The following is a 112,073-nucleotide window of genomic DNA, read 5'->3' as shown; positions in this document are numbered from 1 at the left end:
GTCGTTTTTCTCACCTAGAGTCAACAGATTCAGAGAGAAAATTAAGTGCTGTCAATCAAGTTACAGTTTACTCCCTGAAGTTCTATTCAGATCTTTACAAATTGCAGTATAATTCCATTATTGAATGATGCCGTGTTTTGCTTTAAAAAAATATCAATCCAAAGTCAAAATTCATCTTCCTGTACTTTTCCATCAAAATGTAAGGACTCCTCCCCACCTTTAAAACAGCTTCTGAGTTTTGATGTCACTATGCACCAGTGGGTGGGGAAAGTATTAACAACCAATATCAAGTTTCATATCTTTTTTTTTTTTCGCTCAGAGGGAGAAAACCCTGAGTGGGTTCAGAATACTGTCTCAAACGAAGTAGTCAACTTTATAGAAAAAGCAGGTATCTTTAGACAAATCTGATCAAAGAGACAGACTCACAGCGTGGTTCCATTAGATCTTTATTCTGAGATGCATTTCTTTTTAAAAGCACTTTGCAATACATAGTGAACAGCTGTTTTCCATGATAAATGTACTGCATACATCAAACATTCATGCCAAAAGAGAGAAAAAAAAAATGTATTGAAACTTTTAAACCTGGAAATATTTGTGTACTGAAAATAAGGTACAAAATAGGCCTTTAATAACCATGACGATACAATACAATACTACTGTTAAAGTACATTAGTGCATCTAAACATTGAGAATGTTAACATGATCACTTAAATGATACAAAATCTTAAAAAAGGCAAAAGTATGAAGCTACTTTTTTTCTTCTGCATCAACAAAAAGTGTCAGATAAGCTAAGATGGACCATGCCACCTTAATGTAGTTTCCAAAGTGAAAACGGCTCCATAGGATGAGAGCCATACAGAGACTCATTACAGAACCTTAGTCTTTGACCCAATCCTAACTTAAACAAAACAAACAAAAAGCTCTGTGTGGTTTTAAACACTGTTGGTAAAGACAATGGAGGTTATAGCGGAACGTAAATGTGATCCTGATCTTCTAAAGGCGAGTACAGCTGGACTACAAGCGAAGAACGATACAGTGTTTTGGTAAATAGTCCTCTTAGGCTACAAACTTATTTTTTGTGACAAAAGGTAAGACAATGATGTCTGTGAAAACAAAACTACCATAAAAACCTAGTTTCCTACTTGCTGGTAACCATAGAAAATATCTCATACCTCTTCTTGGCTTTATATTAGATTGTACATCCTAGTTCAGTCTATTTGGAATTAAAAAGATGAAAACATAAATAAAAGACAGTAAAAAGGTAAAACAGCACCTTATCCCCAGAAAAGTATTGAACTATTTTAATATATTTTTTTGGAACAACACAAAAATCAATGGTTAATAGCAAACTCTTTCGTTGACGCCTGGTAATACATCCTCAAATAACACAGCAGGTCTGAGATGGAGAACTCAACAGTAAAAGATTGCACCGTCAGTTTAAGCCAGTTCCATTATAAGACAATGAGGGTAAACTATTTGGACCAACCTTGATATTCCATCCTCAGTACTTCCACCAATAATACTCTGTATGCATATTGTAGTATAGCTGGTTTATAGAGTAACTATCACATGCAAGTACCAGAGTGAATGGATGTCAGTGTTAAATGTTCCTGTGTGATGTAATCTGCTTTCACCCATGATTTTAAAACCATGGTTTTAGGGGAAAAAAAACAAAAAGGGGATTTAACTTAATGTAGATACTACAAATTCCAGAATCTAAATGGCAGCGTATGGGTCTCAGGCAGTTTTAACAAGAAGGTGACAGGCTTAAGTGTTCAAGGCGTTTCTCAACAGTCACCACGCTGGCTGAACACTCACAATAAGTCACTGATTGATTCTGCGGCTACAAATGTGCTTGCGGCAGGCTGTGGAGCACAACACATAAAAAAAAAAATGGTACGTGAAAAATAAGTGGCAAGTCTTCTGAGGCTTGCATATGAGGGCTGACACAGAAATGAGCGTACAGATGTCAGATCTTGTAGCTCGTGCTCATTAGAAGCTGAAGGAAAACACAGTGCAGGCAAACATCTACCATAAAATGAACCCTTGCACTGAACAGGGCTGGACTCGGAAGCTCTGCAGCGTTAGAAATAAAATAAATACTCCAGCCTCTTCAAATCTAATCTCCATCTGATGTATCTGTATTATGCACCACATATGATGTCTGTGTATAAGATAGTAATGAATCATGCTTAACTACACAAAATAATGCAATCTATTATTTTAAATTGTTTCAACTGCCCTACTCAAGACATAAGAGGTGTGTAAATACAGGAAAATGAGTAGCAGTTCCCTGTTAATCAAGTGTATAATACAGATGCAGCAGAGAGAGACTGTTAAAAAAAGAAACAAAAAATAAAGTCTGTCAGAGTACTTGTTTAAGCTCATTGTAAGACCGAGAGAGAATACTTAACACTCAAGCCTCTCGTTTAGATCGTACAAAGCAAAAAGCCCTGAACAATAAAAGGTCAGCAAAGAAGGAAACTGTTGCCTCAACAGCGTAGTGAACAAAACATTAACAAATTTCTGCTGACAACCAGAACATATACCTCAAGGCATTGAATTAACTTGAATCCTGGGTAAAAAAGAAAATGACCAAATAAAAATGTAAAAGAATAAGCTAACGTAACACTGATGACTCTTAGCTTTAGAGTGAGCCACAGAAAGACTTGTGACCTGTGGGAGCTGGTCTCGCTGAGGAACTGAAGCTCTAATAGAGAAGGATCCGCCGTTCGATTGCCTTCCTGCAGATGGGACACTCGCTCATACGGTCACCACACAGCTGGCACGTGCCGTGGCCGCACATGAAGATCATGTTCTTCAGACGATCTAGACACACCGGGCACATGGTCTGCATGGATGTGAAACACACGTTAGTACTGAGTTGCTTCAAGTTCCATGTTTTCACAACCCCGGAACCAAAGATCTCCACTTTTATTTATTTTATCAAGGAAAGGGCCAGATCCGGACTTCCTTCTCCAGGCAGAATGGATTTTAAATCCTTTCGATGCTAATATTCCTTAACCTCACATATTATTGTGGACAAAAACCCTCCAAATAAACTACTCCCACTGAAATAAATGAGAGAAACCAGTGTGGGCACCTAGGGAATCATGTGAAGCACACCGTTTCCTACCTGTTCTTTTATGTCCTGTAGCTGCTGCTGGAGCTTCTGAACATCTGCGTTGACATTAGTGTTGTCTTTGTCTCTCTGCAGAGCTGGGATATTTCCGCTAGCTGCAAGGCAAATACATGTAGTTAAGAATTTCACCAAACTGACATCATCCACCGGTAAGAGATGCCACCTACTGAAAGCAGATGGCTGTTAAACCATTGGGCTTCACACACAACCCTGACCAGAGGATTATATTCTCTTTAAAAACCAGGCTGAAGGATAACCGGGGACTCAGGATGAAGGCAGTTTATGGTTTAGTTCAAGTGTGGTTACATTCTGATCCAAGTTTAGAGGATTCCTGTCCACAAACAAGCCAGTACAGTCATTGCAAAACTGTACGTACACTGTAACTGTATACAGCGCTGTTTAAATATTAATTTGACCTGTGACTATATCTGGAGCCAGCAGCTGATGGCTAGTCCACCAAATGTAGAGACAGTGCGAGGAATTTTTGGACCCTGAGGAGCAGGAAAGAAGTTGGAAAATTATTTGGGGGGGTTAGGAATTGAATACTTACACCAACTTAGCGCCAGATTGTTGGGCTGAAGAAGATCCTGCGACCCCCCTGCCATTGAGTTAGAGCCCCCTGCTGAGAAGCAACCAGTCACAGTGTTACGTAATGCATGCTGCCCCGCAAAAAAATCGCTCAGGGCCAACCTAGCCTGGCCTACAGCAGAGTCTCAGGATGTACTCGTTAGCAAGAGCAAAGGAAAGAGCAGGTTAAAATGATTGCTACAGTGACAGCTGTTAAGGGAGGTGAAGTAGTTGACCTGTTTCGCTGCAAGGCCCTCCCAATAGCAGGCAACGTGCAGAGAACAGTTGAGAAGAATGGTTGCTGCTCAACAGCAGAAACTGCTGCAAAAGTGAGGGATTGCTCATTCAGAAAAAAGCAGCAGTAAAAGGTCAGAGAGAGCAGGGGTGTCATGAAGCTGAGGGGATCATTAATGAGCTAATTCCAAAGTAAATGCACAACCATATAAGACTAACAGAGGTCTACGGTAAGCCTGTCAACACGGTCAGCTTTTTATATACAATATATAACGCCTGAGCAATTATTCCGAAAAATTATTTTATTGAATGAGAATAAAGGCAAACTCATGATTATAGAGCAGAAATATGCCTTCGTGGTATGGATTACTAGTTTTTTGGTTTGGATTATTTTGAGGGTGGTGGGGGGGTGGGGGGGACCCTACAGCCACCAGTGACCCCAAATAACCCTCTATTCCCATACCAGTGTATTTTCACGGGCTGCTGTCTTTATCATATCCACTTTCAGACTGGTGAGACCTTCGTATGCAGACGCTAAAGTGCTCTGGTCTGGTTGAAGTGTGTCTGAGTATGACCGTGGCTTCTCAATAGGCAGAGTCCAGGAAAGAATCCCATCAGACTTATTTATAACATATTTAAGTCTTGTTTCTCAAATCACAGGAAGGTAGAGAGGAATGCAGCATGCATCTCACAGTACAAATTCTATCTGTTTGAGTATGTTTTATTTTTTGTACAAAAAATAAAATAGTATAATAATAATAATAATAATGTGGAATAGACTGCCTGCTTTTATTAGGATGCCACCTACAATTAATGTTTTCAAGTCCAAATTAAAAAACTTGTATACTCAGGCCTTTGGGTGCTTTAATAAGTTCTAATTAACTTATCTGTATGTCCAGGGTAAATCAGAATCTTTCATTTTATTAATTTGTTTGCTATATGTATGTAGACTTTTATATTTCACTGTTTGTACTTTTGTACAGCACTGTGGTTAGCGCTTGTGGCTTTTAAATGTGCTTTAAAAAATACGTTTTATTTCAATTTCAATAAAAAAATCAACGTGCATGCTTAAAATGATTCACCTCACAGTATTGGAGAATATTTAAATATTGATTACAATATTGGAGAGTCAAAAGTTGGTGGCAAGTAGTCAACTAAGCCTTGATATAAAGTATTTGACCTCACTTCTTGTTCCTATAATAAAACTGTGCAGTTTATACCACAATCTCACTGTTTAGAGTAGTACATCGTTTGTGTTTTAACATACATTTTACAAATGGGAAGGAAATCATAATGCAGACCATTTTCCAACACAGCTTTCAGAAATTCTGTGCATGCAAGTCGTGTGTCTGTTTGCTATGGATGTTCTTTTTGTGGGTTCTTAAGGCTAGAAGTGGCTCCATATGACAAACAGAACCCAGGCATGGCAGGGGAGTGAGGAAGATAAGAGATACAAGTTGCATTCCTCTGCTGAATGTGTGTGTGTTTTTGTGTGTGTGTGTTCCCGACTAGGTCACTAAAGGATGTCAGCATGGAAGAATCTGTCCAAGCGTGGTTACAAAGAAACAGACCCTCTTAAAAAAAAAAAAAAAAAAAAGAAAAGGGGGGGGAAAAAAAACCCAACCCCAAAAAAACACTGTATACAAGTGAACTTACACCAGTATCCCTTTGAACTGAAACTAAAAATCAACAAAACACATCACAGGGAGGATCATGATTGCTCTACCGATGACAAACGATGAGAAATTCAAACTGAACACAAAAACATGACTTAACCAAAGCACTTAAACCGTCACGATAAAAACACACTAATAAATTATGAGGAAAATACTTTCAGAGCAGTTTTCATTGTTTCCTAAGGGTGTAAAATCCTGAAACACTAACGTATCGGAACTACTCTAAGACGAAAATTCCCCTATGATCCCGTATGGTTGAACTGTCACATCAGTCAAAACAATGGAGAGGGGAAAATATGGACATGAGCAAAAGCAAGAAAGAATGAAGCAAACCAAGGCCAAAATAAACACAGAAACATATTGAAAATGAAAGGAGAAAGTAATAATGGAATAATAAAAGAAAGAAAAGGGAACTTGTGGAAGTTCACTCACTAAGGTCCTCATCATCAGTGGCATCCTCCATACCTTTCCCTCCACAGCACAAGACGAAGGGAGTGCGCCGCTCCACCACCGCTCGACACTGCACACACTTTTTCATCAGGCTCGCACAGTCTGCCACACACACACACAACGAAACACACAGCCACACACACAAAAAAAACAACAACCATGGTGAGGGGGTTAGCACCCCGAGACACCTCATTAGCAACCAACAATGAGACACACCCACCCAAATGTCAGGTTATAAACAATGGGTGAGGGTCTGGTAAGGAATGTGTTGTAAATGTAGTGTAAATCCCTACTCTAAAAAGTTAAAATAAAGAGCATACAGGGCCATCATTCATTTCCATTCAACACTTGTCTCAGCCAGACATGTAAGTGTGGGACAGAATAATAAGTACATATTAGTACGTGTACCAACGATGCCATACTTATAGCAAAAAAATGTCCAGCACTGAATTAGAGAACACTAAACATAAAATACATTTAGTCAACAACCTGGAGTACTAAATCAGGGCTGAGAGTTTGGAAGTTACATGGTGAGAAGTTTGAACTACAGGTTGCTGTCATTCACTCCATGCCCTGAAAACACCAAGGGACTGAGGTGTCATGTGATAAAGTAGTGTCAGTGATGCTCCACAGAAGGGCAAGTGTGTGTGTGTGTGTGTGTGTATATGTGAGAGAGAGAGAGAGAGAGAGAGAAAGTAACAGAGAGGTGTGGAGGGATGAGCAGATGATATGACTTACTCTCACACGCGCACATGTGACCGCAGGGCTGGAAGAGGACGGCTGCTTTCTTGTCCGAGCACACCACACACTCCTCAATCTGAGAGAACAGAGTAACCTTACTGTGAAACTTACAAATACACATTATTATTTAAATATTTATCATGGAGGTAAATACTAGATCCAAAGGTCCCCATATTCAGCACTTAGTCTTATGTTTTTTTTTGTTAGTAACCAGAATAAATAATAATAAAATCCTAAAAATAAATGCATTCATTTCTATTAGTGCTTTTAATATATTAGCGATTTAATCAAGGTCAGTGTCAATTATATTTTCACAGTTTCTTTATTTTATACTTTTTCTTTGGTTTGCTTCAAGCTTCTGTTTATTTGACTCATTCTCACAGAGTAAATAAGTATTTGTTTTTAAAAATTAGCTTTTACCTTGGTCCTGGACTGGACCTGGTCTTTACATATGAGACACTTCTTGACACGCGGGGAGCAGAGAGAGCAGGTGGCGATGTGACCACAGGGGCCGAAGAGAGTATCCCTCTTCATATCAGAGCAAACCATACACTCCTCTAGTGTCTCGTTGTTGCTGTTTAGAGATGGACTGCGGGAGCCCACCTGACCACTGAGGGAGAAGAGGGTGATGGACAGAGGGAGAGAAATATTAAAAAGAGGACAATATATGGCAGAAGAAGATGGTGGTGGTGGGGGGGGGGGGGGGGATGACGAATGAAGGGAAAAGAGAACACGACACGCAGTGTAGAAGACAGATAGGAGAAGGAAGGGACAGAGGATGGAGGAGAGAGAAAAAGGGGCAAAAGGAAAGAAAACATTAGACAATGGAGAGAGATAAGGACTCCAATATTACAGGCACCCACTAAAACATGGGTAATAAATTGCTTTAGTGTTAAAACAGCAAAACTCGTAATGTTACATTCCATCAAACCACTCCACACTAAAATATCTAGTAAATGTTAATATTCAAAATAATTATTTATGTAAATTAGCTGTATTGTGCCTATGAAAATAGTGCTTGCTGCTGATCATATATGACAAGGCTATTCAACTGAGGTCCTGTAGGACCAGATGTCCTGCATACTTTGGTGAGTTCTCTGCTCATATACATCTGATTCAACCAACTGGTGCCACTGCCATGTTCTGAGCTGCATTTGAGTAAAGGAATTACTATACTCCACTCTATTACCACATTCTTGATGCTAACAGGCAAAAAGCAACATTTCAATGCACTTTAAATGAATACAAAAACAATGTAAGGGTGGCCCTATCAGGACTGAAAGCACACACCTGGTCTTCTCCTTATGACACTTGGCCAGTGCCTTGCAGAGACTTGGGTCAGGGCACAGGTCCAGAGGAGACTGTCCTTTCTTGTTGCGAATGGTAAGGTCAGCGCCGTTGGCGGCCAAGAAACAAGCAATGGAGGCTGCACTCTTCTTCTCTGCTCCCTGAGTGCCCAGCCCCATGATCAGCTACAAAGAAACACAACATAGTCACAAAAGTGCCACAAAGAACACTTTCAGAGCAACAATGAGGTACGGTTACAATTAAGGTCCTGGCATATTCCAACTTGAAACCTTTTCAGGAATAAATGGCTGAAAAGACATATTTAAAGCAGGCACAATCTCACAATAGGGATAGAAATGTCTATCATTGCAATCTGCTACCATCCCTTTACTGAACACAGGTATAATCTACAAAACATATATTAGCAATGACACTTTAGCCCCATCTCACCTGGAGAGTGAGATTTCAACGCGCTACGTGTGCTACACTTATCAGCTCAACTGTGAAATTCTGCAATGGATTTAGCTCCATCTCTTTCCAAAATAAAGAAAAACTGCCCAAAATAGGCATGTAAAAAGAGCCGCAGATGAGTAGAGTCAAGATGTACGGCTGCTCTAGAAGCACTCTTACAGAACTAAATGGGGCAGCCACACAGTAAATGGCACAGTCAATCTATAACACAGTGCCGAGGCGGATAATACATTCATCTGGCATGTTTAAGTTCTGTGCAATATTCAGCAAATTAAGATGGTGAGGATGGGGTATTTCAGCATGCTGATTCCTCCTGGCGGAGTGGTTTTAAATGGATGGCCAAGCCCTGGGCCTACGTGCCGGATAATGGGGTGATGGCTCGATAGAGGAGAGATTTGTCACACTGTCTGTGTTAATAAATGACAGACCACTGGCCTGGGAGCAGCCTTCTGCTATTGGCTGCTTGATTTAAAGCAGTCACGGGAGGAGATGAGGTACAGTGACAGGTCTGGGGTCAGTAAGAATGGGCGGAGTGGTGAAGACGTCTGTGGGTTGGAAGTTAATCCGCAGGTCTGAGGCCAGCTGTTGGCTGTGACGGATAGAGACAGAAGGTCATGGGAATCTAAAGTATATAGACTGCACTGGGATATTAATGAGGATGAGAGATGGTGCATAACGGCAGGTCACATCAGCTGTGTGAGACGAATTTAAATAAATGTGTGAATAAAATAACACGCAGAGATGCAATTAACGCATGGCTTTACTTAAATCCTGAGGTGCAGGTTGATACTAATGACAGAAAGTGTTATACATACAGCAGTGAGAGTTTAATCAACTGCCCATCAGGGGCCCAGTTTAGTCATTGGTCTCCCCCAATTACAGGAAGATTCCAAACTTGGGTAAGCCCATGCTTTCTCAGAGTAATATCAAGAGTTGCCACTCCATTTTTCAAATTCCTGCTAATGAAATCCTCAACAAGCTCGGAAATCCTGTTGTATGGATTTAAAATGATAAAAAATAAATAAAATCTAGGACAAAAACAACAATTTAAAATGACTCGCACTAATTTATTCACTGAAACAAACTCCACATTTTTACACTTGTTCCACAATTAACACACATGTACTATCAAAGCAGCGGTAGTTAAACATCCCCAATCCAATAGTGGAGCTGATTCCAAAAATCTAAAAACTAATTCTGCTGTACAGTCCCTCATATTTACTTCCACACAGCTTCAGAGACTAGCTCGCACCAGGAGCTGAATATGGTAAACATCAGACATGCTGTGCAGGACTGCCTACAATGCTTTTACAGCTTCAGTTACGCACACAGGTCTTTGTTAAACAGCACAATTGCTTCTGTTCTTTGAGGACTGGTCTGGGAGTCCGATTTCCTGTAAAAGTTCATAAACTGGCACTTCAGAGCATGCAAATCCACATTCAAACTGCCAATTTGGACCTTAACGGCCTGCAGACGAGCGATTCATTTAGCAGCTGCTAAGCATTTTATCGTGACTCTGGCTGCCATCTTTCCTCTCTTTAAGCTTTTTGCTGTCTTACTCATTCCCACTAGGGTCAGTGGAACAGACGAGGGCTTCCGAAAAAGGGAGCACTCTCGTTGTGATGACTTGGGATAGTTTCCCTGATCGTGTCCCGCCTCAGCGCTTCTTACATCTGCTCTGACGGAGCCGCTGGGCTGGCTAATTCAATTCTGCCCATCGCGCTGCTGGATTGAAAAAAGGAATGCGCAGCAGATCTCAATTAGGCTTCTGTCTGCCTCCTCCTTTCTCCTCCTGCTTGGGCTGCCGCACACCTCGCGAGAACCCTCCATTAGCATTCATTTAGGATGCCAAGTGTACAATAAGGCTGCAATAATTAGTCAATAGTGTTGATTCTGGCTCTGTATCGTTCAGACAGGCAGGCACTCTGACAGACTGCAATGCAAGAAAAGCATTTATGTCAAAGAGGCTTCTATCATTTCACCGCATCAAAAGAGATGAGTGTTTGCTAATTATAGAATTATAAATAATGGTGGATGCAAAGGAAAGGAAACTGGAATAATTAATAGAAATTTGACAAAACAGACTAATCCTCAGATTAACTGTTTATAAAATTAATTGCTGCTTGCAGCCCTGGTATACAGCAGAATATTGCCGTTTGGGATTCTTGTTCCGCAAACACACCAAGCTGCAGACGACACCCAGGAGACTGGTGTAGGGATGATTAGTGAGGAACAGAATCGCCCTGAAGCAACCCTGATAGCCATACAGAGCCTGGGCTTCCACTGGTAATGGTGTTTTACTGCTGCTTAAATAGATGACATGAAACTGCAAAGCAAGCTCAGTTAAGAAAAACAATATAAAAACCTACTTTCTCTAATTCTGGTTTAGATTTTTTCAGCTGCACTGAATATGATACGGAAACAGCAGATTATGGCCCCCACGCTAAAGACAAAGGTTACAAGAGAAAACTAATATGACTGATCAATTATTAACACCTTTAAGCTGATTTATATTCTGCAGAGATGCAAGAGAACATATCTGGTTTGAGATGCCGAGATGGAGTTTATGAATAAAGCACTCTCACTAAGATCAAGAGGCCACATGGTGCACTTTCCAAAATCTGACCTACATCTATTACGGTGGAGCTATGCTCTGTCAACAATCAGCTTTCTATTTTGACGGCAGGAAAAGACTAACCTGGGGCATCGGCTCTGTGATTCTATATAACCCAACTTAAAATAAGAATTACAGCTTTCAGAGAGACACAAGAATTTCCTCTTCTACAAAATACCCATTGTACTCCGTTTCTGTCGTGTTGACTGGTAAATACAGTACCAAATATATCACTATGAACGTTTTGTTAACACTCCTGCAGCACTTTGACTGAAGCTGAAATGTGTGCATACCGTGTTTTTGGAGGGCTCCCAGGGTTCCACTTTGCTGACGTCCTGCATGTCCTGGAGCTGCCGGAGCTGGGACAGTGTGTGATGACGCAGGGCCTCATGCAGTGGTGTGTCCCCATCTTTGTCCTGAACATCCAGTTTGGCTTCCGCTCTCACCAGCAGCTAGACATCAACACAGAGGCCATATTGTTGGTCAAAACCTTTTATTTCCACAATGGTAACTTTGCAGTGATGTGGTTGGGTGGGCCTGAAATTTTCTTCATTCATCGTCTGGAACCGTTTATCCAGTTCAGGCTCGCGCTGGGTCCGGAGCCCAGTCAGAATCACTGGGGCAAGGCAGGAACACTCCCTGGAGGGGGCTGAAATATTCTTCATTTGGAATGTAATGAATGTAGTGAAAATTAGCTTCAATAAATGTGAATTCTATACGACTGTGTTTACAGGTAGCTCAGAATGTGGTAGCCGTACTCGAGAGACAATAAACGTGGTGCGCTTTCCTCAGTAGGACTGTACAAATGTGAAATGCAGGCCATTAATGAAACACTTGAAAGAGGAGAAACAAGACACAACGGCTGGGAAATATTTAAACAACATCTTGTCTAGGCTTCGCAAACATGTCCATAGTCATGCTTTGGTGTCTTTAAAATGATCATTCTAAAGGATTACTCTAACTAAAGAATGCAAGCTCATCTACTCAGCTGAATAAAAGAGGTGCAAAGCTTCTACAAATCCACAAGATGGCACTCATGGAATCTTTCCTCAACTTCCCAAATCCACTCATCTCCAACAACTCGGGACTGAATTAATGAATGAAAAGGGCCAATTCTGCTGCATGATGCTGTGCTTATTGAAGGTTTACCTCTCAAATGTGCCTGAGCATGAGTAGGAGGAGGACAGAGAGATGTGTAGAGGTATAAAATATTATTGGGATGATTTTAAAAAAATAATAATTATAAAAAAAAAAAAAATAATAATAATAATTGATACATAGTTTTATTGCCAGTGGCTCACTATTTTAACTCTCAAGTGAGTGAATTCAAACTTAAGTAAGATCAGATATTTACACCTCTACAAATGCAGCTGCTTCAAGATCAGGAGCGGGAGGAGGAGAGGAAGGGTGTAATGTAAAAAAGAAAAAATGCCTACCCGCACGATCTGCGTGTGCTGCCGCTCCACGGCCAAGTGCAATGCTGTCTGCTGGTTCACGTTCTGAATGTCCAGACTGGCACTTCCCTGGAAGGGAGAATGGCAGAGACAAAGATTTAGCCTGCAGCACTTAATCACATTTGGCTGAGTGTGTTCTGTCTGGACGTCAGCTGGACATCAGTGGAAACTCAAAGCATGTGCTTATGTTCGGGCCAATACAAAGCTGCAGTTTTAAAGTGGCACACTTTTATCTGAAGTCGAAAGTAGAGATTTTAACAAAAATAACTTGTTTTCTACAATATCTATGTACTTGCTGCACAAACCTGAGGAAAAATACAAAATATACAAATGTGCTTTCGACTCGGTGTATACGTAGCACTTCTAAAGTGATTTAGAGAGGCACTGTGAATACTGTGTATTCGCTGTATTTAGCAGTGCCTTTCAATCTTACTAAATTAACCCAAACAAACAGTTAGTCAGGGACTTAACTCATGAAACCTTTCCTCAATAATCTTTTCTGGATACTGCTGACCTTTAACAGACAAAAAGGATGTTGAAATGAACATATGATCCGTGCACACACACACACACACTCTGAAACCTTTCTTTTTTTTTTTTTTTTTTGACAACATACAAATCTTATCTTTCATCATGCACCTTACAAACCCTTTTCCCTCCGGCTGTGTTGAGAAAGACGAGCTATTGGGCAGTAATAGTAATTTGTATTCAGATATTCCCTGGATGAAACCCCTTAGCAACACAGGCTCCCTGCACTGCTGCAGTGCAGCTCCTACTGCGGCTCAGCGGCGGAGGCTAAAGTCACTGGTGTGAAGCCCCTCTCTCCACAGCAGCGAGCAGACAACAGAGTCAACCGGAGCCTCGTGCTGCTACTGCTGCTGGAGAGCTGCAATGGCAGCATCACTGAGCTGTGACACAATGCTGAGGCAGAAAAACGCACTACTGCACTACGGTGGGCTGCTGGGAAACACTCAGCCATTTGAAAGAAGGGGAGGAAAAAAAAAAAAAAAAAAAGCAAACACGTAGGATAAGCAAATTGACTGATCAATGTTGCTTAATGTGAGGTTTTAACTTGATAAATAATTGCAGCTCATTAAAAATAACATGTATTGTCTAGATTCACAAATATGCAAAATAAATATGACATTTAAATTATTATTGTAATAAAATTTATTATTTTCTTTGATGCCAAATTAAATGTTTACTGTAAATCGAAACACAAATTGACTGTTGCCAACTGGGTTTACCTAAACTGGAGGCAGAATTAAATCAGAGGCTTGGTTATTTATTTATTTATCTCCTAGGTGCCCATCAGGTTCATCGGGTTAAACAGAGCTAAAAGCTCTTTTCAGCAGATTGTTCACTCGTTCAGCTGTACCTTGTATGTGACTCAGTAAATCGCTCGAGTGCGATGAGACTTACCCAAAAGAGCCCTTGTAAAACTGTAATTACCCTAACTGGATCAATTACCAGCCTTAACTAATGCTGACCATTATATGCGCACAAGTGCTTTCACACTTCAAAAGGGATTGAGTAAACCTGCTGGATTACTGGTGCTGCAGGGTGGGTAATAAGGCATGAATGAGAATGTGTGTTTCTATTTCAGGGCCTACCTGGTGGACTAAGAGCTCTGCTACCTCTACGTGATTGTTCAGAGCGGCCAGATGAAGGGCAGTGTACCCATCGTCCTTCTTCTCATCCACTATCCAGGGCCTGGGCAGCTTAGACAACAGCACACGCATGGCACTATAAATATGAGAAAGAGGAAAGGTAAAAGAGGAAAACAAGAAAAGGGGATGGGGTTAAAAATACAGTATATCTAACATACACCTTTTAATTTATACAGTCAACCAAAGGGTTTATGCAAGACAAAGACAGGCAGCTTCCATTTTATTCTACTCTTACATTTCTGATTGTCGTCATGATTTTCTTTTAATATTTCAACAGATTTATGTTTTTCCTTGAAGATAGAAATGCACTGCATTCGAACAAAACCTGGAAAAACTGATTAAAAGCTAAATGCATATTTTCTTGACGTCTTCTAAAATTCAGAACAAATGGTGTATAATTAAAAAGGCAGAAACTTTAAACATAAAGCCTATTCCGACAATGCTGCTGATTTCTATGACCTGAAATCAGGCCTTGTTAATGGAGTGTTTGCTGTGCAGGATTTGAAGGTTATATGGAGGGTACAGTGCCCCAGGAAGCAAGTGTGTGAGACTCTGCAGGGAAGGTGATCGAGTCTGGGATCAGCTTTCTAAATCTCCTCCCAGATCCTCTCTATTACAAGCAAAATGCAGAGCCTGACCCCAGATCAGATGCTAGGGGCAGAGTGTATGGCTCAAAGCTGTATGGGAATCTGCACAGCAGCACCTTGTAATGGGAGATGCAAGACGAGCCTGGAGCACCTGACGAGAGAGATGAGAAAGAGGATCTCTTACAACTGGAGAACGGGGATTTAGTAAAAGTGAGTAAGTACATAAATAAGTAAAAAGCAGGTATGGGAGCAAGAATGAGAACTACAGCCCCCGGGGTAGGGAGAAGGAAGCTGGCGCTCACACTACGTCACGTTAAAGCTATACTCTAGTATTTTAATTTAGTATGTCAGGTGTATGTTGGCTGTATGTAAAAAACACTGTATGCCTCAAAAAACTGCTCAATCCTCGGAAAATGGACAAATTAATAGACAGAAATTATATAATAAACACCAGAATATTACTACAATTTCTTTCACAGATATGAAATAACTACAGTACTTTGATACCATTACTTCGGATATGTAATATGATTCAAGCATACTTATAAAATGAAAGGGGGGTGTGTCTTAAACCCAAGCATGAAATTTAGACAGTGAATGTGTGTGTGTGTGTGTGTGTGTGTGTGTGTGTGTGTGTGTCTGTAGTGAAAGCTACCATACAGCAAATGCTGGAAAGATGGATTTTTTTTCAGCCTTAAACTAACACTTAAGCCAGATCAAGATGTCCAGAGAGGTGAGCAGGAGGGGAGGACAAGATGAGGAGAAAAAAAAAAACATGAACGTGTAGAGCAAGCAGATCAATATAATGCTAGTGATGAGGCAGGTAGTAGAGTTGAGCAGCCTCTGGAGTTGTGCTTTAGCTACAGGGTGGATTCTGCAAAAGCCAGTATATGGTGTTTTTTTTTTTTTTTTTTTTGAGTGTGAGAGAGAGAGAATGAATACCAGCAGCACTGTACACACTCTGAGGGCTGCAGAGCCAAGCAGCTGTACTGCAGTGTGTACATGTTGTACACAAAAACGCACATAGCCTAAAGCCATATAGGAAAATCTGTCGTATCAACCCTGGTCCTCATCCTGTCCTCCTCTAGTTTCCATGGCAGAAAGCAGAGCATTAGCAGACCGAACAACAAAACGGTTCAATGAAGACTACGCATATATGTACAAAGTAATTTCCCAAATTAACACTGGGCAAAGGGAAAAAAATAAATAAAAAATGCTTATCCCCTTGGAGTCTGTTGACACCCAGTAGGTTAATTTTCTCCAGAGGGGCAGCAGGCTTATGAGAGCTGGTGTACTTGAAGTTCACCGCTTTAGTCAAAGCCTTGCGTTTCAGGGAACAACATAAATAAAAGTGGCTGATCGCTTGGTACTGCAACCGTGAGCACTGACCACATGTCTGTGGAGCAAGGCTAGCCTGGCATTAGCCTGGATGAACGGATGGCCCCTCCAGTAACAGGGCGGATTGACAGGCTCCCTGCCAGGCTGGTAGAAATAGGCAGGCATTAATATTAATTCAGCTTGCTGGCACTGCTGCAATGCAGTTAGCTTGTCTGTCGGACAGGAGTTCAAAAGGAGCAGGATTTGCAGGATTTTGAGTCAAGCCCCGCCTTTAAGATCTTCAAGGAAATTATGCTTGGCTTGGAAATTTATTTATTTACAGAGGGACCATTTTTTCCAGCATTCTGATATCGATTTGACAAGAGTTGAGCAAAGATGGGGCTGGGTGGAGCAAGGTTTAAGGGATTCACCGACAGGGAAACTAGGAGGCTTAAGAGGCCGTCAATGCAGAACAAGAGGGGAGAAGAAAAAGGAGGGAAGTGAGGTGAAGGAGAGGCATGATGGAACTGGGTCACTCTGCGAGATGCGAGGGTCCCTCAGGAGAGCACCGGCGGCCTGTTGTCTTGTGCAGCCGTACGGTAATTTGTCACAGAGTGGGAGCTCGCTGCCGTTGAGAGGTTAGCGCTAAAGCCGCGTGATGCAGTGCTATCTTTGCGGTGGTCAAGTGACCTCTTCTAGGCAGCTGGGAGGGTAATAATTATGAGAGAGGCGCATTCTTCTCCCGAGACAATCGCATCAAAAATGGGCACGTCACAGCCGTGCTACAACTATACCCAACATTTTGACTTTAGTGATGATGCACGCAGCAAAGAAATGTTTGGACAGGGTCTGCTTCTCCCCATTAAAAGCAGCTTGTTACAAACACCAGGACTCACACTGTTATTCAAACTATCATAACAGTTTGTCAAGACATCTGTTTCGTCTCAAGGTCAGATGAACATACATTTTGCTCCAAACCACAAACTGATTCAAATGGTTGTCAAAGATATCACTGTGGCACCTAATTTTCTTACACTGACACTTTAGTAAGGTTGGGCTTTAGATTTTTAAAAAGGAGACACAGATTGTGAAGTGACTGCTCCTTTATTAAGTACATACAAGAGACATATACATATAGTTTTCAGGAGTATATCGGAGTGGGGGCGTTTACAAAAGGGCCAAGGAGGGGCATTGGTAGCAACCTAATAAAGAGTGGTTTGTTATGAGTCGTGGCTTGCATAATTTTCTCTTCAATGTGACCTTCCTCTGCATTCATCATCATTGTTCCAGTGGGTGTGTGCTTTGATTTAACAGTATTAGCATAAAACGTGGGTGCCACCTTTGAATTTCTAAAGAGGTGGATGTTGCCACTGAGCAGTCTACACCATGATCAGTGTGAGAGTTTGTATTCTTAGGCTGGCAAAGGCACAAGGTCAGTGGAGAAGAGCAGCCTGCATGACACCTCACTTTAACAATGCATTCACTTAGCATTACAGATATGTCCTTCTTACACAAATCGTTCCGAGTCAACGAGGGACCCAATGGCACAGTAATATCCATGACCCAATTACATATACTCTGTTCCTCCAGGCATGCTGTTAAAAGGCTTGTGCCTTTTAAAACTGCTTGGCTCTCACAGCAAGAAATTTCAATGAACCATAGAAAATAATATCACAGAATATTTCCTACACAGATAACGTATTTAATATCAAATCAAATCAATTTGTGTAGCGCTTTTTACAAGTGATGTTGTCACAAAGTAGCTTCACAGAATTTCGGTAATATCATTCATTATTCGTAAGCGCTTATCCAGTTCAGGGTCGCGGTGGGTCCAGAGACTACCAGGTATCACTGGGCGCAAGGCAGAAATACACCCTGGAGGGGGCGCCAGTCTTTCACAGGGTGACACACACTTACAAATTCACTCATACCCATGGACACCGAGTCGCCAATCCACCTTAGTTAGTATCAAACTGAAAAAAATCATCAGTGTGATTGTAATTGTACATTATGAGGAGACCTATCAAAGGTCAGCATTTCTAGCTCCACCTATACACTCTGGATCGATATGCTTGGTATCCCGGAGAGTAATTTAGTATAGGGGCTCAGGGGTATGACACCTGACATTGGAAGTGACAACACAATGTAGTTTCAGGTGTACAACCACACCATGCTGTACCACACGACCCAATGGACCAGCACTGTAAAGCTCTCTTAAACCTGAAGGACATAACACATGAGAGAAAGGCAAAGTAAAGAATTATTGTCTTCATGTGATAGAGAATTCAATGCTTGGGACTCAGGTCTTCGATCGGTGGCTGGCTGCTGCTCAGTCGACGAGGGTGGAATGGAAGAGGCATTGCTGATGTATAGCAAGGCTATAAATCTCAGCCCTTAAATCACTTCAACTCCAAACTGTTTACTGGAGGTGGCTAAGTTCAGTTCACCTCAGCAGAAAGGTGGTCTTCACTTTTTGGTTTGGTTCACTCTCCAATGTAGAGGTAATAAAACTGTGTGCTTTCTTATCGTAATAAAGTTTTCAGCCATAAGTGTCAAGTGTTAAAGGCAAAACACCTCCATAAACTTCTGAATTCTGATGTGGAATTGACAAAATAATATTGCCAACCTTATCTTAATGGAGGAGAATGGGACTAATTGCACTAGAGACCGTGAACACACATCCCATAAAAACCTTGCTCAGCATTAGCCTAGATTCATTTATTAAAATGTTGCAAAATTATAAATATTTACAAACCGGTGCAAATGAGACTTAACATTTTTATTTATTTTTTTCACCTCTTTCCAGTTTGAGAAAAAACTGATGTGGCTGTGGCCATGGGGAAACAACAAGCTTAAAAATCATTAGCGTTCAACATTGGTTCTGATTTTCCCACAGTTAACTGTGTACCATCGGAGTTTGTTAATCCATTCACATGATGAAAAAGGGGATATTTACAAAACCCTACCAAAGATTTTCATTACACACATTACACAAAAACTAACAGGGATTAAAACTAAAACACTACGTAAGCTGCCAAATCATTAAAAAAAAAAACATTTTCATAAATTACTACATCAACAGAGACCTGAATCAAAATGCTGAAATTATTATATTTTAAATTCTGAACTCTAACAGCTAAAATCAATAGCTGATTTGCTTGGGAAAAAAAATCATTATTTTGTATACAACAGTTTTGTCAAACAGAACTGACAAGAGTCTATTTTTGATGCAGATTTGTGCAGACTTTTACACAGGAGAAATATTTCTGTTCATTCTCTCAGAACTATCTTCCCACCTCTCACTCAGTTCAACTTCAACCTTGCCTGCAGCCACGTCTCTGGGTATTACAACACTGACTAGTGACACTATTGGCAGGAAGTCACAGCGTGACCCACCCCAAAAGGAAGTACAAGCACTTTGATTGGGCACTAGGGAGCCGTGTCAGATTGTCCGTTGGCGTACTGGCTCCATTGATCAGTCCTTTGTCCTAGTGGTGGTGGATGCATGCCTGTAGGGGAAAGGTCGAAATGTGCATACTCCAAATCTCTTGCTCCATTTTAAAGAGAGTGACGACACCAGAAAAGCAGCTTGTGGTTTAGCTTAGTGGTGAAATGTGTATGTTAAATACAGGAACAGTTTTGAGCTCACTGTACTGAGAGTTTCATTTTCACAATACGGTGTATTCATATACAACTCACACAGTCATTAATCTAAACAGTCTGTTGCTCTATATGTGCTGATTTCATACCTTGAAAAGAAGAAAAAAAAAAACCTTAATAAATATAGTAACCACTTATTTGCAAGCTCTATTTTAGGGGCTGGCTGATAAAACTGGACTCATCAGTATGAATGAAAGTGCTGACGTGAAAACGCTGACACTTATGTACGTTCTTTTTCACGTCAAGCATGCTCCGTATGATTCCACAGAGCCCAACAATAAAATAAAAAAATAAAAAAAAAAACCTCAGAGACCTATATACTGCACACCTCAAGACAAATTCTGAAAAGGCATTTAAGCACCTTTGGGAACAAACATTTATCATCCCTTCGCTGCCTCAAACAAAAGCAACCAAATTAAATCAATGCACATAAAAAAAAAAGAAGCACAGAGCAGCCTCAGTATTCAAGAGTGTTTCTTGCAACATACTCCTCATGTCTAGAAAGACAGTAAACTGAGGTGAGAGATCAGAGTGGGGTGCAGCTACTGCCGCAAATGGGCAGAGTGGAACAATGGCCAGGGGCTCAGAGACCGGCTGCCACAGGCTTCCCCCAACAGCACTCGGGTCGGCCCTCTGTAAATCACTTTTATGCTGTCTGCCGCTCAGCAGCTTTAGCCTCCCCAATGATGGAACGCTTAAGGGGTGGAGGAGGAGGGAGAGAGAGAGAGAAAAACGGATAGAAAATGTACTTTTCAAACCAAGTGTATCGAAAAGCACTTGCAGAATCGTTTCACACACGCTTCTGAGTTACAGTCCTTGCAGTGAAGAGAGTTCTGAAAGTGGCATACCAATATAAAAGCAAAAGGGCAATGTCAATAATAAGCATTTTAAAACCACCTCACCTCATGGCAGTTTTCAAGAGTCAAGACTGCTGCCTTAATTTCTCTATATACTTTTCACAGCAATGTCGTAAACACTCGCCACCCTACAGGGGTTTGCTTGAGGGAAAAAAACAAAAGCAAGTGTACTCAGTCTTAACAGCTATGTCAATATGAATCAGCAACCAATAACATTAAGAAACTCATTTGTCTCTTGCACCCTGAGGGTGTGGGTAATTAAAAACCCTGTTTGAAACTTTCACAAATCATGACCATTCACCTTTTCAACCCCCAGCAGACAAGTATTGATGTGATTGATGAGATTTTTTGTTACAATGGTACCTGATCTTAGTACTTACTCGGTGGGTTTCCAAATTGAGAAGAAATGCCTGTGGGAGCTTTTCCTTGTACTGAAGTCCAAGCCCAGTCATTGCACGATACCGTTTTTACAGACAGATATAGATAGTCACATGTATGAATACTGATTTAAAAAGTATAATATGCTACCAAGATTATATTGATGATAGTATTTCGATAGCTTCATTCCATCTCCGACTAACGAACGGCATCTTAATCTGTCCTGTGCCAGCCTTAAAAATCGTAAGTTCGCTGTTGTTGAAATATTATGTGCTCTTCTTGTTGCTAATTATAAAACAATACCTGCTGAAATCATCAGCTTCAGAAAGAAAAAAAGAAGACCAATACAATTTGTTTTAATGAGATATTACGAAATTTTTATATACACACTGAGACAGAAGGGGGAAAAAAAAAAATAAAAAAAAAAAACCACATACTAAAACTTGCACTAATTAGATACCAGACAATTTCTCAAAATGTATTATGCTAATACTGAACAACTTTGCCTGCATTCTTACTAACTCCCAGTCAGGCCACATTGCCGTGATACTAAACTAAATTCAGATATTATTTGAATGCTCTGTTTATTAAGAAGTTTGGACTTTTTACCAAGTGCAGTTTGTGCAATTATTACTTAAATACAACACATTCATTTTCTCCATCTTGGGCTTTTTGAAAAATAAATACAAAATTACAACATTAAGTCCAAATTGATATTCCAGAACAGGGACTACATGTCCCTCCACTTTAAATATCTGATATTAACTTATGGGCGTCTTAAACGCATGCCGGATCCACCACGAGACTGAACAGGATAAAACAGTTACCGGAAATGAATGAAGGAAATATAGAATTAATGTCTTACATGCGCGCTAATATCACTGGTGTTCCACTCGATACAGGCCGTACTATCCATACTACCTAAAGCATTCACGATTGAACAAGTTCTCACCTAAATTGATAAGGCTGGTGGAAATGCTGCATTTCTAATGCCCGTGTTCAGCGGTGGTCTGAGCCTTGAGGGCAAGCATTAGTCAGCGTTGTGCATTACACCTGGCAAATAGTCAATCCTTGTAAGACTCATAAATACAGGGGAATTGAATAACAATACATCAGACACTATGCATTCATTGAAGTGCAATTTATACAATAAGAAAAGAATTGTATTAAGATAAAAGTCTTAGGTAAAATAAAAATAAAGAAGCATCCACAAAATTAATTGCTATGTATACTGAGTAATATAACACTAAAAAAAATCTTTAAAAAGTCATAGGAGAATAAGCTGAACTCACTGCTTATTTTGAACATGATTTTGAATTCAATTTTTACCTTTTTCTCTTCTTTAAATAAGTTATCATGTGCTCATACAACTAAGGTTTATGCAGGTGCTAGTCCAGCATTATGTAAAGTGCCAAAGGAGGAAAACCAAGAATATCCTTAGGTCAGCTACTACTTGAAGCATCATACTATTATTTAACAGGGACATTACGCTAAGTTGTGGGAAAACATTACTTTGAGAGATTAGTTAGTGCCTTCAACAGTGTAAATGACCTTTGTTGGTGTTAGCTAGCTGTGAGAGCATGAGAGCTACATTATTACAGAAGGCAGCAGGCTGCTACAACAGATGAAAAGACAGTGAGAATTAAAAAATAAAACCAGAACTCTGCTAGCTGCTAAAACTGGGAGTTAAGCTCTGCAACAGGACTTTCTAATAAAACAGATATTTTCGTGGCTGTGTATCAAGAAGCCAGAATGTAGCACTTGAAAATGAATAAAAGCTCAGAAGGAGTGAATACAATCTGTACCCTTGAGGTAACATTTGTGAGTGGCCCAGGACTGAGATAAATTGTATGCTGTGTACAAGTTGCTGGAAAAGACAATAGCTGAACTATCTTTGGCAAAGTAACAAGTCTGAGCCACATTGCCCTCAACTACAAGTCCTCAATTGCTGTTAGCCTTCCTTCTCACTCTTTCGCACCAACTGAGTATGTTACTAAGTATAGAAGTTAGCAGAGGGAAGATCTACTGTACCATATGCAGCATAGTTCCAGTGCTATTTAAAAGGGGAATCAAGAGATCAGGGAGGGGGGCAGTTCAAAAGATGCAATAAAAAAAAATTGTGGGTGGGGGTGAGCATTGAGAAATGCAGGGAGGGGAAAGGAGTGAAGGGAAATACAAGTGGGACCACGAGAGACCACTTTATTTGGCAGTACTAAAAATAGAGCAGCGAATGGCAGCCAGGCAAGGAGGTCCTGCGCTAACACAGGATAGCTGCTCGTCTTGCAGGATGCACAATCAATAGTTGGATGGGAGGCTTCCCGGAGCTTGTGCATGCATCTGTGTGGCGGCAGGGAGGGGGAGACTGCCTTGGAGGGTGAAGAGGGGGGTTATTTTTTGCACTGGTTGACTAAATATGGTCACAGGGAGGTGAACGAGACAGAGGAGAGGAGCCTAGTGACTGATGTGAGCGTTTTTCAAATGCTTTCCTGGCTGTAAAGTGCTAATGGCTTACTTCTCTGCTCTGCGGAAAGGGGACACTGACGTTGGCCTGCTTTTCACTATTGGCACTTGCTCTTTGACCTCAGTCCTACAAAAGACAGCGTTCTGAGGACAGGCCAAATTCTCTGTTTAATTAGGGAATGATTTTTCACAAGAAAAAAGTCCACTATATATAAAATGAGGAGGTAAAGATGCATCAGCCAGATGGATGTGCTACACCCCAAATAAAAAGACAGATCAGTGTTGTGAAAGAAGCCGCTCACAACAGAAAACGCAGTTTTACAGAAATATTCGAAGCAAACGTCAAATGGAAAAAATAGTCTCTGTAAACTGAGATAAAGAGGGAAGAGAATGTCTGAACTAAGCTATTCTTGAGCATAGCCGTGTTTCTGTAACTGTCTTGAACCTGCCCTGAACACACGCATGAGAGAGATGGGAGAAGGGAAAGTGCTGCAGTTATCTGCTGGGTTTCAGAGCAGCAGTGGCAGCTCCTCGTGTCAGCATGATGCCTATCCTCCCCTCCTAAAGGTAAGGGTGCCTTCTCTCTCCAGCTCAAACGCTCTGCTCCCCTCCCCTCCCTCTTGCAGACTTGCACACTGCCTCTCTCTACCACACTCTCTCACTACCTCCCCCCCAACCCCACCCCCCGGTTAGAGCAGCTGATTCAGCGAGTCGGCATGCGATGGCTGCAGCAGCTGGAGAACTCCGGAGGTCGTTATGGCTCTTCACACACTCAAAAAAGAGGAGGAAAAAAAGGGAGGAGCACAGAGTGGAGGGAAACTCTGCTGACAAGTAATATATGCTCCCTCAAGCCCTCCTCTCTCCGGACAAGACTTTACCCTAACCAACCAGACCCGGACGGTCTACGCTGATGTCTTCCGCCTTTCCGTCACTGCCTCTTTCTCTTGCCTCCGGACGTGCAGCGGAAGAAACCACATGGCTCATCAGCCGGGTGCTGCGTATGTACGTGCAGCATGGTCGGCAAAAGGGGGAGTGGAATTTACTGTTCTGCAGCAGTGCACTCGGAAGAAAAAGAAGTACTTCTCCGACAGCACCTCAGGGAAGGCGACGGGGGGCTTCCCGTCTCAACTCGCAGGAACAACCTCTCTCAGGAAAGACGGTGTGGAAGCAGGTGAAGGTGTAACTATGGGAAGTTGCAACCATCCACATGGATTTGCTAGCTTGTGTACTCACTCGCTCTTCTTTCATACTCCTCCTCCTCCTCCTCCCACCCCCCTCCCACCTCACGCAATTCCAGTGCTGTCCAGGCAGCAAGCTGCTGCAGCACAGCACTCTCTGGCTCATTAGCCCCTCATGGCTGCAGCATTACTTCTATCTAATGACAGACTTGTTAACTCAAACCCACTATTCTGTGGATCTTTCTTCTTTTTCTACTTTTTCCTTCTTTTAAAAAAAAAATCTCTACGTCTCTAAAAATGGCTTGGACCTTTCCACTTTGAGATACTTCCAAATGGAATACAGTTCTCCGCTGGGACAGTCACACACCTTGCCTTGCCTTTTTTTTATTTTTTTTTTTGTGGCAGTCACCTTTCATTTTCTGGAACATTTTTGGAGTTTCTGGACAGTTTCTGATCACGGTAGGGAGGAAAAGATGCATATTATCTGGATAGATGCTGATGGACACATTGTGGTGGGATGTGAGCTTTAGATAAGAATGAGTGGTGTAAGGACAGATTGACAGAAAACAGCTGTGGTGCCGTATTAATTCTCTAGTTGGGAGGGAGCAGGGAGGGCGAGGTGAGTTGACAGGGCGGCTTTTGGTTATATGTGTCAGTCGTTGAACCCATGACACCCAGGATAATAACCCACTTTCACAGTGTGACTCTCTGCATGCTCTCTAATCGCTAGGCAGGGGCAGGGCAATTGTGCTGCAGTGCCACCTCCCCTGCTGCATGTTAGGGAGCAAACACCCCTCTTCCTCACTTGAGTCCATGGCATGTGGCCATAACCTGAAAGAAAACCTCCCTCATTCACTCCGCTCCTCAGATCTCTCGGATCTCTGTGACATTTCCTAAACAGGACGTCACATTTTAACACCTTGGTCTCCCTCTTAATTCCAAACCTTTCTAACACTGTGGCGTCACAAGGCATCCAACCGTTAGCTGCTCAGTTCAGTCATGCCACGCCAACATATCTAACCCTGTGAAGCACTAAAACTCATCCAGGATTTTCACCATGGCCCAGAATAGCATGTCTAAGTGCCTTTCTGCTATTTTTCCACCCTTGTCCTCTCCTACAGGCCTGGGGTTTGACAGGCTTCATTGAGGTGGGGTTGTGTGGGGGGTGGGGGTGGTATGAGGGCCAGCGTTGACTTGTGGAATGTGTGGAGCTAAAGCAAAGATTCATTAGAGAGCTGATGAACATTTTACACAACCACTCAAACCATCATTGATCTCTAGCATCTAGCTTCACTGCTGAACAGCTGCTTCTAGAATAAATACGACGTAAAAGGCACCGCTAAAATTAGTAACAAGAGCTACTAAAAGAAAAGAGAGGCGTAAAAAGAAAAAAAGGAAACGAGAAAAAAAAAATTCAGCACAACCAGTCCAATCCACAAGTGCTGAGTGGGCATTAGCCCTTGCATGTGACCTCTGGCCTGGTCTCTGTGCCTAAAGCCCAAATCCCACTCACAATAGCTTCCTGTTCCACTTGGATCAACCTCGTTTTCAAACATCAGCAACCAGTCTGACATACGTCCAGTCAGACAGACAACTGCCGGGTGATGAAGAGTGGAAAAGTCAAGGGGTGTGAGTAAGTAAGGGAAGAGATTGCGTGAAGAAGCCAAAACGTGTGCCGTGCATGGGAGGTTTATGAACTGTAGAATGTGCCTTTACTGTTAGGATGGTGTGGTGAACTTTCGAGGATCTTAAGGAGTGCTGGGACCAAATGGCAAGGACGCTGTCGTCTGTGTCTTTTATTTTGCCTTTTTTTTTTTTTTTTTTAATTATTTGCAAATGAAGTCCTGGGCGTTGTTCTTTTCTGTATTCCCTATGGATTCTCTCAGATCTCTAGAGGACAACCAGGGTCACTGGAGCAGACGGCACTGTGTGGACCTGAACACATCTAAATGTGTACTGGGGAGAACAGCCAGTTCTGATGGTTCTGGGGTGAGAACAAGTCTGTACCTCTTTTGCACAGCACCACTGAAACTCACCTTACACTATAGTATGTTATTATACCACTGCATTGTGTAATGGGGTTTTGAGGGAGGGGGCCAAGCTGCTGGGTTTTTTTTTCGCAGAATATAAAACACTGGTTTATAGAAAAGCACTGTAAATTAAATGCTAACAGAATAGATCAAAACAGCTAAGGGCATTGTGTTATCCTTGGAGTTGCCTACTTGGTGTACATACTTCTTTATGTGCCCATATGAACATATGACAGCTATGGAATGTAAAGAAGTATGTATTCTTGGTCAGGTGCTGATCCTCAAATTAGGACTTTACTCTCAATTAACATTCTTCATTACAAGGATTGATAAACGTAAGTATGCCGAGATGATTGGGGGGGTGGGATTTTCTGCAGTATATGCGCTAGAGGAAGTTACATTTTCTTATGAAGGACCTTATCACCACCCTCCTCCTTTAGAAGAAGCAATTTGCTGGATGCTTGCTGCAATTGGTTGTTTAGCATGCAACGTGCAAATTTTTCAGAGGATGGCTAAAGTAACGTTTAACACTCTATGGAGCAAAGCGCAAATTGCCAAGTATATGACATCGTATATCTGCAGAGGGAGCAGTTTCCAGTCACTGTAATGATCAACAAGCAATATTACAAAAGAAAACTAGCAACTGGAACAGCGTCTTACTTCATTATTGGTTAAGTTTGTTGCATTATGAGTCTTGAATTGTTGCCAGTTGCAACTTAGTCTCAACTTCCATGGAGGTACTGGTATGTCAGAGCAAGTCTCAAAGATTAATACCATAATCTTTTCCAAAGGTCCCTCCACTTGCCTACAAACCCAACAAAAGGAGGTGAGCTGGGGACAATGTATTTGATTCTTGCATGTGAAAAAAATTCTGGAACTTGCTGACAGTTCCAAAAAGGTGTAGAGTATCTGGCTATAAACCTACGGCTTCCCTACAATGCAGGACAACATGGCTGACCACACCATTCATGGCCATTAATGACCCCCACCACCCCCCTCTCACACCCCCCACCCCTTCCAGCAGCACTGCATACCCCAGCCACTATGTCTATGATTCCAGGCCCCATTGTTCACGTTTGCAAGGCTTGCCAAATGCTTTGGTGTGCTACAGAACAGTCAGATTAGGGCATGGAAAAGTGACAATGCAGGATCAGTCAGGTCCGACCGTCAGCTGATTTCGATTGTCGCCCACATCAACAAAAAGTGGATGGGTGTTAGGGGGACAGGGCAGGGGCTGCACGCTATTCTCTGCCGGCATCAGACATGCAGTGTGTGTCATGCTCTAATACTGGTAAAAATGCTTCACCAGTGTTTATAAATCACTGATTTTACAGGAGCGAAGACGGAAGTAAAAATATTTAGAAGTTCAGCAGATGCAGTAAATACAGAGAAAGCAGAATATGATCCTGATTTCCCACTATAAAGAGGAGCTGAAATTTTCAACCTACTTCTACATGAAACTTTACGTTGTAATGCTCTACATTGTTTCCCTGGTTGAGGTCATACTTGATTTATGAGTATAAATATGGTGAAAAAGCTGCTGTGACTAAATATAGGTTGTTACGGCAAGCTGTTTTTATCAGCGTAAAATGGCAGGGAACATAAAGGACATCTTTCCCATAAAATTAAGAGCCAACAATTTTGGTCATGATTGGGCCTGAGAGAGAATGTGGCCCATTTTTCTGAATTGTCACAGACACTCCAGTCTCTCCTCTGTTGTCTACTGCTCTTTCTAATTTTGTGCAGTGCTTGCTGTATGGGTCATTCCTGTCAGCTGTGTAGCTGTGATCCCTCTCTTTTTTCTCACCCCCAACCTCAGCATGACTGACACCCACAGCAGATGCTGACATTATAAAATGTTCAGCTGCTGTCCCTGGCCTTTGCCCACTTATGGCCGAGCGTATTTGGGGGAAGAGATTTGCCCAGGATGTTTCAGCAAGTGTCTGTCTACTAAGGGGAGGGGGATAGGTGGTGTAAATAGCTCTTTACCGATCCATGCTTAACGAGCACCATATCAAGCAGCAGTGACCCCAAACACACAAGCACGGTAGACGTCCAGTTAGACAGGCTTCCTTTTTGCTGAAGCGCAGTCACTTTATTTACATTCGCCAGAACATCGCCTGGGCCTTTCTTGCGTACTGAGTGCCAGTGAAATATTACAAAGCACAATCATTTCCTTTGATAGTACCTGTCGAAACCACATGCTTGCTGGAAGCTGGAATATCTGCGTTTGTTATTTTAACTTCAGCATGGGAGCGGTCTCAGAGGAGCTTCCGCTCCAGCACTCTCCATAATTGAATTAAGCTGAAAAATTATCAAGGCTTTGCGATGTACCCCGGGACGACAATATTGGTAAAAGTTAAGAGTGTGACAACTGCTACTGAGTGAGCAGCACATCTCTGTAGACTAAGCAGCACTATGCCCACACCAGGCCCCATCCATCAGCAGCTGTAATTGCTACATGACTCCCGGACATGTGACTCAAGTGTACCACGACAGATTATTATTATCCTTTTTTTTTTCCTCTCTGGGTGCAATTTTTCTTTCTTCGCAAAAGATTGAGAAACTGTTGGAGGGGAGGAAAAGGAGGCAGCAACGGGAATACCGCTTGCTAGAGGGTGTGAGGGTGCTGAGATGCAGCGGGACATCGATAAAATGACTGCGACGCAACCCGTCCTGTGCCAGTGTTCAGAGGGAGTTCCTTCGTTTCTATTAGCCTTACTGGATAATGATGAAGTTACATATTTCCACAGGAGTTCTCATCTGATTTCAGGAAGCTGGACTGTCCGGTCAAGCCCTTCAAACCAGCGCAATGGCTGATGGAGAGATTTCAAATCCGTCTTGTGTAACGAATTTCAATGCTTTGCTAAAGCTGGTAAAATGGAACCAAATCACCTCTTCAATGGATTTGGTCCCCTTCAACCAGCTGTAGCTATGCTTTGATGACACCAGGAACTTTCTGGATCACTCCATTTGTTAATCCTAATAATTGCTGTGACTGAAATGTCTTTTGTGTTTATTTAGCATGTAAAAAAAGGCAAATGACTTAGTAAACGCATTATATGCTCAAGAAAATGCCTGGAAAGTAATGACCCTGGAGCACCTTGACAAATAAAACTTATCAAGCAAAAACCTTTGCTAACTATTTCTTTAAAATCAGATATCATCCAAGAGATGGTGTCCGATCTGTCCTTAGAACTAAATAAAGTGAAGGGGATATTCATTTTTGCTGGGCGGGACACCTTGCGCTGAATATAAAATTTTGAGATGCAGCATGGCGCAGAGGAGCGCTAGACCATGGGGTGAAAACACACGTGAACAACCAAGACCACGAGATAGAGAAAGAGAGAGGGAGAGGGGGGAGAGAGCTACAGCATGAGCTCACTGCGACACGCCTGGGCTCGGTAGCCTCTCTGCCTCTCAATAATCCTCCTGCTCACAAACAGTGGGAGAAGAGTGGAGATGAAAGCCAGATGCTATAGAGTGTGGGGGGCTACGCACACCCATTTAGACACAGAGACACATGCACACAAATCATAACCAGTCAGATCAGGATCTTCTCACACAGTGCTGCAACATAGGCAAGGCACTGCTAGGTCTTTCAGATGAGCTCTTCTTCCCTTCCCTCATCTCTGCCGTGAGTTCCTGTTCTCCTTCTCCGGTACACCGCATCATAATTCTGTCCCCAATTAAATCTTCAAATTCGTTACCATGTCATGCTGACCCTGTTGTGTCTGCATGGCTTGATGGAGCAATGCCAATTACGCAAAGCAGCATGAATATAAAGCATCTCTATGGCACATGACCTTCAAAGGAACTTTTGCCATTAAATCAAGCACGTGATTTTAAACCTTAGCGGATCTGAACTAAAGTCAGCGCTTGTTCTTAGATTGTATAAAAAAAAGAACCATGATGGGGAGAAAAATTAAAAACCCACCATCAAGCTTTCCTGCATTTCAGACTACAGAGAACCAGAGAATAATCAGCTTTCAGTTTATTTACTACAGGTCAATTATTCACAAAAAAAGTATCCCCAGTAATTTACACGAGGGCCATAACACGGCTGCATATCTGGTCATCGGCTGACAGTGATCCCTGATGTGATATTCAGGGATAGAAGGGACAGAGGGGATCATCTGAGCTGGAGAGCTGATGGAGAAAGTTATCAGAAATTGTTATATAATTATTTTTTTTTCTCCAAAATCTCCAAAATGTGCTTGCGTGCAGTGGTGTATCAGATGATGGGATTGTGCCAATTAACAAGTGAGCCCATTTGTAGGGGAGTTAAAAAAGGAGCCCAAGACTTATAAAGTGTGCAGTGCCTGCTTCGGCAGGGCCTGTTAGAAGTGCTGTTGTAAGTCATGGGCTATTAATCGTATTGTTTACAGTGCTGTAGCAGCACTGGCTTCCAGCAGCTGAACAGAGAGCCACGGAGAGGAACCAGGAGTCTGCAATAAACATACACCCGAAGAGGAACGTGTGGATAACCAAAAGCCCTTCACAGAACTTCAACCCACAGATTAAACAATGTGAGCGGCAAGGAGACATCTTTAAAGCAAACCTCGTCAACATTCAAAATCAACTCTGCTGCATAAAAGCCTGAGGGCAAGCTTTTTATGTTTGAGAGTTTATAGGGGAAAAGACATAAAGAGCTCCTGGTAATGCTATGAAAATGTTTATTAAAAAATAATGCATGAATATATACACATCTGAATGTGACAACGCTGTGAATTAGAGTGGGACACGTGTCTGTGTTGACGTTTGCTACTCAAATTATTTGGCATCAGCTCGGGTTCATGTGATTTGTCTCTCTGTTTGGGATTCCTCTGTGGTGTTCCAAGTTTCTCTGAGTATCCACTGGCCCACCAGCACTGAAAGCATTTAGGCCACCATGAGAACGGCACAGCTAAGGCCCAACTATTACTTTAATTTCAGGATAAACACACGTGTGCAAATATAAACTCTTCAACAAAACTAATATAATGACTCTGCAGCCTACAGAAGACAGCGAGGACATCCCAAAATATCAGCAACAAATAAAAAAAAAATTTCTGGAGGAAAAAAAAAAAAGATTACAAGATGTAGCTGTAAAGAAACAAGGCTAAACATTCTTGGCGACTAGACAACCACTGAAATACAGCGCCACAGGCCGCAATGGGGGGGTATGCGCTGGAGACCACAGAGTAGACACACTTAGGACGCAACCTCAGGACAGGCCTTCAAAGGCAGCAAGCTCTACTTAAAGGGACAGAGTTTATCTTAAAGGGGGCCTGAGTTTTAACTGCAGGCTCAGTAGAGGCCTGAGGGCTGCTCGGAAAAGATTGCAGCGGTGGGAACTCAAGCGAGAAATAAGAGTAAATGGTGAGCTAGAGCAGGGCTATATATCTTCAGGACTTTCTGATGACGATGGGATGAGGCTTAAGTCCAAAGCAAGCTTCCACTGTACAAGCATGCCATAAACACTGACATGGGCACTTTTTCATCCAAAAGTCAATAAAGAGGACCCCCAAGTTGCAGCTGAGAGATTGAAGGAGAGATAGATTAAAAAAAAAAAAAAAAAGAAAGAAAGAAAAAATAGAAACGATTGCTAGCATCCTGGTGCCACAGGAATGTTGGTCAGGGAGAGCAGGATGGTGACTGTAGTGTCCCAAAACCAGCACAAACTGTGCCAAATCCCCAACAGCTGTTGTGCTCAGTCCACAAAAATAAATAAATAAACAAAATAACGCACTTAATACGAGGAACATGTGAGCACACTATCTGTTCTTGTTTTTAGTCACAGGTCATGCTCAAGTGCTTTGTATATGGACACAAATGTTAGTGTCCCTAGCATGGTTCCAAATCAAGCAGATACAAAAATAACCAACGTGCACTTTTCTCATCATACCAAATCCATAAATATTTCAGTGCGAACAACACAACAGAATCAAATGAAACCGCTAATACAACATAGAGGCAGCCATACCTGGGGTTCCCACGCAGTGCAGCATGATGTAGTGCATTAAAGCCATTGTTGTTGGTGATAGTGACGTCAGCACCAGCCTCAAGCAGAACCGAGAGCATGTCGTCCCTCTTCTTGCTGATGGCATCATGCAGAGGTGTGTCTCCTTCTGAATCCTACAGGGGGCAGCACCAAGTCCCATATTAATTTAGAATTCTGGTGTTATAGCTCCTATATGAACAAGCAAGCTACTTTCTCTCTCCTGTTATTTGTTGGTTTAATAAGAAGTGGGAGATTTTCCTGCCAGGGCTAGCGCAAGCACATTCTATAAGCTTAAGATATTCTGCAAATTTCCTACATTTATTAGCTTCATAACTCAGGAGGAGAAAAAAATGTTACGAGTGCAAGCGGACTAATCAGAATATTAATAAACCTCATAGTCTAGTATGCTTTAAATTACAAGCATTTATTTAACTGATGGAGGGAGGTTCAGTTCATGGTAAAAATGATAATTTGATGATTTTTCACAACTAAATAAAGGGGTAAATATCCCAAGCATGGAGGTGTAATTTGCAGTGTGGAGGTCCACAAAAAGAATCTTTAAAAAGGGGAGGAAAAAACAAAACTCTACCAGGGAAAAAAAAAAGAGATGGTTTGATGGAAGGCAAAAGCAGAAGCTTAGAGCTGCGTAAAACATTCAAACAAAATCAAAGCAAGTGGCAGTGAAGGGGAGAATAGAAAGAATACAAGTGTGTTTGCAATTCTTAGATGTCTGTGCTTACCACTGCTCTTCAGATCATTAAAAAATGCCACTTAAACATATACAATATATATATATATTGCACTAAGTAGGAGCTTAGAGTAAGTGGAAGCATAACAGTTAAAGTGGACAACTAGGTAGGAGCAGGAATTAATACGGATTATTAATTAAGGATTCATTTAATAATTAATTAAGGATTAATTTAAACACTGTTTACAATACATCATTTCCATTCAAGTATCAGTCATTTCTCAAAGTCTAATAAAACTGCCTTCAAATGAAGACACTATCTAAAATCATATTGGTTGAGATTAACCATTATATTGGGTGGATACTAGCATGATCACGATTTACTTTTCTAAATATGTACACGCTGTAGTACCTGAAGGCTGGGGTGGCAGCCGAAGTCGAGCAGGGTCTTCACCACCTGGAGGTGGCCCTTATTGACAGCGATGTGCAGCGGGGTCTGTCTGCGCTTGTTTCTGGCATTCAGGTCTGCGCCGCCTCGGTGCAGAACCTCTATGACTGAGCCCTCATCTCCAAACGCAGCGTGATGGACTGCTCTATCTCCATCTTTATCCTTCACAAAATGCACGGCAGTTAGTTCAGAAACGAGAGTACATAGATAAAATAATTCTGGTATGTGGCTAATAACCATAGGAATGCTTTATGTCCGAGGTCAGACGGGATTATAAAGAGCGGTGAATGACTTGCACAAAATTATTGATGTGCAATTTTTCTGACCGACTTTATAATTTACAAGCAATTGTTTCCCACAAATTAAGCCCCAAGCTTTTTCTGAATGCTGGATGCAGTTTGCCAATTTCCCCAATTAATCTATAAATATGCTAGCCTGTCTAGTCTTAGTCATAGCAAATAACATTTGTTAAGGCAACTGTAGATATGGAGCACTGATGAGTAACTACTCACAAATTTAGTTTCTATATTTTCACTGTGTTCTCATATTTCAGAATAACAGTGAAGACAAGACGAAGAAACAACATTTCAAAATCTTCAAAGAAGCCATTCCTCTTGCAGTCATACAGCTTTATACATTCTTGACGTTCTCTCAAACACCTTCATTAGCTTCCTCCTGGGAAGCTTTTTGTTGACTGCTGAAAACTGCTTCCAAGTGTGCTGTTAACTCTAAATTTATTTGGAGGGGGGGGGGGTCCATACGCAGGCAACACTTCTGTTCACGTCTTAGGAACAAATTTCAAGATTATGAAAAACCTGCATTCAGGTTTGTCCAGACGTTTGAGTGGTGATATCCGAGGCAGACAATTTCAGCGGTTTTCTAACAAACGACTGCATATACACTTAATCATTTCTCAGCTCCCTCTTTCACCATCATGACAGCTGTGGTCCTGTCAACGACTGATTCTATTCATAACAGACGACCGGACACAAAGGGAACACCAAACATTTGCTAAAAGGATGCAATCAAATCAAACGGCAGGAACGGCCTGCTCCTCAGCAACAGACACCTCTCGGCCCCAGAATACCACCAGATGCCAGTACATAAATATTCCCCTTTGATTGTGAGTGGAGAACCCGTCACATGTGCGGAATAACAATGCCTGACTTCCCAGTGTACAGTCCTTTTCCCCCCCTCTATCCTCATAAGTAAACAGAGGATGCAGTAGCTGCATGCTAACGTTTGCTTCTGCTCTTAATATGGGCACTGGAGGATCTCAGACAACAACTCCTCCTTTAGTCAATATGTACCTTACACACACAGGCTTTAACATGCAAAAATTGTCCTTTTGATGGCTGAACTTTAAAGTTTAGGTTATAGTTTAGAAAACGGTAAGCTGATTTGTTTTTCTGTTAGATACCAAATCTGATTCTGTGTCAGACAAGCCCTATAAAACTGAACAAAAGCATTTTTGCAGCACACAATACCTTTTCCTAGAGAAAGGAGATAAGCTCCTCAAAAATTAAGAGTCTGATTAATAGTCTAAGCACAGGCAGCGGAAAGCAACATTTTTGTAGCGAGTTAAATAACGTTTAGAATTATATTACAGGACTTATTATAAAGAAAATAGAAGGGGAAACATCGCAGCTTGTAGCAATAACAGGGACCGATGCAGCTCAAGTAATTACTGCAGTAATATGCTTAAAACTTGCCTATGAGGAGTACATAGTTCTCATTCTATTCAGCGAGTATATTTCTCTTAGGACAGCAGAAACGATTTTAGTGTTTCAAATTCTAATTCCTCGCTGTGTTTGATCATTTACAGGAGTTGACACAATTCACCAACAATTTTTAACGAGATGTTACAAACCGTCTAGTTTAGTGTTTGGGATAATGACTGCACATTTTCTTAAGACCTTTATATTTTATATATATTTATAGGAAACTTATGTCCTCTCATCTTTTTTTATGTTGAAATATTAATTAGAAAAAGCGCAATTCTACAAATGGCAACAGCAGAATGTTTAACTAAACCACATACTACGCATAAAGGCTTTGATTTTAAATTAAGCCCCAGAAATTGCATCTCCTAAAATGTATATACACTTCCTATCCACTGCTTCTCTCTCTCAGTGTTAAATTTGTTACATCCTTACTGTTTCAGCCCAGATGTTCACGCTGGCCTACTCAGGTCTAAGGACAAGAGCGATCCCTTAGAGGGCTATTGAAAACATAAGGAAACATATCTGCTGGTTTAAATATGAGTAGCTGCATCTCACTGCTTTCAATCAGCTTCACATCACTGCTTTTCAGGTCCTAAATGCAATTCAGGTTAAAAGAGAGGCACCACTCCATTAAGGCTGTTGAGGGACAAAGGACTAGGTTGAGGACAATAAGATGAATCGTGCTTGGTGCACCAGATTACCTCAGCCTCCAAGTCCACGTTGTGTTTAAGCAGCAGTTTGAGCACGTCCACGTGGCCGTTCTGGCTGGCCGCCTGCATTGCTGTGTGTCCAGCACACTGGCCATTTACCTGGAAGAGAAAGGCAGGAGAGTATATGTGATTGTACATATGTAAAACGCCGTATGATTAGCAATGCCTGTGTGTAGTTTTTGTATTTAGCACTTTCTGCGGACCACATTTGCTCAGGAGAATATAGCGCTGGGCAGTACTGATCAATACCTTCCACATACAGTACAGTATCAGATAATAGCATTATATTTACATTAATCAAGTTAATGAGCCCATGCTTTCTGTGCACTGCTAATGTAAATCTTCAACACTGCTTGTTTTGACTGGGCTCCTGCTGTGTAAAATACCTGGTATTTCTATATTTTCATTACTAGGGACACTGATTTATAGAACACAATCTTATTATTATATTTTATAATACTTCATATATTTATTTACCATGGTCAATTAAACCTCATTATTTTTGTATAGGAAACGTGTGTGCACCAATGTGTAGATATTTAACATTTGTACTGTTAACTATTAAGAAATGGGATCTCTATGACATTTTACAGCACCTAAACACTGTTCTCTTCTATACAATAAATCTGGTCTAAAATATCATGCAAATATCCGTTAAATCTAAACATCTGGCTCATAGTGATATTCATGTAGAAATTAGCTGTGAAAAACAATTGGATTTGGTTCTTGTAACTCACACCAATCACACATACCAGCGTTAGGGGTACTCGTGAAGAGGTTAATAGTTGTAGGTGTGCATTTCAGCATCTGAGTGCAAACTGTGTGTGACTGTCTGTGTGTGTGTGTGTGTGTGTGTGTGTGTGTGCACGATTGCTTTGCAATGCTCCTCTGTGTGATCTGCAGCACTGCGGTAAGTTAAAGCAGTGTGTGATGGCATGAATATTGATGCCGTAGCTCCTGGAGCGTTCACGGGACACGTCTTGTCCTGCCGGGCGGATCACTTGGCCGGTTGCCCCCTCCTTCCCCCCCCCTCTCTCCTTCTCTTTCCTTTTCTCTCCGTGCATGTGGTTCCCAAAGTGTGGCAGGGGGTATGCCAAAAAAATTTCAACATTTACACATCATTTAATCTTCATTTAATTCCATTACCCATCCACACAATTACACAGGTTCTTCTCCAACGAAATCAGCTGCGATGTGTGTGATCTGCGGCACGTACTTAGCTAATCGTATGCCGTTTGCTGTTCATTTCCCAGCTAGAGAATCTCTTACAGATGCACGTGTGCCTTCATGCTGATAACTGCCTTTCCTGCTGTTCGTTCTTCCCCCCTCCCTGTGCTCTGATCAGCACTCCCAAGAGCAGATGCACTGACATTTAAAAAATGGTCAAAAGTGCTACTTCCATTTTTCAATTGAAACAGAAAAAAAAGATACATTTTAAAGAAGTGAGATGGGTTGGGGAGCCAGACGTTTAATAACCGAAGGGGTGTGCATCTGTTTGGGAAGCGCTGCTTTAGGCGATTACTCCTGAGGATCAGGCAGGGCACTGGACCAGGCCTTCCTACTCTGGCACCAGCACAGAGAAGCCAGCAAACCCAGCAGAAGGCAAAAACCTTTTACTGTAATGAGCCTTCTGCAGGCCTGAGAGATTCATTGAAGGTTTATGTCCCAGAGGAGGGGTGAGGCTGGCTTGGCTACAGAGCAGCTAACGTGTATATCTGACCTACTGAGGTCAACAGGGCATCCAAAACAATTGTGACAGTGTGGAAATGGACATTTGTGGAAAGCCGTATTATGTCATGACATTTACATAGCCATTTTCACTGCCTACTATGCAACTAATTTATTATTATATATATTTTTTTAATGATTACTATGTTAAACTGCATGTCTTAAATAAACATGGCATTATGTAATTAATATGATAATTAAAACTACATTGCACACTCCAAAGAACATAATATTTGATAAAAAACAAAAAAAAAATACATAGGAACCCATCAAGAAGTATGTAAAAACTTGCAGTCTCAAGGACAAACAAATGAAATTTTACCCCCAGAATGAACTCTGATTACCATATTATACACAATTACATGTGCCTTGAATATTAGTCCCAAGTGTGAGTTACAAAAGCACTCTCCTGTTCTAGCGTTTCGTTCCATAAACAGGTGGGCCCAAGGGAGAGACCAAGGGAATCTCATACATATAATAGCAGACACCTTGCTTTGATGGAGGGTTTGATCTGATCAGGGGGGTTTCACTTAGAAAATCTGAAGCTACTTTTCAGGACTGCAGCAGTTCAAAGTGATTCTTCTATACACACAGATCCTCAGCCCCCATGCTTGTCACTGAAGAGGTATCTCGGTAAAAAGAACTCTGAATTATACTCCGAACTGAACTTTCTTGCCCTTTATTACAAAGTGCTGCATTTTCACTGCCAACATTGTGCATTCTTTGACTTACGTCCACATCCGGCCTCTTCAGGATGTCCTCCACTTTAGCCAGGTCTCCATTGGCTGCTGCTTTCACCAGCTCTTCGTTAATATCTCCAGACTCCTGAGTCTCAAACAGTTTCTTCAGCAGCTGAGACAGACGCTCTGGGGATAAACAAAGACATTTAACAACAACAAGCATTAACATTAATGTACTCAGTAACAGACGTAACACTGAACTCTCCTAAATTTTAACACCTCAAATTTACAATCACATATCAGCCTGGTTTCAAATTTATTACTGTATAATTTATACAGGCTACTGTATCATGACTTAATCATAAGTCTGCAGTGTAAGGGGTGTGAGATGAAGATCATTATTAAAGATATTGTACAGTTAAATACATACATACTATACATATAGAGCCTGTGATATGCATGAGTCTGTCCCAAACGTGTGTTATTAAGCCAAGTGTCCCCCAAGTCATGGCTCCACCCGTGGCAAGGAAGAGCTAGACTCTCTATATTGAGTCTTTGAGGAAGACATCAGGGCTTAGGGCACCTTTTGAGACAGGCTCATAAATTACAGAGTAGCTGCTGTGCATATACACTTGTGTGTGTGTTTGTGTGTGTTACCTCCAGATGCATTGGTGACTGCAGAACCAGCAGGAGCCACTTTAGTGACAGCGGCTGGGTTGTAAGTCCAGGAAGTGCCACACACCTCCACTTTCAGGTCACTGTCAGAATAGATCTGCTGCACTCTGCCCACTTTCCCCAGGGTCTGCAGAGGGCAAAACAAAGCCAGCCGAGCATGTGTTAACTGTGTAAGGCTTTTCAGACAGTCAACAAAACATGCACAACACAGGGAAAAAAAGAAAGAATGTGTAATGGAATGAATTAAAACAAGAACAAAGTTCACAGGTACAACAGAACCTACAGCTCCACTAAGAGAAAACAATACTCACAACACTCCATAACAAGGAGGGAGGGAGGGAGAGAGAGAAATCGATAAGTCCACGGTTTGCCTTTTAAAAACGAGATGAGGCTCATTTAAGAGGAGAATACCCAAAGGGTCCTGGGCTTGCAGCGCCATTTCTCATTTCTATTGCTCATAACTATGGCTATTGGAAAGCTTCGTCCATCAAGGAAAACAAAGGCATGGTGTTCAAAGAAACATAAACCAAGCACATTGACCAAGGCCACTCAGCGGCTGTTAGCCTCTAATCCACATGCCCTGTGAAAGAGAGGGAACGTGGTGCGAAACGCTCAATAAATAAACCAGAGCAGCTGCAATACGCATGGAATTTGAAAGGCTGATGTGCATCAAAACCTCATTAAAATAAACAGCTATGCAGGCTGAAAATCCTGTGACTGCTTTGTATAAGGAATTAAAAACAGTGAAGCAGACATTCACATGCAGCTACGTTTTAAAGAACATAGTAATACATTAGTTACTGTATCATTTAGCTTGTCATTTCTGTTATTTGAATACATTCTCTCCATTGTAACAATGCACTGAAGAGACAAACTACAGAAAAATGGCTGCAATAAAAATTCTGTTTTCTAGCAGAAACATTAGTTATCTGCCTTCCTTCAGTGTTCATGAGTTATTAAAAAAAAAAGAATTTAAAACAGCCTACTGGGAAAGCAGCTGTAGTTTTTGAAAACTTCCTCCCAAATTCAAGAGGCATCGTCATAAAGAGGTCTCTCTAAGCTTTAATCAGGTAAATCTCAACCTAGACTCAAGTGGCACTGTGCTTTCATTTTGGTAAGAGGGCTTCTTTAATGTTTATGCTCCGTAAAAGAAACCAAGACTAACAAAGTGAATGTTTTAGCATGAGAGAAGACAATTCACACAGGCTTTTAGTAGTGACTGTGATCAGTAACAGTAACTAGGGCCACCTACACTTCACTGTCTAGTCCTTTGTGAGCAGTGTCAAACTGGATGCGATTCATAAAGTGCTTGATAATGGGCTGATGTTATTAGGAGTGAAAGCGCAATGTTCTTCAATGTCATTATTGCACTGTTATCCTTATCTACACTCCTGTTCTGATTAAGGATAAAGCTGAAGCTAGATGGATGACAAAAGACCCTGAATAATTTAATAAAGAGCGTGAAGGCTGAAGCAGCTCACCGGAAGCATGGCCTCAGCCCACTCCCCATGGCCCCTCTGCAGAAGTTTGATGCGGTCAATGTCGTAACAGATCTGGACCAGGTCTCCAACCATGAACTGAGAGCTCCCTCCCTCAGCACCAGCTGCCACCTCTCCACTTCGAGCCACATTGGCCTTGGTCAGCACGGCAGGATTGAACGTCCACCTACGGGAGAAAGCGTGCAGTTTGGATTTAGTAATCAGACAGATGAGGGGGGAAAAAAAAAAGTTGATGGCAATCATTCCCAAGCAATCTTACGTCCTAAACATAAGGGAAAGATAGGTACTTCTTAATAACGCAGGCTTGTTTTAAGTGGAATTGGAACTATATAACCACAAAAAATGCAGATTTTCAGTTGAGGTCAACACCCTCTATTCATATCACTGCCACAGAAGAGGGATATAGTTCAACAGCTTTCAGAAACTACATAGTTAACACTAAAAACATTTCATAAAATTCAAGTAGTGACACATTTAACTGGGGAAAACCACTGGGCTGACCTGTTTCCGCTGGGATACTGGACAACTATGTCATGGTCTTCATCAATTCCACACACAGTGCCAGTGGTAGTGAGCGTCTCAAACATGCCATCTGTCCAGCCTCCGTGACCATGCTGCAGAGACTGAACAATCTCCAGGTCCAGATCAATGTTGACCAGGTCTCCGATCTGCAGACCACCTGGGTTCCTGTTCCCATTCTGCTCACCTGAGGGGCACAAAATTAAACACTAGGTTATGTCAAAGTTTGTGGATTCCCCTTAAAAATAGCAACTTATGCCATTTTAAAGTGCACCTGTTGAGGACAGAGATGTTCAATTTTAAAAACACAGCTTCACCAATCATCACCACCCTCTGGAACAGCCTCAGCCCGAAGGAACCATATTCAATGCCAAGGATAAGCTAGATCTGTCTTAAGCCCTACCACACTGTGTAAAGGACTTAAACTACACTCTAAAAAGTGATAGAGTGCTGTTCAGTACCTGAGGGGTAAGTCGGAGTGGTGTCTGTAGTCCAGAAATAATGACCCAATAGCAGGGCCTGACCTTCTTAAATATCTTGTGGCTGAATGCCATTAAATCTTCACAGAATATGTATCAAAATCTAGTGTAAAGCCTTCTCAAAAATATATATTGTTAGTGCAGCAAAGGTGTACACAAAGCTGTATAAAAACATTAAATATTAGAAGAAATATAGGGCAAACAATTGTCCAAACAGTGAATCTAAGACTGCTGCATAATACTGGCAAAAAATACTTGTACTGTTTTATATTATATTTATTGAAACGGCATACATTTCACATCTGTGATCAAAAGAATAATACATAAGAATAATGACTGCATGAATGACCTCATACTTTTAAACCCCTCAAGTCACATTTAACTGGAACTGTGAGTGGTCATGGTACTCACAGCATATAATACAAATAATTACACAACACAAATAATTGCTTAGAGGACAAATTTGCATACTGCAGCCTTCTGCAGTATTGGTATAGCAAACGCCAACACCAGGACAACAATTAAGAAACAATATTGTGAAACATGAATTAAAAGCCAAGACCAACCCACAGCAGCAGAGCTGTTCATATGATGGCAATGACAACAGAGGACACTAAAACTAGCTTCGTATTAAATTGCCCACGATGACTGGGGCCACGTTTAGTGGTATCAGCCCTCTATTAATTTAAGATGGTTTAGTGAAATGTAGAAGTGTGACAGAGCGTGTGTTAGGCAAGATCATTTTGTTTTATTCGGCCTTGCAACATCGGCTAGGACAGGACAGAGTCAATTATGGCCTGGGGCCAGGAAGGCTTTTAAAGGGAGAATGTGCCACCATTGCTTATGCCTGAATACAGTTCTTTCAATAGAGTGCTGACATCTAGTGGTGGCGACTTGACCAATAATCTTAAATGAAAACAAAGAGAGGAACTGGTTCAAAGCGTTCCTGATACTAATACACACCGATTTAATATACAAAGACTCTCAGAAATGTAAGTGACAAAGGTACTCACCCAGCACTGGACAGTGGTCTCTATAGAAGGTCCCACCTTTGGCATCTTGCACACATTTTAAGTCTGACTGTGGTGGGGAAGAGAGGGAAGATTAATTAATAAACAGTTGATGTATATTTAAACTCTATATTTGTATTTTTAAAATTTTATTTTCATATTTAAGATGGAATTGAACATAAAATATGGTGAAATCAATGAATAAAAATGTTGCAGCTGAAGAATGTCTAATGTTTAAGTTATTTATTATTAGTTAACAAAAATTAACAAGATTTGACCAGTGCAGTTCTGACTATGTGCACACTGACAAGCCCTTAAAATGTGGTATACTCAGCTACAGTTCAAGCTGAGGTGTATTTAACAATGTGAATTATTTTAGCCCATCTACAGCTACTTAATTTCCACAACACATTAATCCATTTGATATAAATATTCAAACAGCTGCCTGTTTCTTTATCTAAAATTGAATGTGCTCCAAAACAAGCAAATTTTGCATGGTACTGAAGGCTAACCAGAATTCAAAGAGGTTTTTCTTCCATTTTAAAAACTGACCCAGCCCAGAGTGATCTTTCTGAAAGAGGCACAATGCACAGGCACATCTACTCTTTAGATACGCAGTGGAAAAACATTACCTTTTTTGAATTTCTGGTTCAAATCTTTCAGTTTCATGACTAAAGTCAGAACGAGTGGTTTTGTTTTTCCTACAAATTCATTATTGACTAAAAGTAGCAGAAATCACAGCCAATATTATTTACAAAGAGAGTTATTTTTAAAAAGTCACCATTATTGATTAGTAAATAATTGTAAATATCCCAGACATTAAAAAGTCAATGCTGCCCAAAGGGATATACCCTGACCCAAACAGTCATTAATTTAGTCTGCAATTTATACTCCCCATTCAATTTTAATAAATCTAGAGGCAGATGTCCTCAACACGGTGCAGAGGGATTTTTTAAATAACAAAGAACGAGTCTGTTACTTATGACGCAAGTTCACTGGCTGAAATTCAGATGTAGCAAAATGGTCCTCAGCCAATGAGAATGTTGAATAGCATTTTAAAGCCAGCCCGGCACACTTTCCCTGGACCACACCCCCTCCCGTTTTTTGACCTCCCAGACAACTCTTTCGTCTTCTTAGTGAAAGAAAAAAGGCAGCAGATTTCTTTTATCATGTAGATGGTGCTTCCAGCTGCCTGAACAATGGGAGCCTTGCATTTGCCGGCTGCTTGGGGTTCACAATTGGGCCTCGGACCAAGAACAGGGGCTTCTTTGCATGTGTGCATGTGCAGGCGGTGGAAGAGAACACAAAGGCCATCCAACTCCCCCTCTTTTGTGTAGGCGTGGTGGGGGTGGCTCACCATGCCCTCGAAGCCGACTCTGTAGAGGTTCTTGGCCCCGTTGTCCCAGAGGACGTAGGCTGCACTGTGAGGGCTGGCTGCACTCCAGTCTTGAATCTCTGTCACCTGGAAGAGAATTAAAGAAGTGAACAGGATGACACAGCAAACATACGGCACACTCATAAATGCATTTTGTTACGGGTAGGGAATTGAGGGGCATTTTTACTCACTTCAGGGGCATTTTAAAAACAAATGAGGATATAAACAAACTAACAAATCTACATAAACCAAATGTCAGAAAATGTACAAAGCTTTGAATGAAAACACAAATGTGTTGTGGATACTATGTTTAGCTCTATTTTATCTGTGGAAGATAGAAGCTAATGTATCTGCTGTTTGAATTATTTTGTTTAACTTCTATTTGAGTAAATTTTCCACTTCTACATATTTTTACCTTATTTAACCTCATTCCCTACACTATTCTGTTATTATCAATCACAGCAGACACACGATAGCCATGACAGTAATCTTTGTTTATGTGCGAGAATGAAAGAATGTAACTTATTTAGGGACATAAAGACATTGGAGTCTAACAGCAAATAAACCCGTCTTCTGGAAACAGCACTAATATTTCTTTCGAGTCATTAGCTGCACTACAGACTGAATAATCCCCCAATTTGTTTACGTCTAAGCTAAATAATCATTTGGTAAAGATTAGCAATTATTATCTTGAAACACAGGCAGCTTTAAAACAAAGAGGTGAATTATATTTTGTCAAGAAAGCGGTCCTTCGAAGAGAAGTGATGTTTATTTACTATGAAAAACTAGCTGGCATCAAGTGGTGTCTTGGATCATTTATGGTGTCATGCATAAATTTTCTGCAGTGAGCCTTTCAGCCTTATTTATAACAGCAAACAGTGAGTCAACTTGTAATGTTGCATGCTGGCCTCTAAATTTACCAGTAGGGACCGCTGAGTTTAATGGCCCATACAACAACATGTAGAATGGTGATTAAACAGCAGTTTTACACCGGTGAAAGCTGAAAACCTTTGGCAAATGCTTCTGAAGCTACTGAACACACAGGATTCCGGAGATAAATGGTGTTGTTGCATATTCTGCCTCACTGTGCGTCTGTCGTATTGTGAAAAGTGAGTTTAACATTACAATATATAATGCTGAAACTCACTGTTTACAGTAGTTGCATCGTGGCAAATGCTGTTAATTTAGGTCTTGTCTTGCAGTGCAAACACAGCATCAAATCCAATTATAAATATTGATTGCTGGAAAAAAGTTCACTGTTAAAAAAGAAAGTTGACACAATTTTATTTACCTTTCCTCTTCTGCCGTTGCCACCATCCTGGTCCTCCCATTGCCAATCCACTCCCCGTACAACTCGCCCTCCAGCGAAGATCCCCCGGGCTGTGATCTTTTTGGATTTACGGCGAGACTCCAATAGCACTCTGCACATAAGCATAAGAACATATTAAACAATGCAAAATACATTGTATAAGAAAAAAAAAGTGTCCAAAATGGCACAGACAACAAGTGCATACATTAACTGGTCTGACCTTCTATAAATGTGTTGTAAAATGGCTGTTAAACACAGCAACACTAGAAATCACAGTAGTTACATGCACCATTATTGTTTATTAGGTGAGAGTTACAGCACTGATACTGGAAAAATATATACATCGTTGTATTAGAAATGAGGGGGAAAAAATCCCTCCTTTTAAAAGTTGAAAGAAATGACAGCGCTCACAAGACACCATGCCTATAAAACCCAGCCCAAACCTGGAATTGCATCCCTAACAATGTGTTTTAATTTCTTTTTAAATGTTTCTGTTGTGGAATCCAGTGATGAAAAACACAGTCATCAGTGTGCTAGTCTGCCATCTGGATATCACCCCATGCAGATCCACAACATGCAGGGAGCAGGTTTGCCAGATGGCCGTCTCTGATCTTTCGAGCTTTACTGCTACAGGCGTTCATTTTTCTCCTGTAATTCTGTGACTCTTTCAAAAGTCTTTATCGTCACAAGAGGCAGAGTACAACCCAGGGTTACTGAATCAGGTCCTGCCCTGACAGCATACAAACAAACACGCTGCAGCTCGAGACACTTCAGCAACTCGACTCTGAGGTATAGACATGCATTAAATTAGTGCCTGATTTGGCTCATGGCCCAGAATAATTCAAAGCTCAAAAAGTTTATTCCTAAAAGAGGTAAACTAAAATAAATAAAATAATGTCAACTAAAACAAAGCAAAACTAAATGTACATAAGGCAGATTGAAAAAATGTCAATATTTAATAATTATCGTTGGACATTTATATTAATTATAAACCTTCTTCGCAAGAATTTGGTAGAGCTGTTCACAGTAACTAGAACATGCCTGAACAGCAGCAATGTCCTTGAGCACTCCTATGAGTTATGCCAGTCAGCATTTTAAAGAGGAGGCACACAGGTCAACATCCGTTCAGAGTTTAAAAATACAGAGAAACACATCAGATGGTGGAGACTGTCAAAGCCATGTAAAAGAATGGTGCAACCAAAACAGGCTCCTTACTGAAAGTTTTCTTAGTCTCTTCTCTTACTGAACAGGTCTCGACTTGATTATAGATTACTTACTTACAGCTTTAGCACAACACCGTAACATTATAGAAGCGAAGGATTTAAGAGTTGATGGAGTGCATACTCATTATCGGCTCTGAGAGGGACTCTCAAAAATAAATTCTGCAGTTAAATAATGTACATAAACCTCCTATAAAACCACATAAAACTTTGTGTAACCAACTGCAGAGGAATTATAATCATTTGAGTGACAAAATTGTAATTGAATATACACTTTGATTAATTGACCAGCCCTGGCAGTGCGCACCATCAATTAAAAGGCATTCTCTCTGAAACAGAGCCTTTCACTGATTAATGATATGTTTGTTTATATTAAATCAAATCTTGTCTTAAATGTTTTTCTTAAAGCGACCATGTTAATCTTTTTCAATTAAAATATAAGGAGATATTGGAAAGAAAGTTCTGTCAATAGTTATTATTTGGGTTTGTATATTACTATGAAAACAATCAATTTTTATTATTATAACATTGCTATAATAATCGTATCATTATATAAGATAAGGACAAACTTGCTTAGCTCATCCTTAGGCACATCTTTGTGAAATACTGCCTACTCAGGCATTCCCCGTCAAGACACAGAGGTTTAGATCTGGCCTGTAAAGTGTCAACGACAGGCTGTTTTACTGCTGCATAGCCCAGTAGAGTAGATTTAGCAGCTGGCAAGCTCAGTTTGATTTGGCTATGTTCAAAGGAAACACCCAGCAATACCTTAGCAGCAAAAGAACACATCCCCCCCAACCACTATTGCAATGCAATATCTATCAACTCTCCCCAGGGAATGGGAGTTACACTTGTTTGAAAAGACACCAGCTGCTGAACTAACCTATTGTTTCCTGACTCATGTTGAGGGGAGTCTCGGATGGCAGCCAGGAGTGAGGTCTAACCAACTGATGGGCTTTTATTTAGGCAACAGACTCAACATATGTAAACAGCTAAGCGGACTGAACCCAGAAAAAGGAAGAATATATAAATTAATAAAATACACAATCATTTAATAAAAGACTATATTTTTGTATTTAAAATATGTGCAGAGAAGTTAACAGTGGGTGTTGTGTGTCAAGTTTTGATCATAATGATAATACCAAATAAACTCATCAAGAAATGTACTTATGTATTAATTCAAGCCTTACACATAGGAACTGCTGTAACAACTGTACTACTTTTAACCGTGGTTCCACTTTTGCATCAGCAAAAGGCTGATTCCTAGTACAAAACGGTAGTCTAAAGTATCACCAGACAGAACAGAATTTCCTGAATCAGGACACTAAAGTATCATATAAACAAACTGTGAAATTTGTGAACAACTTCATGTACAAAATATACTGAACTGATAAATAATGCAAAAGTGTGGACAGAGGCATTTAATGTTTTCTCCTAATTCAAACTGTTCACAAACAATGTTCTTTCTTTATGTCTTTGGCAAAATTGAAATTTTAAAGCTGCATGAAAAAAATGTAACCAGGCATCCTCTTCATCGTAAAACTGCAGCACAGAAAGGTATTCTGAGCGTACAGTGGAACATGTGCAACATTAACAGATTGTTTACAGGTGTGTGTTGAAAATTCTGCAGCTAATAATCATGATAAATAATGTGTAACTTGAGCCCAAAGCAACTCTGTCTGCATGTTCATACTTTTTTATAGTTCAGATTCCTTGCACAGCTATTCATAAGGATGTAAACTGTAACTGATGATGCGAACTGTAAAGGCTGGTACACCCACATTTCTAAGGCGGGCACAGAAGTGTTGCCCAGCAACAAAAACCCATAAACTATAAATGCATGCTGGGTTCAATACTGGATCAAACCTCACAAAAAGTATGTTTACTTGCATAACAAAGATTCTGGATTAGTTTATAACGATAGTCTAAAGCCCTATTCGGACAGAATTAGTTTTACCTCTGGACGTGGGGTAAAGTAATTATTATCAGAGTATCTCGGTAGTTTAAATCCCATTCAAATAGAACATTTCAGTCATTTTCCTGGAGGGCGGGCTCCTGTTTCAGGAAAGCTTTTTGCCTACTATAAAAACAAGCAGTAAAAATAAACCCAGGATATATTAATCCCATCCGAATTGACACATGGGGGAATATTGCGTCATATCCCGGGGGAAAGAGACTTTCACACTTTTTCTCGAGGGCGGAGGAGCTGGAGGAGACGTTTAGTGATTAAATATATGGTTTAAGTAAAAGCTCAGCAGCTGAACAAAGCCACGATCAAATGCAGAAAACAACCTGAAAACTCACTCAGTTAAGAGACATTTCTGGTAGCTGTAGGTAGGTTTCACGCACATTATTAGCCTCCATACATATTATTATGAACGTGTCCTACTCTTTAACTTACCATTAAACTGCTAATGTTAGTTTAAATAACTGTATGAAGGACAAGTAAAGGTTTGGCCATCTTCTCGCCTGTTATCTGTTATGAAGGACTAGATAAAGTCGTTGAGTGCTGGATATTTGTAGGCTGTTCTCAGAACAGTTGTGACACTCTAAACTCCAGTATCTCTGATGTGTCTGATCCACACTATGTAACAGCAGTGCATGAAACAAGTAGCCACACCCATCTCTTATTTTCACAGAGATTTCTTATCCAGTGCAAATCCACCATAAACATTACTGACGTCGTGTGGAAAATTTACATTACGCCAGCTTCCCGTGTAAAACTAATCCCGAACGAAAAGGGCTTAACACTCATTTAAAAACAAAACAAAACAAAACAAACCCAGAATGATTGCCCAAGTGTAATTTAGCTCGATCTACGCTTAGTCAGAAACAGGTCAATACTGGCTGAACTATCTGAGTCAGATTTGAACATGTAATCACTTGGAGCACTCCAAGTGTTAAAGTCTTGTGGCTTTTTCAACAAAAATACAAAACCTTTTAACACCAAAACATACGTATTGAAAATATTCATTTTAAATATTTGGTCTAAACTAGACATAAAGAGGGTGTTTTACTGCTTTAGTAATCAGACTATTATGATACACATGAAAACAGGACAACAACTTTTATATAATTCCAGTAAATGCCTCGCTATCCTTTGTACGTAAACATAGTTACAGCTCTGAAGAGTGATTTAAAAAGAAACAGGAACAACAGAGCCTTACAGGGAACGGTCTGTCTCTCTCACCTTTCACTGCCCGGCGTGGTGATACGGTAAAACCTGTGCCGTAGGTGATGTTTGTCCCCGTGGTAACAGGTGGTGCACAGATCATAATTAGTGCACTCTGCACATTTCCAGCGAATGCCGATGATTGGCTGCTGTCGACAGGTGTCACACATGGTGCCATCGTGCTTAATACCTGCGAGACGAAGGGACGGTTTGTGAGATGGTTTACATACTCAAGTTACACAGTGCACAACACACAAGCACAAGCTGACCACATCTACATTATCTTGACAAATATTCTCATCCGGGCGATTTACAATTTAATTCTGCATTAAATTATGTATTGCTTTATCACACACTTTCATTGTAAACTTATAAACTACAGGAAAACATTTGTCTAAATATCTAAAAGTAATTTAAATATCTAAAAGATATTTCTTTATTTTCCATTCTTAAAGCCGTATTTTCCAGGTTCTATAACAGACTTACACAAAAGATTGTGGGTTATTTTGTTTTGAGTTTCCACATGTAAACATTCCCTCAAAATTTTCTCCAAATTGTCCATATTAAAGTTATCCACAATAAATATGCAATCACTTAAATTCTGCAATCTGAAACTGAGAGCTTTTAAATTACAGATATAGGAGACCCACTTATTTAAGACCTGAGAAGAGCATACCTTAACCTTACCTCCCAGATGTAGAAACATATGTTTTTACCCCAACCTAACCTCCCTCTGTCTATCCTCCTCAGTTGTGGGGGGGCTATGGAAGCTAAGAAAGCCCCTCACCTGTGGGAGCACTGTCGAGGATCCTCACGTCGTAAGCTCCAGAGCATCGGTAGTTTGCGGCGGTGCCATTGTCCCAGACCACCACCACCTCCTCAGGGCTCTCGAAGCTGCGGACTGTGCCCACGTGACCCTCGCCTCCATCCTGTTTACCCCACTTCCAGTCCGGGCCACGGATCACGCGGGCTCCCACTCCTTCCATCATCACCCGGTTATTCCTGCCGCTGCTCATTTACCAACAGCTTCTCAGTGAAGACAATACTAGCTCGTCCGAAGCTAGCTCTTAGAACCGTGGCCAGATCCTCCCCAGCCCTTTCCTGGTGACTTTACATCTGTCATACACCTGGACAAGAACAGATATTAAAGAGGTCTTTAACATTAAACCAGTACAACATCAGCTGCTGTTCTGTCTATTACAAAGAGCTAACAAGATAGCCAGGTTTATTTACCTTAATATTTATTACTTTACTTTTAAATTATATTTGTACCATTGCCTAAAAACATAAAGAAAATACTACATATCTGCACCCTCACATAGTGTAGTTTAAAAGCAAGCTTTTAAAATTCAACATATCAATTTCAGCCTCACTTAACCCCATCTTTCTCTCCATGTTAACCAGTTAAACAGAGTTAAACAGACATGTTTAGCCTAATTCAATATCTAGCCTTATTTTAAAAAACAGATTATATTACTGAAATAAAAGTAAAACATTTGGGAAATTTGGGAAAATCTCCCTACAGCAAGTTCATTGAACAACCTCTGCTATTATTTTTTTCTGTCCAGCAGCTAATTCTAAACAGTCAGCTTTAATGTAATGTTAGGCTTAATATTTTAAGTTTTTCACTTAGAACACATTTTAAGGCTTGTATCACCATCAAACAACAACAACAAAGACATTTACAACAAGCTCAATTAATCTCAGCTTTTGTTTTTTTAAACAGGGATAAATACCAAAATTTAATTTAATATTTATCTTACAATTTAATCTTTTTTTACTCTAAACAACAACTTAAATAACTGTATCTTCGTCTAAAAAGGACCTTTACAGCAAGCTCACTTAATCTCAGCTGCGGCTTTGTCTCCAACTGCAAACTAGATTTTGATAAATAACCACATTTAAGTCAATATTCAGCTTAATATTTTGTCTATTTTTTATTCTGTATAGTACATAGTATCTTTTTTTAAAGAATGGAGATTAAATATTCCTTCAGTAAGCTCTCTGTTCACCCTCAGTTGTCTGTTTTGTCTGTGTAACTTAGCAGCTAATGCTAACACTAACGTTAGCTCGGTCAAGTTCTCTCGATATCTTGACTCGACTAAATATTTTAACATTATTTAACGTAAATTTCACATTTTACCTACGTGTATCCTTTACAGACTCGCACGAGTTACAGAATTAAATGTTAAATGTTGGTAAAGCACCTTTTTACACGCAGAATCTGTGTCTGGCCTAGTTCACACACAAATGCTATTCATCCACACAGATAATGAGACTAACCAAGCAGACGTGGATTTAAATACATACATCAACATATATTTATATTTCCGTCAGTTTAACAGTGGGAACGGTCTCAGGTGCCGTTGCAGAATTCCCTTTAAAAAACAGGTACGACCACCGAAATCAAACAGCTGTTCCAAAGTTGTGAGCTAAAGCTAACGCTGCTGTTTCCTCAGCGTTAGTTTGCGAAGAAAAAAAACAAATAAATACATACAAAAATAATAAATAAAATAACACGAAAGCGACAAAGCGAACCCCAAGTCCCGCTTTAATCCAAATATGTGGTAAAAGATGGCGAAATCCAGCAGAAATCCCGAATTGAAGTTGGACACAGCTCAACAGATGGGTGTCCGACTGAGAGGAGTCGAGTTTCTCTCAGTGAGAGAGAGACAGCCAGCGCCTCAGACACAACACCAGCCTCTGCCCCTCCACCGCAGTCCGGAAAACACCTCCTCTCCGAGCTTTCCACAACCAAACAAACTACTCAACCATTACTCACAGCTAGTTTATCAAAACTTCATTAATGCCGGACAAACCATAAACAAACAAGACTCTTTGTTGCACTGTTATAACCGGGTCGTACATGTGCTTTTTCTTTTCTTTTCTCTGCAGTTTGTTCTCTGTGTGGGGTCAGTCTTTTCATTCCCCTAATTTCACTGCTTTTCTCTAATATTTAACTCAGTATTTCGATACAAACAAGTGAGAATTCATTTTATATTAGAGTTGATAAAGGAAAATCATGTTTTTAAAATAACGATTCTTATATTTAATAACTGCCTGGCCTTGTTTCAAGACAATACAGTCCTTATTTATAGACAACTCAGGACTTTATTTTCTTACCTCAAGTCAAAATTATTCAAGTCTGACACTGTGACCAGAAAAAGAGAGAAGCTTAATTAAAAACTCTTCACGTTTTCTTCAGTGTGTCTTTGTGTGTACGAGGAATATCACACAGTGTGGTTTGTCTTCCATGTGGGACCACAAGCTTCTCCTTACAACACTGATTACCATATTTTAAGATTAAGACATGTATTAGGGTTAGAGTAAAGTTTAGTATAGGGTTAAGGGTTGTGCTGGTAGAACTTATTTATATGATAAGGTTAAATTAGCAGAACATTAATGGAAGTCTATAATAGCCCCACAATGCATGAAAACAAACATAAGAGTGTGTAAACAGTGCCGCTCCATCCCCACTGTGGGTGTGTGTGTGTGTGTGTAGCGGTTGTTCTGTGGTTTTCCTGCCGGAACAACAGAATCAGCTCCCGGACTTGTAGCTACTTACCTGCGGCCGCTCTGCGCCGTTTCCCTACAGCAGGAGTCGAACCGTACCGATTCAGACCGAATCGAACCGAATCGAATCGAGGCGCCGCTCAACGAGCACCGCGAGGCGCCATGACAGAACCGGAGAGGAGGGGCCGGGACTGGGGGTGTGATGTCAAAAGAGTGTTTAAAGAGACCACTTCAGTTTTTGGCCGTGTTCAGGTCGACAGTTAGACTTTTTTTTATCTGCATTTCCGATTAGAACAGGACACGTTTTCAGCAGTTTGACCGACAAACGCTGCCTGAAATCAGACTACTGAAATTCCATCATCCGACTTGCCCTGCGGTATTAACAAAGATCTATGATAAATAATGGCTCCTGACTCTCTCTCTACTGCTCTACATAGGTCATGAAATAATAAGAGTCAGAATCCTCTTACCCCTCAGCAAATAAATTAGTAAATTTACAACATGTGTGAACTTTGTTTTAAAGGCCTGTTTAATCTTGCAAACATGTTTAAAATGCTAGAAGACAAATATATGGCAAATAAGCATCAACACTGTGGATGAGGCTTTAAATCTCCAGTTACCAAAAACATTCTCAAATCGGGGAAATAATTCCAGCAAACATGCAAAACAGTTAAAGGCTAAGCACCACTTAATGGACCTCCATGAATATTTCACATTATTTTAGTTACTGACAGATATAAGTATGAATTAAAATGAAAATAGCAGCTTAATTTGCTTTAAAACTGACAATTTTATTAAATTGACGGAAAAACCCGAGCTCGCTACGGAAATTCTTGAACGCAACCGTGACGTCACTGGTGGACAACAGCTGAACAACGCCGCGGTAAAACACCGTTATGACTGACTGTTATGACAGTATCTAGCTAAATAACCAACATTATTCACGACAATAGCCTAGCATTAAACTCAAATGTAGAGGTACCGTTATTCTTGTAAATGTGATCGAAGTCGAACTCGAATTCATCCGACACTATAAACCTCCGTAACCAACGGTCTTTTAAACCTTATTCCTTGAATTAGTAAGAAATAACATGTTTTCTGACTATCAATAAACACAAGTTAGGAACTCAAATTCCACTGTATTTATTTGTTTGACACTTTCATAGAGCTGGTGCTTATCCTTTAAAAGAATGCTTTAGCCTCCTGTAATGCCTTTTCATGAACAAATGGAAATGTCAATACATGGAACACCTGTGTTTGCATCAGCTGAGGTATGTGTGTAAAATGTGTGTAATATGGATTTTGCAAGTGAATTGTGTCTGGGTGAGTACTTTTATTGTAACAAATACTTCAAACCATTTGTAGAAAATCACAACATCCTAAATGTGAAATTTTAAAACCAGTTAACATAAAACAACACTGAATTACTTACATTTCAATAATTAAATTATCGGGACACTAAGTAGTTTTTTTTTTTGCCTTCAAATTACAGCTTCAAAATGATAGTGACACTCCACTGTCCTGTCCTGTCATTAAGACCCTCACCAAACTCCTCACAGACAGTCATCTGGAGCAGAGCTTGAACCCACAAGGACCCTGGAGTTGTGGGACAGCAACATTACCTGTTGCACCACCATGCTCCCCTGGATGAAATATTGCAATATTTGATATTGCTCTTAATTTTACAATGCTCTTAATGGTCTTACTAACCAATCCTGGCCATATATATCCAAATGGTCATATTGTCATTATTGACATGGTGACCCTGGCTCCTACTACCATCACTGTGAAGTGTGAAAATAAAGTCATCTTCATTTTCAGTTTCTCTTCAGTGAACGTTGATCCCATCTAATGACTTACATCTAAATACCAAAATTCTTTAGGAAATTTTAACAGATGCTCCACATTCTTAGTTAAATGACAGAAACAAGGTGCCACCGTGCCATTCTACCTTCATTCAATATGTGCCAGTCTACGCATATGCAACGTCCCCATCTCTAGTTAAACCCACACCACCACCTGCAGTTTAAAAGCCCCACACTGATGGGATTGGGGCCATAGATTTGTGACGTCAGAAAACCTAGCTGTCTAAATATGTGTTTTAATACTGTCTTTGGAACACTGCAGTTACAAAGCTGAAGTGCTCAGCCACTGCTTATTTTAGTAACGGTATGTCTTCTAGCGAAAGATAAACTATCACACGGACAGGCTGACGGTGCTAACACTGGATTGAAACGGGAGGGATCTCTAAGCCCCGTTAGGCGGCGCTGCTATGGAGCCGTGTCTGTAAAAACACCGCTAACGAGTAGGATTAGCGGCACCGAGGACGTTCATTTACTCTAAAACTGATAAATACTTTATATGTAACTGTGAGGAGACCATTGTAGTTTAAACGGAAATGTATTCTCTTTCGTCCTCTGTACAGCCGCAGGTAAATGTTATCTCTGGTCTCAGTTAACATTAATCTAAGGAAAGACCTCAGGAGACATGCTAACTTTAGCCAACCAGCTGTTTTTGTTTAGGTGACTTGTTTATAATTGGCCCAGCTGATGCTAATGCTAATGCCAGCTTATGTGTAAATACGCCGAGTACGCGGTTTATAATTCGGTTAAATATACTTTTACAGTGGTTTATTACCAAGGGAGACTATTTTTTCTCCCACAAGCGTGAAGCTGTGTTCATATTCGTCTCAATGGAATTTTTCATCGGAATTCCACCTTAAATGGTGCAGCGGTTTCAGTGCACATAAGGTGGAATGGAAACTTCCACCGAGAAGACTGTATTTAGTTATGTAATACTGATGTATCTAAGAGTTATTGCATCCATACTGTAGTGTTTCTGTGACTTAATAACGTGTCAGGTGGCCCTCAGTATTAATATTGACACCTGGGTACATTTTATTAATTTACTGGCCTTGCTGAATCTGTGTATTTTATTTATCTGAATTTTTAATATGTTTATACACTTCTCTCTGTAGAGAAAGATGTCCTTGACATATTACAATAGAAAATTAAAGTCTGGTAACAGTATCAAAGCAAATGTCAGTTCATTTTAAGCAGACCAGACCCTTTGGTCTGAACGTGTTGCTCAAAAATGAATGCTCTGAATCAGAGCAGTCAATTTTATTGTGCAGGGTACATATTCTTACATATCAGTTATTCTAAATTGCTGTTGCTGATGATGTATATAATATATATGTATAGATATATTTTTCTGTAGAACTGCTTCAAGTAGAAGCCATCTGAATTATTTATTTTACGTTTGTGTGTAACATTTGAAACACAATTCTTATTTGTGGAGTTTGCACACTCATATGGCAGGGTTGCCATTTATTACGGTACTGTTCCATGTCTGGGCGGCATGGTGGGGCAGCAGGTAGTGTTGCAGTCACACAGCTCCTGGGATCTGGAGGCTGTGTCACCCTGTGAAGGACTGGCACACCTCTAGGGTGTGATCTCTCCTTGCGCCCAGTGATTCCGGGTAGGCTCCGGACCCACCGCAACGTTGATAAGCAGTTACAGACAATGAATGAATGTTATTTTTATTACTGTACTGTTGCCTTTCCCCAAAATTGTGAAAAAATGACCATGATTGTAATTCTCTGTTTGCAGGTAACAGTTCCACTGAGTCATCTCATCAATGCCCTGCATTCTCTGAAGGGTTCAGTGAGCTGCAGTAGTTCAGTGAAGCCTCAGCACAGAGAAACAGCCTCAGAAAAAGATCTACACATCACAGAGGTAATACATCTCAAGCTTTGTCCAGTTTAATTGGACACACTGGATGACCACTAGGTAGTTTTAATAAAATATGACCAAAATGGACTTCAATTATTTATTTCTCTAAAGTAGTGAAGTCTTAGTGTAATAGGAGCATTAGTCTGTTTTTAAAGCTCCTCGTAGGTGAAGTGCTGCCTTTAAAATAGTTAATTTGAAAGTTCAGTTGCCTTTAATGAAAATTAAAATGTAGGTACAAGTTTACTGTAATTCTTCCCCTGTTTGTATATTTGTAGCCATCCTGGACTCTCCGGGATCTTGGATTGACAGATCTGGGAGTGGGTCAGCTGCATGAGCTGGTGGACAGTTTGTTGCCTTATGTAAACCATAAGGTGTCATCATTGCCTTCTAGAGCAAGATTACACCCCTGGAAGAACTCCTACCTTTCCACACACTCCTTTTTCCACAACAAATATGGTAAGGATCTTTAACTTTGCAACAATGCAATTCTTTTTATTTGGGAACAGGTCAGACCTCAACTTAGTGTCTTTTTTACACTTCAAGATTACTTATAACATTATACACACAGTATACAGATTGTGTTCACTAAACAAATTTAAGATTACAATCAATTTATGAAGCTTGGGTTAATTAAAAGCTTCCTTTTCTCTACTCCTAAGGTTTTTCAGTTGCTAAGACAGGTGGTATCTCACCTGTTATGTGCAGACAGAACCCCTCCCCTCTTCAGGCAGTATGTTCAGATCTAAAGATCTGGCCAATGCGGGTCCAAACCCGAGGATTTAAAACTTTGAAATCCAAAACAAGGCGCCTCCAAGGGGGATTTGATCGCACAGTGGACACTGATACATTCACTCCATCTTTTATGAAGGTATGTTTGACCTTATTGTTTCTTAGGTCAGCTCCTGTTAAAGCAAATGTCTTAATTTATTATAATTTTCCATGGTATAATACATTTTGACAATCCAAACTTTCATCAGTATGTACAGATGTGCTTTGAATTTTAATACCACCTTTTATACAGATTTTTAGAATTTCAGTTATTTCTTTTATAGGGATTCCTTACACGAGACAAAGGGCAAGATGTTGAGACTTTAGACCGTCTTTTAAAGAACAAAAACATTCCTGATGGCCATCATGATGCTTTCAAGACTGGTTTTGCAGAGGGCTTTTTGAAAGCTCAAGCTCTTACCCAGAAAACACAAGGTGACATGTTGAGTCAGACTCTGCTAAAAGGTTTTGCTGTACTTAGGATTATTAGCTAAATTGTGACTTTTTGTTACATTTCTATAGAATCGTTAAGAAGGACACGGCTGATTTTGTTGGTTCTCCTGCTTGTGGGATTGTATGGACTGTCCAAAACACCTTTTTTATCGGGTAAAGGCTTCTGTTCTGGGCTTCCTTCTCTCTGTGTCTTTGCTGTCTATTCAAGTTTTTTATACTGTGTAAGGTGCTAGATGTTAGTGTTGATGCACACGTATATTATTTATTAATACGTTGAGCATAGTATACTTTCCTTTATTATATCCATGGCTGATTTTTAACTTCACATTTCCCTGTATCATTCAGAAACAAAACATACCACCCCTTCCAAAAAAAAAAACAGTGCCTAACAGTTGTTTGTGTGAATGTGTGAGAGTTAGGAGGGTGTGAGAACATGAATGGCGTGTGCCTTTGGTGTGTGAACTGTAATCTAACCGTTCTGGACAGTGCGATTCCGAACCACATCAGGCCTGGATTCGGCAGTGGACCCCGTACATATGAAAAATGTCACCTTCGAGCATGTGAAAGGTGTGGATGAGGCCAAGCATGAGCTGCAGGAAGTTGTGGAGTTCCTAAGGAACCCACAGAAGTTCACAGTACTGGGAGGCAAGCTGCCCAAAGGTAACTGTACAGCTTTAGGTAACTTACAGCACTCTTTGAGAAAACACTGTAGCAAGTAAACTAGATTATTATATTTTTATTTATTCATTTTATTAGCCAATGATATTTTTGTGGGTTTCATTTTGTACAGGGCCCATAATATCCTAGTTACACCACTGTGTGATCCATGTGAACACAAACTGCAACGTTAGGAATTTTTCTAGCATTTTATACCTACTTGTTAAAGACATGTTTCCTCTCAGGGATATTGCTGGTGGGGCCTCCAGGCACAGGGAAGACTCTATTAGCTCGGGCTGTGGCCGGGGAGGCTGATGTGCCTTTCTACTACGCCTCTGGATCAGAGTTTGATGAGATGTTTGTTGGGGTTGGCGCTAGCCGTATTAGGAACCTTTTCCGTAAGTACCTTAGGTCTCCTTAGAACTTTTGTGAATGTGTTGTCCAAAATTTGGGACGCAAGAACATATTGTGGTTTATGGTGGTCTCCACTTCTTCCACTAGGGGAGGCTAAAGGTAATGCTCCTTGTGTGATCTTCATTGATGAGCTGGACAGTGTGGGAGGGAAAAGGATTGAGTCACCAATGCACCCTTATTCCCGGCAGACCATCAACCAGCTTCTGGCTGAAATGGATGGGTGAGTTTTGAACTTAGATTTACACCAGAGTTATGTCAATGAACTGTATTTGGTCCAATATCTTTCACTTGACCTCTGCAGGTTTAAACCAAATGAAGGTGTCATCATTATCGGTGCTACAAACTTCCCTGAAGCTTTGGATAAGTAAGTAGTTTACCTCAATGGATCTCTTTAGTTCCTTCATAAAGGCACCCAACTCTGTCAAGTTATTTGTGTTTACAAAGCCTTTAGTAAGTAGTTTTAGTCAGTCTTTATCTATCTTACAGTGCTCTGATCCGGCCGGGGAGGTTTGACATGCAGGTCACTGTACCCCGACCCGATGTGAAGGGACGTACGGAGATCCTCAAATGGTACCTCAAAAAAATCAAAGTTGATCCAGGTAAATGTCTTAAAATACAGCGAGCATCACTTTTACTCAAACCCTGTAATAAGATGTCTACAACTTGTTTAATACCAAATTTTCAGTATGCCATTCTTTGACAATGTTATTTGATTGCTTCCCACTCTCTGCAGCTGTCGAGGCTGAGATCATTGCCAGAGGAACTGTGGGCTTCTCTGGAGCTGAGCTAGAAAACCTGGTGAACCAGTCCGCCCTGAAGGCTGCTGTGGATGGCAAGGATATGGTCACCATGAAGGAACTGGAGTTTGCCAAGGACAAGATACTAATGGGTTAGAATCTCTTCTCCAAAGATTTTCTGACCAATATTAAGGCTGTGACTGAAATAGATTACTTTTATGAATTCATTTCCACATTAAAAGTTTTTTTTAAGCCAATATTTGGCATACAGTTAAAAATTGCAGTGCTCATGATTTTAAAATTGCACTCTTTAATATAGAGGACAGTGGTTATTCCACAAAACAGGATTTATCTGATATTTTTAGCCAGAAATCAGATTTAGACCACTTCCAAACCCATTATAATGACACACACCCAACTGCAAAAATCAATGTGTCAGTGTTGGAAATAGAGGTTTGTGTCTGTGTTTGTTTAGGCCTCACAGTGTCTCTGTGACACATACCATCCAGCCTTTTGAGCTGAATCTAAGTGTTTTCAATGTATCTCTGTATCTCTCTGTGTCTTAAACAGGCCCGGAACGTCGGAGTGCTGAGATAGATAAAAAGAACAAAGTGATCACAGCCTACCACGAGTCAGGCCATGCCATCATTGCGTACTACACCAAAGATGCCATGCCCATTAACAAGGCAACCATTATGCCAAGAGGACCCACTCTGGGGCATGTGAGTTACTCTCCTTACTATTTGCATAATTAATAAATCACTGATAGGTCGATTGTAAACAGAACAAAACCTTGTTTTTGTAGCTTACGTTTGAAAACACTAGCTGTCTTATACAGTGTTTCAGTATTTGGTAATGTATGGTGCCAAAGAAATGCTTCAGGATTACTTCAGGAATAGAAGTCATTAACTTCACTTACTTTAACAACCTTCAGGTGTCTATGTTGCCAGAGAATGACCGCTGGAGTGAGACCAGAGCTCAGCTGCTGGCACAGATGGATGTCAGCATGGGTGGCCGAGTGGCAGAAGAGCTCATCTTTGGAAATGAGAATATTACCACAGGTGAGTTTACCATACTGTCTATATCATGGAGTCTAAATGTGTTTCTGAGGTGCAATTAATTCAGTAAAAGTTTGAGTGGTACTAAAGTTATTTAACAAAGAAAGGTAATTTTTTGAGGATATGTGACTTATGCAGTTCTTGTTTTGTTTTTTTCAATATATATTTTCTTCATCTTTGATGTAATTTTCAGGCGCATCAAGTGATTTTGACAGTGCTACTAAAATAGCCAAAATGATGGTGACAAGGTTCGGCATGAGTGAAAAGGTTTGTGTTAACTGCAATCTTTTAAAAACAAAGGGAAATCATTATATATATGTGTGTGTGTGTGTATATGTGCATGTGTTCAAGGCAAAATGGGATACATGGACAGGTACTCTGCAAATACATTTATTTGTGTATTGCTTTTCTGTTGTTCAGCTGGGTGTCATGACCTACACTGATGTCGCCAAGCAAAGTCCAGAGACACAAGCAGCCATTGAGCAGGAAGTCAGGGCAATTTTGAAAGTAAGCATTTCACAGTCCCAAAACTGTTTTTTTTAATTCAGGAGAGTATTGTTTTTGTTATATGTTTGTTTAAAAAAAAATAAGACCTTCTTCTGCATTTTTTTTTTCCCTCAGGATTCATATGAGCGGGCTAGATCGCTCCTGAAGTCTCGCGCTAAAGAACACAAAAATCTAGCTGAGGCTTTGCTCAGGTACGAGACTCTGGACGCCAAAGAGATCCAGATGGTCTTGGAGGGGAAGACATTAGCCGGTAGATGAGGTGCTTGCAGAGTATAAAACGTATGAATGTACACATGCAATAAGACTATCTTGGTGAGCTTCCGCTCCAGAACATATCTATGTTTAAACCTCATCTATTTTCTGAGCCACCACTCAAGCTTTTTACATGAGTGCAAAGCACTAATCACATTCTTTTTTTCTTCAGTTCATACTTTCTGTACCGGTCATACCCCACACACAAAGAATTGGGGCTGTTTCTGAATAGCTCTTATTTGTTTACTACACTAATATTGTCCACAATCACAGAAGAAGGGAAAATATATTCAGGCAAAATGCACAAACCTAAACAGTCTTTGGTTAGACCCTTTATTCTCACTTCCTGTTAGCCACAGCTGTCTGAGGTTTGTTGAGTAGGTCTCTCATGGTGGCCTTCAGAAATTTGTAAGGGAATGTACAGTGTATCACTGAGGGACTTAAGATTGTCTCAAGGCACTTTGGTAAGTGAATGCTTACAAATTCGTATTTTAGGACATGTACTGTTTCAATTTTCCTGCTTGTGAAATATTTCTGCTTTGAGCCACTTCCTAGTTCTTCAAACTTGACACCTGTCTTTCTGCATCGATTTCTCAGAACTCTAAGGGCATCTGAGTAGATAGTTTTACAGATTCTGTCTTTATGGTTAATTGATTTGACCAAAGTTGTTCATAAACTACAAGCTAAGAGATACAGTGTACAGTACAGAGTTTAACATGGTAACTCACTTAGTTTAAGATTGCTTTGGTTCTGAGAAGCAGAAAGGAAAACAGCTCTCAAAGTTGAGTTTCCTACACAATTCTTAAAAAAAAACTTAAAGCAAGCCTCCTGAAATAAAAAGATGCTGTAGCAAATAGACACTAAACTAAAACAAATCAATATGTCATACATGTTCAGGGATGTTTCCTGATGCAAAAATAATGGTTTGGATATAGTTCTGTACATATTCGTCATAAAAAAACAAAAACCAAAACAAAAAAGCATTTGTCAGTTTAAAGCAGAATGCACAACAGTGCCCTTGATATATATAGTTGTATATATGCTGTATTATGAAATAACTGGGAGCACACCTATTTAAAAGCCATACACAAACATAAAAGTGTGGTTGTCATGAGCGTTTCGGGCTGTCTATTGCTGCATTATTCAATTACACTATATTCTTGAAGATTAATAGAGCTCTTGTTTGATTGACCTGTGTTTTCTGCTGTTATTTATGTAGGTCTACTTTTGCTTTGACTCCACCATTATACATGTCTTCCTTAAGTTTAGACGTGTGTGTGTGTACATATATATATACATATGAACAATATTATTTGGAAACATTTTATCTTTTTATATAGATGTATAGAAAAATGTAAGCCTGTTTGAGTTTTGATTTGAATTGCGCTTGTGTGGGGTTATTGGAGGATGGGTTGCTGAAATTAATAAAAACATATAAGAAGCTATCCTCTGGTTGTCTTTATTGATGACTGAAATCAACCAATAATACATACTCCTCACCATTGAAAATATTAATTAATTAATTAACTCTTCCATCTTCTGTAACTGCTTTATCCTGATCAGGATACAACCTGAAATCATTGGGTTCAAGGCAGGAACACTTCCAGCACAGGACACCAGTCCATCACATGGCATTAGTCTAAATAATGATATTTTCAGAATTCCACATTGATTTGTGTATATTAATATGTATATTAAAAGGAAGCATAAAACATAATATCAAGCATTTATTCAAACTTTTTATTAAGAAACAAATGGATACAAACACAAGCCTTAACCAACATTACCTCAGTTACAATAAAAGATAGCATTGGCTGTAATTTAAGCAACTTGATGGATATTACAAAGTACAGATTCTTACATCACTTGCTGCAGGTTTTAGTAAATGTTAAAAACACTGGGATAAATACGATACCATGAAGGAGTCCAAACAAAATAACCAGAAACATGATGGTGAAAAATGTTCTGAAGATGTAACTCACTGATGCGGAGAGCACTACCACTCCTAGAACAGTGGACAGTGCTCCTTGCAGAATGGGATAGCCCAGGTGTGACAAAGCATCCGCTACTTTCTCGTTTGTGTTGGGCTTAGTGCTAGACACAAAAGTGTAGGAGATGTGTGCAGAAAAGTCCACAGAAAATCCTATGCTAATGAATAGATTAATCATGGAGATGGAATCCAAGTTGATACCAAACAATGCCATGAAACCTGTTACTCCCACGATGACAGAGGCAATGGCAAACGTGACCCACAAAGCACAGACAGGGTTTGGGATTAGCATGAGGGACATGATCAACATTACCACCGTAGCAGCACTAACAGTCTGGACAGTGTTAGTAGCAATCACAGCATACTGGTCGTAGTATATAAATGCTGGATGATAGACCACTAAAGGTGTCTGGCAGCCCTGGGCAGTTTTTCTCACTGATTCCAGCATTGTTTTCTCAGATGGAAGATTGGATGTCTGGAGGAAAATACGGGATGCAACTATGGTGTCATTCGTAATGCTAACATCCTGTCTGAGAAATGGGTGTTGCTGGAGAAAAAGTTTCAGATTTGACTTAAACTCAAATCCTGAGCTAATATTGATAGCCTTTTCTCTGGCGTAATGCTCAAATGAATGAAGCCAAGAGGTTGACAAATTGCTCACAAAAGTAAGCATTTCAAATTCCTTAATGCAAGACTCAAGCTGAGCTCGTTCAGCGTTCTCCCAATAAGGAAACGTACCATTCACAGCTAGCATTACATTAGGACCGAAGTGATCAAAATATTCCTTTTCATCCTCGTAGTACTTAACTATGTAGGATTGGTCAACTGCTAGATTCTTGAGATCAATACCTTCTTTAATATTAGTGCATCCATAGACACTGCCGGAAATGTATATAATGTAAAAAATGATCACCAAAGCTTTAGCCCAAACTGTGGTCAAACATGGTGCATAGTGCTTCCTGAAGAACTTCTGCATCACGTGTTCTTCCTCGGTTCCAGTTTCACGGTTGTAAACTCCTCCCAAGCAGCATGAAACATAGACTTTGGAAGCTCCAGGTGGACAGTCCTCAGGAACCTTCAAACACGTCAGCCAATGGCGATTCCCTTCTTCCCTTTTACCGTTCAGGGCCAAACAGGCCCCAAAAAAGGTGATGTTATAGAGGTAGCAAAACAAGATGGCAGTGCCAGCGTAGAGACAGAAAGTCTGTACCGATCGGAAGGGGGTGTTGTAACTAAGGTAAAAGGCCAGAACATCCGTCAGAGTGGTGATTGTGATGGAAATGGCTGCTTCTCTGTAGGTGGCGGCCATTCTGTCTTCTACACTGTCGAGGACGTTGGTCTGCTGCCAGCATGAGATCATGATGAACATGTCGTCAATGCCAATCCCTGAAAGACATGTATTGTAGTGTTTATGTTCCTGCATGATTTCAACAGCCAATTTGAATCTCTAATAATGTCCTGAAGGGCACAGTCAATAATGATTCATTTTCCACTTAGTGCAGATGAGGAGAATATACCAAAACACAGAGTGTTGAAAGTTGTTTTCTTTAGTTTTGCATAGGATCTATGAGGCTAATGTAGCTAATAATTTGTATGACTTATATTCTGCCAACTTTCAGAATAATTCATCATATTTGCTTCAAAGTAATCTCAGACTCACAGTTATTAATATTTCTGAGCAATGCTTTAGGCATAAGACGCTGCCCGTGCAGAGTGTGCAGGAGATATTGCGTAATTTTCAGGAATATGGCTCTATATACCTATTTTGTTATTTATTTTATTTGACAGGGACAATACAGATACATGCAGAACATTGTTATAGAAAATGTAGCACATGTAATGTGTATAGGGCATCTAAAGCTAATTTGTTCTGGAGTTCTACAATGGTGCTAACAGGATAAAGTCTGTGTTAATGATATCGGTGTTTGTGTCCACACATACAGTTCCTCTGTGTAAACTCCAGAACATTTCTGGGTTACAATGCATGTGTGAAAGGGGATATAGGAAATGAGGTGTATTTGATTTAATTGCCATAACTTACCAAGTATCAGGAACGGCGACGATGCTACAGTTATGACAAAAGGAACATTTATGAGTAAGAGGAACCCAAAGCTAGAAAGCACTGCTAACCCAGTTGAGATAACTCCAAGGAAGGCCACCCACACTTTATTCCTCACGTTGTCAAACCTACAGTGAAAAAGAATGAGCCATTGTTAGTATACATTTGTTTATTTTTATGTTCATTTACAGGCTAAAATTCATTTGAATTGTTTGAAATGTGTCACAAACCTTACACATGACAGGACTGAGAACAGAATGGCGATAAAGTAGGTGATGGCAAAAAGATAGGTGACCGATTTGGTGCTTTTCTCAAATTCCTGCTGCCTTGACTTGGATGTAAAATAGGAAACCTGGAAGACACACCAGAATTAGAGTGTGTCTTTTACTCTTGGTAGCTACTATTCCCCACGGATAATAATAATAATGGGATCAACTGTACATACCTCTGTGACTGAAGTTGTAACATTGCTCAACAAGTGAACAAATTCATTCAGCCAAGCATCTACCAGGGTATCGTTGTCTTCTTGGAGGTAGTAGAACAGTCTCACTGCCTTAGCACTCTGGATCACTTCAGTGCTGTCAACTTCCACTTGGCCAAGGAGATGCTCCAGGGAAACTCGACCCATTCTGAAATGCTGATATATTGGAAACGTTAAGTTGACCACACTGATGTTATTGGCATTGTAGTCCAAGATTTCCAGGAGGACGTTGAGGTGGCAGCGCCAGCTCACTTTGGCACAAATATCTTTGTATGAAAATATGTCTTTTCCGTGTCCAATGGTTATTCCAGTCACTCTGGCATCTATCCACAGAATTTCTTCAAGAGCAGCAACACTGAGGGCATTCGTCTGGCTGGTGAAGATCAGAGAGCCATAAACTCCATCTGTGTTTAGTCTTAGACTGGAGAACGCTTCTTTATTGTGCGGAAAAAAGGTTTTGTAGAATTGTTTCTCCGTCTTTGCGCGTCCATCAATGGGTGTGAACTGCTGCACTATGTCATTGGATTTTCTATCTTCAAGAAAGCAGAAGCCCCATCCGAGAGATCCAGCCAAAGCAAGAGGAACAACAACAAACCACCATGGATGGACTCCAATAAACTTCCCGACTTTTTCCAAGCACAATCTAAGCAGCTTTTCCAAACAATCTGTGGTGCACACCATGGCTGCAGGCCCTTCTTATGTTTCCTGCTGAGCTTTAGAGAATTTGTGAGGACCAGACTTTCTGACTGACCATTAAGTATAAGTTCATTTGAATAGCTGCTTGTGTCCTCATTATGTGCAAGCATCCTGAAAATAGCCTCCCCTCTGCCACCCAGGCCTCTACCAATATGCTTGGTGTCTCTCAGCTCTAGGTCCCATTCTCCAGCCCCTTACTGAGGTCCAATAAAACTGGAGATGGAGGAAGGAGAACAAAGATCTTGGTGTTTTTGAACTCCTGGTCAACAATTGGGACTTGTTTCCAAAGTGTATTTTACCTACAGCTGTAGCTTTCTCTCATAGCCTGTAATTTTGTGATGCATTAATTACCTACCTCCTGTAGTCCTTATTGAGCTAGGGGCAATTATCCACTTCAGTGACAGAACAATAGGCCATTGATGTAGGACAACTGAAACTTTCCAACCAATGGATAAGGAAACAGTTATATTAATAAAAGTACCCAAAAGAAGATTGTATGTCAACACTGTCCAAGGACAGTCATGCATTACTACATCATTTGAACACAGCAGATTCACATTGTATCAAAATTTCTGGATAAATGGACCAATAGAAATGCTCCAAAATCACTTGTAATAAAATCCTTTACATTGACTTCCATTGAAACTGAAGAAAGTTTTTTCCTTCTCCTATGAAGGTACTATTTTGGAGATATATGTTTTTCTTTAGGGCGGCATGCAGCTCCAGGGGCCTGGAGGTTGTGAATTCGATTACCGCTCCGGGTGACTGTCTGTGAGGAGTTGGTGTGTTCTCCCTGTGTCCACGTGGGTTTCCTCTGGGTGCTCCGGTTTCCTCCCACAGTCCAAAAACACACGTTGGTAGGTGGATTGGTGACTCAAAAGTGTCCGAATGAATGATTGTTTTTGATGTGATGATATTCCATACTCATTAAAAACAAATTAATCTAAAATTTCGAGTTCAATTTGAAATTTCACTAAAATTTTGAACTCAAATAATCAGACATTGTATAGTAAATGTGTTCACGTACATGTAGTATTTATTTATTTATTTTTAATATAATTTTGACACCCTCAGTGATGGACACTCAGGTTTCAAAACTCAAGAATACTGTCAAATGCACAGAGAACGTGTTACACTGCACAAACCAGTTACATCTTACTTTGCACAAACTGTAGACCTCAACTTATTGTAAACACACACACACACACACACACACCATCCTGGGCGAATGAGCCACGGCGAGTGAGCCACTGTGAGTGAGCCACAGTGAGTGAGCCACGGTGAGTGAGCCACTGTGAGTGAGCCACAGTGAGTGAGCCACCGACGTTTATTGTCATTCCTCCCTCAGCTCTGTTCAGCTGTGTCACGTCAGCGAAGCTAAAGCGTATCCTCACTGTAAACACTTTGAAGATGGACGACGACGTGTTAACTACCTTAAAAATTCTCATTATCGGAGAGAGTGGGGTCGGAAAATCCAGGTAAACTGGCCTTAACGTGACTATCTGTTTATACTTCAGACTGAACGCTGTTAATCACAAAGACTCGCGTCCAGAACCCGAGACTTGCGAAACCGAGCTGGCACCGGGGAAGCTTCTGTTAAGCTAATGCTAAAGCTCAGTTATCTCACCCTGTTGAGTGTTCAGGTTAAAGAAGCAAAATGTAGTGTTTGTTTGAGTCTTGTTTGGTTGTTTAAAAAAAAGGTTGACGTCTGTATGTAGAAAAACAAGCGTTCCACCTTAAGAGCTGAACCATTTAAGGTGGAACGAACATTCGAATCAGAAGCTGTTCATAGCTATAATTCTAGTTGTTCCTCTTAACGTTTATTAGCAGCCGTAGAATTATTAGGATTATTGTATTCATTTTCAGGAACATATTACACAGAAGCCTCTAAAACTAACTGTAATTTGTGTCCACTTGTGTTTCTCAGAGACTTCAGAGATATTGTTCCACACCTCCAAAGTCTAGTCTTAGAAGTTGGTTGCATTTTCTGCTTCTCGTGATCCAAATAACCCCACATTCAGGGGTTCAGTTTGTGTGTGAACCCCTGGTTTTGAGTTGTTATTATGAGTACTATTTTCTGTCATTTAATTATTGTATAAGAATTTTCTTATTCAAGTGGTTTATCTTGTCTACTACTACTTAATATTTGGACTGGAAATGAAATAACTGAAGGGGGTCTTGGACTTCCTGGACACTCCTATATCTCATATCTCCAGTCAAACCTTACACATTCTCTTTTGTGACTGTAAACTACATGAAAAGATACTGAAACTAAACCCTCAGTGGGATACCGTAAATTCCAATTCTAATTGCGCTGAAATCTTTTCTCTTAGTTTGCTCCTGAGGTTCACAGATGACACATTTGATCCAGAGCTGGCTGCAACCATTGGTGAGTCAAACTCTTATCTTAAACACTGAGCTGTTTCAGTGGCATGTTTGCATATTAGACACATTACGTCATACATGGAGTCTAATAAGGGTCCACGTGTTGGGCTTTAAAATAAGATTTAGTAAGATAAGTCAGTACTTACATAGAGCAGTAACAAATTGCAGGTGTTGTGTCCTGAAAAGCAGTTGTTCAAACCAAAAAACTTCAGGTTTAGAATAATAGACTTATGTGTTAGTGTAAAAATATATGTATGTGTAAAAAAAAGAGACCTTTCTTGACCAGAAATGCTCTTCTAGAACTGTGCTCAATATAAGCTTATATAATGCAAATATAATGCAGCCGTAGCCTGTTGGTTAGAGAGGAGGGCTTAGGACTGGAACATCATTGGTTCAGCTCCCACGATCGATATGATATGACCAAAATTATACTATATATATATATTTCTAAATATTAGTCATAATATAATTTCGATATCTATATAAACAGCATAAAAGCCACAGAAAAACTGTTCAGAACAAACAAGAAACATGACATCACCATCAAACCTCTTGGCTTTGTCAATGTTACTATTTTTAAAACAACTCTAAAAATGAGGGCAGTGAATTGGGTAGCGCCCTATGAACTTCAGTCAATGACAGATGCTATAAACAGTAAATATTGAAAATTTGTTTAAACATCATATTATTAATGAAACATTAATAGTGCGATTTATATTGATAATGAATTATTGTCCAGCCCGATGTTGTACAATAATTTTAAATATTAAACACAACATTTTTCATTTCTGTTGTAGGTGTGGACTTTAAAGTAAAAACCATAGCAGTAGATGGCAACAGAGCCAAATTGGCAATATGGGTAAGTACATTTGTTGCTCACAATCACATTCAGATTAAAGAAGCAACACAATGATTTTGAAGCTGTAATTTGAAGTTAAGGATACTACTTAGTTTTGCTTTAAGCCACATTCACACTAGACATTTCCAGTTTGTGACAATCAAAAAAAACACAACACATAAATACCCTCTAATCCCACCGCCCCATTTCATAATCATTCAGACAGTGTTATATAAAGTTTTGTGTGGGCACTCAGCTACAATTTTTGTTTCCTCCTTTTTTTTCAATACTGGATCTGCAGTACTGCTGCACAAATCCTCAACACCTTGGATACTGCAGGCAAAGCTGCAGCATTATTGGTCGAGGACACGAAATTGCTTCTTAAATTTCACTAAACTTGAACTGAGGGTTATGGTTTGCTCACAAAATGCATCCACCCCAGATTTCTGCTTCATGAAATTTTCCATTAAAATGATGTGGATTTGACACAGCTCCATGGACCTGGAGGTTGTGGGTTTGATTCCCGCTCCGGGTGATTGTCTGTGAGGAGTTTGGTGTGTTCTCCCCGTGTCCCCGTGGGTTTCCTCCCAAAGTCCAAAAACACACGTTGGTAGGTGGATTGGCGACTCAAAAGTGTCTGTAGGTGTGTGAGTGAGTGTGTGTTGCCCTGTGAAGGACTGGCGCCCCCTCCAGGGTGTATTCCCGCCTTGCGCCCAATGATTCCAGGTAGGCTCTGGACCCACCGCGACCCTGAACTGGATAAGGGTTACAGATAATGAATGAATGATGTGGATTTGGCTGAAAACATTCCACTGACCAACGTCTAGTGTGACCATGGTTTTATTGTTTGGGAGAAGCTTTGAAACTAATCTTTAAGTGATGTAGGTATGAGGGTGAAAATTTAAGACTGGACTGGTCATTTAAGGGGTTAAATTGTAAGGGCCTGTTAACAGACTTTAGGCTTAGTCTGGGATTCCATTTTCCTGTCAGTTTTAGAGTCTCTATTGAGAATGATGTATAGTCGAGGGTAATCGATCAGTATCCCTGTCTGTAGTCTTTAGCATCGATTAAGTGTTGCCATTTTCTGTTCTTTTCCTGTGTTAAAATGAATGATCTCTTTGCCCACAAGGTGTCAGTGCTGCTTAATAGTAGGGATGTAAAGTTTAGCTCAGGTCCTGGAGGGCCGCAGTGCAGCAGTTTGTTGAGTAATCTGTCCTCACACTCATAGCTAAACACACGAAGGGCTTAAAAATGAGCCGCTGAGTTGAATCACATCCAGTGACTCAGGGAAATCACAGGTCCCTTGTAACGAGTCATGTGCTACTGTGTAAAACCGCATCGGTTTGTGTAGTAACATCTGATCTTTTCAGGACACAGCCGGACAGGAGAGGTTCAGAACTCTGACGCCCAGCTACTACAGAGGAGCCCAGGGAGTGATATTAGGTGAGTAGAGGCATGTACATGTTTAAGAAGGTGCACTACTGACCAGTACATTAATGCATTGTTATCCTTGGTTCAGTGTATGATGTGACGAAGCGGGACTCCTTCACAAAGCTTGAGAACTGGCTCAACGAGCTGGAGACATACTGCACACGCAATGACCTCGTCAAAATGCTAGTTGGAAACAAAATAGACAAGGTTTGTACATGAGCACTATTTACAATTGAATTGAAATGAACCAGCCTGTGCCAAGATAACACTGACATTAGATTTTAAGGCTGTAAATATTCTGTTTAAGAAAATGGTTCTGTAAAATAAAGCAAAGTACATGATACGCCTGTTTGTCCCAGTGTAGTAGAGCTGCCAGGATATGTCTGATCTCCAAATTGTGCTTCGGTGCTAAGCTAAAAACTGCATCATTTGATGTTTCGAAGGGGTTTAAAGACCTGGATGCATTTGGTGTGGGTTCAGAAAAGTGTTGCAGCTGTTTTTGCAGATGAAATGTAGCCTTGTAAAATTTGGTCACCAAACAAATCCTGGCTGATCTTGTGTAAATTGGAATTATGTAAAAGACATATTCATGGGAACCATTTCTTTAATATATTTAATAATATTAAATGCTTCTGCTGTTCTATTTCCCTGAATTCATACGTTGCTTTTGTTTCAGGACAACCGTGAGGTGGACAGAAATGAAGGCCTGAAATTTGCACGTAAACACTCTATGTTGTTCATTGGTACGTTTTTGACTTTCTGACTTAAGGAGTTTGGGGAGAATTCTGGAACATATTCATAATTATATTTATTTTGAAATGTACAAACCATTAAAAATAGACCTCGTTTAGTGTCAGAAAATATGTGTCATTGTTGGCATTTGGAAGCTGTAGATCGGCGCACAACGTTCCTTACATCAATCAGCTTAGTCCAGTTAAAACAGTGTGTTGAGCTTCCCAACAAGTGTTTTAGTCGTCTTAGTTAGGACAGACTTTAGTTCACTTAGTTTTTAGTGCTTTGTGACAATTATACCAAGTCTGTACAAAGTCTGAAATGTTTTAATCCAAGAGTTAAGTTAGTTTAATATTCTGGTGTCAGAATTTTTATTAGAATTAGAATTTTCAGGCCTCGCTGTTGCACAAGCGGCTGAACTTGATCTGTAGACTGACCTCTGTTACTTACTTGTGTCATCACCTACATGTGCTCTAGCCATAGTGTGATGTCATCAGCGTTGCACAATCCATGCCTCGTATACTTTGCACTGATGACACTTTTCACCTCCTCACCTCCAGTGCATTCTCATATTTAAAGGGACATCAGACTAAGATATTGATCATTAAGATTTTGAATTTAAACACATTTGTCATTGGCGTCAAACCCATAATAGTGACAAAATTCACGCCACTTCTTTTTTTGAAGTGTTAAGCTTTATACAGCAGTCTATTTGAGATTACTAGTTTAGTAAAAAACACAATTCCTCAAGCCCTAATTAAAAACCTTAATAACTATTAGTTGTTTTTATATCACAAGATATGAGTGCAGGGTTAATTCACAAGAGCTGAAAATTTATTTCTTGCCTGCATTATTAAGATAAAGGTCTTAAGTTTTAAATGGGGACATTAGAGGGCGGCATGGTAGGTAGTCACAAGGCTCCAGGGACCTGGAGGTTGTGGGTTCGAGTCCTGCTCCGGGTGACTGTCTGTGAGGAGTGTGGTGTGTTCTCCCTGTGTCTGCGTGGGTTTCCTCTGGGTGACTGTCTGTGAGGAGTGTGGTGTGTTCTCCCCGTGTATGCGTGGGTTTCGTCCAGGTGCTCCGATTTCCACGGTCCAAAAACACACGTTGGTAGGTGGATTGGCAACTCAAAAGTGTCCGTGGGTGTGAATGTGTGAGTGTGTGTTTCCCTGTGAAGGACTGGCGCCCCCTCCAGGCCTCTCTACGTATGCTTTACCTATTATCCATGGACTGGCGCCCCCTCCAGGGTGTATTCCCGCCTTGTGCCCAATGATTCCCGGTAGGCTCTGGACCCACAACGACTGGATAAACACTTGCAGATAATGAATGAATGAATGGGGACATTAGATCAATCAGTTAGAGGCAACCAAACACAATTTATTTGACCATCTAACGAACTACATACAGTGTTAAAAAATTCAGCCTTTGCTTCTTGGTTAGAATCAAGTCTTGATGTTAATTTCTACAAATAATTGCAGTTTAAATATCAACATTTATCATAAGACTGCATTTGTATATTTTCTCCGCAGATTGCTCAGCTCTATTTTGGATTGTATTTGCAGTCAGGCTTGTAACCCTCAGTCACTCTCTCGCACATTCCCTCACTCGTGTTTAACAAAAGTCCTTCGCATCAGTGGTCCCGTGTGTCCTTGTTTCAGCACTGTAGCACTGTTTCTGTCGTTCTCCTCAGAGGCCAGCGCTAAGACGCGGGATGGTGTTCAGTGTGCCTTCGAGGAACTGGTGGAGAAGATCTTGCAGACGCCAGGGCTGTGGGAGAGCAGCATGCAGAGCCATGGCGTCCAGCTGAACGAGCATCAGCAGCAAGGCCCCAGCGCCTGTGGAGGATACTGCTCCCTGCTCTAACTCCTCCACACTCCACCGGCAAAGGACTCAGTCGCAAGGTTAAAAGGAATGTGGTTTTCTAGCTTCAGAACGAGCGCTCCTTCTGAGAGGGGAGGGTCCGCTCCCTCCGGGCTGCTCAGGCAAAGGGACCTGTGACGCTGGCACACACATGCACACAGTCTGTCACTCAGTGTAGGACCTCACATCACTTCAGCAACCACTTCTCGTTTATGACACTCATCTAATTTATCACACAACTATGTAGCTGACGTATTATGTGAATGGCTATCATCTTTGGTCTGGCTATACATCCTTCCTCTGAGCCTCCAAGTCCTGTGCCCTTAGCAAATAGGACAGAGCTGACTCGTTTCTCTCTCTTTGGGAGCGCTAGGGGCCAATAGAATGGAAACAGTTATATGGAATAGTTTGGGGATGGACATCTTTTGGGTCTGGTGAACTCACTCCAGAGGCAGACAGCCATGAAAATGTCCTTATACGGTCTGTACCTCCTGAAGTTTTCATTATGTTATACCCTGTGTGCTTAGACCCTTTGCTATGTAACGTATTCTCAACTTCTGTGTTTTTATTAAAACGTCCCCCAGTGTTAATTGCTTTTAGCTTGGCAACTCGTCCCGTTTGCTGTTTTTATAACACATGGCCTCATAACCGTCAATTAGCATGAACCTTTCTGTCAAAGCGGAGAAGTGTTCCTACAAAATAAGAGTTAGATCATACGGAATGCGTTTTTTTGGTTGTTTTTTATCAACTACTGGCGAGCAGTAATTGAGCCAGCTATTTTATGCCTGTAGACATCGCTTAAGGTGCAATAACTCTTATTAATCGTTTAATTTTTCTCGCTGCCTCTCTACGTATGCTTTACCTATTATCCATGGACCATGGGCATGTGCGTAGTAAAATCCTGGATGTCAGGCAGTCCTGCTTATAAAAGCCTGTAAATATCACACATCAATATCAAAAAGCTGGGCTGCGTCCGAATGGCTTTTTTTGTTCTTTACTCAAAATGGAACCATGCCTTAACGCTGACTAGAGCTACATAAACATGACCTTCACTGTTGGTGTTTCACACTAAATCTGTTGGACAGGGGTTGTTAATATAGCTGACACACTTGAGTTTTGTGTGTTCTTTACATGCTGATCAGTTAAATCGACATTTCTCGGTCACTGTGTCTGACTCTAAATCCGTCTGGTATTGCAGTGCAAGTGGTAGACAGGTATTCCTCAGCTATGATCTTTATTCTAATATTAATAAATAAATAAAGCAAATACAAATAACAGTTTCAGTGTTTAAAGGAGCTATATGTAAAATCATTCCCACCCTTCACATAAACTGCAAAGAACTCTTAAAATAGTCAGATGTGGCTATATTGGGGCAAGTTTTAAGCAAATATTTAAGAAACACATATCCAGGCTCCAGTTTCTATAGTGCGTATGTGGGCATAGCCCAGTTAAATCATTAGTGTGGTCCTTTAACGATGAAGGATGAAGTACTACAGTACATGTTCACTACTGGGAGCTTGATGAAGACGATGATAGTGCAGCGTTGTGTGTTTATTTTTACCTATAGCTCCTTTAGGTCACGGAAGAGTCGAATAATCCTGAATCTTAACTGTTTCAGATCTGTTCTTTATTTCTAAAAGCTGAACCAAAAGTCTGTACTCCGTTCTGTAATGAGTTAGGGTTAAATATGTATCTCTGAGAGCATCTGTACTGTTTTCTTTTGCAATAAAACTGTCACTCATACATATGTTTCAGTGTTTTTTTTTATTAATCAAGTATAGAGGGTTTTCACACTGGAAGGTCCTTAACATGATTATGAGTGGAGTAGTATCAGATTATAATGATGCTGGTTTGGTTGTATTTATTAGTGTCTAGGCCAGCAGTCAGAGCTGGTTGACGCTGAAGAGACTCCCAGTGATGGGATGATGTATTTCTGTAATGCACGCAGGGTGTTGCAGTTAGACAACATTGAAGAATGAAACCGATATAAATTCGATGAGGCTGGGGGATGTTATTCTGTCCTACAGCTTGCTGCTTAGCACAATAAATAACATATTAAACCCTAGTTTTAGGCCAAAACACTTACATAAATTGTATAAATACTGTACTTCGGAGAGACAGAAAATGAACTCCAGATGACTGTAGTGTTGGGTCAGTTTTTGCTGCCTCCTCCAGAGTGAAGCAGTTCATTCAGAGACGGTCGTAGATAGGCAGGAACATGATCCCACACCTCAGTGTCTTTTTACTACGACAATAAGCCGAGCATAGACTCCAAACATGGCCGTCTTGTGGCAATAAATACCAGGATGAGTAGAACCATTCATGTGCCAGTGATTTCCCTGTTATTGTGCTCACATGTGGCGTAGCTCGGGTCACTCTTTAATACTCCAGGCTTCAGCGTGTCCATCACTCACCCAGAGTATCAAAAGATCAACACTGCTTTCAAATTGATGAACATGTCAGGAATGAAAACAACCAAATTTGCCTGTCATTAAATACCTACACGCTCAGGGTTGTTTTAAGTCTTTAAGAAATATGTTTGTCTAGTGTAATGCCATATTCCCGGGCCATGTCGGCAATGGGATGGTGGTCAGTTTGAAGGAAATCGTATTAAGTTACCAAGAATCTGACTGTCCTTCTATTATGACTGCTGTGGATGTTTTTCTTTGCTGTGTATTTTTTAACTCGCTAATATTAAGTGCAGATACCTTTTAGAAGGAATCTCCTGAACTATTTGTTTTAAAAGTGCAAATGTTCTTGGGAATTAAGAATTCAAAGTGCAGATCAAAGTGTCACAATTAGCCATTGGCCTAACGTATTGTGCCAGGAAGCAAAAGTATTTATTTAGCTTTTCAGTTCTGCAGGTTGTTCATTTTAAGTCCTGCTTTTGTCTTGCTTCCACTGTATTGAGGTGACATTTCAAAAAAAGTGAAGCGACTTTTGTACACAGTTGCATTTTCTGGTTTCTCACAATCCTAAGAAATGGAGTTACATTGAGGGTCATTTCGAGACCAGCAGCTTCCTTGTTTGATATAAATATTTTCAACTAATCTGTGTTCTCAGCAAGGTTTTTTTTCACAGCTTCACATCCTTTCAATCCCTTACTTTGGTGTCTTCTCTGTGATTTGTCTCAGTTGTGACGTTGTGAAGGGGTATTTTAATGCCCTTTGACTGAATACGCAAACATATCTGGAAATTTTAAGAATAATGAATAGTGAACTATCAGTATGCTGTACCCATGACGGACACAATGCACAAATACCATAGCGATATTAAAATTAGATATAAACACATCAGCTTTCGAAACTCTGATAAAGCATTTCGTCTGAAACCAAATGACACTTGATATTTTAATTGTGTTAAACAGTTTTAAAAGGTGGTGGATCCATCCGCTAAAGCACCCGTGTTGTTTTGGCTTTCGTGTTGATACAAAGGGTGTAGTCCTCCAGTAGAAGAAACTGCCCGAGGTGATGGAAAACTGAAAACGTGTTTCAAAATGATGCCTCTCCTCTGACCTTTGGAGGAGGAAACTTCATCGCAGTAGAACCATGGGTTATGTGATGGTCACCAGACGGTCTCGAACATCCAATTCCACAAACAACTGCTTTTGTTGGATAACAGATTCCAGACTGGCTTTTGTGGAAATAATCAGATCAGTCCCACACCATATCTAACACTGTTATCAAGGTGCATAACTGAAATGCACATATTTGTCCATTAAGGATGAATACATGCGAACATCTGAGCATTGTTTGGACGTGAAGGGAGCTAACTGTTTCAGCATGGCGGGTGCTATTTCTTTATCAGATTGGAAGCTCTTTTTGCTTCTTTTTGAGTCCTTCCCAAATAATATGCTTCGGTTTCCAGCCTACTGTATGTGTTACTAAAGTCTGGATGGAAATGATTCTTTCCTTGCCGATGTGGTGTGTGTACACTGGGGCCTATCCAATATGTTGCCCTTTTATATAAGGTGGGTCAGGTAATTTAATTTTAGTGAAAATCCTGGAAAACATTAGTCAACTGACTATAGCTTGGATTATGGTTAAAGGAATAATCAAAGTTTTTCAGCGCAAATGATGATTTCCCTTTTTAGAAAAGAGCAGGAAACCTGTTGACTTAAAATACAATTATATAGAAGTCAATGGGCAGCATGAGTCAACACTGGGTAGACCACCATGCACGGACTGGTCATCACTTCCCTTGGGGTCACCCAGAATAACAAAGCAATCACTTAAAGATACAGTAGGTAAGAATTCAATGGAACATTTTCATTAAGAAAGAATATTATGGCAATACATAAAAAAACAAAAACAAAACAAAAGCACTTTTCTGTATCGTGGGACAAAAATCCTGCCTCAGTAAACATCAACATTAACTTAGAAAGTGGTAAACGTATGAATATATTACATTTCAACCATGGAAAAGATGTCAGGTTAACAGATGTTGACGGCGGATGTCAAAGTCAAAATTAATTACAAAAAAAAAACGAGGAAAGAAGTGGTCCTGTTGTTGAGTGTAAATCTTGTGCTCTGGAGTTCAGCGGCATTAACAGTCCAAACAGAACAGAACTTGATCATTATAGGTCCCTTCCTGTCCTTGTTGGGTAGTGATATTAATAGTCAATCCTAGATACAAAGGCACATTGGTAAAACAATGCATGTCAAACCCTCCTTACAAAATACTGCAATGGATCACTTTGGGATTTCCAGAACTGGAGTCTTCAAGGAGTTTTTTTATTAGCCTTTGGTAACTGTGACTCTGTCCTAGTAATTATGGCTCAGGTACAGAACGGCTAATGCCGAGGTGCTATTGGCACTTTAACAGTTTTTATTTCTGCTATATGGGAGGATTTTTGGATGATACAGCTGGTGGTCCCTGTGGGGCCCACTCCCTCTTCACTCCGGGCCAGGTTGGTCAGGGCCATTGCAGCGTGGATCTCCTTCCAGTAGGTGGGGTCTTTCCTATGACCTCCTCCTTTATGAAGACCATGGCTCCTGAAATACAGAAATACAGACTATTAACCAAAGGTGTGGCTCAACCCTTGTGGACCCCTGAACCAGTGGTGATAAACTCATATGCCAAAAGTGGGGAAATAGGAGCTCAGGAGTTAAACTCAGAAGGCTAATTAAAGTATAGTATTAGCAACGAGCTAATCATGTATCATTAGTGAAAAGACAGATAAACTTAATGCCTATGATGTATTTTCTATATAAAAAAAAAACAGCCTTTATAGCTGCTCTCTGATGGTCTTGTGACCAATACTGTAAAAAGAAAGTCTCAAATAAATGCAGAGCAACGTAATGACTACAGTCTGATTTTGTTGAATTACAAAGTGCGGCTATGGGACAGTGTAGCTGAGATAATGGAGAGTGAGTGTAGAAACAAGGAGGCCATTTTAATATTATGCTGCACAAACAATGGCTGCCATCTTGAGAAAATGTCTTTTGTCCATTTTGACAAATTACAGTACGTCATACAGTGTCATTAACAACATAGGCAATATTATTTAGACTTAGTATAGGCACGATTTGAAGCATGTGTGTCACTATTTAGCTATGCTATTTGCACTATGCTAACTGTTGTATACAGGCTGCATTAGCTTAGTAGCTCTAGCTCAAAACTAAAGAAGCACATTTCAAACACCAGTCATACCTTGGCTAGTCTAGTCTATAGTCTTAGGTTAAGAAATAATTAGTGTAATATATTTTATGAAATATAGCAGTAAGGTATTTTCAGTATGAAGAGAACTCTCACCTGTCGCAAGGATGGGAGCAGTCCAGGGAGTCTAAAAAGAAATAAAAAAGAACCCTCAGTTTTGTTTGCTACAACCTAAACATCAATGGGCTGAGCTGTAAAAGCCTAGGTGCTGTGTGACAAAACATAGAAAGCAAAAGTAATGTTAAACCCAGACTGGACACGTAACTCTGCGCACTGACCCCATGCCGCTTTGTAACCGTCCCAGAGCACGTGAGCGTGCACTTGCTTTCATGTAAATCTAGATGTCTGAGGGCAGTTTCCCACCCTGGTCAGGGGAGTCAAAACTGCGTGGGGGTGGGTATTGTTACAGTGAACCCCTCTGTGAAAGTGGTCAGTAATTTAGCTTGGTTAAATTTATAATCAGAATGAGGAAGCTGCCACAAAACACAAGCCATATTGAATAAAGAAATAAACTGTATTCCTGTACTAAAGGTAATGAGGTGTTAGGAAGCTAATGCTAAAGTTCCCTTGTAAACCATGTAGTGTGCTCTGCTTTTATGTTAAAATGTTGTTTATATTTTAAAACATGAAAGTTAAGCTGTCTGCACTATTATATATTATTCTCTATTAAAAGCACATCAGGGTGGTACGGTGGCACAGCAGGTAGTGTCACAGTCACACAGCTCCAGGGTCCTAGGGTTGTGGATTTGAGCCCTGCTCTGGGTGACTGTCTGTAAGGAGTTTGGTGTGTTCTCCCTGTGTCCATGTGGATTTCCTCCGGGTGCTCCGGTTTCCTCCCACAGGTTGAACACACATTAGTAGGTGGATTGGCTACTCAAAATGTCCATAGATGTGAGTGTGTGAGTAAATGTGTGAGTGTGTGTTGCCCTGTGAAGGATTGGCTCCTCCTCCAGGGTGTGTTCCCGCCTTATGCCCAGTGATTCCGTGTAGGCTCCAGACCCACCGCGACCCTGAACTGGATAAGGGGTTACAGGCAATGAATGAATAAAAGCACATCTTGGATAAAAGCACATGTGAAATAGAACACAGATGATAAATGAGTGTGTTTGTGTTTCTTGGAACAATGTATTGTATCTGTAATGGGTAGTTGCAGCCTATAGGTTAAAGGAGTTTGCTTCGGACTGGAAGGCTGTTTGTTTGTTCCCCTGAACCCGAACAGGAAAGGAACACACCCTGGAGAGAGCAACACACCCACCCAGCTACACACACACACACAATACTATAGGAATGGCATAGATCACAAAATTTGGCTCATTTTTATAGTGTAAGTAAAGTTGAGTGTTCTTCAGAAAAGAGGGGGAGCCAAGACCTGTGCATGAAATTTGCAAGTGTCCCTGCTGGTGCCCCTGCCCATGTTGTGAGAAGGTTAGTGTTTTCTTGCATAAATTCACCCATTCTAAATTGTAGACGGGCCTGGGAATGAACTGATTTGTGGAATCCACCTCTCTGTGAGAAAACCCCACCAACAGCGAAGGGCAGGGGACTCCAAGCAGGTTGGGAAACACTCTCTCACAATCTGTGTGTGCTAGCGAGAGCATATGTGTCCACTTCAAGCTTTAAGCAAAGTGCTGCAGGCTGTTTCATCGTGCTGCAGTGGCCAGGCCAAAACAAATGCAATTATGTCTGTGCTGCGCAGAGGAGATGGAAAAACCATATCTGCGTTGTGTCAGGAACACAGGCGCTCTGTTCCACTGCGCCACAGCTCATTTGCATCGTTTAACGTTATTACAGTACTTTATTTTCTCTCTGACTTTCTCTGTTCCCCTGACACTGTATTGCCAGACTCTCCAGTGAGCAACAGCACTGTACTCAAACCTCCCCGGAAAACATATGCCTTTGGTTCTTCACTGATGACTGGGGAAGGTATTCTGAAGATTAACTTCAATGTGGTTGAAAAAAAACCTGTATTATCACTGTAGAGGATTTCAGTTTGTCATAGGCCTGTGGAGCCAGTGGGTGTGGCAGTCAGCACCAATAACATCACAACGGCTCTTATACGAATGGTGGCATGTGATGACATCTCAGTTGCCACTAAGTTACAGGCTGCCCTGATGACATTAAATTGCCCCATTATTGAAAGTTTGTGATGACATCATAATGCCCAAAACTGGAGATTTTGCATGTGATGAAACACAGTTGCCAATAAGTGACGGTGCACTGATCACAATGACACTTTATTGAAAGTGTTCATGTGATGACATCACATTGGCTAATAATTGGTATTTTGCATGTGATCACAAATGCCAATATATGACAGGCTGCAATGGTTACATCACAATGGCCCATTACTGAAAGTTTGCAAATGATGACATCACATTGGCTAATAATTGGTATTTTGCATGTGATCACAAATGCCAATATATGACAGGCTGCAATGGTTACATCACAATGGCCCATTACTGAAAGTTTGCAAATGATGACATCACAATTGCCATTATGTGATATTGGCCACTGATGGCATCACAATGGCCAAAAAGTGCACTACTGAGGCTGACAGATTTCATTCATTCATTATCTGTAACCGCTTATCCAGTTCAGGGCCTACCTGGAATCACGGGGGACAAGACGGAAATACCCCCTGGAGGGGGCGCCAGTCCTTCACAGAGCAACACACACACTCACACATTCACTCACAGACACACTCACACCTACCGGCACTTATGAGTCACCAATCCACCTGCCAACGTGTGTTTTTGGACTGTGGGAGGAAACCGGAGCACCTGGAGGAAACCCACGCGGACACAGGGAGAACACACCAACTCCTCACAGACAATCACCCGGAGCGGGAATCGAACCCACAACCTCCAGGTCTCTGGAGCTGTGTTCTGACAGATTTTACTGATGACATAATTTAAAATGCATAGCCACACAGAGTAACAAACAGTGTTTCTCTGTGTGCATAGTGTTTTTCTTGTTTTTGCTTGATGTCATCTTCTACCACCCAGGCAACATTTCAGTATTCAAGAGCACAAATGCAAAGAACGGATAAAGTAACTGAATGTTGTGTTTGATCCACCCTGAATAACAATGATGCATTAGCTTGTGGCCGCGGGAACATGGAAATCCTATCATTCACTGCAGCTGCATGAATTTGCTCTAGCAAAGTAGCTTTAAGAACATTTTTCTGTGGAAAACAGGCCCGCTCTTGGCATTCTTACTACTGAGAAACAGCCACACAGTAACATCAGCAGTGATTTGCATTAAAATCCTGGTCCACAGGCATAAAAATATAGGTCCAATAACTTATGCCACAGACAGACAGGTCTGTACAGTAGTCTTCTGGACTTGGCCCTTGGTCATGTGTATCTGCTTCAATTTGGCCTGTAACCATGAAACAGCCTCATTATTCTACTGGAAGCAGCCAGATCAGTGAGGAAAAATCTCTCTTAGGGGAGCCATGAGAGGGAAAATTGGACAGCGACCTCTCGCACACAGCACACAATTTTCAATAGTCTTTGCCTAAAACATCTCCCACTCAGATTTCTTCAAACAGCACCTGGGCCAAAAGCTACTATCAGGCATTAATAAATCATTTGGCATAAATTAGGCTGCTGCTACTGAACGTCTCTCTTCGGCCTCTCAGCTAATTGAGCCTCTCAAAGACCGCTGGCCTGTAATTGAATTTTAATGAAGTAAACTCAAACGTCTAACATCTGACTTTGACAATTTAAACCCAAAGCACTGACCAGCCTTAAAACCAGAGCCTGTACATCATTTCAGATTTTCATTTCTCAGGAGAGGTTTGAGGAGATTAGATCAATTACATAGTCCACACACAGGGAATGGGAATGTTAAAGTGAAACGTGGAAAAACAGCTAACAATGTTTAGAGGACATAGAGAAAAGTGGGACCCATTACAGCCGTGCAAGACCTTCTCTTTCACCAAATATAGACTTAAAGAAAAAGGAAACAGACTCAAAAACCATTTGCAAATCAAACAAAAGGAGTTGCTGGGCTGTGATTGTAAATTTTAATGTTTTATAAAATAAATTTTACAATGATTTTATCCTCAGTTTTCGTTGAATTTTCTCCCCAATTCTCACTCATCAGTGGAGAATGCAAACTGCCCAGGTCTGTCACATCAGCTGACAGATATCTAGCACCACAGACAGTGATGGAGAGTGGAGGCTGTCCTATCTACCCATCAAGGCAAACTATGCTTGTCAGGGTACTTTTTTGGAAATCTCTTGGTGATAGACCCAAGTGCTAGTCATGAGCTCCTGGAATATAAATCAAATGATCCATTTAGCTTTTTAAATAATGAAAGCAACTGTTGCCCCCTTCAGGGTGTGTTCCCACATCGCACCCAGTGATTCCGTGTAGGCTCCGGACCCACTGTGACCCTGAACTGGATAAGTGGTTACACACAAAGAATGAATGAAAGCACATGTCTTGGACCTATAATTTAATGCTGTTGTCCTTTAGTTTTTTCCTAAGACTAAAACTCAACAAAAACCAACACTTACACATTGACTAACCTGGCTCAGACTGGGCTTTTCACACTCTGCTGCTTTAAGTCAACATATGGCTTATTTCCTCCTTTCCTGCCTCTGTTCAACTCTGAATGGCCTCAACATCTCACCCCTACGTCCTCTAAAAATCCAGCTCTGCCCCCATCGGGCGGTTCTCAACGCTATCAGCCGCTAGACGTGCCTAAAGACCTGGACGCTGTCCACAGTGGAACAGCACTAACTACAGAAAATAGTGTGAAAATATTGACCTGAGCACTTTATGAGCACCGATCTGTAGGAAAGCCATTTTCCATCAAAGATGATGGGCAGAGGGCCCTGAGATTGCAGTTACGATGCACTGGAGCGTGCAGTGTTAATGATAAGTATGGGGACGAGGGAAACAGTGAGGTAATCATGAGTCTTGAACAACATGTGTAACCATATTAAAATGCAGTATTTGAATGGGATGCTATATTTCACTCCTAATGGTGGACCATACTTTAGATATAAATTATTGGAAGGCTTGATATTAGATGTTGGAACATTGCTGCGAGTATTAGATGGCATTAAACCATGTGAGCATTAGTGAGGTCAAGTACTGATTTTGTAGGGTTCGTTCTTGGTCACAAAAACACCATTGCAGCAGGTACCAGATGGAGCTCCATCAGTCTATAGGATGCCGCTCTACTGCTACACAACCCAAAGCTGGGACTGCTCAGCTTGTCCTGCTAGTGCTAAGTGACCCTAGACTCATGTTTTTTCTGCAAAGATTAAATGAGATGAACTATAGCTTTAACTAATATTAGATATGGTTTATAATATATAAGTATAACCAAAATAGCAAAGCCCCCTGGATGCTAAACTTCTGCAAATCTGTGTCTGTAGATACCAAAATACCACAGATTCAGTAGCAGTACACTTTGGTCTCCGCCGCAAATTTGGGCCATGGAAAGCCTTCAGTATGGAACCCAGCTCTGGAGCAGCGTAACCTCTTGGAGGAAACTACACGAGGGGGATTTTTATGGCTCTTATGTGCCATAGTTCCACTCTGGTTTGACTAGAATGTTTCCATCCACATTCCTGTGTGATGAAACTGCAGCAGGTTAGGAGCAAGCCCAGCAGAAAGGGGCCAAGCCTCAGGAAACTGCCAGAGAAGCACTCTGCTGATGTGTTTAATGGGATTCTCTGTGTCCTGACAGGCAGCAGCATTCATTATGTACATATCTCATGTCTCCTTTCTGTGTGGGATGCAACTTTGACTGACAACAGTCCTGGCGATCAGCAAATGGAAAACTGCTGAAACATGTCTGTCGTTTTATATTTCAAACATACAGCCGGAATTTAAGAATGAAGAGAGACAGATCAAACAAGTGTCTAAGCAGCTATACGTTGAGACGGACGATATGTTTGTTGTCCAAAGTGTGACAGCTAATGTAGCTTATAGCTACCCAGTTAGCATCGTAGCAAACTACGTGCCTTAATTATTACAATCTTGTCTCAAACAGTTTTGAGCTGGTAACTGTGAACAAATTTTGTCAGTGTTGTCAAGCAGTGCCAAGTCTTCAAATCTGGACTTTAGATCTAGCTTCTAGACAGAGATTTTAAAATGGCTGTCCTGTATGATGCCATAGCTGCAACAGCTAATATACCTGACTAGCCGTACCCTCATAGCAGCCAGCAATTTTAGCATCCCATCCTGGAACTTGGACCCTAGGTCCGTATTTGAAGACCTCTAGAAGGATATAAAGAACATTGTGCCGTGGAACAGTGGAAATGTGTTCTCTGGATAGATGGAATACCATCCTATACCTTTAAGACAAACTGTTGTGAGTTCTGTTAGTGATCTGGAGCTAATATCCAACATCAGTCCCTGACCTGAATGCCATCGATTGCTCCATCAAACTGCTAGTGTAAAGCCTAATTTAAAATTAGTAAATGAAATTTACCCCAAGAGTAAAACAAGTAAATTTACTCATTAATTCCCAAGAAACACTGGATGAGCAGGTGTCCAGAAACTCTTGGTCCTATCATGTAACTCCTTCCAAAAACCTGACTAAATCTGACCTGTGTGACCTCAGAGAGGAATTCCAATGTCTAGGCCACGTCACCCTCTGACACAGACTCCACCTAAAACCCAACCTGTGCGTGGAAACACAATAAAATCAAGAGATAAGCAACTAATGCTACCCACACTGCTATTATGTCCCATTAGGGAAATGTAATCTCTCCACACTCTGTGGTTGGCTACCTTGTTTGGCTTCGAAGCAAGCAACACAAATAACTACTTGCTTAAATTACTAGCACAGGCGCATAAAGAAATCAAAAGGAGAACATTCCTTCATTTTTTTCCCCCTCCAAAATGAGGCTGTTCCATTGTGGCAGGGAGACAAAACCAACAGAGTAATAGGACGTTTGAAAAGGTTGCGGTGGAAATTATGCAAACGATGAATTAAACTCAACCTCTTTGGCTTGACAGAAGCGCTCACGGCTCGGAGACATTAGCAGGTGTTCCTATAAGCTATGACACCACTGAGTAAAAGAACTTTCCACAGTTCATATAACCACCTTCAGTGCACTCCGAAATAAACACATCATCCTGAAACTTTTTGTCACATGATGTCAGCTAATAATATCAGGCAGACTTAATGTACATGTACACAATTAACTACAGCTGTAACTGTGATTTTGAAGTGAGAGACCAAACTTATGACCAAAAAGTTAAGGAATTACAAGTCATTTTATAAAGGATTACTAGGAGTATGGATTTGTAGCTCTGCAATTACAGCCTGTTGTCCAACGGATGAGGTGGGGGTGAGCTGGTGCATGTTGGGCTGGTCTGAGTGGATCAGACACAGCAGTGCTGCTGGAGTTTTTAAACTCTGTGTCCTCAAGTCCTTCATCAGTGACACAGGACTCTGTCAGCTGAATATTTTTGGTTGGCCTACTATTCTCAGTCCAGCAGGGACACTAAGATGTGTAAAACCTCAGCAATACTGCTGTGTCTGATCCACTCATACCAGCACAACACACACTAACTCATAACCACCATATCAGCATCCAAAAATGCTGAGAACTATCCACCAATCAAATCGTACCTGCTCTGTGGGGGTACTGTGGGGGTTCTGAGCTTTGAAGAACAGGGTGAAAGCTAACAAAGTGTGCTGAGCAACAGATGTACAGTCTGTAATTGTAGAACTACGCAGACAGTGAGTGTCCAACACATCTGTATCCACACACAAGACCAGTTTGAGCTCTTACCTGAGCGGTAGGTGAAGTTGGCCTCTGTCTCTGAGGATGACGGAGATAGAAGTTCATCGTCGTACTCATTGGAGCTGAAGGATCCAGAATGGTGTCTTTTCCGGGACTCCAGGGCTTTGCTGGAGGTCATGACATGGTGCAGTGAGTCGTTGAGATAACGGTTCAACAAGCTGCTCTTGTATTTTGGAGGAGACACATAGTCTGCACACAGAGAAGCATCTGTCCTCAAGCCTCTGTTGTCCTGGATCACATTCTTGGGTCGACTGGACTCAGATTCACACGCCTGCGTCTGTAGAGGGCTCTCTCCATCTGAGGGAAAGAAAAATATGGAACATAGTACAATGCATATTTCACCCCGTCCTCATGTAAACATACTGTTGTATTACACAAATCAGCTTGAACACCTGTTTTTATCATGCATCCACTGGGTTGCATATGGCTGCTTCTAAGCAGTCTAAGTATTGGCCTTATGTTGGTATTTCAATCCGCAAAGCCTCAGCCAACTGAGACCTGCAGTCAGAGAGGACAATAGGCCTTGCTTTTAGGGTTGTTAGGAATACCCTTCCTCTCCAATCATCTCTCTGTTCAGCTTCTGCCAGTTGATGTGACAGAACTGCTTCTCTTTTAAGCTAGTAGTGGCTGTTCAAAAAGAAGCAGTGGATTGGCAGTGGAGTGTCTCGGAGATGCTGGTGGAACTGTGTGTGACTTGGGGAGAAGACTCACCAATGGGGGAATTAATATAAATAAAATTAATAATAATAATAATAAATTCATATAGTATCTTTCTTATTGCTAAGCAACACTAAACCCCAAGTCACCCAACTTTTCAATTACTACATTAATAACATACTGCTTGTTTAAGATGGCTGACCCCAGCATTCAGTGAAGTCAAAGCCTCCAGTTGTCTTTCCCTCTCATCCATTCTTACCCTCAGATCCCTCAGAGTCATCACTGCTGATGCTGAGCCTCTCTGCATTCCCTTGGACATATTTGTTGTAGAGTTTGATGCGCAAAGCCCAGCTCAGGTCCGGTTGCCGGACAGTGTTCTTCAGCCTCCGCCGAGCGTTAGCGAACCAGTTTGACACCTGGGCAATCCACAAAATGACTGGGTTTTTACTTTTCACCAGAAGGAATCATAAGTGTACACTATATGGCTTTGTCCAAAATGGCTTCCTACTCACCCTACAGTACTCACTACATAGTGCACCATTATAGTAAACTGAAGTGGGTGGGTTAGTGAACAATTTTGGACACTATATCATATGGGTTTTCTCTGGGTGACTGTCTGTGAGGAGTTTCGTGTGTTCTCTCTGTGTCCGCATGGGTTTCCTCCCACAGTCCAAAAGTATCCATCTGTGTAAGTGAATGTATACCACCCTGCGATGGACTGGCACCCTCTCCAGGGTGTGTTCAATCCTTGCACCCAGTGATTCTGGGTAGGCTCCAGACCCACCATGACCCTGAACCACATAAGTGGTTACAGTCATTGAAACCGGAGCACCTGAAGGAAACCCACGCCGACACAGGGAGAACACACTAAACTCCTCACAGACAGTCACCCGGAGCGGGAATCAAACCCACAACCTCCAGGTCCCTGGAGCTGTGTGACTGCGACACTAACCTGCTGCACCACCGCCCAGACCAGATCATGCCACAGTAAAAATAAATCAAATTTAAACATTCCCTGACCTCACTAATGATGCTCTAATTGCTGAATACCATTACATCCCAACAGCTATGTTCAACAACCTAGTCATCTTAGAAAATCAAAGGCTGTAACTGCAGCAAAGGGGACAAATGATCTATTCCAAGCAACTGATATATTAATGCTCAGTGCATTAAACCTAGTAACAAAATAGAAGTGTGTGGGGAGCTGTCTGTTCGCTGACCTCACCTGGACCAGGGTCATGTGGGAGCCAAGGGCCAGGAGGATCTTCTCCGTTTTGGTGGGGTAAGGGTTGTCTCTGTGTTTATAAAGCCACTGTTTCAGAGGCCTAGCCATGTCCTGCAGAGCCTGCCGCTTGTGCCGGACCTTCCCCCCACTGTACACAGAGAGAGAGAGAGAGAGAGAGGGAGAGAGAGAGAGAGAGAGAGAGAGAGAGAGAGAGAGAGAGAGAGAGAGAGCCCACAATGTGAAAAACAGAACCATAATTTAATCTCACTAAACTCAACCTTCTGCTCAGAAAAAAAAAACACCAAGCAGAAACCCCTTCACCTTCCGGACCTCTTCTTAACTCCTAACACCTATAACTTAAAGTACTGGTCAAAAGTTAATGACCAGCCAATATTTACTAGTGTTCACTAGTGTGTTTGTCAATCTGTGTTTCACTGCACGGATTGGGTTAAATGCAGAAAAGTGATTCTAATATTTACTTAAATTCCAGTTAAAATGGCTATTATGTGCAAGTTATTCCTTTTTCTGAGGAGGTATATTTCTGAGACATACAGCAAGAGCTTCTGAAACTGATGTTCAGAACAGCATTAAACCATATTCACAACATGGGAACCCTAACAACCGACAGACAACAGAAATCAAGATGTACAATCACTGAACACCTCCTCAGCTCTCTGGGTCTGAAAGGACGTGGAGCTGGAGAGAAGCCCTTACTGAGAACAGGAAAAAGACGAGATGCATGAAGACAGGACCGGTCGCCCCACAGCAAACTCAGTTACTTTACAGATATAGAAGTGTGTGGTTGTCTTAATCTGGCATTAGAACTGAACTTCTGTTAATCAGCAGATGTCACTGTGGAGCAAAGCTGCTACTGAGTGCTACTGCAGCTGCATCTGGCACAGGGTCCAGTCTGTGTTCATCAGTCTTCTGAACACATCGGGCAGCATCACTACAGAGCACATTCACAAACCCTGATCACAGCATAAACACACTTTACATCAAACCCAAAACAGAAACGACTCTTCCTTTGTCATTAAACACAGTGTGTGATATGTGTATGGAATCTCTCAGTGTTTATATCAGTGAAGAACAGTGGGGTTAGGGTGAGTACACCTACAAAGTAACATTATGAAGTAAAAATTATTATTCTCGTCCAATCAAATCCGTGCATCTCCAGTATTGTAATATGAAAGGACTGTATATAAATAGAAGAGGCTCTGAGTTATTTTTTGACTATATCTTTTCTGAAAATGATAAAATATAGCTTCAGTGTATAGCTCTGTTTCTGAATAAACACTGGTGAGAATAAAAAGCTTGACTTTTAAAATAACAAACAAACAAATGACCAAACTTCTGAAAAATCTAAGTGTTTACGTTGTCTCCAAATAACTTAATTAATAATTTAATAAACAAACAAACAAACAAATATATTAATGAATAAATAACAAAAATAGAAGGACAATATTTCTATTTTACAAAAAAGGCCTTCATTTGGGGGAAATATCTAATTGTGATGATTCTGACCAATAATATGATTGCGATTCAAACTATAAATCGTTTCTAGAAATTAATCCTCGGACCTGCTTTAATAACAAAGTCATTCTGGCTTTGATTCTGAACATTGAATGTAGAGTTCTAGGCTTTCATTTAGTCGTTAACCTTAAGACATTGTTCTTGATAATTGAGGCTAAAGTAAAAAGGAAGCTCTTGTGATGTGATTATTTTAAAATGATGTTTAATCGTTCAGCCCTGCAACGAAGAAATCAAGCCATTGTTTATACTGTGCCTGGATTTCATGCTGAATGGAACAATAGACCTAATACATGAAGCTGCTGATTAAAACTGGAAAGCAAGACAAGCTGTGATACAGTGAAGCACTTTATAAACCAAGCCTTAGAAATCATTAGAAACACAGATGAGCTGTGACTGGACTGCTGACCAGCGGCTGTGTTCATGTCACATATTAATACCGTTATCTTCACGTGTAAATGACTTAATAAAGGTCAGTCGAATGCTCCTTTATCTGTAGGAACTATAAACACCCAGAAGAAAGCACCTCCAAAAAGACCCTAGCCCTCCTCTGAGTGGAGGTGAAGAAGGAATACAAACCCCCCCCCCCCCAAAAAGCACAGTACGTACCCACTCCTCCTGAGTTTCAGAGCCCCTTGGCTGTCCAGCCCCTTGTGTCTGGACAGTAACTCTGGATGCTGTCCATCGATCACATCTAAATAGTTCAGGCTGTTCCTCTCCACGTCTTTCTCCTCAAAACGCAGACGCTCCTCGAGCTTATTAAAAACAATGGCACTCATATTTTTCCTGGTTTTGCAAGTGTCCATTTGTTTATAGTTTTTTTTGTTTGTTTTTGGCAGGCGTAGATCTGTGGCTCCAGAAATGCATCCACCATCCAGCAATGCGCCTGTGGGGAGATAATAATGATGAAGTTAGCACATGTGGAATATGTACAATGCTGTGCAAAAGTTTGGGGACCCCCAGTTAAATAACTATGAAATATAAAGCATGGTTTCTCTGATTAAAAACAGACACATCCTCAAAATATAATGTGTTTATTTGCTGCATTTAACATTTAACACGTTTTGGCAGCTTTTATGATGTATTTAAATCATGTCTTTTATGTTTGCACAGAAATAGTGAATTGTCTTTGAAAAGGAATTTGTTAAACATGGCATTATTTTCATTTAAAAAAAAAACAAACCAACTATGTGAACTGACCTGGAGTGTCTAAACGTTTGCAAACAACTGTGTACAACGTTCTATCAACATGCAATATCAAACATGACAGAAATATATATTTAAGACTAGTACAGACAGCTAACACAACCAAGCAATCAAACCAAATACACTAATCCATAAAAGGAGTCTTACTGCAGGCGTGAAGGAGTTAATGCAGCGAGCTGGACATGTTGCGCGTGCCTCTCCTCCCCTCCGCTTCCATCTATGAGCCGCTGAAAGAGGCGCGCGACTGCATGAAGTGCTCCGCGTGCTCCAGTGGGCGGGGCTCCGGGGGCATTTATTTATTCACACAACAGGAATATAGACAAGCCACGCCCACCAGTGCTGGGATTGGACAACATTAGCAAAGTAAACAAATAAATTATCATGAACAAAAACCTTGCATCTCCATTTTGTTCCAGCGTTTTCATAATGTGATTTTTTTGTCTCCACCTGTAAATGTATAATTTTGGAGATACAAGCTTTTCTCACAAGTGCAATTATATATGCTTTTTCAAAAAATTTAGTGTTAGATAAGCACCAGATAAAAGCAACATAATATTCACCTGATCTGATCCAGTACTCACTTGGTTAACATCATATAAACACCAGGTACTATCAAGTAAGCACCAGATATATCAGGGAAGCACCATATAAAGCCTACTATCAAGTGAACACTAGATACAAATGAACAACAGACACTATCAAGTGTACGTTTAATACCATCAGCTGAGTGCCAGATATTACTAGCCCTCTGCTTTAAAGTACACCAGTAGCTTTTTTTTTTTTTATCAATTTCCTTTCCTCTGTAATCACTTCCTCACGGGTCCACGACCTTTCAGACCCAATGTGTTAAGTTTTATTTTTTTCCTCACAGCAGAAGTATGATTTTGACTGGACATTGCATAAATGAATAATTCTGAGACCGCAGTAGTCATTGAAAATGCCATTTTTTGTTGGGTTTTTAAGATATATTTTTCTTGTTATATTAATTTTTTGAGCTTTCTAAATTATTCCTGTTGTTTAAACAGCTGACAGTTTGTCAAGTTTTGCTAATAAATCTAATGGTTGAATAATTTTAATTGAAGTTGTATAATACTTTAATCCGTGCTATTTGTAGATGGTGGGCTCCCCATATCCTCATTTGGACTCAGTTTCAAACTGGACACAGTGCTGCCCTGTCTCTGGAGCTTTCGTATGAAGAGCTGTGGTTATGAGGCTGTAAAATTTTCAGTGCAGGAACACAGCTGTACAGATTCTTCTGAAAAGCATTAGACGACACAGTGTTATAGCACCAATTAGAGGCGACTCCGGACCACAAACACCAAGGCCACAAAATGTTCTGCGACAGACAATAAAACCAATAGCAGAAACAGCAAGCAACACGAGTTCTGATTCTCATGGACGTATGCCCTATGGCCTTGTTCTGTTCACCAAACAAGCCACATGTGCCATTACATCACTGCCCCCAGCCACTTTCCCTTTTAACATTCCCCTAATTACTGTTTTTGATTTCTTTTATTAAGCCTCCACAAATGACCACTCCTAAAATACAGATTTCCACTACAGACTGGTATGAATATCATCCCCTAAATGCACACATACTGTATATACAGCAGATAGGGTGTAAATATGTGGATTTGAGGGGCTGATATTTAGTGAAGTGGGCTTGGGAGTAGTGGGTCACCCTTTAATCTCTGAGATTGTCAGCAAAAGTGTGAGTTGGTGGATAAAACAAAAACAAAAACAAAAAAAAACAGCACTGTCTCCTCCCTCAACATCCACTCTGAAGTGCCCATGAGCAAAGCACCTAACTTCCTACTGCTCCCTGGACACTGGGAGGGCTGTCTGCCACTCCAGGTGTGTGTGTGTGTGTGTGTGCTCCCTCTCTGAGTGCTTTAGTGTGTGATGCATATGAATATTGTTTGCTACATTTTGGTGTTAACAGTGACTGATTTTATGCTGCATCTGATTGGCCGGTGGGGGCAGCTGTAGATCTAATTGGTCACAGTGTGCGTGTGTTTGTGTGTACAGATCAGGGCAGTGTGTAAAGGAGAATACTCTGTGTGTCTTTAGTCTATAACCAGCTCCATGTGTCTTATCTAAATAATCAGGGTTCCAGCACGGATCATTTCTCAGACAAACACACATGTTAACTCCTTATTGGTTTAAACTTACACCTCTGTCTCAAATCAGTCCTGACACATCAAATATCACTACAGTTTACATCAAGGAAATAAAGTTATACTTGGGCTTATTACACCACTCTCCATCCATAGAGTAAAAGAAAACCGTTTACACCAAAGTTAACCTTATACCAGAGCTGAGGAACTCAAATATCGATCCCAATCTTTCAGATATTTGTGATATGTTTTATAAGTCAGATCTGTCTGATATGTATCTTTATATATGTGATAACTGTGTATAATCTGTATCTCACTGGGAAGGTATATGTCAGTTAACATTGATTCATTAATTGATTCATCCATTCATTCATCTGGTCTTACATTTAACTTCTGTAAGTGCTTCATCCTGATCAGTTTCCGTGGTGGGTTCAGAACCTACCCAGAATCACACAGTCACTCACACACTCATATTTGTGGATAGTTTTATCCACTCACCCAGTCACTCACACACCCACACACCCCCTACCCACATGGGTGTTTAAAAAAGTGGAAGGAAACCTACATAGACACAGGGAAAATACGTCACACTGCTCCTCACAGTAGGTGAACTGAGGAGTAGATCACACCCAGGACCCAAACTCCCCTTTTTAACAATTAGTTAAATGTTACTTAACTTATGTTCAGTGAACGTGTTATTATAATAAATATATAATTGACAAGTACAAGTTATTAAATGCTGGTTAGTTATTGTCTGCTGTCAAACAATAATCTATCAACAAATGTAAATGTTTACAAATTTCAAATGTCAACATGCATTGTCTATTGTTTATTAATCATTCATCAGCTTTATTGACCATTGTAAGCCAGTCATTTCTGCCAGTAATCAATAACATTCAGTCAAAAGTCACTGTCAATAACAGGTTCTGAATTCATTTGTTTTCAGTTGTAGAAATTTGTTTTCAAAAGTTACTGTAATCACTTCATAGTCTTCACTATCTTCAGCAGAACTGCTCTGTGAAATAATTTCCTTTTAGGCTAAGATTTAGCAGCACATTCAAACATCACAGTGTCGGAGGTCAATGCTGAACACTGATCTCCATTCAGAGACAAGAACTCCAAACATAATCACGAGAGAGGTGGAAAAAGGAAAGTAGTGAGTGAAATCAAGAAAAAAGAAATATGTGGGGAATGAGGTCAAACGCTTGAAGCTGTATTTAAGTCATATTTGAGAAGATGAAAGTGTGGAGAACCTCAAGGCCACGCAGAGGAGTGAATAACGCTCAATTACTTCCATTTAGGTAATCAACAGTCAGATGGTGAGAAGGTGGACAGATGTGGCAGATGTGCTACTGAGCTGAACACAGCTATTTCCATCCCATTGGGATTGAGAGATTGAAAGAAGATCAGGACCACTTGCTGAAAATGGATTTTTAAACATTTTACTGTGAAAATAGATTTATTTGAACTTAAAATTCTGAGGTAGTTGAACATCTAATACGTTGACAGAAGGGGCCTCGGGGTGTTTTGCTTTGTCTGATTATTATTTAAGCAGCACTAGGTAGTAGTTTTACCTTAAAATGACTTTACTGTCTTTGTACTAGGGACAATAAAGACTCTGTTGTTACTGCTCCAGGCTCAGCACTACAGAAACTGAACTATGTCAATTTTAGAAGAGGGTAAAAAAAAAACACACACACTGTGACTGCTGTAAAAGTGGGAGTTTCAAAAGTGTCTATAGGTGTGAGTGTGAGTGAATGTGTGAGTGTGTGTCACCCTGCAAAGGACTGGCACCCCCTCCAGGTTGTGTTCCTGCCTTGCGCCCAGTGATTCTGAACTGAAGAATCATTTACAGACAATGGAACTTTCTGTTTGTAAAATGATTACAGCTGCTTTAATAAATCTATTTGTTTTTAACAGTGAGCACCAATCATCAGTAAAAGAATACAGTCACTTTGTGTGGGCTATCCCAGGATAAATTGCATTTCCATGTGTGTAACCAACAAACCTAGCATCGCCTGCTCTCGTAATTCCTCAAACATCGCTAATCAACTTTTGCCATATCGAAAAAACAAAACAAAAAAAAAAAAACCATCAGATCCCCTAGGGCCATTTTGCGTCATGTGTTTTTTCTCTGACAATAAATCAACTTGTGAATATCATCCACAGGGCCCAGTAAACTGTGCCTGACCACAAACCAGGGCTAGCGTCATCATGCTAGCTGTTTTGCCCATTAGCCGAGGAGCAGCTCAATAGAGAGGTGAAGACGGTAAATCCATGTTCCACATACACAGAACCCTGCAGAGCTGACTTTGATAGATCAGTTCCTTCTTGACCGTTTGAGGTTGGACACCTGCTTGGCCGAGTTCTGCTCCGAAGACTGGGCTTTAGACTGGAGTTAGAGATTAGCTTTGGGACCTGGGTCTCCCACAAGTCCAATTTTCCAAGTACTTTGAAAACTATTTTATTACAAGTAAAGGTTTTAAGATGAACTTTTAATTCGTAAAGACATTCTATGATATGAAGAACTTCTTTTAACTTTATTCTCAAAGAATGAACCATTATCTTTAAACCAGGATTAAAACCGAACAGACTACAGCTCATATTTCACTACAAATTACAAATGTGTTAGATCCTGAAGATCTTATAAATAAGACAAGCATTCATTATTCATTCATTCCCCTTCTGTAACCACTTCATCCTGATCCTGGTCGAAGGATAACATCTGTCAATGCAGGGCATAACACACCCTGGATACATACGCCCATGTAATCAAACACTCACCCAGTCACTAACACACTCATAACAGCGGGCAAATTCACACACAAACCCAGTCATAAGTTCACGCATACATCCAGTCACTCACATTCATGCATGCATGTGGACCATTTCACACAGCCACCATGTGTGATTGGACTTTTGGAGGAAACTGGAGCATCTGGAGGAAACCCACACAGACACAGGGAGAACACATCACGCTCCACACAGTCAGTGACCCGAGGAGAAGATCGAATCCAGGACCCTGGAGCTTATCACCATGCTACGTTCTCCATACAAGTATGACGACTTAAAATGAACTAAAATTTAACCACATGCCATTTTTAGTTCCCCCCCCAAAAAAACTTCAAACCATCTCTGGAGGTTCAGAGGGCTGCCTTCTGCTCTGATGGCACCGCTGCACCAAACCCTTTTTGTCAGCTTCATTTTTAAAAGTGTAGCAGGGATCTGCAGGCTACTAAACTTTATCAGATGATGAACTATATGAAAGGGACAGGATCCCACTGGGTGATGGTTCATCACATATATTTCATGACATGATTAGGCCAAAATGGTTCTTTTGACCCAGTTAACAGCGGGCCAGCACTTTGCAGGGAAGGACACTAACTGGGACAGGTTTAATTCTGTCAGCCTTTTAGCAGGTGGCTCTCTCTGATGTCCTCACCCCATTATAGAACAATGCCTGACCACTATGGCCTCTGACAGGGCACTGGATGCAACTTTGCTGCACTGCACAGAAATAAATATAAACTGTAATACAAGCCGTTTTAAAAGAGCCCACAGTGGAAGTCTGAATACTTTCACTGCATTTTAAAACACTGGTGAACCTTTATATTATTTCAACATTTCTTGTTGAATTGAGCAATTTCTTCATTAAATATGAATTTCAAATAAGTATTTTTTAAACATAAATCTGACTCATACTTTTGTGTTTGTAGCTCTCTCTCTCCATTCACAGAGAGTCTAGTTTTTTATGAGTAGAAATGACTGGCTGCTGAGTTGCCAGGCCAAACTTTCTTATAAGGACTTTGTTGGAGGGGCTGTTGTTTAAAAGGGTGTGTTCAAAACCCTGTACAGTTCATTTATATAAAATTCAGACTCAGTGTTACGATCTCTGGCAGCTAGCTATGCTTCAAATGCCATTAGCTTTGTTGCTAACTATGGCACTCTGAGCAGTGGATCGCAGCACCATCTAACACCAGAGTAAATGAGTGCACCTGCGAGGGAAAATACTATATTACTGGATGATTGCATTCATAAATAAAGGTTTCTTCACATGTACAGAGACAGCTAAGATATTATTTGAGATTTAAAAGTTATGTTTCAGGGACTTTAGGGAGCACAAAGCTGTTCAGTGAGGGACAAAGCCATTATGTCCTTCATGTGAGTTGCCCAGAAAACATAAAAACACTTACATTTGCTAAACACATTGCTATTTATTGGTCCTATAAGACTCTTTTTTGTCCACAATAACCCTAGTTTGTAGATTTAAGTATAGACAGTGGGGACACGCCTCTTTGGATATCCAGTGAACACTGCATTGTCTCTAGCAATAATTGTGAAAAAGATATTAAAATATAAATGTCCACCATTGCCTAATCAATGTAGGTGGTACACAAGCAGTTAACAGATCTCATTCTCTACTATGAGTCAACAGTTAGCATCGTTAGATTTGCCGTTAGTTGCTAATGTATGAGGCCTACCCTATCTACAAAAGAAAGGCTGTAGATGACAGATGCCTGTCATAAATTCAGAAAGCTTCAGCTTCCAGCTGACCCTTCTATGGACTGCTTTTATGTACCCACATATTTCAAAATCAAACCTACGCCCTCGCGATGAGCTCTCTTCCAAAAATCTTCTGATATCCAGCAACTTTATTTTCATTGTATATCTCTTCATACATCTGTGTTGTGACTTATTACTGAAAAATAAACCCCATCCCAAAGATCCAGCGCCCCGAGAGTTTTTTCTCTAACAAACGGCTGCTGAAATGTGTTGCACATTCGTTCCCTGAAAGCTCCCCTGGTGTTTAAATACTGTAGTTACTGTATCATGTAATTATGACTTTCCCATCAATCACCTTTTGGTACTAATGCATCATTAACTCAACAAATAGCTCCCACATGTTCCTCTAAGGCACCCCTGGTGTTCATGCCACATTCTCTACTCCGTGCCTTCTTCAGCTTGTGGCCTACATCATGGTTTATGGATCGGCTCATGCTTGTTACTGGAGAAACATTTCGTAATACATAGTGAATGTGGGGTTCTGGGCGTTTCTTGAAGAGTTTCTTGAGAGTTATTTATACTTAAGGTTTCGTAGGTTAAAGTTTTCAATACTTGATTGTGACAGCCTTATTACCTATGCTTCCCTCAAGGCTGACGGTTTTATATTTTCACATTTGCTCGTAACTCCAAGGCTGGAATCCCCCTGCAGCACATTAACGTCTCCGTACTTAGCATCATGCTGATTTCCGATGGTCAGCAGCAGACAATTTTATGCCTTTCACACCCAATTGCCCTTATAATGCAGAACAGAGGTAAAACTCCACGCAACTCTCTGTTATTCCTCGATCCTCATTAGACTCATTGACTGTTAACAGCACAGCGCTAGGCCCAGGATCAGGAAGAACACACCTGCACTTACAGAGTCCATTACTGTCCAGCAGTTTTGAGAGACTCTAAACGGTGCTCAATGAAGCGTGTGGCTGATAATGAGTGAGTCTGGAAAGCCATGAGGAGGCAGAGGACGACGATGCTCTAATTCTCCAGATTCTGAAGTGATTCATAGCTCCTAAGCTCCACTGGCTCGTGTGTGAAACAGCTGCCAGCCCGCAGCTCAGTAAACAGCATCTGCAACATTAACCACAAAATGGCCATCCTTATTTGAATATATTTTTGTAAATAAATATATTTTATTCAGTTATATTCTGGAAATAGTTGCACTCAAGCAGCATGGTGGTGCTCCCGGTACTGTGAGGACTGTAGTGTGTTCTCCCTGTGTCTGTGAGGGTTTCCTCTGGGTGCTCCAGTTTCCTCTCCCAATCCAAATACTTTACCTAATGATTCCAGGTAGGCTCTGAACCCACCACATCCTGAACAGGTTTCAGAAAAATGATACACAAGAGAGATATGTGCAGTGGACAAGTACTGTGAGGGTTAACACCATGGAAAGAAGCTGGACATCAATAACTAACTGTAACAGCCTTAGACTGGTCTTTTTTTCAGCTGGATTAACAGGCCCAGAGAACATCATCCACTTTTGAATGCCGTTTCAATATTTCAAGTCTGGAAAGGCTTGAGCGCACTCCCGATATGCTAACGTGAACCAAAGCAAACAAGCAAAAGACATAATCCTCCAAAAAAGGCCATCCAAAATGGAAGAGCAGACATACAAATTAGGATTCTCTGCTATGGAAAATGAATCTCCCATAACAGTGGAATAACATAACGCTTGGCAGCAGGTGGAGGAATTTTGTAAGTTATTTTTTAGCTTAGCGATTAGCGCGCCAAGTTGTCTGTCAGAGAAGACACTCTTTAGACTTATATGTACAACCAACAGTCAGGTTCAGAGCACCTTTAGATGAGATAAAGTCAGTCTGCTGTGAAATCCGAAGCTTATTTAATGGGAGATAACAACGTCTGTTTTGTTTGAGACTGAGCAGCTTGTCTCACTTGAAATAAGCTAATAAATTTAAGCTAATAAGGTTTAGCTTGGATTTAAAGAGATAACTTTCTATTTCTCCTGATTACATTCACACTTAAAGGGGCTTTTTGGTCCAAAACTATTATTTCCCCTGTGAAAAACACTTCAATTGCACTGATGTACATAACTCGTGTTATTTTGGAGCCGCTAATTTGTAACAAATCACTACAATTATGTATTTAAATCACATTATGCTAACATATAGTGAGAACAGTAGTAATGTGTTACAAAACAATACAATTATTTAGGGGGTTTAAATGGTATGGGGTGGTGGTGATGTCAAGGTTCATTAGCCATTTGAGGTGTAAATTTAAAGGTTAAATGGACTTTAATAGGACTAAGCTTCTTTCCAAGCTTCACACACCACTCAAAAAGAGCTGTAAGATTAGGTATGGTATGAATGGCTGAGTGAGCAGCACTGCAGGTGGCCACAGTCTCTCTCACTGTGCAGAAAAATAAACAATCTTAAATCACCCCAACAAGAGAGTTCCTACAAGCAACGGTGCTGAGGTCATGGTGTAAGTCCCACCTCGCTAAGGCCCTGCTGATTTTCTGAGGACTGGTCAGAGCCCTGAAATCTCCTGACACAAAACAATATGAGAGAGCAGTTGGAAGGGGAACAGTACTGTTTTTGGAGCTGCAAAAATCACAGGCTAAATATGTTTCTATCTGCCTGGGGGTTGAAAGAGCACTGCTTTTCTATGCTGTATCTATTTGTACCTCCAGCAACCGGCAAGGACAAGAGCGGAGAGCACCCCAGAGAGGAAATGTCCTGTTTTCAGAACCATGTTTCACTTCCAATGGCCATAATACAGCAGCCACATTAAACAGTGTTTTCCTTGGAAAACAGGTTCTGCCCAATGCCCTGTCCAAGCCAAAACATACCGGCTCAGTCCATATAAGAGGATATGCTTAAAGACAGGCCGCTTTCAACCACAATAAATGGACCTCATTAGAGATGCTTCTTAAAAAAACATTAATTGCAGGCTTGTTTTCCACAAAGGAACATCAAGAGAAGTGAGTCATGAACCTGCTGTCGACTCTTTTTGAATGTTCAGCCTTGTGCAAAAGACAGAGACCTCACTTCAGTTACTTTCCAGTCCAATAGGCTACTGGAGACTTCTTCATTTAAAAAGGGGTAACCTTACACAGTTCTCTCTGTGTCTGTGTGGGTTTCCTCTGGGTGCTCAGGCCTCCTCCCAGTGGGGGGAAAATATCCTCAGGTATGACTGTGTGAATGACTGGATGAGTGTGTGAAACTGTCCTCTGGTGTGAGTGTGTGAATGACTGAGTGAGTGTGTGGTGCCCTATGATGGATGGGTGCCTTATCCAGTGTGTGCTCCTGCCATGCTCCCGGCGATTCTGGGTGGGCTCTGGACCCATCCTGGCCTTGAGTGGTTGCAGAGGATGAATGAATAATGTAAGCAGCAGACAGAAGAACTTGGCTTAGACAGGTCCTCCTTTGTTTATTTGGAGCCTGTAGATATACTCTGGTTGTAAAATGACCTTTTTCATGAAGGATTCTCCAGAAGATGATGATATTCTGCAGAGCACTTTTGACCACTTGCTTTCTTTGGTCATAAATGTTCAATTTTCACACAATGAGTAGCAAATATTATTTTTTCCTTCAGAAGGGAAAGTCACATTTCAAAGAATCTGAGGGAAAGCGTGCTGCCTCCTGGTATTTAGAGCATGGACCCCAAAGTATAAAAGACATAAAATAAGGCCAGTCTGTCCACAATGAGTCTGAATCCCACCGCTGCCATTCCACACTTTGAAAGCATACCTTTATAACATATACATTCTGTACACAGCACTGAGACAGAGTCCATGGTAAGGAAAAACACATTTTTGTAATCCCAGATTCAGTGCTGAAGGGCCATGAGTGATTTGGTTAGAGGTGAACATGAGGTCTCTGTGGCTCTTTATGTTCTCCTTGGTTCTAGGCCATTAAGTCCACAGGCTCGGCTGGTTCTGCACCAATAGGAACCCATCGGATGTTGCTGTAAATCACGAACCAAGGAAAATAAGAGATTCCAGCACACTTATATTATGACTATCATGAAAACGCCACGTGAACAAGGTGCGAGCAGCAGTCTGGTCCAACCTCACACAATCTGTTTGCGTGTTTTGGAGAGGTGGCCAATGTAATGAAGTCAAAGCCCACTCTTTAAGTCAATATGGGTAGATGTTGTTGGCAGCCATTTCTAAGTTCATATTGCTTTTCTGGAAAATCCCAGTGCCAGGTTTGTTTAGGACGCATTGGAAGAGCTAGTTAGACAGAGCAAGGGCTCTCAACCTTTTCCATCTCAAGGCCCACCTACCATTGTATGGCCAGGAAGAATAGGAAGCATAAGGGTCTGCAGGGAAACACACATCTGTAGGCTTAAAGGGTTTCAACACAGGGTTTTTATTTATTTATTTCTTTTAAAATGTTTATTTTTTGAGGGGGGTTTCTTTGGCAACCCCCATTGGCAAACCCCAAAATATATTTAATAATATTAACAGCTAGTTTGCCTAATGTGAGCTTGTTTGATAGCAGAAATAATGGAAAATATTGGAAACAGGTTGTGAATGGAGTGTAAATATGTGAGGCAGTGTTTGCTAGTTTGTTAGTAGAAGCAAAGGAAAAGAAACAGGCCCAGTTCTAGGTTCCAATGGAGGTTGAGTATTAATATTGTTTAATATTTTACACTCTTTCTTCTATCTTAAAGTAACACTAGGTAGTATTTTACCTTAAAAGTACCACTTCAAAAATATTGTAATGCTACACTGACCAGTATTATGGAGAACAGAGCCTCTGGGTTTGCAACTCCAGGCTCAGCACTGCAGAAACGGCACTATGCAACTTTTGGAGAAGGGTTAGAAACCCTTAAAGGTAGTTATAGGGAGAGCCTTACCTAGTGTTCTTTTAAGTCAATTAAAAAAGACCTCTACAACAATTTGCCATCACTGGCCCACTATGAACCCATGGTCTTAGTATAGCTTTGCGCCCCATCACTGGATCCACAACCCAGTTTTTGAGAAACCCTGAGATAGAGAACTCTCCCAGTTGGCTGTTGCCTCTGTAACGGCTTCACAATAGTGAGCATGCTCCAACTGCACAGTCTTTCATTTAGCAGTAGGGAGCAAGATCCTTAACTGAGGGGTAGTGTTTTCTTAAAAATCAAAGGATGAATCAAACACTGGGTCCTTGTTTAAGACTGGAAGGCGGTAACAGCCGTGACTCAGTTCAGCTATCCATGAGGGATGACAACGCTCCAAAGCATCAGGGAACAAGCTCCAACATTCAGAGGCTTTCGGGTAAAGACGGCTACTTGTGTGGTGCACTTTCATCAGGAGGATGACGGATGATTGACGAATCCTATGGCTGTTCTGCTGTACCCAGCTGACGGCCATATTGATTACAATGTAGCTTCCCAACAGGTGGCGCGGCCAGTTTTATCCAGGGCTGTGAGGCGAACTAATCTTTCTCTTCTTTTTACTGAACTGTGAGGAGGGTCTGCTTGTGCTGTATCTGTTATAATTGGCTTTGAACATGTTTAGAATATTCCCTGTTCCTCCAGTGAGCGCTTTGTGTTTCCCAACAGACTCCATAAATAATCCTTAATTGAAACTGTCCAGCTGTCAGAATAATTACACGCTTGTTCAGAGTTTGGCCTCAGTTAAGTTCTACAAGCCTTTCCTTTTAAACATATGCAGTCAAAATAATCATGCCAGTGGAAAAAGGGATTTTCAGTGAGGGCATACCTTATGGTTAAAAAATGGAGACATGGAGACACCTATCTGCCAAGGCAGCATTGGACATATACAGCACATTTACTGATTTAAATACATCTAATATCTTTGAAATTGTCATTTTGGTCATTTTACAGAAGAAGGAAAACATCTTAAAATGTTAATGTACAGTACCCTGCAAGATTCAGAGACCACCTTAGAAATATTTTCCAGTCAAGGCAACCATTCACTGTGGATGTGGAGTTGTCAAGTAGCCTTTACTAGGAAAAAGTAACCTGCCAGTATTCTCAGAGCATTGGGCTAGCCGCCCCAGAGCCCAGACTTCAATGTCACTGCATCTGTTTGAAAATTTCCTCAATGTAACCAGCTCCTAAGACTGAACTTCGAAGGTGCAGACAATCCTCCCTACAGATGAAAACTGAAAACAAGTCTCACTATAAGAATGTCAGCTGTAATTAGTACTAAGTGTGAACTTAGTCTGAATTATATTTCATTGTTAAGGCTTTTTTTTAATGGTGAATAACCCATTTCTGATTGGTTGACCTTTTTCCTATATGTTGAATTCTAACTGGAAATAAAATAAAGCAACAATGGTCTCTGGCTTTTTATAATGATTTTTGACTTCCAAATCATTTTGGAGCATTTCAGTCGGTCCATTTATCACAAAATGTTCAGGCAACGTAAAAAGCAGTTGGCATTCTCAAAAGTCAAAAAAGAATAAAAATATAACGATGTGATTTGACTTTCATACAAAAACAACATGTTAATGTCTGCTTCAATGTACAAAACATTTACAGAACATCTCTAAGCTTTAAAAAGGCCTGTGGGTTTCAGCTAATCCCAACTTGGACTGAGAAAATCGCTGGCTAATAGGAACTGTTAATACCAGCGTGCAAAAATTACAGAGCTGTTTATGTACTGAGCCAAGGCTGATGCCATAAAATGGGGTATGTTTATGAAAAAGGCAAAGTAAATGTTCAGCTGGGACAAAAGGAGGCTGTTTCCTGAGACTGAAGCGAAGGCCTTAAGAATGAAAGTTTCCCTCTCGTTCATTAAGTTGAAGTGCAGACCTTGGTATATTTACAAAAACCTACATTTTCAGGAACAGGAAAAGACTATCTTTCTTTGACAGTAACGGTAAAAGTAATCCACAGGTAATGCAGTTTATACCAATTACAGCTCAGAAATGTAAAAATATCGTTATTAGGACGCATGTACCGAAGTTTCATATGTAAAATGTCATGACAGTGTATGACAGTAAACATTGACATACGTTGATTACTTTTAGTGGATTCCAACGAGCAACATCCAACACCCTGTAACCACAGCATGCAGCATATTCTCCTAAAACACTGGGGTTACGAATCTGTTTTAGCAAAAAGAGTCTTCTCTTACAATATTTGATCGAAATCAGCTAATTTATTTACTTATTATATACAGTACTTATTGTGATTAATACACTGGTGTAATATTTCATGTGAGTAAACGCGCTACAAGTCGTTAACCTTAGCACAGACACTTAAACAGTACAGAGAGAATGGGGGAGGCGGGAGAATGATACGGGGTTTGATGGACAGGTCTAGCAGCCAATGGAGATACTTGTTGATTTTTCAGCTTTTCATTGGTCATTTTGATATTAGCTGCTATGAACATTAATTGTTGATTAATGCCCACATTTAACACATGTAAAAAAGTGTTTTAAATCAGAAAGCGACAGTGAGTGAGGATACTGTACCTTCCTGAATAGGGAATGCTTATTTTTAAAAGCAAGTGTTTAAAGGTTGACATAAGGAGCAGGTTGTGATCAATTTCCTGCGACCGATTCCAATCCAGTGGGTGTTACAGGGTCCCAAAGAGTGCAGTTAGCTGCTATGAGACCTCTGCTTTGAGAACATTTTAACAACTGGACTTCTCTAAAATGTTATTACCCCCTGATGAAGCGTGGTTTGATTTGTTGGCTGAACAAAAACAACTGTATTGCAATCTTTTGTCTTGTTTGAGAACATTATGGAAATCCTGAGCCAGAGTACAGTTTCAGGTCTGTTAAACTTGTCATATTTTGTAAACTCCAAAAGCTGTATCTTTCAATGAACAAATGACTATTCATTTCATATTTTAAGCCTCTGTGTGGAGACAGATGGAAAAGAGACCGGACCGTATTTCACTTCAATTACAGTTTCAGACAAGCTCAATCGTCTGCAGAAAAGTGGAGCTGATGGGAGCGGAGTTCCAAAGCACCTATACAATGAGGTATAAATGTCTTAAAGTATCCACATCCATTCTCATAGCCTCTCTTTAGACAGTTTGAAACGCAATAACTGATACAGCCTGTGCCCTAGTAGATCTCAGGAGAAAAAGGTGTTTCGAGTCTTTTCACAGAAGGTTCTAGAGTAACTCGCTCCAGGAACATTGCCTGGTCTGGCAGAGATATGCTGTGCTGTCCAAGAGAAAGCACGGCCCATTGGAGACCATTCCATCCACTCTGTCATAGGCCCACATTTATAAAAGCCTTTAGCACATGTTAGAATAGTTTGCACTTTTGCACTTACTGGTTCGGTGGTGTGATCAGCGGCTGGCACTCGAAAAACAATCACTGACTATCCCATGGTTGTAGATACTAAATACGCTTGGAAATCTAGGAGTGCAAACCTTGCCAGGTTTTCTGCATCTCACCAATCATCAAGGCACTCTTATTCTTAAACACACTTATTGTGTTTGGCCCACGGCTTCACGTCCAATGACTTGCTCCATTTGTAATTAAACAGTGTAAATATAGTATTGGAATAACTGTTTTTCACCCGCTAATAGCATTCCCATTCCACTCCCATTAAAATCTAAAACTGTTTCTTCGTTGCACCCCAAGCATGACGACATTTCTGGGGAGGGCAGCACTATCTGTTAAAATCCAAACCAAGTCCCAAAGAGCCAGGACCAAATGTAGAAATGCAATGCTCCTGAAAAATATCTTGTACAGATGATGAACTTGTCTGGGTATAAAACACACATCCAGTCCTTTTAATGCGAGGATGGGCTGTGGTTCCGTACTTGCCGGTGCCAAGAAAAAACAAAACAAAACAAAGAAAGCACCTGCAACAGTTTAAAGACCCCCTCTGGTGTAAATCCAGTGTTTAGCCTTGTTAGCATGTTTGTGTGGTCTTGTTTATGTGCTAGAATGTGTATCCTGAGGTCAGGATCATGGCTGGATGGATACTGAAGTATATTTCCTCTTGGATACTGAAGTGCTCCAAGCACAGTCTCAAAAACACAGACTCAGACAGCTAGAGTTTCTTACTTCACAAAGCTAAAGAACAAATCATGACAACTTGCGGGGTAGGGATTTCAGGTAGAGATAGAGTGCAGGGAGTAATAGAATATTCACAGATTTACGTATACTGAATAAAGGCGAATAAAGTTTAATCTAAGCCATGGAATTGGAATTAACCTTCAAATATGTAGTTCTGATGAACAGAGATGAGGTTTAGGATTGTAATGACCATGCAATGTGTCTTTATGCCTGACTTTATCATGCGTTTTGTATCTTGATCTTCTCTGACTTTACACTTGTCATTAACATGCATCCTCAGTCTTTCCAGGTGAGATCAGATTTTACTTTCCCTTGTGAAAATAATGTACATCATTTCTGTTTTCCTTCCTCTAACACTCTGTAAACATTGTTACTCACAACGCTGCTCCCAGTGTATTAGACTCTCTCGAGTTTTGGAAGTAAACTTTTAAAACATGAAGGGTCTGCAGTGGCCGAGGAAAAGGCTGTGCCCTGCAGCCATTGTGATTTCTGCAGTGGTCAATGCCAGAGGGATGTTTTGGTTACGATAGAGAAGAAAATACTGGCGTCCATTTTTTTATAAGGACACAGGATTCCTATCATTCCTTCACATAAAACGATGGACATTCATATTAATCTGTGAAAAAGTCCAGCCTGCGATCTTCAAAAAATACAACACACCTGCGGTTTCCATTTTCGCTCTGTTAACTCTGTCCAGACACAGAAAACACATTGTGATTACACTTGTGTTAAATGTGGACAAGATCTGGCTATGACCACTGCCAACTGTGGTTTGAGTGATCTGATTGTAATCAATATGAAATCTGTAATGTGATCCAACTCCAAAAAATGCATTTTAATGCCAGGTGTAAACAGGTCTGTTTACTTTCAAGTGCAAAATACAACAACAAATGTAAGCCCTCTACACACACAACTGTTAAATGAGAGAAAGGCAAAACAAATTCCAGTTTCAGAACTTTATCAGTTGGTACCTTCTGTCCAGAAACGATAACAACTGTTTTGGAAAATGCTGCAATCACCAAACTGAGTGTTTATGAGGATAAAATGATCTGCTCTGCGTTTGTAATCCAAGTCTGAATTAAACACTCATCAGTATCCCACATTCTCTGCTAACATTTTGGAACTGGGATTTGTGAAATATGATGATTTAACTGAAACACATGGTGCTTCCTAGTGTTAGCATTAGTTTTAGCATTAGCATCATGCCGCTCACCATGAATGTAGCAGCAGTTATTGAGCTAACATTAAAATTGTTCCTGGACCCCAGTGCTGGCTGTATTCTGCAGGTTACAGAATGTGTGTGGAGGAGCCTGGACCAGTTAACACATTCCTGCCTCTCTGTTCAGATAGCTTTTTAATAGGGATGACATCAGCCCAGAAACTGACCTCTCATAAAAGCCACAAAGCACTACTCATTCCTCTCACAAAACCAGACACGAATTGTATCTGTGTCTGTCTCACTCTTCAAACTTCCCCCTCCAATTCACCTTCTCTCCTGCCCAGTCATTATAAATCAATTACCAGACGCAACATAATCTGGATTTGATGGACAGTGACATTCGGATGGGCCATGACTGACCAATAAATGCATCCAGCGTCCACTGCAGGTACTCGGAAACTTGACGGTGGGGGAGTCCCCCTCCTCTCCCAGCTCCTGCCCTTGCTAAAATGTTAAATCATTAAGGACGAGGAGGGTCTGAATGGAATCTGAACAAGTAGAGCATTAAACCTTACAACGGCAAATGAGTCTAACATTGTCTCAGCTGTAAAACTAGCGTTAGCATCTCCAGAAGCACATAAGAGTCCAAAATGAGAGAAAGCAATGTACAATTTGGAGCATAAAATCAAATTACCTTCAAGGCTACAGCTTTGATTTTCACATTCTCAGTACATCCTTCAGCTAAAAACACACACTGTTCAGACTCAGCAGTGCTGCTGGAGTCCTTAAACCCCTCAGCCGACAGCGTCCTGTGTGCAGTGTGAAGGGCTAGAGGACGACCAACACAAACTGTGCAGCAACAGATGAGCTACTGTCTCTGACTTTACATCGATTGAGGTGTGTCTAACAGTGCTGTGTCTGATCCACTCATACCAGCGCAACACACACTAACACACCACCAATACGTCAGTGTCACTGCAGTGCTGAGAATGATCCACCACCCACATCATACCTGCTCTGTGGTGGTCCAGTGAGGGAAGTGGAAGTACAGGGTGCAAGAGGAAAAACAAGTATGCAGAGCAGTATAATCATAAAACTCCTAACTGAACCTGTATGGTCAGTGATGCTAAAAAAATGGCAGTAAATGAATGTACAAGGAGGTTAGTTAAATATAATGGCTGACTAGGATGGAGTGGATACAGAAGACGAAGGAATGAATGAATTAATGTTCTCTGTAGTAGATCTGTGCTTCTTTACACTTCAGAAAAAGAAGTTGAGCAGCGGTGCTCAAACATTTACATATAACATTATGTCCTTTCACACGGTCTTCACTATTAAATATCAGGAATGTGTTTGAGCCTCTCCTCCACTGTACCGCCCAGGCAGCTGGCCAAAGTGACCCAAGAAAGTCTCCTGTCACTCTTTAATTCTGTTTGAATATATTGAGTGCTGGAGAGAAAATACTCCTCTTCCTCTTCTGGCTTGTGAAGGACCTGCTAGCTTCCAAAAAATCTTCCTTTCCATCATTTCACCCGTTCCAGATCAAAAATAAAGCTTCTGTGGAAAGGTAGCATGGGAACCACTGGCCCTTTTGGCTTCCTCTAATGATAAAAAAAGGTGATATAACACGAGGTTCTTTGTGCGGGAGAACTTTGAGAGCTTCTGACGGATGGATTGATGTCCCCAGACTTCGGCTCGAAACACCGAGTCCGTGTTCCTCAGGAAAACTAAGATGCGTTTAAATCATCGTAAGCCTCAGGGCTATGATCAACATCTGAAGCAAATGGGAACCTTGTTTACTCTCGAAATGGAAATGGAAACGTCTGCTGCTTGTACGCTGGAGCTACCTGGACGTGTTCCAGCGGCATCGTCCAGAGTTCATACTTCAAGTCCCAAGCTAAGAGGACCGAACGTGGCCTTGCTCCACCCTACTTAATACAAATTGAGAACACATCATGTTATGGAGAGTCCATGTCTGCTAGCGATTAATGTCAGAACATGAGCCACAGCAGTACACAAAGAAAAAGAGAGTATAGGAGTTGTCCAGTATACACAACAACCTGGAAAATCCGTGCTAGTGCTGGAAGTGGTCTTCAGATCATCACATACTTGATTATAACATTACTACGTTTATTACTGTGTTATTTTTTTAATTATTATTTTTATTGATGTTTAAAAGGCAGAGACATCTACTTATTTACTTGAATCTCTAAACAACCTTACTTCCAGCCTTCCTCTTCAAGACAGAGGAGAAAATGAACCTACAACATTGCTTCAGATCTGAGAATATCCACAGTTGTTTGTGTCCTATGGGTCTCAAAGGATGTGGAACATTCAGGAAGCACTTACTGAGAAAAGGAAATAGACACAAAAGAAGCAAATCTGTAAATCAAGCAAAGATTTGGTTAGTGTTCTCAAAACAATGGAAACTTCTGAAACTGAGCTTTGGGAATGTGTCAAAATATATACGTCTGAACACAAACGTCTTGAAATGAACTAAAGCTGCATTAAAAAGCACGCTACTTAATCCAATTCAGAACGCATCTTGTTATGGAGAGTCTATGTCTGCTAGTGATTAATGTCAGAACATGAGCCACAGCAGCACACAAAGAAAAGGAGAGTAAAGGAGTTGTCCAGTTTACAGAACATTTCACATTGAA

The 112,073-nt window shown here is 40.8% G+C and overlaps 5 protein-coding genes across 10 annotated transcripts; 2 read left to right on the top strand and 3 right to left on the bottom strand.

The window, feature by feature from the left end:
• Window positions 1–435: 435 nt before the first annotated feature.
• Window positions 436–53,667, bottom strand: LOC136678812 (E3 ubiquitin-protein ligase mib1). 6 transcript variants are annotated; one of them, XM_066656954.1, is made up of 23 exons: window positions 53,558–53,667; window positions 50,780–51,119; window positions 50,011–50,182; window positions 45,583–45,712; window positions 44,274–44,378; window positions 42,920–42,986; window positions 41,410–41,614; window positions 40,891–41,074; window positions 39,392–39,536; window positions 38,787–38,920; window positions 36,318–36,425; window positions 33,857–34,054; window positions 32,739–32,890; window positions 14,250–14,382; window positions 12,619–12,705; window positions 11,476–11,634; window positions 8,101–8,282; window positions 7,231–7,420; window positions 6,808–6,886; window positions 6,052–6,171; window positions 3,693–3,764; window positions 3,137–3,237; window positions 436–2,851 (listed from the first exon to the last, which is right to left on the bottom strand). In XM_066656954.1, exons 2-23 carry the CDS (start codon window positions 51,006–51,008, stop codon window positions 2,711–2,713), a joined length of 3,093 nt encoding a protein of 1,030 aa, XP_066513051.1. In that variant the 5' UTR covers window positions 51,009–51,119; window positions 53,558–53,667; the 3' UTR covers window positions 436–2,710. The 6 variants fall into 6 exon arrangements, with proteins under 6 accessions (XP_066513051.1, XP_066513052.1, XP_066513053.1 ...); XM_066656955.1 differs by lacking the exon at window positions 53,558–53,667 and adding an exon at window positions 52,303–52,508 and having other exon boundaries at window positions 3,693–3,761; XM_066656956.1 differs by lacking the exon at window positions 53,558–53,667 and adding an exon at window positions 52,303–52,508 and having other exon boundaries at window positions 6,085–6,171.
• A 2,126-nt stretch (window positions 53,668–55,793) lies between these two features.
• LOC136678261 (ATP-dependent zinc metalloprotease YME1L1-like) lies at window positions 55,794–63,522 on the top strand. The gene is made up of 17 exons (XM_066656246.1): window positions 55,794–55,936; window positions 57,117–57,242; window positions 57,515–57,695; window positions 57,899–58,107; window positions 58,292–58,442; window positions 58,530–58,613; window positions 58,947–59,120; window positions 59,363–59,515; window positions 59,619–59,751; window positions 59,833–59,895; window positions 60,018–60,130; window positions 60,265–60,420; window positions 60,839–60,990; window positions 61,203–61,329; window positions 61,520–61,593; window positions 61,747–61,833; window positions 61,948–63,522. The coding sequence occupies exons 1-17, from the start codon at window positions 55,904–55,906 to the stop codon at window positions 62,089–62,091; spliced, it is 2,160 nt and encodes a 719-aa protein (XP_066512343.1). The 5' UTR covers window positions 55,794–55,903; the 3' UTR covers window positions 62,092–63,522.
• Window positions 63,523–63,947: 425 nt separating this feature from the next.
• LOC136678529 (patched domain-containing protein 3-like) lies at window positions 63,948–67,296 on the bottom strand. Its single transcript, XM_066656576.1, has 4 exons — window positions 66,580–67,296; window positions 66,365–66,486; window positions 66,117–66,262; window positions 63,948–65,461 (listed from the first exon to the last, which is right to left on the bottom strand). Exons 1-4 carry the CDS (start codon window positions 67,294–67,296, stop codon window positions 63,948–63,950), a joined length of 2,499 nt encoding a protein of 832 aa, XP_066512673.1.
• Window positions 67,297–68,664: 1,368 nt separating this feature from the next.
• LOC136679701 (ras-related protein Rab-18-B) lies at window positions 68,665–76,293 on the top strand. The gene is made up of 7 exons (XM_066658364.1): window positions 68,665–68,789; window positions 69,645–69,700; window positions 70,494–70,555; window positions 71,905–71,977; window positions 72,054–72,172; window positions 72,642–72,708; window positions 74,388–76,293. The coding sequence occupies exons 1-7, from the start codon at window positions 68,722–68,724 to the stop codon at window positions 74,558–74,560; spliced, it is 618 nt and encodes a 205-aa protein (XP_066514461.1). The 5' UTR covers window positions 68,665–68,721; the 3' UTR covers window positions 74,561–76,293.
• A 2,954-nt stretch (window positions 76,294–79,247) lies between these two features.
• Window positions 79,248–92,825, bottom strand: LOC136679730 (homeobox protein Mohawk-like). The gene is made up of 7 exons (XM_066658397.1): window positions 92,762–92,825; window positions 92,018–92,294; window positions 89,879–90,026; window positions 88,913–89,069; window positions 87,985–88,293; window positions 80,312–80,342; window positions 79,248–79,551 (listed from the first exon to the last, which is right to left on the bottom strand). Exons 2-7 carry the CDS (start codon window positions 92,212–92,214, stop codon window positions 79,350–79,352), a joined length of 1,044 nt encoding a protein of 347 aa, XP_066514494.1. The 5' UTR covers window positions 92,215–92,294; window positions 92,762–92,825; the 3' UTR covers window positions 79,248–79,349.
• Window positions 92,826–112,073: the final 19,248 nt, after the last annotated feature.

This window comes from Hoplias malabaricus, chromosome Y (genome assembly GCF_029633855.1).
Source record: "Hoplias malabaricus isolate fHopMal1 chromosome Y, fHopMal1.hap1, whole genome shotgun sequence".
In the NCBI taxonomy this organism is placed as follows: Eukaryota; Metazoa; Chordata; class Actinopteri; order Characiformes; family Erythrinidae; genus Hoplias; species Hoplias malabaricus.
The sequence above is the reverse complement of the archived record's forward strand: the minus strand, read 5'-3'. Positions and strand labels throughout refer to the sequence as shown.

Coding starts and splice junctions, on each gene's coding strand:
- LOC136678812 (XM_066656954.1), bottom strand. CDS start 51,008: ATGAGCAGCGGCAGGAATAACCGGGTGATGATGGAAGGAGTGGGAGCC. Junction 42,987..44,273: donor GAGTCGGCTTCGAGGGCATG/GTGAGCCACCCC, acceptor TCCCCACCACAG/TCAGACTTAAAATGTGTGCA. Junction 32,891..33,856: donor GCTGCCACCCCAGCCTTCAG/GTACTACAGCGT, acceptor TGCCCCCTGTAG/GATTCAGAAGGAGACACACC.
- LOC136679730 (XM_066658397.1), bottom strand. CDS start 92,214: ATGGACACTTGCAAAACCAGGAAAAATATGAGTGCCATTGTTTTTAAT. Junction 90,027..92,017: donor CTGAAACTCAGGAGGAGTGG/GTACGTACTGTG, acceptor CTCTGTGTACAG/TGGGGGGAAGGTCCGGCACA. Junction 88,294..88,912: donor TGACTCTGAGGGATCTGAGG/GTAAGAATGGAT, acceptor TCTTTCCCTCAG/ATGGAGAGAGCCCTCTACAG.
- LOC136679701 (XM_066658364.1), top strand. CDS start 68,722: ATGGACGACGACGTGTTAACTACCTTAAAAATTCTCATTATCGGAGAG. Junction 68,790..69,644: donor AGTGGGGTCGGAAAATCCAG/GTAAACTGGCCT, acceptor CTTTTCTCTTAG/TTTGCTCCTGAGGTTCACAG. Junction 72,173..72,641: donor TTGGAAACAAAATAGACAAG/GTTTGTACATGA, acceptor CTTTTGTTTCAG/GACAACCGTGAGGTGGACAG.
- LOC136678529 (XM_066656576.1), bottom strand. CDS start 67,296: ATGGTGTGCACCACAGATTGTTTGGAAAAGCTGCTTAGATTGTGCTTG. Junction 66,487..66,579: donor TTACAACTTCAGTCACAGAG/GTATGTACAGTT, acceptor TGTGTCTTCCAG/GTTTCCTATTTTACATCCAA. Junction 65,462..66,116: donor GTCGCCGTTCCTGATACTTG/GTAAGTTATGGC, acceptor CATGTCTTTCAG/GGATTGGCATTGACGACATG.
- LOC136678261 (XM_066656246.1), top strand. CDS start 55,904: ATGTATTCTCTTTCGTCCTCTGTACAGCCGCAG. Junction 57,696..57,898: donor CTTTTTCCACAACAAATATG/GTAAGGATCTTT, acceptor TCTACTCCTAAG/GTTTTTCAGTTGCTAAGACA. Junction 59,896..60,017: donor TTCCCTGAAGCTTTGGATAA/GTAAGTAGTTTA, acceptor TCTATCTTACAG/TGCTCTGATCCGGCCGGGGA.